Below are 144,179 nucleotides of genomic sequence, written 5' to 3'. Positions count from 1 at the left end.
CTCCCTTTTCTGTCGCCCCAACCCCTTGCTCTCCAGTCTGTTTGGATCAAACTGCTCCTGCAAGCATCTCTGATTTTCAATCAATTTCAGAAACAGCACCTCTCAGTGTTGTCTGCCTGTCTGTCTTCAAAGCACCCACTGCTGGAGGGAGAGGAAGCTGAATCCATCAGGGACACAAACTGATAGCATTCACCATTTACATATGAGGCTGAATTATACTTCAGGACCAATGCCATCCCTCCTCCCCCTCAGTACTATTTTAAGTACACTGTACATCCATCTTCAACAAGAACAACACCTTAGAGAAGCGACGCAAGTCACGTCAGTGTTCGTTTCATACTGTAATACATAATCATCTTGGTGTGTCTTCGGCATGCATGTGCTCTGAAGTTACAGCAGTGTTCAGCTCTGTCTGCTCAGTGATCACATCTCTCGTGTAGCGTCATTAGATGCCATGTGAGCAGCACAGTGCCCTTGATGCATTAGACAGGCCTGTTCATGCTGACCAATTATATCAGATCGCCTGCTGGAATCACTCAGGCAGCAGAGCCAGCCGAACAAACAAACAAACAAACCCTGATTAGGCCTAAAAAACACTGAATTTATTTATTTTTTTCCTAAAAGAAAGGACTCTAATGGTGAGTGCAGAGAAAGTAAGGATATAATGTTTTAAGGATTAAAGAATACATTTTCTCAAATTAACCATTTATGCTGCATCTGATGATTATTTTTCTAAGGGAATGATTAATTTATAGACTATGAGCATTGACCTGTCATCTGTGCTCCGAAATCTTTACATTGAGCGAGTGAGCGCTGCAATCTAGAATCTCTAAGAAACTCTCTACTCTAAGAAACTGAGTGCGGACATTGTTTCACTCATACAGTGGGTACTAGTTTCATTTGGACGTTTCCCTCACGGAAAGCGTGATTCACGCATTGCGTGAAATTGTAGGTCACATTGTAGCCACTAGGTGGAAGCATCGTACTGAGATGCAGCTCAAAAGATTTTGGGATAATTCCATGTTTGACCACAACGTAGCTGCAATGGAGAGTGGCGCTGTTCAAAGGCCATAGGCTACTTCATTTGCAGCTGTGGTCGAGAGAGCTAGAGAGTGAATGGAGAGAGGGACCGCTACGCCGGTCAATCAGATCAATGTTGTTGTTTTTTATTATATCACAGTGGTTACAGTAGCCTACGTTCAACAGGATTAGTGGTTCTCATGGGGGTCCTGGACCCCTCCATATTTTTGATCTCTCCTGTAGCCTGGCCGGGTCTGGCTCCAAGTTTGAGTTAATTGTCTCATATCTATTTTCTGCAAGTTCTGGTGAATGTAACAATCCACTCAGCCGACGATCGCTCGTTTAAACAGTTTCTAAGCTGCTTCTTCTGTGCCAGCAGCCTGGACCCGATGCGGCTGGACTCACGAGCGGAGCATTAATACACATCTGTCAGCAGCTGCTCCAAACACACAATTTGAAGGGACAGATAGATGCTGATTTTGTTACAGTAACAGTGACTTCGTTGATGCTACTTTAATCGTAGAATGGAGCCACAACGGGCTGATTTCAGCCAAGAGCAGCAGGTTGTTTTAATGGAAACGACGAGCGATACAAAAAAGCTGATCACAGCCTGAAGCAACAGTGTTGCTGCAAATATAACAAGAGGAGGCTGCTTTTAATTTCTGACAGCTGAACATTGCGCTTTTAAATATGAAGCTTATCCAAACAAGTAGCCTACTGTGGGGGGGCAGGACTTCTGTCTGACAATGTACTTGAGTGAAGTATCCACAAACACACCCATTGGTCAGAGATAAAGAGGATGCTAATGTGTTACATTGTGTCCAGCTGTCGTCACAGCAATTAGGCTATTACAAGCACACCTATTGGTCATTGCTAATATGTCTATTAAGCTCATTACTTTCAATAGAGCCGAGAAGGTGGAACATAGTAAAATATTTTTCATTCTAGTTTTAGAGGTTGCATTTAAAAATATATATATATAAAAAATAAAGTTATTACTTTACATCACGTTCATAAAATATGTAGTGCATATCTGATCCGTTTTGGTCCATGTTTGTAAGCCTTTTTCCCCTGGATTATATTTTCTAAAGTTACAACAATATATTAAAATAATATTGTTTTCGTTTAATTTCGTTAAGTAAAAATCAATCAATCCATTTTCTTTGAAACTATGAGATTGCAGAGCACCTAAAAACCAGAGCACCAGTTCACTGTAGCGATTTTGTCACTCCGGATCAGCGGTACCACGACGCTGGTTATCAACTCGGTAACTCAACCCTGGTTTGTCTTATTGTGAATCTGTGAACGCACACGTATAAAGGGCGGATTCAAGGCAGCAGACAAATCACAAACAGAGCACCGACGCATCAGAGAGAAGCGAGTTGAGCGCAGCGCAGCGCACACCTCATTTCTCCTGTGAGGAAGAAGAGAAAAAAAAGAAGCCCGTGGTCCAACCCGACCCAAGTTACTGAATGTTTACGTTTATTTAGAAAAAGTTTAATTGGTGCTGATTAAACTTGTAAATGAATGCTGAATTGATCAGATTCTTTCCTCATATTCAGATTATTTTTAAAGGTGTACAGAAATGGCCGTTGTCCTGTGTGTCGCGCCGAGTTGTCACGAGCTGCAACACGAGTTTACCCGAGTAAGGAAAACGAATTTGATTGGTCGTTATCGAGCGGGCGGGATATTCAAAGCTTGGGGCGAGCCCGAGCTCCGTGTGTGTGTGCGTGTCTCAGACGTTTGAATGACAGATGACGGATCCAATATCAGTGGCTGGTGAATCGTGTACAGGCTGACGTATAATCCGTGCGCCTGCATTATCCAATGCGAAAAAAAAAATACACACTTTCATCCCGGATTTACTCAAAAATAGAATTTTGCACAAAGTTTGGCCTACATCGTCTGAAAGATAAGCTATTACATTAATTTTATGATCCAAAGTGGGCTCAAATTCAATTTTCTTTTCTGTACACCTTTAAACAGTGGCCAAACAACAGAACCATTTTATTATATTAGACTACTAGGCTATATATTTTCCATTTTTGCTGAGCATAAGGTTTGTTCTAAATTAAATAAAAGCCTGTCCCATATAGACGCGTGTCTCTCTAAACGGGTCCGCTCGGCACACACACACACACACACACTGTCAAAACATGGATGAATGAAACCTATCAACTTTGTATCGGCCGCGTCTTATAGCCTATTTCTATCGAGGAAAAGTTATTTCAGGATATCCTATGTTTTATCGCACAGCCCGAAAGTGACACAGGCTATTGCCCGTTCATTCACGAGAAATCATCCAGCAACACTCTCAATCAAACAAGGTGGGGAATGAGAAATCTGTGGCACTACTGTACAGTAGTTGGCTCATTTTAAGTGTGTTTGGAGCTGACGAGACTGAGGACCGAAAAAAGAGAGTGAGACGTATACTGTAGCTGCTGTTGTCACATTTTTCTCATTGAAAAACTATACTATATTATTATTATATTGCATTCCCCCTTCGTGTTCACTCAGGGTGTCCGCGGGGTTTTAAAAAGTATTAAAAAGTGATAAATCAAAAAAGCAAAATTGAATGGCCTTAAAAAGTGATAAATTTGGTCCAAAGGTATTAATTTTAAAGAATAGGTATTATTTTTTTTCTTTTGGACAATGACTGGTTTTATTTTGATGAAATAGGCGTAATAAAATAAATAAAGCATTACTTGCTTGCGCCGCTACTTAAAAAAAAAAAGGAATGATATTGACGTCATATCAATTCATTGTATTCATTGGCCGCTAGAAATCTAAAATCGTCTTCGCGCGCATAGTTGTCAGGCGGATAGAAGTGCTAGTGAATCTCTTCGGATTTTAGCGTGTGGCAAAACGTTTCGAATATGGGAAAATGCAAGTTTGCAGAAGACTTAAATTGAGATGACAGGCGCCTTGATGTAGCCTATGTGTGTGTCAATGTAGATGCACGTCACGCGCCGCACATCCGATGTGCTCTTTTTTCATGCATTCGCGGCTCACAGCTCCATGAACCTTCTACCGCCAGCCCGGTGTTTAGTCGGACCGGGTCCGGGTCTGCTCCGTTTGAAAGGGCAGGAAGCCCCGAAGCGCTACAGATACAGACACCTGCAGCAGCTGCAGCTTCTACTGAGAGCTGAGGTCAGATGGAACGCACGTGAGACACAGACCGACGGTGCAGATGTGCGGACATTGTTGAAACTTTTCACACTGATGTAAAAAAAAAAAAACATATACATGGCCTACCACTGTGTTCTGTGACGGTAGAGACAGAACCAGGTATTTATTTAAAGAGTTAGTGAGGTGAGTTGGGTGAGGGAGGGAGGTGAGGAAGGAAGACGGAGCGAGGCAAACTGGGTGAGGGAGGGAGGTGGAGTGAGGTGAGTGAGTGAGGGGAGGGGAGGGGAGGGGGGGGGGGGGGGGGGGGGGGGAGGTGAGGGTGGGATCAGGGGAGAGAGGCTGGTGATTGAGAAAGGCATGATAAGATATTTTATTTTTGATCAAATGTTCCTGATGACTTATGGATGATGCCCTGTTGTGCAACCGAGTCTCCTGGGTAATGGTAATGATGTAAGTAAGTGTTGGATGATAAAATCTATGTACATGTCATAAAATCTTTCTGATTGATACTTGGTGCAACTCGATGTCGTGGTGGTATTAAAAAAAATCTGAAGGTAGTGAAAAAAGGTATTAAAGGGTAGTAAATTGACTCAAAGATTTGTGTATATACCCTGTCACTGCTCCGTGCTGCTGTCTTATGGAGGCGTCCTGCTGCTCACAGATGCCACCTGGCGTTCGTTTGGGCACATTGCAGCTTCTGGTGAAAACACAATTACTCCTCCACAAAAAATCTGCGTGAGTCTCGCGTGAAATCGTCCAAATGAAACTTGTACCCACTGTAAATCGCCACGTCAGTTCTCTCATCCAGCCCCCCAGTGGCTGCGAACAAAACCGTTCTGCTAACGGTCGCTCCACCACTCCTCTGAAGTCCTCACAACCATGTCAACCCAAGTTGTGTGTGTGTGGTGATTAGCTTTTAGCATTTATTAGCTTTCCAGCGCGACCTGCCGTGTCTGTCTGTCTGTCTGTCTGTGCCCACAGCTCCTCACAACTCCTCTCTACAGCCGTTTTTTTTTTTTTTTTTGTGGAGGGGGGGTGTTGCGATCAGCATTTAGCATTTATTAGCATTCCAGCGCGACCTACCTTGTCTGTGTGTCAGTCTGTCTGTCTGTGCCCACAACTCCTCTCTACATACAGCCGATACAGCCGTTTTTTTTTTTTTTTGGGGGGGGGGGGTTGTTTGTGTGTGTGTGGGTGGGTGGGTGTAAATTGGTGATTAGCTTTTAGCATTTATTAGCTTTCCAGCGCGACCTGCCTTGTCTGTGTGTGTGTGTGTGTGTGTCAGTCAGCCCCTCCTGGCGCTCACACAGACCTGAGTGACGGTTAAAAGCTTTTTTTTTCTGTGAGACTACGACCAAAGACGGTTATGACGCTCCAAAACGAAAGCTGCTAGTCTAGTTAGCTGGCTAAATAGCATCAATCAATCGATGCACGTCCTCTGGTGTGGACTTTTTTTTTTTTTTTTTTTTTTTAACGGTCGCCATTGACGTGTTGCTATGACAATTGTTTGAAGTGGGCGGGGCCAGAGAGATGTCAATCAAGACAAGGGAGCTGTCAATCATAACGTTGTCTGCCACGCCCACACTGTCCTGACCAGTGGCCTCAATAGCAAAATGAGCTGTTTTTAAACCAGGTTTTCTAACTTTATGAACAGTTATTGTCACTCGGACTTTTGTGGATGCTTAATGAGGCACTTGACTTTGATATAATATACTGTAAGCATTTTTACTATTTAAAGTCAGGTTTCCAAAGGCTTTAACTGTGGGTTTTACAGCTATGGTGGCAGGTTGTTAACTGCTATGTCAAAGTGTAGATTTAGAACAATGGAGTCTTCACTCAATCCAAGGGTCTCCTTTAAAGGGGACATATTACGGAAATATCACTTTCTGAATGCTCTTTAACATATATTTGGGTGTTTGGCTTGCCTTCCGGCCCCCAAAATATGAGAATTGACTAAAAAATCTGTAATGTGCCGGCTCCCTAGGTTGAAATCCATGTGGTTTTACGAGCTGTTCCCTCAGTTGTCTTCCAGTGATGTAACTAGGACTCACATTTGCATAATACCACCTCTACCTGGTACCGGTAGAAGGGGCAGGGCAAGCAGTGGTTCATTTGCATTTAAAGGGACAGGCACTGAAACCAGCCATTCTGAACAGGGCTGTTTTGAGAGGATGAAAAGAGCTGTGATGTTTGATCCTTGGTGTATTTTGACCAAAGCATGTCACAGACATGTCTTTAAGACACATGGGAACTATTTTAATTTGTGGAAAGGAGACATAATATTGCTCCTTTAAGGCCTAAGCCCTGAACCCTCATGGAGTACACTGTTGACACCTGGTAGGTGATTGAGTCAAATAAATTGAAATGACGCAGCACTTGTTTGTGATATTTCTCGACACTAAAACATGTTTTGTAATTTCGCGGTTTTGGGACTTTTTGATTTAACATTTTTTCGTTCCCATTCTTTTCTCTGTGTGTAAACAAAATAAGTAATTCAGAATAGGGATTGATGAAAGCATATTTGGAATTCATCATCATGATAGGACAAACAACTACACACAGTTCTGTCAATGAATCATCAGTGAAATGCGTGTTTATACTAACACATAAACTTCTTTTTTTTTTTTGTAACATTAACATAGGGTCCATTCCTTCCATGCCATTTTGCAGTTTTATGGTACTTAGGCCTATTTACTGTGTTTTTTTTTCTGTTTTTTTTTTTTAAACAATTCTGGTTTACCACTGGTTACCAATGTAACCCCATGTTTAACATCACAACATTATATACAAAGGTATTGTGCATAAAGGCCACGATATGTCTGTGAGAGAACTCTAGTGCATTGATGCTTTGACAGTGACAGCCCTAAGCCCTCATGGACTTAGGCTCAATATACACTCCAAGTCCAAGGGTTAGAGTTAGGGATAGGGTCAGTGGTATTATTTAATGACCATGAATGTGAGTGTGATTGACCAAGTGTTTAAATTTTGGGCCCAAATAGTGAGCTTACTTTGTCATTCCTTCATCCCAATATTGATTGACAAGAGCTGAAATGTTGATTAGACAAATCATTAAAATATGAGCAAGTTGTTGCAGCTTGTGTTATTATCCTCTCCACCTGTGCAGCACGCTACAGGAGCATGCAACAGGATCAGTAAATGTGCACCAGCTCGTACTAGACAGGAACATCAGGCTGTGTAAATACAGTACAGTAAACCACCAACACTGAGGCACACTTTAAATATCACTGTGCTCATATAATGCAGGGCATTTTTATATGTTGCTTTTAGGTAATGTCAGAGTAGTTAGCTATTTAATCAACCAGGCTCTGTGTCAAATTAATAAAGCCCCAGAGAAGTAAACAAATACGTTTCCCTCTCTCATTAGGACTATTTCCGCGCTGGTGGAGCGGGAGGAAGCTGCTGGGTAATGATGTGTAGATCACAGGGTAATAAATTAGACAAAATCTAGAATTAACAAACCTCGATATTTCATGAACAGAACGTTATGACTTCAGGGTGAATGCATGTCCCAGTCTCATCAGGGTACTTGAGCAAAAGCACATTGTATGTAATAAGGAATCTGCAAAAGGAATAATGATAAGTGCTGGGGTAACAGATGAGTAATCTGGTCAAAATATAAACGTCCTCTGAGCGTGGGGGAAACAAACTGTACAGTAGAGAAAATTAACTGTTATATGGTTGTCAATGATGTTTGATAAAAGCGGGAAAAACACTGTGAAATGGGGGGAATACATGGTCACGTCCCGCCCATTTATCAAAGTGATGCACACTAGCTAAAGATTTTCAGTTTTTATTAGAGGCTTATAAGTAGAGGAAGGGGATTATGAACTGAATCCTTTGTAATTAGGTCCACTGGGTGAAAGTCTTAGAAACAATAAAGTTGAGAGGAAGCACAAGTCAAGGTGATTGGACACAGAGGTTAGGCAGAGGAAGAAAACATGTTTACATGACAGCGAGATGAGTCTGTATTTCACATGTTGCTCAATCTGTATTTGTGTCCTTATTACTGTAATACCCCAGAGTATTACAAGCTATCTTTATAGCGTCTTGTAAGGAAGAGGGAGAAATCAGTCCTCCTCTCCATCTTTGCCACGCACTGTCGTCTTTATTACCTGTCTGACATGAACGAGACATCTTCCTCCCTGTGCTCCGTCTCCGTCTACCTGAACCTCTGCGCCTCCTCTAAAATCGTCCTTTTGGTCCCCGGCTTTGGCTTGAATATCTTCATCCTGGTATCCTTGGTGTCCTGTCTGCTCAGCCGGCAAAGCAAGATAAGGAGCAATGTGGCCATGTTCATCCTTGGAAGCACTGGCTGCAACCTCATCAACCTGAGCCTGTGGCCCATGACCATTCACTGGAGGCAGCATGGCCGCTGGCTGCTGGGCTCTCGCATGTGTGAAGTCATGGTGAGCGCCAAACACCTGACGAGCTCCGCTTCCTACCACTACGTCTCCTTCATTAGCTTCTCTATTTACCTTACGGTGGTATGTGGCTGCAGGCACCTGGTCGACAGCAGGGTTTTTCTGGCCCTGCAGCTTCTCTTCCCTCTCCTGCCTGTGGGGTTGAAGGAGCTGACCCTGTGGCTCTTAGGCATCCATGTGGATCACCTGGATCCTGTCAACCTCACTTGCTTCTCCTTCATTAACGATGAAATCATGAGGGCGCTCTTGTTGGTAAAGACCGCCGTGTTTCTGCCGTTAAGCCTGTATTTCTACGCCCACGTTCTTTACACCATCGTCCAGAGCGCTAAGCTGATGCACAGGAGCCAGAGAGTCAACGTTCACTTGGCAAAGGTGTTCAGCCTCATATCTCTCATCACCTTCACAGCACATGTACCTGGTAAGTGCATTTCATCAGAGTCTTTCGGGGTTATTTTGACTCATTACCTTGTTTTGTCTTACATAACACAATACCCATATGACTGAATATGAATTTAGAGTTGTTAGTCTGTAATTATTGCTGCTACGTGTAGTGATACTTCTTGATGTGATTCCAAAATGATAAGGCGCAAATCCATTGGCCTTTTCCAGATCCCTGTTAAAGTTCGACTTATATGTGGCTCCAGCAGTTGTAGTTTCAATTGAGTGAACATCTTTGAAAGTGTGTTACAACATTTCTTGTTTGTGCAACTTCCACTGCTGCTGCATACAACAGCATAAAGAAGGACACTCATACTATAAACTTACTTCATGTAACACTCATTGCTGAAGCCTAATATTATCTTCAGTAAACTTCTAAATGCATTATTAACACAGCATGTCCTCTACATACTAATGGTGTACTACAGTATATACACCACTGTGCCCATTTAGCAACAAAACAAATTCATCTTTTTTTAAGAATAAGTAAACCACATAGTGTCTAGTGCGCTAATGAGCTTCACAGCTTTGTGTCTGGAATGAAGTATAAAGGTTGTGACCTGAGTAACCAGAGACCATTATTTTTAATTGTAGTCTGCATTTTGAGACATGGTTAAAACAGATTTTGGATGATGAAGAAGAAATACAAATTAAACAAATAAATGAAATGCCTGTCCCTTGCATTTGAACAGCTAGGAAGTAATTGGTTCTGCTATTAGGAAAGTTTTGCTTTTTGCAGAGGACCAAATAATTTATTGTAGTCAAATGTCTAAAACATTTCTGAGGTATCCCTCATTCAGTATGAGTGCTTTTAAATGTTAAATTATACTCTCTAGGAAATGTGCTACAGACCTTCACAGTGTTGTCATGTTCATTTTGTGTCATGTGTTTGTGGTTCATCAAGTGTTAAAATATCTCTGAACCATTCTAACACTATTCTTTATGTACTACAGGTGCTGTATTTGCTCTGATGGCACAGCCCTCTGTGTGTCAGGAGATGGTCAGAGATTTGCTACTGGACCTGCCTCTGCTCTCCAGCCCTGTGATCCTGCTCTGTATGAATAAAGAGCTGAGAAACCACTGTCTGTTACTGCTGCAGCGCAGCACTGCCAACCACTCTATGGGGAAAAAATCCATCAGCAAGACAGACGAGCAGCACAACAACCTGACCACTGGAGACACAGACACTCTTCACCTCTAATTTATAAGTTGATGATTTACAAGTTTATGAAATCAAACTTTGCATCATATGCTTTTGTGTTGTATGCTTGTTTGTGTAACCTCAAAGAAATGGATCTGGTTTAGAAACAGCTTTTATTGACTTTCATTTTGTCTTTTGTCAGTGAGGTGGACGGATAAGACAAACAGCAAATAAATACATCAAAAGACAAGTAAACACAAGGTTTTGTTTTGTGGAGTCTTTTTTTTAAGGCCTACGCATGTGTGTGTGTTTGCTGTGGGGTAAATGTAGGTCAGACTGTAAATTCATCCCCTTCAAAGTCACAATGAGGCCAAATTTAGAGCCTAAGTGTCTGGGATCAATATGTCTGAGTTGTACTGTTTCATACCCAGCAGTACAACATTATTATTTATTCATGATTTATGTCCACTTGCAGTGTCACAACTGAGGCACTTCTCGTGCTTGACTACTGGTTATGCAGTGACACCTAGTGGTTCATTACAAGATTGCATTTATTTCAATACCACATATTGATAATAAATATTATGCTGAATTCACAAGATCCATTCTCATCACTTATCCATTTTCCTAATTTAATTCATTATATTTATCTATTTATTTGTATTTCTAACATCCAGAATACAAGTCAAATAACTTTCTGATCTATTTGATCTTACTAAAAGTTATGAGACATAGAAAAACACAAATTAGTATTGGAGCTACAAAACCTCTGACTGATAAATACAATTAAACAGAATGTGATTTTTTTTTCTTCTTTTTATTCTTCAAGAATGTGATATCTGTTTATGAATAAAGAAGTAGGTCTGTGCTGCAGAGTGCTACGTAAAATCAGTAGGTGGTGCTGTCTGCCCACGTTTAAAGCTGATGCTTACAGTAAATCATGAATGACTGAATAATATTCATTAATCTTCATGATAGATTCAGTGAGAGGGATGCAGCACTGGATAATGAATATGCATATTTATGAGCTTCTTCACTCATGACTTAGATAATCCAAGCACACACAAGCGATGCTATTTCCCTGCAGCCAGTTCGCCTTCATTTCCTGGAAGCTTCTTGAGGTCACTCACAGCATGGAGCTCCCACCGCTCGACCTTTAACCCTGGTAATTTCCCATGGGCCTCTGCAGCACGTAGAAGCATATAGAAAATGGTAATTACTGGTGTCTCAGACTACCCACATATTATGTTAACTAGATGAACCACAATTAACATATTACTGAAATAGTCTCATGTTTTGCACAGTGGATCACTGGTGCAGTGCAGCATTGCAGCATTTGTTAACACAGCAAAGTAAGATGATGGGAAGTGACAGCTTGCGCATCAAATACATTTCAGATCTATGCAAATGGAAATGTATGGAAATACACTGTATAGTTAGAAAAGCATATTCAATTAACAACATGGGTCATGTCCTCACAGTGCTTTGTTTTGTTTTTTTGTGTGTGTTCTGACCTTAAACAATGGCACCATCCACACATTTTCACTAATTGCACTGTTTTCCTTTGCTTGTGTTAACCTATTCAAATCATATGTTAATTGCTCTTCTAGTTAGCACAATATTTGGAAATAATTATGATCGAGTGTGTTTTCTACAATTCCCATTCCTAATAGCAGAACTACTTTATGTAAAGTAACTAACTTGAAGGGAAATCCATTTCAGTCAAGGCTGTTGGATGTGGAGTTAACCCATGCTGTTACTCTGTACATTAAGTCAACTGACATAATATTACATTAATTCTAATTACCAAGACAATTCCTTATGCAATTATATAAAATTTCTCCCCTGTAATGCATTATATAAGATCTTTCCTTGAATCAAAGAATCATTTCAGTCTGCAGCAAGTGTCTTCAGTTGCCTAGCAACTCCAGCCCTGGTGCGGACTAATGCTGTCTGGTGTGTGGAGGTAAAGCGGGGGGCAATCTGATTTCAAAATAGGTTGCATGTACTGTAGGTGGGGGTCAAACTTTGCTGTTGTTCTAGGACAGTTTTCCTAATCGTTGCTGGATTCTGGCCGTGCTGTTTGTCTTAAAGAGGAATGCTGCTCACAAGGGGGAGTGTGCTGCAATTAAAATAAGATTAAGAGACTATAGTCTAAGGACAACAAATCAGATAGTATCTAGTGATGGGAAAGTAACATTTAGCTGCTGACCGTGTAGGCTAAAGCTTACAAGTTCTCCCAAATGGTGAAATTAACCATGCTTGCCACCTGAGCTGCCAAGTCCCCAGGCAAGCTGTGGCTCTGTTCAAAGCATGGAAATGTGCTTTGTGGATTGCAGCCATGTCCTTACTTAGTGGTATGTATAATTGCAGCGGTGGCTCTTACATTCACATGTGAAATGCAAATGCCCGTAGCGATTGTTCTTCTTCTCCCAGGTTTCCTGCTTCTTGTCCGTTACGCTTCGCTAAAACAATTCCACATTGCCTTCAGCAAATCAGCCTCTCTTTTGCACTGCTCCCTCTATTCCTCTGTTCATTAAAGTTTCATGCCAGATTTTTACTTTGATAACATATGCATATTGTATGTCATGCTGCTGGATGCAGGTAGCATCACAGGGGCTGAGAAAGTATGAAAAAAGTCCATCTCCTTTATACCAAGGCTCTCTTAACTGTCATATGCTTCTGCTGTCTCGTTCATATCTTTACAGATGTGTCACCGCAAGTTATAAAACACTTTTGACAGCAAGAAGACACATTTTATTGTGATGTTAAAACTCATCCATCCAAGCGATCAGAGTGTTATGAAAGAGCCTGCATGCGTTATCGGGTATGCTATTTGAATTTCCATAGGTTGTCATGCTTTCCTATCCTATCCACTGATGACAGGCTGCATTTGCACAGCACATGCAATCTGTGATATGCCATCTCAGACTTTTGATGAAGAGAATAAAGTATGAGGAATTCTATATTCAGGCAGATGGGGATGCAATGCAATTTCCACCGTCAACGACCATATGTTCAGCATTTTCCATATTGATTTATAATAAAGGACTTTAATTTCATTGGGAGAGGACCGTTTTGTGAAACTGGTTGCACCTGTCAGAGCGTTTTGAGGATAGTTAAGATGGTTTTGGGGAAGTATTTTATAGTGTGCTCATCCACCACAATTCACCAGCTTCAGCCGTTTGAAAGAAAATTATAGGTGATAACGCCACAAAACGAATAAGTACTGTACAAAGTAAAAGTAGAGCAGAAACTTGAAGGGGAAAAAGAGCAAAGCAATTGTTCTAAGCTTTTCCTGCCCCACAGTAAAGGAAAAGTAGAGCGGCATTGAAGTGATTCATAGCACCTCTATTGTTTAATGATTAGATCAAATGTATAGGTATGTATGAGCATATCTGACGATAAGGCCAGACAGTTTAAGTGATTTGATGCTGTCAAACTCTATGGGAAAAGTCATATCCTCTATCCTCCCCTTTCTGGTCTCTCAGTCTCACTTATTTCTTTTTTTTTCCTAAAGCTTTCTGATGCATTTGCGCTACTCTCTTCTTGCCCCGCAAAATCACTTTGTCACATAGCGACGCATCATTTCACATACTAAATTTTTAAAAACTGGAACTGGAAATCCTTTCTCAGCATGCAATATCCATTAGGGAGAAAATTATTCATATGATTCCCCTACATTATTTATCGCTTAATGAAGAGAAATATGTGCCCCTCACGCTCCCACCATTGTTACCCGCCAATACTTTACCACTCAGGATTTCAGGTTCGTCTTTACACGAGCCCACTGTGCCTTCACTGGATAATCTAGAGTGAGAAACGACTTTTGATCACATAGTAATGGGATTTAAAGTGCCCTCATTCCTCCATCACCTCTGGAAGATTCACTTCGTGGAGGTCCCATAAATCTCCTCTCCAGAGGTTGTTGGGGTCCACGTTGCTGCTTTTTTACTACACATTTGCTTTATTGTGGGATTGTGCAAAGATTTTTATTTTTTTATTTTTTTGGTCTTAAGGGCAGACAGACATGAATAACTAATATTGTACCAAAACCAACACTCACCCCTCTTTCCACTCCAGCTCTGTGTACTACGCCGTCTCCCACCGCAGACCACCAGCTTGAGGAGTTGAGATACAATATAACACATGGGCAGAGTGTAATTTGGAAAGACAGAAAAATATCTCAGAGCAAAATCAAATGCATTTATTCTTGAGACAATTGTAGCCGCTGAAAATAACTGCAAAGCACCAAGCAGTTATGCCTGTGTCAAATACAAACTGTCACAGGACATTACAGTCAAGGTTGGCTTGACTGTGTATTGGGTTATGGAGCTTTTTGTTGTTTTGCTGTGCTGGGGGAGCAGATGGAGACTTTGCAGGTGGGAGAATCGGGCTTCTGTTCTCTGTAGACGCAGAGGGAGGAGGATGTCTGCTGCTTATATCCCAGTCTCTCTGGGGTTCCTAATATCACAGTATTGAGGGTGATAAATGGACCTGCGAAGGCGATACTAACCAAGTTCATGGTTCAATGATTTGGTCACTTAGTTTCTCTCTCTCTCTCTCTCTCTCTCTCTCTCTCTCTCTCTCTCTCCCCCTCTCTCTCCCTCCCTCCCTCTTTTCTCTTTCTCTTCTTCTCCTTCTTGTACACATTCAATCAGCACAGATGATAATTCTTCAAGGGATCCTCATCACCTACATATTTCAGTGTACATGAAGTACACGTGTATCCTCATTAGTACGTGTCAGTTAAATTTTACAGATGCAAAACGTGGGGCTGTGTGTATTTATAATACATTGCAGTAAATGCCATTACGTTTGACTGCTCGGGCGCACATATAGTAACTTGTTTGCAAATTGAGGTAAATACCAGAGACATTGTATATGTGCAGATGCTGACCTTTCACCATGAGTAAACAAGGCTACTGGAGCTGCTGTCTCTCCATGCACCCTGTAGCTTTTGTGGGTCATAAAGAATATCAAGTCTATGAGCATGAATGCCTGTGGCCTCGTATACGATTAAACAAATACAGCTAAGAGGAATGGTTTTTAGTATAGGTATCAGAATGACTGGAAGTCTGACTTTGTGTCAGACAATTTAATACAACTTATAAATTCTTATTGTTCTGGTGTGGTCTGCAGACCCTTACCTTTGTTTGTGCATCTGCCCTTCCTCAGACCGATAAATAATTGACATGCTCTTCCCCTTTGATATGTACTTGAATGCTTTTTTCACCAACCTTGTTATAGTCTCCTCTCATAGTGCCCCTTTCCTGCTGAGTTTAGAGTGCACCTCTACACGGCCACTGATTTCATGGTGACAGCTTCTTTAATTTAATATTCACACGTAGTTCAATCCATTTTTTTTTACTATATCCATAAAGAAAAAAAAAGATAAACATGAAAATCCCAATTGTGGCATGACATGAGTATTGCTAATTTGCCAAAGCAACAGCGAATAAGTGCATTTCTTTTCAACTTCTCATTGTACCCGGTACATTGCATTATTGTCGGTACAAAGGCTTTTTATGTGGTGGTTTTGCAGGATGTTGTTAAACTACATACTGCACATCTACAGCTCATAACATTTAGTGTATTGTTGACAAAAGTTATTGCCTGCTTACAGGAGCCTCATTTATTACATGCTCCAGGCAAGAAACATTTCAAAGCGAGAAATTGTCTTTGAGAAACATTTTTTTTCCTTTTTGTTCTGTCAAGAGCGTTATTTTTAATAGAATTGCTTGACATACACACGGCATACTCTCAAAACAATTTCAAAACAGTTTGCTCAGCCTTTGAAATGTTTACATTTTCTCATTTATAATCACATTAAGGTTTCAAAGTCTGGGGACTAACCCCTCGCTATCTATTCAATTAATATCTCACTGCAGAATTATTCAGTACGGTATTACACTGTGGCTCCATCTATACACACATGCATTAGGATGTTTGTGCATGTTTGTTGTGCTCTTAATTGCATTTAACTGCTCAAAGGATAGTAACACCTTGCTTTTTTTTCTTAGAGAAGACAATTTAAATGAGCAAACGAGTTGAGAGAGATACAGTATGAGAAACCAATGAAGAAAAAAGGAAGCGTCTTTTCTTTCCTCTCCACCTGCGAGACCTTGCTGACGCTCATCTGGTGGCAGCACTGACAGGAGGAAACCTGCTAATTAGTTCCCCCTGTAAAGGGGCGGGGCACCCAGAGTCTACAGCTGTCATTAACCACCAATGATAAAGGAGCTAAAGATGGAGGGCCACACAGGGGATATGATGCTCTAATTTGTCCGTTTATGAGAGGAGAGTGTGGAATCCATTTTGAATGGTTCCTCTCTGTTAAACATGGGATTGAGCTTCACTATAATTCCTTGTGGAGCACAGCGAGACCCACATATAACTCTGGACAGCAATGAATACCGCCTACCCATTACTGTTGTGTTCAATGAGAAATATAATGAATATAATAGAAATATAATGAATATAATGCCAAACGAACAAATAAACAACAACAAAAAAAACATCATACATTCAAGGAAATCCCCACAAGAAACAAAAACACCAACTCTCAGCAAAATTGTAGGCAGTACAATAGGGGCAGAGAAGAAGAAAAAACAGTATTCCACTGGCATCTTTTTCTGCTTATTACAACTCAATGAAGACAATTTGACACAAAAGTGTGAAAAATGTGAAAAAGGAGCACCAATGGGACACAGATTTATAAACAGGCAGTGAAAAGTGATATTCTGTTGAAATGCAAATTCTTTAAAGGTTTTGTTCCAGAGGCATGCAGGGTGAAATTGGCCTTTAAACACACTGGCATACTAATGTCTTGAGGTGCCTCCACCTTCAGCCCGCTCAGAATAAGCATGGCAGTATAATTGACTCGTAGTTCACAATGGCAATGCATACATTTGCATCAGATGGAATTAGACATTTCTGCGCTCCTAGGTGTGTTTGAGGGCGTGCATCAAGTGTGTGTACACGTGTCTGTGTCTGCAGGTACGTAGACAGCAGAGGGACTTAACGCATCTTCCCTGCAGTGTTGAGAGGGCAGCCTTAAGTTAGCTTTGAAGGAAAGTATGTTGGTGCTGCTAACCCTGGCAAGGTTCAGCAGGTTAGTTTGCTTTGCCAACGGCTGTTTGATTTACTGCACCGGCTCCCACCCCCACCTCCCCCCGTTCTTCCCACTCCTTTCTCTGTTTGGTTCTTTTGTTGTTCTTGTAACGAATGCAGCTTTATAGTCAATGAAATGAACATTGCATAAGAAACAATATGCAGTATATAATTAAATACATAGGTGTAGGGCCCACACTACACTGGTTGGACCTTTTTTGACATGAGACCCATAAAACAAAACAATACTTATTGGCACATGTCCACTAGTTGTGACTAGTTTAACCAATAGTTTGTTGTTGTTGTTGTTGTTTTTTGTTTGTTTTTGTTTTGTTTGTTTTTTAGAGTCAAGGAGAAAACAGATATTTGTAAATGAACTTATGGGTGATGTCACACAGATTTTGTCCGAACTACTGTTCATCAGTCACATCTGAAACATCTGGGGAGTAAAGTAGGTTAAATCAGTAGGTTTTAAATCTCTTCCCTCCTAAAACACACTTTTCATCTCAGCATCTCAGCACCAATTTAACTAGACAGATTTAATCTGATCCTGTAATTTGTTTTATTTGTTTCATCGTTAAAATTATTTTCACAATTTTTGGGATTTGTTGGATTTGCTGCCTTGTGTGAAGCACTTTTTTAAATGTTTTTCTGAAATTAGCTCTATAAATGGAGAATATTATTATTATTATTATTATTATTATTATTATTATTATTATTATTATTATTATTATTATTATTATTATTATCATCATTATTATTAGAATCATCGTTGCTGCAACATTGACAGAGCACAGCAGCCAATGAGCTGTATCACACTCTGAGTGCTGACACAGCGCACTACTTATACTATAATATTTAGCTTTAATCAATCAAGCGTCATACAGTATGGGGTCTGTGTTGTAGTGTGCAGGCTGCAGATGCATATTTGTCTCAGTGAGTCAGCTCTACGATTGGCATTCAGTTGAACTCCCTGCAGGATCTCAAGCAATAAATATGGAAATCTGAGCATGAGAGCCAAGCTCTTGTCTAGCTGCTTTTTGCCTATTGCACAGTTTAGTCAAGTATCACTTCAGCATAAACAGACTGATAGCAAACAGTAAGATTGGGGCTTTCTCAACTGGCAACTATTTACCTCAACATGATCACTCAGAGAATATTTTACACGTCAAAATTAAACATTTCCAAATTGCACAGGCCTGGTTACCTCCACCACTTTGTTTTCCAGCAATTATGCACAGGAAATATGATAATGGGTAGAGGAGACAGTGAAATGATCTGTGCACAATAGGTTTTGCATGTTAGATTAGCTTTTTTAAAGACTTGTATAAGGGAAAGACCAGCAGAGCCCTGCAGGGCACTTGGCACAAAAATATCCCTAAATCCCCTCTCCCACCCAGGGCAGTGACACATGCTGTGACTAACCCTTTTTTTTGTGATAATGCTGCTAAGATTATTGTACAGAGAAGCGTGTCCTAATAAACATAGAGTGGTAGTAAACACCAAAGGAGTGAGAAGTGTGTCTGATGAACGCATTTGTATTGAGAGCATGCATCAACTGCTTGATTAAAACTCTCCATTTCCTTAACTATCGGGATCCTATAGCGAGATGTCCTGATTTTCAAGGCTACCTGGGAAATGTGCCTGATGTGGGACAGTGCTGTAATCAGCCTCTGTCTGAGACCCAATCACTGAGAGAGGAAAGTGTCTCAAAAATACCATAAATGTGCTCTGGAACCACAAAAAAAGCAGTTCAACCAAGCTGAAAATGGATGTTTACAAGGAGAAATGATGAAAGGCTATGTACAGTGTACAGGGGGATTAATGTGAGTTGACTGTGGACATGAACTGCGAGTGGAGAATTACAACAGCATCAACATTCCTTGAAAGTCTGCAAGAGCAAAAAAAAACTGAATTTTTGAACCCTCTCTGAATCACATTTGATTCATTTGCTTGATGTTTATTCTTTGTCTTGACCTTGCTATCTTTAAGATAATTTGTGGTTTTTGTAACCTTGTGACCAGCTGCTGCTCCAACGTGCTTTGGATTCTGCACTCTGATGAATACTGAACATTTTGAAAAAGTGTGTGCTTGCTCTGTGTGCGCACACGCTCGGGGTGTTTGATGGCCATTGAGGCAAATATACAGAGAGGAACATCATCATCATTTCCTCTCATTTTCAGACCGAAGATGAGAAGATTTAGTGCTAAAAATCATACATTTTAATACTTAATACTATATATACAGTTTATACGCAGCATATACCGGTACTGTACATAATTTCACAGCATGATAAGAATATACAGTAATATGGCTTCAATTCTGTGGGTTCATATCTACGCCACGGTTACAGCTGCCCCCCTACCCCCCTCTACACTTTCTATTTTTAATATTGGGCCTGCAAACCAAAAGGTTGAAGGGCATGAAAGGTGCTGAGTAAGTTAGTCAAGGTCTGGCAGAGATTACTGTTCCGGCCTCTGGGGCAAAGCTACAATAAGATAAATAAAACAGGCTTCAGATTACTCCAAATAAAGCAGGAACTATTTCATAGAGCCCATATGAGATCTGTGTAATGCTCTGCACTGGACATCTGTTACAGATAGAGCTGACAGAAGCACTCGCTTTATCCGACCATAAACAACAGGAGATCCTGATTAATCTGTAACAGGTTCAGATAAAATACACGACATCTGTTTAAATGGTCGTCAAAATGTCATGTTATACTTTTGTTCATTTCTTGATCCCGTTATAAATATTGCACAGTGTGTACAATATTTGTATAGTATCTCTATGTGCTTTAATTTGGTGTTGAACTGTGCACGGAGCGAAGTATATTGCGTAGTCTTTATTGTTCTCCAGGAGCAAATAGATGAATGTAAACACTGAATGCAGATACTAAAATAGTGAAATGATGCCTGCATTGTACAGTAAATACACTGCTGTGTTTGTGAACAGACATCAGATGAAGTGTGTTGGCAAACAGCAGAATATAGGAATCATATCGTAAATATTACCAGTTGGTCTTACGTGTCATTTATATTATATAACACTTAAATGAAGTCCATATTGTGGGACACGTTATACTCCACTGTACCCGTGGCCTTGTGGGACTGTAAAAAGAAAATAAAATCACTGTATTTTCTGGGAGTACAATGTTTGTCCAGACCCATTAATGACCAGAAAGTCATGGGTCAAAGATTTCTCTTTCTCACAACATGCCCCACAGGCGCCATGTAGCCTGTCTGCACTGCGCTTGTCTTGCCTTGTTTTTGTGTGTTACTCTTATCTGATTATTTTGGGTTTAAATCTGTTATTAAAGAAATCACATGCGTTTATGAAACCAGGCAGTGTGACTATGACTGTCCCATGCTGAGAACGCTGTGGGCTGAGGGATTTGACTCGTAAACAACAGCCAACAAGTGAAAATACGTCAAAGAAGCTCCATGGCCGTGGTTAGGGTCCCTTGTCTTTGCTTTAAAAGTGTAAATGAACCGTAAATGTGTCAGTTTCCCAACTCCCCTTTTCTGTCTCTCCTACACACACAGTCTCTCTTCGTCTATGCACATCCCTATTAGCTATAGTACTTCCTTTTTTGGAACCACATTTGTCCAAATCCTTTGAGAACACCTGACCACACAACAGCAAGAGCCCAGGGCTTTATCTGTGATCACTAGCAATTTGAAGGTGCATTATCCTGCTCATTTTGTAGCCACTTATCAAACATATTAATCATTCCACACAAGATATCAATTTTAATTATTTTATTACAAACTAAAGTAAATGATGAGCTTGTGGGAAAAAGGGAATTTCACAGAGTTTGAAGCACAAAATCACCAGAGGCTACCAACCATTTCTTTTAAAAAACATTTATTAAACTACATTTTTCACACTTGCTGCAGAGAAGACATTTCTAAATTGTTGTGCATGAAAATTGATGCGTTTATTGGTCCTGTCAAAGCAGGCATGTCATTTAAGATAGGCACAGAAATGTCAGGAATGTGGAGTGGCCACAAAAGCACAGATATGACGCCACATAGCATCACAAGACACAGACACAAGGCTGAGCTCGAATCAATAAACTCCATTGCTAGATATGCAAATGAAACTCAGTATAACTGCCCACATGTCTATAAATACAACAAAATTACACAACTGAAGCCTATTAGTGGATCTATGACTGAAATAAACAGAAGGGCTTCAGCATAACACAAAGAGGTGGTGGGTATGAAACAAGATTAGCTGGTTAACTTTGGGTTAATCTCAGGTTTTATTTAGGATGCTTCACTTGTGCTGATCCCACTCTGGTGGTCTGTGCTGCTGGTTGGTTTCAGGGAAGAGATCAAAATATAGGAAAGCCTGCAATCTAGCAAATCAGCCCTGTAGAGAAACATCATAATTCCCACAGGGCTGTGATAAGGATGAAGGTGCTGCGCTCACATGAAGGTGACAGGGAGCCCGGAGCGGCGGGCATTGTAAAGCAAAGCGCTGCTATCACTATTATGCTTTCCATGATAATTCATCAATAACTGTCAGATGAACAGGTCCACTCTTACTAAGAAACATGCAGGTATACGTGACATGAGTTTTTGTCAGCACTGATTAGTTGGCTGTGTCCTCCATGGCTGCATCTGCAACATGAGCCCACTTTTTTTAAAAATTAAAATAGGAGCTTTTTCTAGATGGTTGATGATTGTGTTGAGCACACCATGTCCTAATGATAGGCTGTAATAAAGTGGAAAAAATAATCAGCAGGCTACAGGGTTTTGATCAAAAAGATGCTTTGCTGAAGTGAAATATGTTTTTGTTCAGTAGGGACTGTCACAGTCACAGAAGTTTTTTTTTTCTTCTTTTTAAAAAAATTATTATCTTTTTATTATTTATTTATTTTTGCTACCCTTTCTAGTCGTGTTTTTCCTCCCAGGGTCTGTCTGGCTCTACATTACCTGGCTTCACTGAGACCAAATGTATTATGGAGCTGGTTTACTAGTTTATTTTTTATTTTTTCTAATTCAGAATTTACAGCCAAAGAGCGCTATTGAGTCAAATACAATAAACAACTTTAGCTACAGCAAAAGAAACCTATCAGCTTGGGTTACTGGCACATAAGGGTGTGGTCCCCATGAGGAGACACTATCGAAGTGCCGTATACGGATGGAGCAGATAATCCTGTTCGACAAATTCTTCACACTCCAAATCCTGGCTAAAGTGATTCTTTATTGACAAACAGTTGTGGTCATCAGACTGTCAGATGTCCTCTTCACTGTTCTGCTGACTCTCTCGTCCTGTCTTCCTGTCTTGTTTATTTATCTTTTCCTCCTTGGGTCTTCTGCTCGACATTTTTCTTCAATCTTGACTGTACAGTATTTGACAGATCTGAGCTTTGTTGTTCCGTGTTTGCTTTTTCCTGGCGCTCCACTTTTCTACTGCTGTCTGCATCCTGCGGTTTGTGCTGCTGCTCTTGCTCTTATCATTTTTCTTTAAAAACACTGGTCATTTTAATGTATTTTTTAAACATCTGGCTGCATGCAACTGAAAAGAAGTGAAACAACTCCCACATTTTATTACTCATCTAAACAAAATAATAGTTTCCAAATGTAAAATTCTTCTTTAGTGAGCAAAACTGTTCTCCCAGCAGTCAGTCTTTGTTTGGTCCATTATTTTTAAATAATAATGGCATAAAAGCACTTAAATGAAAGAACAATGTCACCATGAATGAAACAAGAAACTCAATCACTTAGAAACATTGCAGTATTTTGCATGTGTGACGGGTTTTACCTGTTTTACGTTCCACCCCCATGTTGTGTTGATTGATTAAACATTATAAAACAAACTATCTTGTTAGGGTTTTTTGATTACATCCCTGTCCTCATTTTCCTTGCGTACAAATAAATAATCAATTTGTACTTCATGTCCACAAAACATAAAAATCATAGAGTCTTCTCAGTATTTTGAAACTCCTGACGTCGTGAAATGGTAGATTTGAGAATTCATGGCGGAGAGGCTGTTGGACAGTGAATGGAGAGCTGACAGGCCGGCATTTTGACATTGTGATGCACACACTGTCTCCTTAGGCATAAATATTATTCTGCAGCATGCTTTTGAACTAACCCATCCAGTTGCCTCGGGCACGGCATTCATCTGTTTGCGACCGAGCTCACTCTCTCTCCTTCAGAGGAAAATTGTCCTTGTGAGTGTACCAACCTGTACATCTGAGCCTTAAAGGTGTTCAGAAATGGCCGTTTGTCCTGTTTGTCGCGCCTCCTTCGAGTTTCCACGAGTTGCCGCACGAGTTTACTCGAGTAAGGAAAACAAATTTGATTGGTTGTTATCGAGCGGGCGGGATATTCAATGTTTGGAGCGAGACCGTGTGTGTGTGTCTCAGACGTTTGATTGACGGATGACGGATCCAATATCAGTGGCTGGTGAATCGTGAGCAGGGTGACGCATAATGTGTGCGCCTGCATTATCCAATGTGAAAAAAAATACCCGGATTTACTCGAAAATAGAATTTTGCACAAAGTTTGGGCTACATAGTCTGATAGATGAGTTATTTTTTATTAATTAATTTTATGACCCAGAGTGGAATCAAATTAATTTTTCTTTTCTGTACACCTTTAACACACCCCACATGTTACTCCTGTGGCCTGCAACATTGGGCACTAAAGTTTCAGATACCCTTGCAGTTAGTTGTTTTTGATTCGAACGATTTTGAACGAACTTCTTGATTTAAGTCAAAGTTTGGTTTTGACCTTATGAGTGCTGAACCAAGGTTGGTCAGCTTTCAGATCAATCTCTTACACAGTGTAGAGCACTTTTTTGGATAAGTATGCGGTCTCTATACACAGAGCCATTAACATGCTTCTACAATTGATTTCATGGAATTGGCATTTACCTTTACCTAGCGTTGGCTGTACATGTAGGATGAATGTAATTACTGCATTAAATTGCTAAATCGCACTACAGTGCCCCCGCGTGTATTTAGACCTGCACTGGTCACCTGCTATTATATAACGTACTACATACAATGTTTTCCTATCCAGTTCAGTGGTTGAATTGTGTGTTTCACCCCTAAAAGTGATGCTGCTATTTACATATGAAAATGCAATGCCGAAAACGCATTCAATATAAAGAACTTTCAGATCATTGATACAGAACTCTTTTTAAAGCTGCAGGTCATTTGAGAAAAAAGTTTTAGAAGACATTTAAAAACAAATAGTGTTGACCAAATTGCTGGACAACTTAGTGCGCAGGGGAAATAAAATGAAACACATACAAATATAAACATAACAGAACAAGGACAGTAGAGGGATGATAAACCAACAAACAAAAAAACAAAAACAAAACAAAGCAGGGATAATACAGTATTGATCTCAATTGGATTAAAGGCCAAGGAGAAGAGATGGGTTTTCAACAAAGATTTAAAAATGTCAATAGAGGGAGCAGACGTACATGGAGGGATAAACTGCTCTATAGTATATGTGGATAAGCAAAGATTAGTTATGACAAATAAATAGTTTCTTTTTTGGTTTGCATGATGCAGCATCTTTGTCCACAACTATTTGAAAGTCATGTACATAAAAATGATAGAAAAGCTAATTAAAATAGTTTGGTCTGTGTAGAATTGGTATGTTCTGTGACACCTTTGATGTGTTTTTCTCCCATTCATATTTTGTCTTCTTTTCTTGGGACAGGGCTGAAAGGACAGAGCATGCCATATATTCTACATTGTGACTATAAAGGTCATATGAGGCCAAATTGTGAATTGTGATTTGAGTTGAAATTTTGAAATAGAAAAGAGGTGAATTGAAGAGGTTTGGTTGACCTTGTTTCAAGGTGTGATAGGCTACTTGTATTCTTCACATGGGCCCTCATAAAATAGCAAACAACACATTCTGCATAAAGTACTGAGTAAAATCAAGTATGGAACTGCTAATGTAATGATTTTAACAAAATGTTTGAAACCCCTAATTATCCCTCAGCAGCTGATGTGTAATCCTCTTATCTCACATTCATTTTTTTTTTTTTTTTTTTTTTTAAATCAATTGGACATTAAAGGGGCAGTTCACCAATTTAAAGGCAGGAAGATTATTCTATAGTGCACTGCTCATGTGAAGAAGGAAGAGACACTCACTGAATGGAAACCAGTGTGTGATGCTGTGGTTGCCTATTGGTGAAGAAGATCACTCTGATGATGATGTGCATAATGGGAAAATGTGTCCCATCTGGCAAACTCTTGATTATTTTCTTTTCTGGTGCATGGTGCATATGAACATTGGACAACAAAAAAGCTGTGGATAAGCTTAAATAGACTAAAATGAATTCACTGAGTGATGAATTTAAGATCAACCTCCAACTTCATTCCTGAAAAAGCTGCTCTGTGGGTTATTAGGCTTTTAAATGGCCTATTTAACATTTAGGGAACTTTTCCATTGCCTCTTTTCGTTCATTACTTTATTTCTGTGGCCTCATAAAATCCCCACTCTCTGCTCTTAACCTTGTGTCATCGCTGTAAATAGTTTATCTTTAGTGGAATTTATTCTTAATTTTAAAGGAAATTCATACAAAATGCAACACCTGAGAATTTCAGATTCCCCCCAGAGGAGCAGCTCTCAGTCTGGAGAAGATTGAAGCCTCTAACAGGATGATGTAGGGGTTTTGTGATACAGACACTAAAGTGTGGCCCATCAGTGAAATATTAAAAAACGCCCATTTTTGATGAGCTGTCAAAGGAGGCAGAGGAGAAGGGCAGAGCGGAGTCGGAAGCCATAAATCCTCCGCTCCTTTTCATGTGTGATGCGTGTGCCCTTGGTTACCTAGTAACTCTCCTCTCCATCTCCAATCGGCGCTCCCGAATATCCAGGGCCCACGGGATCGCGCCGCGCGCTCCCGCCAGAAAGCTCGTGTTGAGCTCAGGAGTCAAGGCGAAAGCATTAAAACGCACCAGGACTAGGAGGAGAGCTTCCCGCTGAAGAAGAAAAGAGAAAGAAAAACACACAAGATGGGAGAAACGCTTTGAGATGATAGCGGAGCTGGGAGGATGAGAACCGTTATCGCTTCACAGGAAGGTCATTCCCGAAAAACATAAAGCAGTGCGCAGAATATAAGGATATTTGGAGTACGTACACCCGGCTGCAAGTGAAGACCCCGAAACAGTGAAACATTGTCCCGGTTTTTTTTCTTTTTCTTTTTTTCTTTTTCATTTATTTCCACAGAAGAAGGCATGGGGGGGATTACATCGCGACAAGGCAGGTGAGTCATTTTCATGATACTTGAAGAGCAAAGCTGAGGGGAGAAATCTTAAGGCTGCTCTGCGCCGGGAGTGACTTAGGAGGTTGCAGGAGAAACGCATCGCGCTACTTGGGTTAAAAAAAAAAAAATTGGGAGACTTGTACTCGGTTCATATTTATTTTATTTCCTGAAAAATAAAAAAAATCGATATTATTGTGACGCTTTACATCGACGCAGCGCTGTAAACCCTGCACGAAGCACGTATACTTCCAAAACCTGTTTGGATTTTTTTTTTCGAGGGGGGGGGGGGGGGGGGACTTGAACGGAGCACAGCGAGTCTTATTAGAGACAGGGGATTTGGATGCTGGATAACTGTGTGTGTTTTGCCCACACCGGCATATGTAACGTGTGTCACAACAGCACTGCGCTGCAAACGTCATTGCAGAAAAGAAAAGCTTGTGATAATTGTTCAGAGCACTTGTTACTTGGCCATGAAGACATCTTGTGTGTGTGTGTGGTGTGTGATGGAGCAGTGACGCGCAATCTCTCTCTCTCTCTCTCTCTCTCTGCTCCCCCTTGAACATAAAATACTTATTGCAAATGACATTTAAAGCTTTAAAGTTTCGAAAAAAAAACCCTGAATCAAATCGATGAAAATGAAACCAGATCATAGATTTGTAATTTTTCAAATTATTATTTTGATTATTATTATTTTTTACACCAGTGGGATCTGCCACCCCTTTGTAGCAACACCACTGTATAGCCTGCTGTTTGTGGTGAGGAGCTGGATAACGTGCCACAGGCATACATGGGGATCCCCCATGTCACAATTCTTGCCTTGAGTTTTTGCTCATGAATTGATTTCTCATGGGAAGTTCATGGATGAATATATGACTGGCTCAATGTAAATGTTCTCGTTGTGATGCACCAGCTCCAGTGGGAGTTTGCTTGGTTATTGAGGGTTATTTTCACTCTGTGGTTTTAGAGTGAACTCAGAAGATTATGTTTTATTAATATGCTACATGTGTGCATCACTGAATTTCTCTCTGATGTAGTAACCTATAAATCTACTGTATCTGTTGTCATCACATGGTGACACTGATTCCATGAGACTGCTAAAAAGAAAGAAAGAAAATAAACGTAGTAAACACCTTCACCTTTCCATTTCCTATGTGTGTGCTGTGGAGGCCAGATGCAGCCGGTGCTTGTGGAGGGGAGAGCGTTGGGGTTATCAGTGCTAATTTTAAAGCACATGCAGTGATGATCCCGCAGGCCGCTCTCGTCCGCTCTCTTTGCTCTCGCTGTGAAACTCCTGGACACAAACTTGGAGATAAATAGTCTCATTGTCGCCAGTGGGAGAGAGAACGATGAAGTGTGAGAGTTGAATTCAGAGAAGGGGAAGGACGGGCAAAAATGTAAAGCGAGAGTTGTCATGGTGATTGGTTGAATGAGCAATGTGTCCCTGAAAACCTAAAGCATTTAGGAAATGATCCAGCATTTTATTTGGCATGCATGCCACACTATTGATGAAAGAAGTCCTTAATGGGTTATAATAACACGGACGCATAGAATTCCTAGTTTTTGTTGAGCACATTTAAAACCCTATGAAATTTGATTAGGACTCTTTGGATTTTGATTTGATTTGCAGGCAAATTGTCTTCATTTATATTGTATGTGTGTCTTCATATCATGTGAAGGATTATGCATGCTGCTGCTCCTGCTTGTGAATTCTCTCTCAGGCCCTTCAGTGTTTGTATTCCAGTCCAGTAAAGTGATATTTTTTCAAGTTCCCTGCTGCTCTAATATCTATTCTTCCCCTTTTTTTTTCCTGGCTTGTGCTTGAGCTGTGTAACAATCATGGCAGCCTTAATTTACGATGAAAACACTGCGGGAGAATAATTACTGAGAAGGCTGCCCCCTGACTGCGTTCATTTGACAGACAGGTTTGACTGGGAGGGTTGGGCCATCAAGAAGTGGTCAACACATGATCGCTGACACACATTTACACACTTACACACACACACACACACATACACATTTGAAAGAGCAGCATTGAGTCTGTTGTTTACCCTGAGTCTCAGGACTGCTTGGGAAAAGCTCCATGAGACTCCATGTCTGCTGCAAAGGTCAGCGAGGCTTCTTCCTGACCCAACGTGAATACACCCGAGTACGTCTTGGCCTGACTTAGCATGGATGAGCCACTCATTGGTCTCTGGCCCAAGAGGCCTCTTGTTCTTTAGCCCTCCGTTTCTCTTTGTGCGTGCTCTCGTTATTGCTCTCACATCCAGACGCATGAACTAAAGGAGGTGTGTGAGGGCACATGCTCCTCAGTGTATAGCTACACCAAGGTGTGTGTGCATGCGTGTGTGTTGCACATATGAAAAAGGCTGCGGAAGGTTATTTGTGTTTTCTAATATTCTTCATTGTGTTTGACGTGTTGTCTTGAAGCAGCAGGAGCAGGGGCTGAATAATTTCCCAAATGGATACCTCTGACCTTCTGAAAATATGTCCTATCGCTGGCTACCCTACAGTCGCAAGAAAAGCCTGTCATTGTTCCAGCACTATTTTCACAACTTTGCAATGTCAGACACACAAGAACGAAGAAAGGCAGTTGTGGAGAATTTGGTTTTAATGCAGATTAGTTTACCACCGCATTACCAAGCAAAAGAGATGACTTTGCTGGCCTTGATGGCTGATGTTCTCTGGGAAAAAGAAAAAAAATAGACACAGTTTAGAAATGTCTTACCAAACAGGCAGTTTACCCACTCTCTTTAAACTTACTGTCTCTTGTTGGCACAAGAGAAGAGATTCATTTAGAAACAGGATCCCAGTCTTTACTTTATTACCACTTACAGTGTAAATGAGTCAGAGTCATTCAGGTTTTTAATTGCCCTACACAATAGCAGCCGAGCAGAGAGCTCAGGAAACCGACGAGGCGACGGGCGACAAAATCTTTTAAACCCAAGTCAAACTGTGTATCATGACGTGTCAGCCGCGCTCATTCATAATCTGGCCATACGCACACACAGATGTACGATGACTAATGAAGGAGGATAAACTTGTCTCCTACTATTTGTTCAGGAGGATCATCATTAAATCACACCTTTTGTGAGAGAATGGCTGAAAAATATCCAGACTGTTTATTTAAAGAAATTACTCAAGTCGAGTGGCAATTCACCAGATGCACTTGTGTCATATTCGTTTTTAATAATGAATGAGACATATTTGTTCAATCTGTGAAAAGATGAAAGTGTCTTTGTTTGGCTAACAAAATGGTTTTGGCCTGAGGCTGAAAGATACGCCTCAAGTCTACTGCACATAACATATTTAACAGAGATTTTACATTGTTCATGGCCCAAAAACATCTCCCCTGACTAACAGGTTTCCCTGCCAAAGACCAATGTCTGCTTAGTAAACAATCTTTTGGACATCGCCATTCTAACTGCAAAGCAGATGTCACACAGTATGCCTCCACTCACTGTCTGCCAGAAGTTATCTTTTTGTTATTTATTTATTAATTAGACGATTTACACTCAATAGCACGCAGGCCGAGGACGAAGCCAGCCGAGTTAAAATCAGAGACGTAACCAAATATGCGGCAGCAGCAGCAGCAGCAGCGAGGAGCTATTTCTGATTGTTTTGCTTTTTAAAGGAGACTTTAAAAATGCATCACGTGGAGAGGAACAGCGAGAGGAGTGGGAGTGGGAGACTGTCATGATAGGGAGAGAGAGGGAGAGAGAGTCGCTCATATGCAAAGTTGTACTTCAGACTTACATAAGCTTAGCTTGGGATAAAACTCAGCATTCATACAGACGACATGAATGACCTTTTTTAACTCCGGGACGCAGGAATCAATCCAGTCAGGGCCGTGTGAGGAAGTTTTGTGTACGTTTAATTGATTTTATTTTGTGTGGCTGTTGCAGATATTTGCAGACTGTGGCTGCGGTTTACACACCGAGGTGCTGTTTGCTTTCCGCTCGCACATGCAGTGTGATATGACAAACAACTCACACTTGAGATTATGTATAGGTATAGGTTCCTGTGCGTTTGACCAAGTCCTGCACTTCCTGTCCTCTAAAAGTCAATGTCGGTTAGCTTTTCCCAGCTCATTTAAATTTTAAAAGTGTCTGTCAAGAAAATATTTAAGCGAAAGTCTGACAGGAACAAAGAAAGTCATTCTGCCCTTACTTAGCTTCTGACAGGGGGTGAAGCCCTGCCTGTTTTGTTTTTTTAGAAGTTCACCTTAATCCTTATGATTCAAATTGCATTTTATTCCGCTTAATCCACCCTGAAAATACACAGACAGGGAATCAACACTTTTTAAATCCTGGGGATGAACGTGACCGTCCAGGTAAAGTTGATGTGGCAGAGTGCGCGTGCCTTTCACCCGTCAATCCTTCAGCTCCTTATCCAACTGAGCAATCGAAAAGCCTTTTTATCTCCTCATTTTCTTAACATGGAGTGAGCATTGTGTGGGTCTGGCAGGACACAGAAGCGAGGGCCCGTCTAATTCATGGGGTAAATTAGTGAAGATAAGGCCTGAGTCAGTACCTCTAGCCTACCATAGATCCCCTGGGGCAGGCTCTTAAGGAGCTTAGTAAAAGCCTGTCGTATGAAGACATGACATGGAGCTGGCTAAATGGGCTACGTTGGAGTGTCTTCCGTCAACCTAATAGTCATATATGGGTCACTGTCGTTCAGGCTTTAATCCCATTCAATTTATTCATTCTTGGTTATTAATTCAGAGTTTTAGAAAAATATGCCACTATGTGTAAGAAAGGTGAAAGAGGGTGCATTAGTGAAGCTCTTGCAGCTATGCGCCAAACTGACAAAACATTTAGACCCGCTCATAAGACCTAAGTTGTGTAAGACTATGAGTCTGTGTGCCAAATCAATAATGAATGCTGGTTTACCCGTAGTAAAAGAACAAGGAAGAACTCCTCTAGAGTCACTGGGTCACATACACTGGGGAAAAAATTAGAAGCTTCCTCGTGCTTTGCAGTGCCATGGTTCTTTTTTTTCTTTTTCAGCTGCTTGCATATCCCGTAATTTTTCTCCAGGGTCCAGCAGCATGTCTCTGACACTGCTGAGAAATTACAGACACCGCCCGCAAAGTCTTCTCCAGCGAGAACTACAAAAGGCCATGTCAGGTCTTTGTGATATATGTGCGGCCATCTGAAGTGGAAAGCATGCTGACGGATAGGACACCAGTCTTGCGGGTGTGTGTTAACCTCATAATGCTGACAGATTACAGATTTAAATATTTTAAATCTCACAGAGCACATGCTACTGGTGATGAAGAGAGTGGAAATGACTGCAGTAATGCAAGAGATTAATAGAGATCCTCGCTGTTTTTCCCACACACACCCACACAACCTTGCCGCTGCCACTGGTCGGCCACGGTGTCCTCAAAGACACCTGCACCACAAGGAGACCCAAGTAGACTGTCTCGCTCTCCTGTGTGGTCTCGTCTGTCCTTCGCCATCCTCTTCTCTCGCTGCACTTTCCTGTGTGCGTTTTTTGTGTGTGTTTCCATGCACACACATTCACAAATGTTTTAAATATATATTTTTTGTATTTTAGATTCAGCCAAATCAAAGCTGACATTGAGTCAGAGCCACCCTGCTTCATCTTTCCTTCTACCTCAGTGCAAGTTTTAAATAATGCAGAAGCATTTTATATCTTTTTTTAACATTGTTTTTTTTATAGGTAGACTGGCTCCACACTTTTTACCTGTATCTGTGAAAACATAAGGCATTAGGTGCTGATGTGAGTCGTTCAAAGCGCTAGTTGACTGAGCTTTTGCCTATCCAGCATTTATTTTTCATTTTACTGTTTTGGCCACTGAGGATCCTGGAGGCCAAATTAAATATAATATGTATTATAAATGTAAAGCTCATGATTGTGATGGCTCAGTCGCAGCAAAAAAGAGCCTTTGGTTTGTTTTTTTTACTCAGGGCTATAGCCAGAATTTACTGCAACCCATATTCCCTGAAGAAGTTTCTGACTTGCCCCCTAGAAAAGTGAATAATGTGTTTTCTCCCTGCATTTTCTTTATTCATTAAAGTGTTAATAATACAGTACATGTTCTGTAAATTAATCTTTTGTTTTTTTAGACCCTTTCCCCCCTTTCCCAGAGATACAGTTCTTGCAGACAAATGCTAAATCCCTTCATTACAGCTTTAACTTTTTTTGCCCCAAAAATTAATTATTGGAATAACAGCTCTTTAAAAAACCACTAAATTCAGCCTTCAAAAAAACTCACATGTATAATTATAGGATGTAAACTCCTCCTCGGGACATTAAAACCCCCAATTTCCCCAAAACAACAGTGTGGACATGTCCTTGGTGTGTTGTGTGGTAGCAGCTCTGTCTTTATTAGTGCTCACATTTCCTCCCACATTCCACATACATGCAAATCAGGTTGACTGGAGACTCTAAATTGCCTGTAGGTGCAAGAGTGAGTGTGAGTGGATGTGTGCATGTTAGCCCTTTGATGGTTGTCCACAGTGTCCTGTTAAAGTTGTTATCTCCACTAACCTCACTGAATAATAAGCAACCAAATCCAATGTGATTCCTATAATAGCATGACTTTTTTTATACAGTACTATAATGCCTTTTAAATGCACCATAATGACATTTTAAACTCTCTACCTTAATAGAAAAGCACCTGCGTTGGGATTGGTTTGTATGTGTAGACCGGCTCCTGACTGTCATCTATTTATATCTTTTGCCAGTTTGCCAAAGTTTCCTGATAGCCTTTGGGAACAGAGAAATTCCTCCATCAAGCTCAGGCCCATCTGTGCCCATATTCTTCTCAAAAGGAGCCATCCTCCACAATTATAGCATTCTTCCAATGATACTATCATCATGCCATCACTCTGTGTAAGAACAGGCTCCAGGAAATTGACTTGATATTAATCTGACAAAATTACCAAGAAAGGAAATTAGACTGGGGAATTTTCTCTGGCATCGATTGTGTTTTAAAGGTGGAATGCACACTTTGCATGGTTGTCGGAGCTTAAGTAATAGAACATTTTGTTTATCGATTATTTGAAATATTCTGCGACAGTGCACATCAAGCTTTCAATTCCATGCTAAATAGTTTATTCGAACCAATGTGTTTTCTTTGACTTACTGCAACTCATTACATTGATACGGATCCAGATTCACCTGAAAATCTGGGTCATTACAGAAATAGCCTTGTAGCTCACTCTCCCAAGATGGCAGCTGTGATGAATAAGTGGCTGTGGGTCACTATGACAATGGATTAAGTGGAAAAAAAGAATAAATAAATAATGCGAGCATGAAGGGAGGAGCCTACAGTTTTGATGGCTTTTCCTTGTTGGTTTGAAGTTTTGTTTCTGAGGAGGTTGGTGATGTGGGCGAACACATAAGACTAGAAGGATCCTCTAGGCGTTTTTCTGATCCTTTAAGTAGCACAGATTTAAGGGTTTTGCTAAAACTGCCCAAATTATCTGCCCAAAATCCATAATCGCATATTATTTGTGGAGTTCTGTGACTGTGGGATGCTATTTGAACCATAATTATTAATATGCTGTCTTTTCACGGGGTAAAAGTGACACTTTTAGCACTTGATGTATTTCTCATCCTGTTACAGTAAAACTGGGAAATGTGACACACTCTGTCTCTTGAGTCTCAACAACAGGAAGGTAGATTTGTGATGAGAGACTCCAGAGTTGTAGTTTATCTCGTAGGTCCTTTTGGCCGGCGCCCACTGTGAATCTCAATCGGGCTTAAGAACAAGTGTTGAATGACATAATAGTGGTGGGCAGTTCGGTCCTGAAGCTGAAGAGTGAAATGATACTGTTAGATAGAAATGCTTCTCTGTGAGTAGCAGGAATGGAGAAGGGATCAGAGAGGATAAGAGCAAGGACAGAAGGAAGAGGTGAGATTGAAAAGAAACAAGAGGAAAACGGTTAGGTTGGAGAAAGGTAAGCCTGGATAAGCCTTTTGACAAGTGAGCTCAGGGCTGGAGAAAGCCAGTCAAACACAAAATCTGCCAAGTTTGTTTTATTCATGCTGTGGACAACTACAGCTTTACTATCTATTTTGTACAGCGACACACAAACAACAAGCAGAATACAAATGCTACCGAATTGTATCCTGGACTTTTCTGCGCTCCCTCTTTTATGTGAAGATTTTTGATTGAGGCAGATCTCCCTGCCATGTTGAAAATTACTAAATGATTCAACGTTTTCTGACACCCCAGAATTTACTGGCATTCTCATCTCCTATTCCCTTTAATCACATCCTCTCTCAGTCCAAACCTGCCTCACATACATTTGATGCATTTAAAATGCTACAGAAGCCCTAACTCCAAAGCAAACAGTGACAATAGGCATTTATTGTTTTTGCAGCTTTTGGTAGCCTGGCACCCAGTAATATGTCAACTAATGGGATATGGAATGGAGTTATTTGCCATTGCTGCTGAAGAATAACAATTCACCAAACAGGATATTGATATTGAATTTACATTCTTTGAGTCTCTTCATGAATTGGACAACCAAGCTGTCTCCCAAGTCCAAGATAAATTAAAATAAAAGGAAGATCTATTCTGTATTTTGCAGTCCAAAAGGCATCAGAACTGTAAAATAAAATCCAGGAGGACTGCTATGGTTACACTGCACAGTATTGGATTGGCTGAAAAGGTACCTAAAGCAAAGTCTTTGCAAGCACACACACACACTTGTACTGTGCCCATAGACACCTCAGGGTTGATTCTAATGATACCCATGTGATTTATCCAGCAGGTCCATGATCAGGATATATATATATATATATATTTTTTTTTTTTAAATCCAGAACTGGCCTAATAAGCCGTATCTTTGGCTTTGTTTCCCAGTGTGCTTTTTGAAATAAGACGTTAGGAAAGCACGAATGAGGAAACCTTATCATAAAAGACGTTGGAAATGTGACATATTTCCTCGGGGATAATTGTGCTTTGAATCTCGGTGGCCCACTTTTCCTTAGTATTGATGCTTTGCTGCACACAAATGACAAACAGCTGCATCACATGTAAAGGTCTTTCTAGTCAAATCCATTAGCAAAGGTCCCTAGCAAAGGACTTGAGAGGAGAGAGTGTCCCATTGAGAAAATGTTTACTGTTTGCGTTTAATTGTTGAGCGCAGTGTGAAAGGACTTGTCAAATTGGGTTAAATGAGGATCCTCGGTTCCGCTTTTAATCTGAGACTTGCACCCCCATACCCGCGAAAAAACAAAACGCTGCTGAAGATAAAAAGCGACCAAAACAGTAGAGCTTGGATATAGTGGTGAATGGCTCATATTTATGTAATCTTGGGGCACCAGGGCTGACTCAAACCCGACTGAGAGCTGCTGTTGCAGAGAGAGGCCCAAGGACAGTGGCAAATTTTCTAAATCCCTGGTAGACACAGAAAGTTAAGACAAGCAGTGTTGCAATAAAACAAAGCCCAGCCCATTTATCTGAGCATCCCACACAACCCCTGGCCCAGATTTAGAGCCCTGGGCATCCAGAGCTACCAAATCTTCTGGCAGCCACTGCCACAGATATTGATAGGAAGAGCAAGAATCCCACCAAGGAATTCTGAATTCAGACTTCCCAAAACACAAGCTTGTCGTTTAATGGTTTAGAATCACACGGTAAAACAGTATGATGTAAAAAAGCATGTACTATGTGAATTGTAATAATCTGTTTCTCATTGATTTTTGCTCTTATCCCTGAACTTGTTGAGCAAGTATCTCATGCTATGTGGCATTAAGAGTTTATGGATTGTTTGACAAAGCCAGGTCTTTGATGAGTATTTGTACCCTCCGGAGACAGAACAGTGCTGCTATTCCATCAAGAGTGAAATGCCTGTTTGAAAACAAATAAAAACAGGCCCTCTCTCATCATTAGATCTAAAGCACTTAATCCTGCACAGAAGCTCCTCTCTTCTTCCTCTGAAAACCTTTTCTTTGTATCCATCACATATAGATTTCCTTGGTGTCTGCATACCAAGTCTGCTGATGCTAACCCCTGGAGGTTGAGGACAGTTCTCGCCATCACAGCCCTCTTTAGGTTGTCCCAAGTTTAATTATTCACAAGATTAAAAAGAAGGGCCTGGTGGATTAGAGAGGTGAAAAAGCCTAGAACTGAGAGAGAAAAAGACAAAACAAAAAAACAATAGATATAACGAATGCTTTGCTTCTGCAAACTTGAAGCATCGCACTTTGGTGCTGTCACCCGAACTCCCTTTGTATAAAAGCCGGATTTTATTCCTGCTGCTTTCTCTTGATTTATCTCACTATTTTTTTTCACTGCCAACTCATAAAACACAAAAAAGGGATAATAAAGATCACCTACACACAGATAAACACAAACCGAGACACACCTACACAGGCCAGTCTTTCTGTTCACCACAGGGGTAAATGTTGCTAATATACAGTAGGTGCTGTGCCACATCGGCTTTGACTGTTTTGCCGTCAGTATTTTCTGAATATTGTGGGAAGGCCTTGTAGTCACATGAAATTTTACAGCAGGCATGCAGGCTACTCTTCATTGTTGCGTTTGCTCCTTGTCGAAGCTCTGAGGCTCTTCAGTTAGCACAAAAAGGAAAAAAGAAAACACAATGGCCTGCTTGTTCCGTCTCTTCTACATTCATGCCTGGTAAAAGGAACATAAAACTCCCTTCCCCTCTGTGAGCCCCCGCTAGTTGCACTCATATTGGCATAGTTCAGACACAGAGGAATAGTTTTCAAAGTGTCACCGTTTAGGGCATGGTTTGGATGTCAGCAGTTAAATGAATAAATAATGTGCCCTCAAGTTGCATTTGATGTAGCGGGATCTGATCTGATATGACTATTCGCTCAAGCTAGCTAACATCCAGATGTTAGAGGGAAAACCCTTTTTTTCCCCTCAGGTTGCTAATGAAACATGGAAGAGGGAGGATGTTTGTTGTTGTTCCACTGACAAAAACATTAAGGGGAAGGTTGGAGCAAAAAAAAAAAAAAAAAGGAGGCGAGGGCAGATGGGTATGATTTGGGGATTGTCGCATTGTGTGTCTCCATGAATCCAGGATCGTACACAATGCAGTGGCGTGTGTATACAGTATCTACAGTGTGTGTTGTCCTTGCTCTGGGCTTCTTTGGTGCAAAGTAGGCACAGAATAGGAAGGCAGATACAGTAGTAGCTCACAGTGTGTTGTTGTATGCAGTTTTTGAGGAAGTGCAGACAACCCGAGGCCAAATTCGCCTGCAGTGGTTGGACATGGCCTACTTCTAAGTGTGCAGTCATTAATGTGGTCCTCTACTCTGTTTAAATTACACAAATGGGATTTTAATTTATACCCACAGCTGCATATGCAGAGTGTCTTTTTTGCTTTCTGCTAAAATCAGTGCTGTGGTTTTAGATGGCGCATATGCATAGGATCAGGGTAAAATATGATGGATCTCAGAAGGTGGTGACACCCTTTGTGTGTGTGTGTGTGTGTGTGTGTGTGTGTGTGTGTGTGTGGCGCCTCACCGTGTGACCTTGAATAGTCACAGTAAGCTGCAGTGTCTGAGGATGTGTGTGTTTGGTATTGTAGTGGCCTACTCTTGTCTCATGGACTTTCTAGTGCCTGTGTGTGTTTTGAATAATGTCCTGCAGGAGACACTCTAAGTGCAATGTCTAGGACTCAGGCGTCAGCAGTAATATCAGGGCAACCTCTCCTCTCCTCTGTGTGCAATGGCATGGGGGATATTACAGCATTAGAACGCATGAATTATGACCATATTGTTAGCTCAATGTCAGGGGACAGAGACGCGTCTCTGGTACTAGCAAGGCATCAGTCAAAAGCTTGAGAAGGGAGAAGTGGAGATTATGAAATGTGTTTTAAGTATATTCCCTGCACACAGTGTTTTGGGCTCTGTTGATAAATCTAACCAATTTCACTGAATAATGTTATATTGAATTAGGATGCCACATTTGTCACAAACTGTTGTGAGCTTAAGGCAGCTTCCCTGTTTGATCTGAGGGCTGCCGTGCTATCATAGCGCCAGGTACCACTGAGGATTCTGTATCATAGTAAATGGATCTGTGCATTTCCCAAAGATGGGGAGGCACAGGGAGAGAAAAACAACCAATGCAATAACAAAGGATGCATTACCTAATAGATTTGGCAGAAATACAGAGTTCAGGGCGGTCTGATAAAGCTGGGTTACAGTACTTTAATCAATCACTAAGAACACGAGCCAATTTAAGAAGAAGCCTGACATTCAAGATAGGCTTTCAGACAGGATTAGAAATAGTGAATGGAGAGTAGACATATCTGCCAGCCGAGCCGAAAGGACTGTTGTCAGGGGACAGTGTTCCCTCCTTCATGTGTGATATTGAGGCATGTCTCTGCCTCATCCGAACACCCAACTAATCCTTCCCCCAACCCACCCACATGCTCACCCCTATATATCTGCAAAGTCGCTTTCTTTCTTTCCAGCATCGCCCCTCAGTTACACTTGTTTTTTTTGTTTTTTTTTATTCCACGAATGCAGATGAGCATTAGTAACAAGACAGTGTCGGTCGCCTGTGTTGTTTACGCTCTCTCCCTTCAAGAAAGGGCACTGTCATTTAAAATGTCCCTCGGAGCTCATCATCAGCTGGATTCTCTGGCCTGACTAATAATATCTAGAATATCACTGTGAACATGTAATAAGCGTGAGTGAGATGGCTGCTTTTCTAAACAGACAACTGGGAAATGCACTGGAGGTAAAACAGCTGCTTTCTCTCCCTGCAGGACATCTTTCTGGTGTCTCTTTTTACCTAGTCATGCACAACGCGGGACTGTTTATCTTGTCTCTAGCACTTTGAAAATGACTGTACACCAGCTAATTGAAATTTTGATTAGCTGTTGTCAGAATGTGAGGATAAACCTCACTCTTTTTTCAAATTTTGAAAGCAAATTAGCTATTTTTCCGGAGCTTACAGCTCCCCTGAAGGGAAATCCTAACCTTTAGCTCCAGCTCCAGCCCTATAGCCTGTGCTGGATAAAGCAGCCAGAGACTGTGATGGTGCTGGATAAGGGGATGGTTCAGCTGTGGTGATTGATATCACCTCACTAATCCCTCTACATCTCTTCTAAATCCACCTGGCTGCAGCTCTGAATGAGCCTGTAATGTGATGAATTAAGATTTAAATGCTCAGCACCACATTTGCATTTCCGATTGTCATATTTTTAAAGTGTAGATTATTTATTATTTAACTGAAATATATTATTTAACTCGGGTTTCTGCTGATATTTTGTAGGTTATTACTTACATTCATAGATAGATATGTATTCAGATTCTGCGGATGCTAAATACATTGTGTTTTCTTTTCAAGGTGAGAATGCATTCTCCGGTGAACCAGGCTTTCACTGAAATGTCAGAGTCTGCATGTCATATAGTCCCTGTGAATATTACAGTACTAATAATTTCTTAAACACCTCTTACTAATGGCTGATGGGGCCATGTGGTGCGGCATGTGTTTGTTTGGTCTTTGTTTACACTGAAGATGAAGGTCACCCCCTCATTAGTGCAGCAGCATCTTTTTTGATGTTGTGATATACATAGTAATCAAGTGTGGCTCCCATCGCTGTTTACTGTTGACCTTTAGTTAAAAGCGCATCACTGTTGGGTCGGTTTGAAACTTAATTATGCTCCCATAAAACTCCAGGGATCATGTACAGTGGACAGACCTCATTTAATCTGTTGTCATTAGGCTACAATAACCCGGTGCTCCATCTGTAAATAGGGCCCGCACCGTAATGCTCATGAATCTATTATGCCCTCTTTTTCTTTCTTTTTTTGTCATTGTATTAAAAAATAGATGCTGTGTGTTTTTGCTGTGTCAAGCGTACCCGTGTACATCTCAGCTTTCAGCTATGTATTCAGAAATCCTTCTTGTCACACAACAGTACACTTTGGCACCTCGAACTTCTCTGCAACTACCAGGCATTTGCATGTCAATAGCATCATTCTACCACTGTGCTTTTGGCATTTGTGAATACACTGCAGAAGAAGCCAAGTAGCGGGGGTCTTTGAAAGGAAACATCAGGATAAAGTGCAACGCCACTTTTATTTACATGTTCTTTTCTCAAAATCAATCTCATCTTAGCTGATCATCAATCACAATGAAGGGCTCTTAAATGTAGTTTTTAAATACATGCAGCGTTCAAGTGATTATGCCTCCAGGGAGAAGCTACAAAACTGCTGCATACGCTGCCTGCAACGCAGGGCTGTTACGGAGAAGTAATGCTGTGATACATTTAGAACAGAACAAATCCATTCAATTGTCTTCTTACACAATACCTAGAGTCCAACACCATATTTCACCTGACTGTGGAATATCTCTGTTTGCACATTAGTGTAACTGCTGCTAATGCGTTATTAGCTCATTAATTTTACAGCCAGCATCTGGGTCATGTCTCTGGTATGTTTCTGTGGAGCCCTTTCACACCCAACGATACAGCTGATCTTTCAGTTTCAAATGAGAACTGCAGCCCACTTACCTTAGATTTGTTATCTGGCTTATTTGGCCATGGAAACATTCACTTCATTAGCATATGCTTACTGCACTGGATGTGTCGGAAGTGCCCACATGTACAGTGCATCCGCATGCAGGAAGCTATTACATTTCACAGTACAGCCCCTAAAACAGCTCCCATTTTATTGTAAAAAATTTAATTAATTCCACAATCTTCGGGACAAGTTGATCTGAATTTTTAATCTTTGTCTGCAGAAAACATAATTCAAAATGCAGTGGATGAAAGTGGTGAATTACGTGCACTCATTGCAGGGCTCCGCTGCTTTTTGAAATGATGCATAGCTAAGTGTTGTCCTCGGGATGATCGGCTCTTCAAAGATCTGGCTTTGTGTGGTTTCTGAGGATACTGTCTTTTAGTTTCTGTAATGGGGGTTGGTGTGTGGCAAGCACATTACAGCTGCAAGAATTAATTTTCTCTGTTCTTACCAGGAAATGTCCACCGAATTGTAGACATTACTGCATCGTAAATTACCCACATAATCCTACTTTTAGATGTATATTGTATGCTATTCATTACAAACACAAGCTAAATCATTTTATCATGTGAACGCATTCCTCGGGCCCAGAGGAGCTGTTATGCTCCTTTTAAATAATTGCTTACCAGTGTGGGTTACTCATAGTTTTATATCTGCATTTGATGCTGGCTCTGCAAACGGCTATTCAGGATCAAGGACAACTCCACGGTCTCTTTAACCCACAGTAAAAGAGTCAATACTAGCCATAGGAGCTGATCCACCTTAGATTTTATAATGCAGTGCCAATGAACTTGGAACCCTGATTGTGAGAGATCAAATCCCTGTTGTAATTACCAGCCAGACCTCAATTAACTCACAGCAAACCCTCAGTCCAACTCTATATGTTTGTGAAGTGTTAATAGCTGTGTTAGGAAAAATGTGTCCCTGATGCCCATCCCTGTCAATTCTCTGGTCCACTAGGATTTGTTGTTCAATGTGTATTGTTAGATCCGCTACTTAAAGTTACATATTTTAAGCATTCAATGCAGTTTAAATTGTAATTTATCCCAAATGATACCCTCATTACTCTCAGACTATAATCAATCAGTGTAACTGTAAGTGAGTTCCTGCTTAGGCAGTAACTGTGAGAACTGGCGAGGAGCTCCATGACAAGCAGCATTTAGACTGGAGTGCAGCAGGGGTAATACACAGCAGTTCACATTTGAAGTGATTGTCATAAACTTTGATTTGCTTTATAAATGCAGTGCATTGCCATCGCTGTTCAGGTTCCCTGCACTTGCCTGAATTTTATTAGGGATGCATCCCAGAAGGCTAAAAATCCATCCTCCTTCCACTGTAAGCCAGAAATTGATGTTAGTGCTGCCATGTTATACGTGCTGTCCTCACAGTGCAGACGATGAGAGTAGCTGCTTGAAATATTTACTGAATTCTCCTTGGTCGACTAGAGTGTATCCTCTCAAGGAATTCAATGTTTCACATGTGTTCACCACGTCCAATCAAACGTGTCGGCACCTCACAGATGTAGGATGATTAGATCAGCAGGGAACTGCAGCAGTCAGAAAGGTATAGTTATGTCAGAAGTTCATACATGAAAGATCTGATTCACCTGATGCTTGACAGTGTGATAATATATATATAATAATATTTAGCTTTAGGGGGTTAGGGCATAAAGCAAACCAATGCTTTTAGACATATGATCATAACAAGGTTACCATGACAATGTTCATGAGATGTAACACCAACTGTGTTCACCAACATTATATCATTTGCAGTTTTGGAGTCATTACAATTCACTTCCTTGGCACCACTGACACCTTTACCAAATTTAATACCAATCCATACAATAGTTGTGAAAACTAAAAAGTCAGCTTAGAAGCACTTGAGGTCAAGGAATCACCAAAGTCAAATGATTAGTCTGAATTATGAGGTTTAGAATTGAAAATGTAAAATTAAAACTTTTTATCCATGCATGAAAAAGTGCATTTAAGTGGTTTAATAAGAAATAGATATATCTCTTTGAATATTTAAACAAATTGCTTACTTGAAAAAAAAAAAAAAAAAAAACTAGCTGCAGTGTAGAAGCTTGAGACCTTGTCAAAACACAAAGATCACTATGTGCACAGTATTCAGGTACTCTGGAGAGCTGGCAGGTTTTAATGCCACTCCAGAGGACGACAGACTTTGTTTGTTGTGTGTGCAAGGTAAAATTGAGAATGAGGTTCTTTTTTTCCTTTTCCTTAAGGGGTGTACTTTCCAGTAAAACGTCCTCTGTTTATGTTAATTAGTTTTGCCTGAATGATTATGAAAAACTTGAGTTATGTTTTTATTTGCCAAGCTTTGGGAAGAAGGTACAAGGTTTTGTAATAATTTGGAATGTAAATAAAAGTCAGCGATGAGGTTTGACCACTTCACATGCATGGCAAGAAAATAATTAAGTGGACAGACAAACACTATGATTGGCGTCCATCCGTCCTTTTACCAATTCCAGACTATGTGTAATGCTGTTGTATACCGTAGCTGAGAACTCTAAGTAATGCAACAGCATAAACATCCAGTGGGGAATGGTGTAATGAATGATGTAAAATGTGTAATATGCGCAGAACCAGTAGATATTCATTTGCCTTGTTTATGGTCAATGATTTGCTTCTCTCTCGTGACAGACGCCCTCATCATCTTGTGCGCTTTGCTTTACGGCACTTTGTAGCTGTGTTGGCAGGGTGATGGAAATTAGACACAAAACACTTTGTCGAGAGAACAGATCCCACCCTGCAAACATCGTCAGTGGGAGGTTGGATAATGAGTATGCCATGTGTAAAACCCAAATGTGTTTACATACAGCACAGATTAGAGACGGACCCAACACTTGTCCCTGCGGTTTCTCAGAGATTCCCTGTGGGCTTCTTGAGTGATTAGCTACTTTGAGTTTTTTTCAGCGGGAATGTCTACTGGGACTCTGCAGCGGATCAATAGGAGTTTGGATGATGAACTGTTGGGGAAATTTCTTTATTTATCATTTTTTTTAAATGTAAGCTCCCTGGTACTTTTCCATCTAATTGAGTCAGTTAGCTTTGATTAATATCCCAGTGCCCAGACATATTGTTGCACGTAGCATATTACTTCCTAAACTGTATCTGACACTCAGAGGCGTGCGCACCCAGTCAAGAGAAGGAGAGGCAATATAGATGTAGTAATGGGCCCAGTGCCTCGGCTCGCGGCTTTAGGTCTTCTAGATCAAATCTGTCCCTATCATTTTAGTCATGAAGAGCAAACAGTTGTTTCAGGCACTGTCAGCACTTAGCAGAATGGCTATTTATTTGCCCTGCAGTTGCAGAATTCACCTCAACATGTGCTCACCTGGAATCTGTCTTTATTCGGCCTGCCAAGCTCACCTCTCCATGTTTCCTCGGCCGTTTGGCTGGCAATGATACTCGTGGCAGCCTTTATCCGAGCAGCCAGGAGAAGAGGAGGAGACGCAGCCTAGCAGGCAGCAGCAGCGCCAGCGTCAGTCCTCACCGCCTCTCTCTGTGCTTCTTTAAAAAAAATGTCAGCTGCATCACAGTGATGATTAGCAGTCCGAATGTGCTGCGTCTTTGTCCTTGATTTAATGCTAAATCTCCTAAGTAATAATGACTGCACATTCTCTGAGTCTTGACGGAAAAAATGGGCGAAGAAAAAGAAGAGGAGGCCCTCATCTCTCAGTCTGACACCAGCACTGGTTCTCAGCGGGAGCCTTATGAAGCCGCGGTTTGGTTTTGGCACTTGGCGAATGTTGTTTCTGAAACATGCCAATCTCGTTGATTTAATATGGCGGACTGCTGTTTGTCAAGCCCAGGAGCTTATATAAGGAGCGTGTCTGCGGGTGGGAGACGTGCGGTTCGTGTTTACATTCATTATTGATCTTGCTGTGCGCTGAATGTTTGCCCATTTGAAATAAACACGTGTAAAGCAGACAATTTACAGATATACTGTTACATACTGCAGTACTGACACGGAGGCCGGAGAGCAGGCCTGCCGCGAGCCCAGCTTGTTTTCAAAATAGAGCCTTTGCATCGAAGTAGACCGGTGTCTCTCCGGTGCACAAATGGAACGACGAGGACACTAAATTAAGTTTTTGCCTTTGCCGCTCACATTTTAATGAGTTCAGCCGAGGTAACCGCCCGAGTACATAGGTTTCTGTCTTCTGGTTCCTGTCTTGTTGCCTGTCGCTTATCATTTCTATAATGGCACATTCAGCCTTGGTTATAATGTAACAGCACTAGAGGCATTTGTAATCAGTGATTACACTCTCTCAGGTCAGGACGGCTCACTTCATTTGAAGTTAGATGTTCTAGAGGACTAATGCAGCTTTGTGAATGCCTTTGTTGTAGACTAGCTACTATAATAACAGAGTGGGGAGAGTCAGAAGCTCCATCTACTCAGACTCTTATTGGTTCCTTTTTTATCAGAGTCCATTCAGCCTCTCTCTAAGGGATGTCGGGGCGTAGGAGTACATTGGCTCTGTGCTCAGACTTTTATTGCGATGCGGAGATCTCGCTGCTGTAGGAGAACAAAGGGTCTTCTACAGTAAGTGTACATGGCTGTGGGCTCTGACCAAAATAAAGAGGAAGAAAGTCTATGCATCTTCTTCCAAATATGTGATCTGTATGAGGTGGTCTCACGTGTTGTACCAGTGGAGCGCTTTTAAATTATGATGAATAGGGACTGGACCTTCAGAATTGAAAGAGTCCAATTAATCAGTTGCCGAAGAGTTGGGGAGGAGAGTGTTTAACAGCATGTACATGGTGGAGTACAGCCCACCTTCTCCATCTCTCTCTCTCTCTCTCTCTCTCTCTCTCTCTCTCTCTCTCTCTCTCTCTCTCTCTCTCTCTCTCTCTCTCTCTCTCTCTCATCCCCCTCTCCTCCCCCTCTCCTCCCCTCCCTGCCGCCATCACCCCAGTTGTATTTATTACGGGCTGCAAGGCCACGGTGATGAGACGATCAATATTTCTGGGATGATGAGGGAGAACTCATGCAATCTCTCTCTCTCTCTGTTGCTCCCTTGGCAGCGCTTCAGCAGGTAGAGAGATCAAAGCAGAGAGGACCTCTGAGATGGTGTTGGAGGGGAGACTGATGAAGTCCTCTGTGCTGAGTGTCCTCTAAACACACACACTCCATCACACTGTCCTATGTCCTTGCTATGTCCTGATTAAAAAGTTTGACCTGATGTATTTTATCTCCACTAGAATTAGTGTTATCACATTTCATTTTCTGCTGCCATGGGCTCAGATCTAAACAAAAATAGCATCGGCTTATGGAAAATCATGTATCTGTGTATCAGCATCTACGGGGAATTGTATGGTGTCCTTTTGAAAGCCGTCTTCCGACAGACGTCTTTCTCTGCTCAGGGGATCAATATGGACATCTTTACTAACAGAACTCATTATGGACAGTGTTGAGAGGTTACTTTTGAAATATATTTCAGACTGCACACAGCCTTAAATATAACGTATTACATAACTGAACAAGCGTAACAAATTTAACATATTTTGGATAAGTTGTCCTGTATTAAGGTCTTCACACTGTGTATGAATGTGGCATTTACACAATAGTGCCTGTTTTTCCTTGACCTTTTATTTTCCTCTGCCTTATGTTGATGAAAGTGAATTCATGCTTCCATAGAACATTTTGTTTTCACTTTGTTGCCTAATCCTCTTAAAATAACATTAGCACCTGAAAAGGCAGGTTTTTACCCTCTCTGTTTTCTCACAGTATGAACTGGGTGAAAAAAGATTTACATAACAACATAAATCTGTAAGTCTGTGCAGAGCAAAGAAAGTGAGTTTGCAAACCCAAAAGGTTAAAAATTACCAGGTATTTATTAAGCTATACAATGTATGCTATTTGATTATAATAATATGCAAAACATATAGTACACATACTACAGTAATGCATTTTATAACTGTCTCAATGGTTTGCTTGTTCACAAGACATTGTTTGAAAAGTAGTTACTGTACTAAGTCATCAATGCCAATGGACTGATCTGCAGTCGCCAGTTTGCTAAGTGAGTAGCATATGTAGAAAATCTGACAAGCAAGCTTTAAGCTGAGTTCACTACTTTTAAATTTCAGAGTGAATAATTCAGACTTGTATGTAATCTGTTGGTTTGTAACCTTTACTGCCAAACACTAATAATGGTTTAAATGTCATCAATTGAAATGAAAGCTGAAACCGTTTTTGCAGAGGGGGTTGATAATCAGGTGCCTTTCATGAGGTGTTAGTTCTGCAACAGATCTTACCCTTTTAAAGGTTATAATATAGAGGTTTGTTTTTGCCGTTATAATAATATGCAGTTGGTGATATACCATGGGAATGATGTAAATTTGCCACAACAACACCCGTACTAATAGCTGAGTGATTATAAAGCAGATGCAACTTTACTCTCTCAGCATCCCCTGTCTGTCTTTACTGCCACTATCAAATAAAAAAAAGCAACAAAAAAAAGCAAAAAGGAAAGAAAATGAAACACCTGACAGTATAATACAATCCAGTTGCACTGCCCCTCAAACTACAGCCTCTACAACGACCATAAAGTTGAATTAATACCTACGAGTGTCAGGAAAACTGATCATTATAACCTTCATGGATAGTAGTGCAGTGCTGTTGTATTACACTGAAGTAGTTTGAGTGTATCGTATTACTGGTTGTGTGTTGTGATATTTGTAGGTGTTTTATTGTTGCTCTCCATGGAGTCTTGTAAAGATCCATTTAGCTTTAAGCATTTCACAGTACCTGAGACTTTCAGTGCTGTGGTATGTGGCACTGGTAGATGCCTTGTACTTGTGTCGTTTGAGAAGAAATTAGATACTATTTTAATACTTTATTGTAACACCAATATAACATTCATGTGTCGTAGACTTTTGTGTCTGTGAAAGACCTCCGAGTGAGCAAGGACTTTGTGACTGTGACTTCTCCAGCATTTCCAAGCCTTTGCGAGCCCTTGTCCCACCCCCAGCAGCAATGCATGCCTTTTAGTCCCCAGATTGGATATGGATGGCTTTTCATGTATTATCACTTAGCAGGTGCTCCGTATGCCAGAGTCCCTAAGCAGAATCGTCCACCGCACACGTTCCCATTTGCCACATTTAGAGGCAAAGGTGGGCCTGTCTGCAGTATTTACAAAATGTGTGTATGTGCTCTCCGCTGATCCGCGGCTGTAGCAGATGGGAATAGCTGCCTAGCGATAACAGCACCTCCAGGAACATCAGGATTGCTTTCTCTCCGTGGTTAGTGGCCCTCCAACGGCTGCCGATACATTATAAATCATTTACACAGTCATTTTGGATCGCAATATCCTCCTCTAAATGCTGGCTTTTCTTCCCCATTGTTATTAGACCCATACTCTGCGGTGGGTTCGCGAGGCTGAGGGGGACCCTAAGCCACAGAAATTGAAAATTGATCAGGCAGTGTGGGAGGGTGTTGTCGCTGGCGCCACTGGTTCACCCTGGGACTGGTGATTAGCATTTACAGCGCTGTCACCGGAGGCCCCTGTGCTGCCTGTAGCTACATCCCCCTCTGCCCCGTCTGCTGTTCCTCCCAAAGAAATGACCTCTTGTAAGAGCAAAGGAGGAATTTGAAATGTAATATATGCTTTCTTCATCCCTCCACCAAAGGGAGATGTAGGGAAACTGCTGCATTATATTAAGCAGGACATTAAACTTTTATCATGTTATTATGTTCCTGTGTTTGACTCCCGCAGTGCTACGCCTCTCAATATTGCTATTCTTTAACTATTAATGTAAACAGCAGCCTTTGAAGCACAGAGTAATTACTGTACCTAGCAACAGTCAGAGTCTTTCATATTTCTATTGTCTATTAGTATTATTAGGCAAATCTTGACAAGTTGTCCGACAGTTAATTTCAATATCCAAGTCAAAGGCAGCTTCTTGATTATGTGGATTAATGATGGCACTAAGAGTTCTGTCATGTTTATGTGAGCTGTTTTATGTCATGTCAGAAAAGGACTCCACAAGTCAATAAAAATGACTGAATAAAAATGGGAGTAAACTGGTGTGCTGTCAGGGAACTGTCATTAATTTTCCTGTCCCTTCCTGTTGCAGCACGGGCTAGATGATCTGACGAGCGAGAAAGAGGACGGTGAATAAGGACCTCGCTGCGCAACTGTGACCGTTTCTCCTCGTCTGTAAGCCGGCGGGCTCCAGTACCACAGCTGATGACTGTCCCTCAGGTGGCCGGACTGCAGGGCTGAGCGGGAAGCCTTGTGCGATTGTCGAGGGCGGCGCCCCGGCTTGTATGTTGGTCACTTGCAGTTGCGCTCGCTCACAAGGACCATGTGGTTTTCTCCAAGGAGAAGTCGTCTCCCCTCGCAGAACTGGAACGGTGCCCACAGTTGCACCAATTTCAGCGTGTCCTTGTGGGTGTTCGGTTTTTGCTGGTGCTTTGCGGCCGTGAGAGGTCAGAACTACCAACCGACTGTAAACACGCAGTACGGGAAACTCCGAGGGGTGAGGGTGCCGCTGCCTAGTGAGATTCTGGGACCGGTGGACCAGTATCTGGGAGTTCCATACGCCGCCTCCCCGGTGGGAGAAAAACGCTTCATGCCGCCCGAACCTCCTTCTTCCTGGTCGGGGATCAAGAACGCCACCCACTTTGCTCCCGTCTGCCCCCAAAATATTCACAATGCTGTGCCAGAGATCATGATGCCAATATGGTTCACCTTCAACCTGGATATAGTTACCACGTATATACAGGATCAACACGAGGATTGTCTCTATCTAAACATCTATGTTCCGACAGAGGATGGTGAGTGTGTCGAGTATCCAGGGTGAATCCAAACCTCTCTCCTCTTCCTCTCTTCTCCTCTCCTCTGTCTCTACCTCCTCCTCCTCCTCCTTCTCTCTGTCTTTTCTCTGAAATTTTGTGTCACCTCTGTATTTTTGCGCGAAGCATGACCTGTTGTCTGGCGCATGCTGTGTCCGTGTCCATCATCTCAACCTGCCATCTTGACTTGATCTTTCAATTAGTCTTTTCATCAACTCTCCCCTTCCATGCCACTGTTAGAGGTTCCTCTTTTGATGACTAAATGACTTATCAATATGACTGAAGAAAAAAAATAAGAAAATCTATTCGTACAAGAAAACAGATTGGAAATAATCTACTTGGTGCACCTTCCTTCCCTCACTGTCTTGACTGTTCTGGGGATATTAGCCATTAGTGATTAGTAGCCTGCTTCATAAGTGAATGATCTACTGTAGGGTTGGTGAAATATTCTGTCTGGTACACGAGAGGCCTGTGGCATCAGCCTGACCTATGTAAGACCCTTTACTCTCCTGGCTTTATCCAGTTTGTCCTTGCACGAAGCTGAATATGAGAGCAGGTTTTGTGCAAAAGGCAAACATAGATTTGACTCCACCATGACTAAAAGGACTAAAGAGTTTTATTTTTAGTTCGCTAGATGTTGACTCTCTTAAATAGCCCCCCATTATTTCACCACTTGAAGGAGACCCACACAGGAAAATGGGCTTGAAATGTTAAGTGCTTTGAGAATGAAATGGGCAATGTCAAAAAAAAAAAAAAAAAAAAAATCCACTCATCAGATACGAATGTGAACTTCAAAACTTCTCTGCCTTTTGTGTGGCTGTAATGGGTCTTAAATAGAAGTGCATGTGAATATGGGCTTCCTGTGTCCCAGAATGCAGCAAATTCATTCCACCATTTTGGAATATTTCTGCAGCAACACCCCAGTTACTTTCTCAACAGGTCCTCTGTTGTTCTTGTTGTTGATGACTTCTGGGGGGGTGGGGTGGGGTGGGGAGGAGGCGGGGAAGAGGGTGAAGAGGGGGTCTGACTCAGTCTGAGTTGTTGCATGTCACATGCGATTTTTTCCAGAGCTCGCTGTTATTTTGTAGTTTTTCCATTCATTTTACAGTCAAAAGAATATCCAAGGAATGTGCCAGGAAACCCAACAAGAAAATGTGTAGAAAAGGAGGTATGTAAAAAAAAAAACGGAAAAAAAGAAAAAGAAATGAAAAAAGCCAACATGGAAACGCAAGGGAGGATTTGAAAGAGTGAAAGAGAGGAGAGCGATGGGTGCATCCTCCCAAAGCCGCCAATATCACCACCTATCAACTCCCAAATCAAAGCGCTAATTGGGATGAACGTGGGACTTGTGACTCAGATCAACCTTGACACGAGTGTGAGAGATGAGTGAGTGGTTGTGTTGTGCTGTGTTGTGCGCGTGTGTGTGTGCTGTTGTGTATTTATTTACCCAGAGAGTGAGTGTCAAGGGGTGAAAATTCAGGTCCCTAAATAAATGATGCAGCTTTGTCAAACAATGCAATCACAATGTCTAAGAATAACATGTATTTTAATTATTTATGTGTTGTCCTTTATCGTATGATTTGTTCATGATTAATATTTAAATTTGAATACAACTGTTGATTAAATCAGAGGCACGAGCGCTGCTTTGGAATAGAGGAACATAAAAATTTGACTTGGTGTGCAGAGAACTTTAGTCATGTTTCAGCACTGCTCTGACAGCACTTAAGACACCAGCTTATTGGAAGTATTTGTCAAACACGACACCTGAAAGCGTTGGAGACTCAGCCGTTGATTAAATTTACACAAAAAAAATGTGGAGGGCCACCTTTCTCTTAAATTTCTTATTTACAATTGTTTAAATAGCTTGGTTGGTGGGGTATTTTATTAGCATGACAGTTTTCATCTATCCATGTGGCAAATGTTCAGACACACTATGATGGAGGAAGACGGTCCAATTTCATTAGCAACAGCTAAAAATCTGACTGCAGGTAACAACAGAGGGCTAATTTCCTCAGCCTGCCAGAAGGCGCCGGAGGACGGTCTGTGGTAGCCTTAAGACTGTGATCCTGAGCGTACCTCAACAGTAAAGATTCAGTTTCAGCTGGGAGACCTCTGCTGTTGATTTCCACGGAGGCAGGAGGCAGCTATTGGCCTCACTCTCTGCACTCGTACATTCTGCTTTGGCAAACCAATTTTGTCGGAGACAGACTGGCCCTCCAGGCGCTTCTGCTTCTGAATTAGTCCCAGTTGTGGAATATACACAGAGATATCTCTTTAATATTCCCCTTCCACTCGGAATTTTTCAATTATCTTCCCCATGTTTGGTAATGAGAAAATGGTTTATCATAAGTTTCATATGTTGGTTTTGTGACACATTATTTGTGCAGAGAGGTGATTGTCGCATAGTTCCTCTGCTGATATAAACATGAAGGTTGTAATTTTCAGTCTCTCTTGAAACTGGTTTTATTTCAATTGCACCTTTTTTTTCTTTTAAACTGCCTTTACTAATCTTGGCTTATGTTGAATTAGCTGTGCAAATGAAGCATAATTTATCCTTTTTAGGCAATGTAGAAATCAACCTCTGAAGTATACTTTGGTTTTGGTTAAATGTTTCTAACAAGGAAGTTAAAGTCGTGTTTGACAAATTCAGAGTGAATTGGGAAACAGTTAACAGTTCATCAGTTCCCTCATTAAAGATTTTAATTGGTGTCATTTCCATAGTTCGATCTGTTCCATTGAGTTGTAAACACTAATGGGGTTGTATGTTTTCTGCTTAGAAATCTGCAAATACATTTTCATTAGAGACATGTATAATGCAGCAGAGTCATACACACTGGGCATATTCTTAATAATACCTCCACTACCAATTTTACTGCCCAACCTCGATGGATGTGGTCCCTCTGGAGGAAAGAGTGATTAATTAATAATAAAAAAAGAAGAAAGAAAAGTATGGCATTCTTGATGAAATGGTTGCGTGATAGTTGCTTAGCAACAGTGTGCAGTTGTGACAGGAACAGGGTAAATGGCCCTTTTACCTTGCATCAAGCACCTTTGTTGCATTGATGATGCGAATTGAGAGAGAAAACACGTCACTCATGAACCCTGTAAAGTACATCATACGTGATCTCTAAGCTCGAATATAACAAATAGAAGACAATAAACAGAAAAAGGAAAAGGGACAATTAAAGCATCACATCAATTTACAGATTACAGGCCAAAATATATCAAAAGGTCCAAATGGAATCGAAAAAACTTGGACATAATGTCCAAATATCTTAATTAGACTAAGATCTAGATAAAAAATATTAGCAATCCCTTCACATCAAGACCAGAAGCCTCCCATCTCTATCCAACTAGAGAATAGAAACAACACAGTCCCCCTCAGTAAGTGTTGTTGTTGTAGTCGACTGATGTGTGACAAGTAAATGGTCTATGTAGTATTGTCTGTGAACAACGTGGGGTCCACACATGTAGCTGTCCAAAGAGCCCATGTAGAACCCCCAGGCAATTTTATTAGACCACATACAAATCATCATCACGGTTACAGGAAGCATGATAAGACTAACTCTTCATTTAACAGTGTGTAGGAAGTGGACCCAGTAAGCCTCTCTCTGTCACATCCCCTTAGGAGTGGCTCTACTACCTCTATCCCCATGAATCTTAAACTATAGACACCATGACTGGCTGCGTTGAAGTGCCTGGCAATAGGTGATCTTTCGTCACGGTTCCTGATATTACTTTCTGTGATTCTAACTTTTAGTTCTCTTCTGGTTTTTCCCACATAGCAGAAACCACATGGACATTTGATCAAATAGACCCCATATGCGGTCCTACATGTAATCCTGCCCCTCACCTTCAATTTCTTTCCTGTATGAGGATGTGTGAAATGGTCACCCCTGATCATGGAGTTATACGTATATGGAGAAATATAGGGACAGTTTTTAAGTTACAAGAGTGTTAATAGGAAAATATTTATAGTAGAGGGATTTAAAGGATTAGTTCTCATTTCATGACTGAGGACGTCTCTCCTATAGATCCTGTGCTATTAGCATCCTACTGGGTATTGTGCAGGGAAGCCATGTGATGCACTGATATCAAAGATGTGTCTCATTTTCCTCCATTAAACAGGAGGAAAGCCTCACAGACCTCAAATCACACAGCAGCGTCCTGACAAAAGATCAAAGACAGACTCATTCAAAAAAGATTCAAGACAAAATTATAGCAGAGGTTCCTCTTTTTTTTCTGGTTGCTGGCTGGTTGTTATTTAGAGCTGGTGTTGTTGTGCAGTTCATTCTGAAGCTGCCAAATCACACAAGCTTTGGTCTTTATTCAAAAACAAAGAAACTACAGTACCAATGTAAAATGTTTACTAGACTAGCACAGCACTGCGTGTCCGATGTGTCCAAGCGGAGGTAGTTGCCGAGGTCACGCGGAGGTGATCCAATGTGTGAGATCCGCACCGTAGCCCACAGCTCTATCTGGAAAAGGCCCTACAGTATACTGTAGTGTGCACACATAGCACAGAGCAGTGACAGAATTAGAGATATCAGAGCCTTGGTCCTATCACTCAGTCATTTTCACTGCAGAGTCGGAGTGAATGGAGTGAAAAGAGAGGTAATGATGTGCAGGGACACAGCTAAGCACTGTTCAGCGGGCTCAGAGTGCTAGATTGGCTTGAGATGGGTCAATTTTGTGAGGACAAACCGCAATGAGGTCAATCTTTATCTTTAAAAGCAGTTTACAATATTAAATTGATTGACAAACTTTAAAAGATATCTATAAAATCGCAGGCTTTTGATGAGAGCATTGAGGCAGAGTTGTGGTGATAAGGCGCTTCATGCCGCCTGTTTATATATTATGCACATTATTTTCTGCTGGATTTTACAGCGTGTCTCCTTTGCTGCTTGTAACCTGCTTGTAAAACCTGTCCTTAGAGTCCTTCATACTGGTCTCTCTGAATAACACCGCTTCTAAGAGACACTCTGAGATCAACCTCCCTGACTCTTAAATTCATTCCCCATCATGAGTCTATTTGAGATAAGTGCAGCGAAATCTGTTGTACGTTTTGGCTTGATTTGGACCACTCAGCTATCATTCCTATGCAGCCCTCACAGGCAGCAGACTGCCATGTGTTATGCAGCCTGGTGCCAGCAGTGAACAGCCTGATCAGTTGCCAAACCTGTAGATTAACTACCCCAGCAGAAACACTGGTCATTTTTTCTTCTTACCAGATGACCCCCAGATGCTATAGAGCTGTGAAAATTGTGAAAAAGCCCCAATCATGGTTAGACTGCGTCTGGGCCGCGGCAGACAGTAACACACCATGGTAATCCCATTGGTTGGCCGACTCAACCCTGCCTCAGGGAAGGCGGGGCTACTCCCTGAGTGCTGCCGAGGAAATCTGTACGCCAAGCAGACAGGGCAAAAAACTTTCCAAGAAGACAAGAGCAAATATTGGCTTCTGCGATTTGAAAACACAGCAGATGCCCCCCTTTGTCTGGTGGAAAATGACTTCTATGATCTACTTTGATGATCTATTTGGGTCAGCTGATGACCCCAGTGAGTGAAGGCTGTGGCCGGCCAGCGGCGGATCCAGTCACACTGAGTTGAGATGCAGGACGCGACCTAAGCAGGAAGTTCCTATTCAGAGGCCTCCTGCTGCTGTGCTGTCCAGCTTCCACAGTCAATCCAAGGCTCAATATCTCTGTTCTGTTCTTTGTTTATCCCAAACTAAAAAGAAACAGAGGACACAGCCTGTGGAGTCCTAAAGCCCATTTAAAGGGGAAAACACAGTTTGTTGCAGGCACTATCTCTTGTTTGTACAGACCTGGCCTCTTAAACCCTTTAAATTTTAAGGTGGAGTTACTTATTCACAGTGCGTGTATTGTTTAAAACACTTTTTCTCCAAATTGACGCTTGACAGATTTGATGGTTTAAAGCCCCTGTACGGAGCTTTTAACTGGATACGCAAAAGTCTGTGGTTTCTGCTGATGTGTCTCTGTTACCTACAACAGCAAATGAGCCCATCGGTGTGAAGATACGCTATTTCTAAGTAGTCTACTGTATTTCTATACCATTGGAAGGCATGGTCGGGTCGGACCACTGACGAAACGATACAAATAGATACATTACGCTGCTAAAAATCTGTTTTAAACAGCTTTACCACACATTATACAATCAAATGATACACTACTTAGTGCATTTCGTAGGGGTGAGGAGGTTAAAGGGTGCCCCTGTAGATTTTTTTTTTTGCAATCACTTCTTAACTGAGTTGTTCAAAAGCTATTTCTTGTGTCCTTGAGGTCAAACTAATGCATTGAGTGCATGTGCCTCCGCTTACAGCAGTTGCAAAGTTGATTTAGGTTGTACATGGTTTAAATCCATGTTGGCTGGACTCTTCGATGCCGTTGTTGGCGCCCTGCCACGTTTCTCAGTGTGTTATTAGCAGGGTTTGTAGAAGACTGTTAATCCAACAACGGGATATGCATCTTCATGCACTTGTGGGTTGCAAACAAAATGGGCACCCACTTGTAAAGCATTGCTCCGTTACATTGCAGGGGGTGAGAAAATCCACAGGAAACCTTTAAATATCACTGTGGATTATTGTCAGTTGAAATTTTACGTGTTAAATATTTCAATCCTAGGGATAGTTCTGCTAGTTTAAGTATTAAAAAGCTGCATACCTGCATTGTTCTGGCTTTCAAAGGCTTTAAATTACTCTGTAATCAGTAATGATGCATATTCAGCTGTGGTGCAGCACTTATTTAAATAACTGTTGTGTCTGACAGATGCTTAAGAAGCTTAAAGCCTGGTGAGTCTTGATTGTTTTTGTAAGATATTTATGCAGTGTAGGCTTTGCGACTTAATATGGAGAATAAATGGTTCATTTAGAGGTAAGAGACCCCAGTGTGAAGCCTGTGGTCTGTGTTAAACATGTCTCTTTCCATTATCGAGCTGTGGACAGGCAAAGAGACAAGTTGTCTCCCTCTTATTTGTTTTTTTTTATTTTTTTTTATTTTATTTTGGGAACAGCTGAAGCGCAGTGTGAGTTTTGGCTGTCCTTTACTGCAGGATTACAGCCTCCTTAACCTTTTAGCTGCATTCTCCATCATTCTCTCTCATGTGTCCCTCCCAAGCTGTTCCTTAACCTCTACAATGGGAGACAGATCGAGAGAGGTGGAGATAGACAGGGAGAGAGAGACCTGGAGGAAGGCAGGAAGACAGGAGGAGAGACGGACCCAGGCACTCTGAAAGAGAAAAATGGCCACCTGAGGATTAGAGACTGAATATAACTGCTCTAAATTGTCAAGGCTGCAACATTTCACATTTCACTAAGTCCCTTTCCACATCCTGACCTTTCTGATATTTAACTCCAAGGCCCATCTATTGTCAGTGAACCTTTTTCCAGCAAAGGAAAGGCAGTTAACATTCAGCCCTTCCACAATGTATTGAGTGAATTGTGGATTCAGTCAAGAAGTCTCTAGAGTCTAAGAATACTCTATCTGTATGCGTGTGTGTGTGTGTGTGTGTGTGTGTGTGTGTGTGTGTGTGTGTGTGTGTGTGTGTGTGTGTGTGTGTGTGTGTGTGTGTGTGTGTGTGTGTGTGTGTGTGTGTGTGTGTGTGTGTGTGTGTGTGTGTGTGTGTGTGTGTGTGTGTGTGTGTGTGTGTGAGAGAGAGACAGAGTCTGGGTGTGTGTACATATGTGTGCATGCTTGGGTTTATTGATGTAAACTCAACAGCCAACTACTAGACAGTCTTTTGTTTAAAATTTCACCCCTGTAGAAATGTTAAATTTCAATACCCTTTATATAACAAGTAAGCCCATCAAATGCAGCTTCTTTGAACCTGATTTGATAAATGTGACAGGTTTCTATTTTGCTTGTCAAGGAACATGAATAATAGCTGTTATTCCAGATTCCGCCTGTTTTTGAAGCAATGCACATGTTTGGCTCCTGGAGGCCGGCTTCAGTCCCTTGTAGTTTTCACTTTAATGTCGCACTCTTTCGCTGCGACATCACTTTAAAAGATTCAAGGTCAAATATAGGCTTGCTTGCTGAGTCACTGCAGATGTCACATGTTTGCAGTTCCTATTATAGACCCAACGTTTGACACACACAGGCTCACAGACACCACAATGCAAAGTGACAGAGCTTCCCTGCCGACACCTGCCATCCAATATATGCCTGTCTGAAGCACTATCACTCAATAACCTCACTGTTTTACCATGTCGACAGCACAGTGAATGCTAGAATAACCACAATCGCTAACAAGCCATACAGAAGGATGCTGAAGCAGGTGGAACCCATTTCTTTTTGGGTGCCGACTGTTATTCTGCTAAAACATCGTTGGAGGAACCTATGAGGGCTACATGAGACAGACAGGTTATTTGTGTCTGACCCGATGCTACTGGGAAACTGGTTCAGGTTTTAGGTGCTCCACCTGCTGAACTCTAAGACCATTTTCAGAGTGATATTAGTGCTGCATGAAAAACCGGAGTTCCCTCATTTAATTCAGGCTCCCACCAAAACCATCCCCTGGCCATGAATCCAGAATTGTAAAAGCCTTCTTCACACCATTATCAACCACTGTGCAGTGTTGGCATCTGATAAAACTTCATACGCTTTCATCTTTTACTCAAACTGGCCTTGCTGAATTTTTTTTCATCTCAGCCCTCTTGCATTGTAATTCCGAATTAAGCTACATGGTGCTACAACAGCGCCAATTTACACACTAATGTTTACGTGATGGATTTCTATTATTTTTGAAATTATTTGAAAAATACATGTTTATGATTCCCCATTTATGCCTGTAACTTGTGTTGTTGTGTTCAAAGAATATCACTTTAAATTAGCCAATGACTTTGCAAGAGGGTGTAGCAACCTACCACACCTGCCGATCACCTTTTCAACAGCTAACTTATTAAAAGTAATTTCCTATTTCTGCACAACCTTCCTCAGCTGTCCAATAACCTCTTATCACGGTGACACAAGTTATGCATTTAGGCTTGAAGTTTTCATAGTCATACAATTATGTTTGCATATCTAAAGCTCACACAGTGCATGCAGGCTGCATTATTCATTATAGCCCATAATGCAAACGTGATGAACAGACTGAACAAGGTCATTGTACAGGCAGCGGAAACAACCAAATCAAAAGGCTTCTCCACGTTAGATGTACTAAATGTCATGACACAGCCTGTTTCATTATGTAATATATTGCATCTATCAGTTAACAATGGATGAGGTTTTCAAACTCAGTGGCTCATTCATTCAGATAAAAGCTGTTTAACCTTAAGGGCTCTTGTGTCCGTACATAGTGTAACAGTCTTACAGTGTTGATGTCTGACTGCACCTGACTGACTGAACCACAGAGTCTTTGACCTTAAAAGCAACTTGGTTAACAATATTAACATTCAGAGTATCTGGGGCCTGAGTTCATAATGTGACTTTTACTCTGGAATTCAGTCTCTAAAAATTATTTCACAAACAGCCCTAATTATGGACACTTGAATCACCATCTACTGTAGGAACCATGAACAACGGCAAATTTAATAGGACTCGGGTGATCTGTTGTATGGATTTTGAGTTGATAATTTTCTCTAAGTGTGGCAAGACAAGGGGTTTCCTAACTGCAGCAGAGATAATCCAGGAAATGGTTTAGCCACAGAGGCTAATTGACCAGATCCTGGTTTATATTTTCAGATTATAGTTAATAGATGGCTCAAACAACAGCACTGGCATAAAGTGTATGCAATGTGCAGTCAGAAATGGCAGCTCTGTTCTTTTCCCTTAAAAGATTAATGCTCTATTTCATTTTAAAAAATGAATATAATATAATATTCATTATGATATAGTATGTATAATAATTTATGATGTTAGCAGATGTGGTGTTTGCTTCAGGTAGGACCAGGCTTCTCTGTGGGAAATGCTCTGCATCTCATCTTGCTATCATGGTTCAGTAAACTCCATGACAATCAGCCCGTTAGATTTTGATATTTATTCATATTCATGCTCATCTGGTGATTGCAGTAGAGCTAAAAAAAAAAAAAAAAAAAAGTCTAAGGGCACCAGAAATGTTAGGATTTACTGTATCAGGCAGTGTTCATGAGGAAAATCTGAGCTGACAGCAGTGCTGTATGGAAGGTCAGGGTCTCACCGAAACTGTGAGATTCCCCCCAAAAACATTCACTCATCAGAGGATGAATGACAATGGAACAGCTAGACTGATGGACAGACCAATTTACTAAGCCCACTAACAGCCCAGGGCTCTGCAGCTGGTGGGGAACACAAATGATCATGCACAGATATCAAACTCACAGCAGTTTAGAATAGCACTGTGTGTAAGTGGTAGGTCAAGATAGGGCTTGTACGCTATTTGTACACAGTGTGTCGCTGCCCCGGGGGGATAGATTTTCATATTAACGTGTAACACAAGGGCAACACCACATTACCTACTGTTTAGGGCAAAGAGGCAAACTGAAGTAACCACACACATCACTGAGTATACATGATACACGCAGTTTGGTGTTTTATTCAGATCCCATCACCTCTAGGGGAGTTGCCGTTTTGCACATACTTTTTTTTTTACTTTTTGCTTGTAGTTTAAAAATGGTTCTTTTGACGGTTTTCTGCACCCTGATTTTGGTATTCTTCAGTAAACACATTTTGTGTTGATATGCCTTTTGCCTTTTTACAGTATGGTGTGATGTGAGGTGCAGAACAGAAGGTCACTAAAGAACTGCTAAAAGATGGTAAACCCTTCTTCTCAAAAAGTCGAAAATGCACTTTAAAGTATCTGAATCATATGCTGTTCAGTAGCTGCTTTCTTTTCTGCAGCGAGCCTCTCAGCTGTTGTTTCCCAAATGTATAGGTTTGAATTCAGAGAGTTTTCCTGCAAAATCAAAAAGTTTCTTTATCTGAAAATGCCAGTGGTGTATGACTCTGCTCCAGCTATACTATGATAACAATGGGTTTTTGTTTAATTTACCCTCTTCAAGGTGTTTTTTGATTTTCCTGCTCATTGCAGTATTTGTATATTATTTAAAATGCTTGGTGCTCTCAGTGTTAATATGATTTTTTAATGGGAATTCTGTTTTAAATGAACCTTGTTGTTATTCACATTTGGTCTCAAATGATGCTTTTTCTTAAACTGCCTCTTTTCCCATCTCTGTCTTGCCAAACATGCTATTTTGAATTTCCCTGTGCCTCTCTATGTCTCTCCCTGCTTCAATAACAGGGGCCCATGCAAAAAAACAGGGCGAGGATTTATCGGATAACGACGGTGATGAAGATGAAGGTACTTTCAGTGGTGAACAAAGATGGTGCATGATCTATTTTTTTCTCCAAAAATGCCACTGTTTTCTGATCATTTATGATTTTGTTTGACTTTTTTTATTATTATTACAAATGCAATCATCAAGCACCCCTGTCACGTTAAAGTGTGTAGGACAATGTTGTCTTTGATCAAGTGTGTGAGTGAATGAATGCCAGACATTCTGTTCCCAAGCATCGAAATTCAAGCGATGAGTATAGAGTGCTTGGCTTAGGAGTCAGATGGGATCTCAGAGCTGTCGAGATAACAAAGCCCGAGCTGGGTCATTTTAATATCTCACGCAGTGACTGGAGCGACTGTTATTACAAGGGCAGAAGCAGCGGTGAGAGCCCCTTCTTAAGGTGTGGCCAGCAGCTGTATTGGTGGCGATAATAGCGGAGGGAAAGTGAAGCAGCAGTGTAATATCAGACCGTTCACCAGGTCTGCCAGCAGATTTAGATGAGGAGCAGCAGTTCAGGAGTGCTGCTGGAGAGGATTAGAGGCGAGAGGTGTAGAAAATGGGAAGTTGCTGCTCAGCAATCACATTGTTCACTTTCCATATTTATCTTGGGATATTCCTGGCTCAGGGTGGATCTCTGCCGAGATTAGAATGAGAGACGATTCTTGTGCTGCAACAGAAACGGCTTAAGTCTCTGAATCTAAATCAAACCCCTGATATCACCCTGCCCTTGTCTTCCTTCAACACTGCAGAGCAGGTGATGCAAGCATGATGTTGAGAATCAAGGTAAAGCCCTCAACTTCATTTGTTTGTTGTGGACAATCAATTTTTTTGCCTATTTTGTGAGCATGATTTAACTGTATGTCTGGAACAAAACACTTTAGGACCTTAAGCACATGTCTTGGGTATATGGACTCTATGCTTGGCAGAAAAAACTGAGATGTGTTGGCACAGTGAACGGCAGCGTTGCAGCAGGTCCTGCTTTGGATTTAAAACCCAGCTGAGGCCGTTTGGCCGGGGTTCTTTCCAGATGTTTAAGGGTTTGCAGGGAAGCTCCTTCCTTCTTGCCAGTGGGCTTGTCTCTGAAAAAGGAGCTCCGCGCTGGCCTTGATCACAGAACAGGAAGCGTTGCCATGGCACCACTTTGACAGACACAGGTGTTTCCTCATTCAAGCCCAAGGCGAGCTGTTGCAACTGAAGCCAAATTGCCTTCAGTCTTAAGCCTGACTGTGTGTGTACGTGCACACACGTATATGTTTGTCTTCCTTGGAGCTAGTCACATGTGTCAGTGTATGTAGCCCTGAGTCTGTTCAGAATTGCTGACAAGTGCCAATCCCTTTGTCTGGCAAGTCTTTGCATGCGTACACAGTGGCTTGGTCTCCAAGCTGTTGTGCAAGACTAGCCTTACTGAAAATGTGACAAGTCTATTCTTTACTGAGCGCAACTAATGCTATTTACAGAGCATCACCGTAGAAGCACAATACGGTCCCAGCAGAATCGCTGCCACAGCACTGTAACTAATGCATGTGTGACAGCGTTCACCATCAATCCCTAAACATGATCCAGAAGATTTTCATTGTTCTGTTGAATGTGACTGTTTTGAACTTTCACGGCCTGACATATAAAACCACTGATCAGAGACGTCCCTCTGTTTTTTCTGCTCCCTTTGTGAAGACAAGCCTTTGCTCACAGAAACATTTCTGAGTAAACTGCACCGGCTCTCTTACCTATGGCTGCTCTGCAGGCTTCTCTACTACTCTTGCTAATAATATACCTCCTTGTCTACAGTAAATGTGCTGCATGAATAACCAATGAAAATCAAACATTGGTGTTTTAAAGTTAAAGGTCAAGTAGAATAAGAACACAAGCAGAACTCCCACTCTCTCAGTCTTTAGCTGATTCACCTCTTATCCACATATTCTCATTCAGTTCAGAGAGCGGCTGCCTTGTCTGGTTTCTCTGTCTAACCCCCTCCATCTCTCAGTCTGTTCATCCCAGCATTACCATGCTGTCTCAGTTGGCAGTCTGTCTATCCTGGGCTAATTCCCTCCCTCCCTCCCTCCACCATATTTGAGCTGCCTCCCTCCCTGCTCTAACCCTCCAGACACGCTCTTAAATTCTAATTCAAATAAGTTTTATTGGAACAATAAAGGATTTCTCACATCGCCGAAGAAATGTATATAACATATGTAATGGAATAGCAATATTTAAATTTGCATTAAAAAAGGCAGTGGAACAGCCAATAAAAACATTCAACCGAGACGAGGAGATAAGCAAAATGAAATATATAATGAGAATATAATGACCTTTTTATACTGTATATCTCTTTCCGTCCGCTGGCTGTCCCTGAGGCTCTCCCTCTCTGCCACTCTCTCCTTTTGTCTCTCCCTGTGTCTCGATGTCTTTCCCTTTGTGTGTCCACCTGTCCGTCTGAGCAACAGTCAACCCCCTGGCACCCCGAAAGTGCATTCAAATTCTATGCAATGCTCCCTCCAGCAACAGGAGCGTTGCGGGCCAAGTTGCTGTGATTTACATCGGCCCACAATCAAGACTCAATTTTACAGACGCCATTATTGCACTGTAAAAGGCAGCGCAAGCTTTCAATCACCTACCTGCTGTTGTTAGATAAAGGTGGGCATGTAAATAGAGGAAGTGAAGCTGTGTAGGAGCTAAATCTCCCAGGTGGAACATGGCAGCGGTGCTGGGCCACTGTGCCCAGTGTTTGTCAGGGAGAGGCAGCCATCCCCACTCCACCTCTAGAGTGTCTCACGCCACTGCTGCCTCGGCCCTCTTCCACTGATGAAAAATAGGTGTGTGTGTGTGTGCGTGCGCGCGCGCGTCTGTCATTTGGCACTTTGAGACTAGCTCTAATCAGGAGGAATGCTTCCACCCAGCGTGAGTGTGCACACACTCAGACATGTACACCCACATCCATTAAATCAGTCAAGCATGCACACATGCACACACACTTGTACACATAAACAGCGCTCGCTTCCAAGCTCTAGAAGCAAGCACTGAAGAAGACAACACACACTTACGCACACACGGCCCCCCCACCCTGAGAGAAGCTCTCCATCGTTGCTTTGCCAGGGAGCAGAGCTGAGCTCCACCTGCCCGGGTATTACCATTAATTCCATTGCAGAGGCCTGACTGGATCCCCATCCAGCAAAGCCCTCAGCTCAGCTCAGGCAGCCTGGAGAATGGTGAATCGACAGTGGGGGCAATTCGCACACCATTCTCTCCATTCTGCCACTATCCTATTCTCTCTGATGTGGCAGGGATGAGGAATCATGCCCCCTCGAAGCCCATATATGTCGGGATATTTGGAATGCTGCTGCTCAGCTTCTTTTCCAAGATAAGCATTGCTGCTAATGGCTGATCTACAAGGGCACCATTTGAGACATTTCAGAGGATGGAGAGAGCCTGACTGCTCCAGTCATCTTTTCTCCTTTACTCTTGAGTGGCACAAAATAATTGGCAAGGCAAAAACATGTAAAAACATGCTGCTTGAGTGGAGCAACAGTGGAGCTTCGAATTAGTTCACTGAGGCACTTGTGACCCTTTCCTTATGCCATGCCACCGAAAAGTCTGTGGGATTTTCTTGTCTTTCTTTAGCTGTGTGCTGTTCTTTAATGTGTTTATTGGTGTCGTCACCCGTTCAGTGTGTTTGTACGACATGTCGTCAGCTTTTTGCAGCTTGCACCAGTTACAGCAGGCTTCTAAAGATGGGTTAGTCCTTCTTCACTTGGGGGTCAAACAGCTTTTTGAGAGTCTTAAGGATGACAGCACCTCTACAGTATCCTCCTCTCATCCAGGTCCAGACCAGCTGTAGGGGGCTAATAACCTTGTGTGCGTCTTCTCCTTTTGTTTTGTTCGTCCAGGGTCCATACCTGTCTGTCTTTCATCTAAGTCCTGTCCCCATATACACACTCTGCACATCGTCTGCCCTGTTGCCGGCATCATATTTAACACACACGCGCAAACCACAGAGGGAGCAAGAAGTCACCTTCTCATAAAGGTCATTTCTCCCATTACATTTACTGTAGCGATGTCAGGATTCATAGTAGCAGCGCCACACACACTTTTTTCCCTTTGCTATGTTTATTTTTTTTTTTTTTATAAACATGAAGATGCATTTCAGTTATTCTCATAAATGTCAAGTGTTGCTGTGAACACTGTGGAGGCTGACATGCTCCAGCTATAAGGTGCACTTTTCCCACCCAACCCATCACTCCTGATGGTGTGCAGGCTCTGAAAGTCCACTGGCTTAAAATAGCAACAGCTATGCCACAACTTTATTTTTCTTACATGGTCTTCCTTCCACTGTCTGTGAGTCCAGATAGTTTTTTTTTTTTTTTTTTTTTTTTACTGTGTCTTCCTTCACTTTAGCCTCTTTCCCCTCAAAGGCCTAGTCACACACAGTGCTAGTTCATTTAATTCCATATAAAAGGAATATTAAGCAGACTTTCAGTGACATTCTCTGACTTGTACAGCAGCACAAGCTGCTGTATAATTCGGTGTAATTACACTGCCTGTTTAGCAAAAGAGCTCCTCAGATAAACTGTATGCAGTTCTCAAATATGAACATGGCCAGTAATGGACTTGTCATGAGTGAACCGTGAAGCTTGGCCTGACAAGAGCACTACAGTAGGGTGCATGTCATGTCCTGCCACATCAGGACATTGTCACCCGTTCCCCTCCCAACCTCAGACCTCACTGATAGCCACTGACAGCCACCATGTTTCACCAAGTGTTGACACAGTGAATGCCACCGACACTTATCTCCACTCGCCTTTGTCCTGTCCTATACTGTGGAGTGTCAAGGCCGATTCTTGGGGCGCTTAACGTCAGATATATGACTGACTGTTTTTGCTGGAGTGAGAGGCAAAGGACAAAAAGGTGGAGGTGCAGGCTGAGAAAGGAAAATATGATAGACTAGGAAGGAAAGAAGTGCCCCCAGCCCTCCTGGTGGGTTTCACTTGCAGCAGCAACACTTAAAGGCTCAGCTCAGGGCTGAGTTATGCCTCCCACTGATACTCCAATCAGTCCAGAGTCACTGTGACGCACCTATGAGAGGTTGTGCTCCTCAGGTCCTGCTGAAATTCATGCCCCTAAGATGTATTTGTAGGTGTGACTGTCTCCAGCCCCTCTATTTAGCTGGAGCAGTGCAGCGAACTGAAAACCTTTGATTTATTTATTCATTTATGGGCAATTTTCAATTTATTTTCTCTACTGTGATACAATTATTTGCTGTTTGTAGAATATGTGCTGGGAGTGTGTGAGTGTATGTCGCTGTGTAGTAGATGCTGCAAGTTCTCACTTGTCTGGGTGAGAGAAATCTCTGACAAAATGATGTGCTGCTGTGCATAAATTATGTTTCTGCTCACTCTTCATTGCACATCACATCAGCCTCCATCTACATTTCTATCATGCACATTTTTTTCCGTTCATCTCCAAAACATGAGTTTGTTTGTCTTCTTTTTTTTCAGCTCATTGTGCATGGAATTTTATTGCAAATATACTTGTATGTGCATTAATAAACATGTCTCTATTTCTTTCCTAGCACAGGGCTCTGTGTTCTACATTTTGATGCTATGACCATGTGTGTTGATGTAACAATATGTTTGCCGCTGAGAAGTAGTGAATCAGGAAACAGCCACTTAGTCACCTGTTTCACCAGATTAGCTCGGCCGCAGCAACTGATAAAGCTCTGATCTGATTGGTTAAGAAATCTATTCACCTCATTACCTCCAAGTCATGCCATGCTGCAGCCCCAGATGTGGATGTATCCAGACAGGGTTATTATGTCTCTCCGTAATCCAAAGTCCAATTGGGACGGGCTGCATGCATGTTTTCCCCCGACACAAATCAGCGTCACTGAGAACTGTATATCACATCTGTGTGACACTCCCACATCAGATCAAGTCAATAAATAGATTAGGACAAGTGGAGCTTCAATGTCTTGTATTGCTTTCCCAAAGGGATTTAACTGTTGTCATGGAAACACGATGTGAATCAACAAAAGAGGTGACTGATAACACTGACATGACTAATCTCTTTTTCTTATTTCTGCCCCCCTCCCCTGTATCTTCTTCCTCTTTTCCATTCTCTCTGTATCTGTGGCCCATTTGTTTGAGGAGCTTGTGAAGGATATCGTTTTTTGCTGTTCTTTATCCCTTTACCCCCCCCAAACCCACCACCACCACCACCCTCCTCTCTCCCTACACCTTTTTTTCCCTTTCTCTGACTGTACCTTTCATGCTTTCTCACCCCATGCATCCCCTCCTCCTCTTGTCTACAATAAGTGTGTGCATAGAGAAGTGTCAGCTATAAATCACATTTCACTGTGTAGCCTTCTCAGATACCAGCAAGATAAAGAAAGCCATAAATAAGGCCACCTCATATACAAGTTATTGCTTTGCTTTTAAACGTTAACGGGGCCATGAATAACCAAGGGAATTATGAAAAAAAAAAACTGAATCAAGGCTGAGCTCCGCTATAGGGGTTACAGAAAAACCGTGTCTCTACAAAATGCATTTAAGTAGTTGTCCTCGGTGTTGAGCGTGCTAATGTGATGGGGTGCATAACGATGAGCAGCGCCTGCAGATGGATGCAGATTGGGCTGTGTGCAGGATGTGGTCTGCGATTAGCTGTTCTTGAGGATTTTAAATTTTGGCTCTCAGTCACCATAGCAACCAGAATACAATACTACCCTTTTAAATCTGAGCCCGTTGCTTTCTGTTTTTTCATCTCTGTCTTTCTTTGTGTCTTTGTTCCTTTCTTCCCTTTTTATTTTCTTCCTTTCTTTCCGTGTTTCTTCCCTACTTCCTTCCTGTCTGTCTTTCTCTCTCTCTCTCTCTCTCTCTCTCTCTCTCTCTCTCTCTCTCTCTCTCTCTCTCTCTCTCTCCCTCTCCCTCCCTCCCTCTGTCTTCCTCACTCTTTGCCCTCCCACCCCCACTCTCTCTCATTCTCACCATTCTCAGGGCTTAGGGGAGAGAAGAGAGAGGAAAAAAAGAGAAAGAGGCAGGGAGTTGGACAGAGATGGAGGGAAGGCGGGAGAGAAACAGGGAGAGACAGGGGAGAGTCTGTGAGTGAAAGCGATACAAAGTGAGGGAGGGGAAGGCGAGAAGCTACACAGAACGCGGGGGGAGCAGGAGTGAAAATGAGAGAGAGTTTCTTGTCTTGTCTCCCAGCTCAAGCTAGCCAGTCAGTAATTCAGTCTATTCCTCAGACAGAGGCTTTTTTCTTCCCTCTACCTCTGGATGTGCTTTATCTGGCTGGAGTGTCGCTCCAGCTGGGTATCAAGTCCTGGTTCGGAAATTAAATAAACAACATTTTACCAAAACTGAAGCACAAATTTAACTGCCTGCAATGCCAAGGAAGACAGTGCAAATAAATTGTTGCGGAGAGATAGGCCTGTGTAAAAAGGAGGCACATGGTAGCATTGTGTAATTAGCCGGTACGTTTTCCCTATCACTGTCAAGACAGATTAGCTTTCTCCCTGGTTAGGAGATGTGTCAGAGTACCTCTCTCTTTATTCTCTCTAATGGCTTCCTGTGTGTCTATATTGGGAAGTGGGTCTGCCTCCTGGAAGGCACCACAAACTCAAATGCAACCCTAATAGTTTGGTTTATATGAGGTAAATGACAGGCAACATTTTCAGCTGAGATGGCCAATTATTATAATAGAGTTGAACTCTACCTCATGAGTGGACATTAATTTGTTTCTCATAGAGCAGATGTGATAGAATATTGCTTCCATTAGCATTAGTAGGCCAGCGGATTGCATCCTTACAGCTGGTATCTGAGAGGTGACCGTCAGCTTGTCTGTTTGTGGCCACCATGTGCTGTTATCTGCTGTATCTGAATCTGAGCTGACCCTTGATCGGAGTGGGTGGACGACAATGTGAATGTGTTAATGATGGCCGCTCTTGCAGACATACGAGATACTGGTGCCAAGCCCGTGATGGTCTACATCCACGGAGGATCCTACATGGAGGGGACGGGCAACATGATCGATGGGAGCGTCCTGGCCAGCTACGGAAATGTCATCGTTATCACTCTCAACTACCGTGTCGGAGTCCTCGGTAAGCATCTTTCCCTCTTTCCCTCCTTTTTTTTTTTTTCCTTTACCTCCTCCTTCAAGGACATTTTTCTGGGGCATCTTTGTAGGGCAGCTAGGTGTAATGAGCACTGCTGATTGCCACATGCACTCCAAATAAGGCCGGGGGGGTGGTGGTGGTGGTGGTGGTGCGCTGAGCACTGTAAATACATGGACTGGTTCCTGTGCTCTATGTTGATGTGGTGCTCGTGTATCAAAATCACAGTAATTGAGTGTGCTGAATGTGGGTTTGTTGTTGTGACTGGGGTTTAGAATAAATTAAGAAATTATTGTAATGAGGTTGAAAAAAAAATGATGAGATGGGCGTGATGCTGGAGAGATGAGGAGAGGAGAAGAGTCTGTGAGAGAGAGCGAGAGGTTCTCTCTGAGTTGCGGTTGGTTGCAGATTGACTCACACAGCTGAATCCTCTTTGAGACACTTGTGAGTGTGTGTGTGTGTGTGTGTGTGTGTGTGTGTGTGTGTGTGTGTGTGTGTGTGTGTGTGTGTGTGTGTGTGTGTGTGTGTGTGTGTGTGTGTGTGTGTGTGTGTGTGTGTGAGTGAGTGAGAGAGAGAGAGACAGAAAGAGAGAGAGGGGGAGTCGAGAGGCAGAGAAAGAGAGAGTGAGCAAAAGAGAGGGAGAGCGAGCTCCATGGAAACAGCTGCAGCAACACAAAATGGAGTTTGTTAGCACACTACCCAAGCTTTGTACCTTTTCCATCCATCTCTCTGACACAGCCGATTTCCCTCCTCACACATTTTTTTTACATTTAGAGTGGTTGTGTGCCAACGACAAGCCCTTTGAATATAAAATGAAATTTCCATCTCGTTGTTTGCATTTGTTTTCATTTTTTTCCATGCAAAGTGTCGCTCTTAACATAAAGGAAACTATTGGGGTTATTCTACACATTTCTTACTGTCAAAGAATACCATTACAAAACCAAAAACCAACAACTTTCTCAATACTTTCAGACTAACCTACCTGGACAGTGGCTCTGCATGGGTTCCACCTATAGATGTACTGTAGACACGGTTTATTCTATTGAGAAAGGGGAGAATGCCCTGCGCCGCACAGATTAGATCCTGATGAAGCCCACTGGGCGAAACGTGTTGCTTTACTTTTACTCTTAATAATAAATCAGTGTTGAAATGACCACATTGTGTGTGGTGGAACTCCTTCCTTTCTTCGCTATGTTTTTGTTTTTGTATTAATCAAAGCGAGTATGAGCGAATATAACACCTGTCCTGGTGTGGTTAGTGTATGTGAAACAGATTCCTGTGTTAAAACATATCAGATCATATTATTGGGAACTCCTTTGTCTGACTGTGGTCACAATATGTGGTAATGGTGTGACCTAAAGTCAGCACGTAGAGCAGTGTCATAAAGTTAGCAAATTGATTAAGTACGTTTCCAAATATTAGCCAGAATTAGCCACTGTAAACTAATGTGCACAACAGAGTAAGTCTATATCTGCAAAACCACTGACTGCATTCATCATTAGAATAGTTTTTTTTTTTTATGAATTCATTTTTTTATTCCTTTTTTTTGTAATGAATTCAATTTAGTTTTTCATTACTTAAAGAATGAACGCGGTATTTCTGATTATAAAATTTGCTTAAACACGCACTTGGTGAGCTAGTGTGCAGAACGGTTTGTATGCAGCTCAAATAAACTACATCAACCACACTAATCATAATCAAGGCACATGTCACCCAGCTTTAAATGTTCTTTACAAAGGAACAAAGGAGGTCAATACAGAGGAATAGAGCACAGAGGAATAAGCTATGAGAGGTCATATGATAAAACTGAGAAAATTGTTTCTTTTTCCTTTTTACATATTGGATAGTTTTACCTGTTGCAGCAGCTTTAGTTTTTGTTTTGTTTTGTTTTTTTCAAATTAAACAATTTGAGAGGAGGGAAATTTATCCGCTCACAGCTTTGTGACACATGGCTTTGTTTTACGAGGTCAGAACAGAAGTCAAAAAGATTTTGGACCACTGAGGTGGTATAATGGGCTTTGGTTGGTCTTTTTATGCCTTTTGTGAATGGTAAGAACAACACAGTCCATGCATCGGCTCTATCCTTAAAAGAGTAGTCTGCCTCAACTTGCTGCTCAGACATGTCAGGAGTAGGAAGGTGACAGAGGAATGGCGCAGCTCCTCCAGGACATTGAGATGACTGGTGTGGCTGAATCACGGAGGCACAACTACATTCATCTTGAGATTCTCGTTTTGATGGAGATGAGAACGCTACGGCCTATCGATTTTGTCATCAGGATTGCTCGCCTTGAATGCGCTGTGTTTTCCTCTTGTCATTTTTGTGGAGTATCATTCTGAGTGTTGTAATCAGCCTTCAGGGTGGTAAGGTAGTCGGAGTGCTGGCTGGGCGTGCTGCCTCGTGCTCCCGCAGCTGGTTTAAAGCTGAGCACGTAAGCCTAATACAGATTCATGATCATATTTCTTTCATGGCACTTCAATTATGAGTCAGATGTTTCTTCTCCCGCTGCCACATTCCGCTAAATGTCATTCTACATGCATGCACACACACCCTCCAACACCACATATGTGCACTCTGAGCATGCGCGCGCTCACGCACATGCTCTTCACACACACAAATAGACAGTGATACACAAGCAAAGCAAACCACACGCTCGCAGATGCGGTTTTGCTCCCATGCACATATGCACACATTGAAAAGCGCATGCACGCACACGCACAGTCGCACACGCATGCACATACCCACAAATACAGTTCACAAAGCAGCTCTCTTGGTGAGCTCCCCAGCAGCCATTCAAAGAAATGAGCAGAGACGAAGTGATGCATGTAGTTGAGCGATAATGTCCACTGCTGTAGCATGGTCTGATAATCTCCCCATGGTACGGCTTTAAACTGTTATTACAGACACACTCATATAAACCAAATAAAACCAAAGCCAGAGAGAAATCAGACCATGATGGGCCAATTAACACTAAGCTGTCTGAAGATTTTCAGTCATAAAGTGTGAATTGCAGTCCTCAGAACGTGAGTAATTGTGATTACATGTCTTCATTTTATTTTTGTTTGCCTTTTTTTATTGAATATGGGTGTCGCTAACAGTTTCAGCATTAATTCAGACTAAACTGCGTTAAGTGGAGTAGATTAACGGTTTCTATCGGACACTGTACATTAGCCGCCGCAGTCATCGTTGAAAGGCCTTACACTCTGCAGTGTAATGTCAGGTCATCTGACAGCCAAATGAGAGGAAATGCTCCAGTTTCTCCTCTTCTTCTTCTTCTTCTTCTTCTGTGGCTTCATCTCAAGTGCTGTGCAGTAGGAATCCCTTCATTTGAATAATGAAAAAAAGAGAAGAACTTTAATTTAGACTCTACGCGGGGTGAAGCAGTTTCATGTAGAAATGTAGAATAAATAAATAAATATTAATGAAAAAATGAAAGCCCTTTTAATTAGGCTGCTTAAAGGGATGAGGGAATAATGGAGGCAGAGAGAATTAGACAAGATAATGAGTTTAAAGTGAAAGCAGACAAGGCAACTCAAACTACGCTTTCTGACACTAATATAGCTCTCCCACCATCCCTAGGCAATCTGAATATGGCATTAATAATGCAGTAAACACCTTTGAAATACACACAACAATCTGAATATTTAACTCATTTCACTGAAACAATAGGCCTAAACCATTAGGCAACAACAGCCCTCACTAACAAATCTGTGCTGAAAGCATTTTTAATGTGGAGAAAGAGAAACATTTTAACCAGCAAATTTCAACAAATTGGACAGCACCAAACCTCCGTAAATGTCAGTGATGAATGTTTTATTTATCTGATGCTTTAATTTCATTTTCGTCATACCATTTTTGCAGCTACACTATTTCTATTTACATAGAGCTTTTCAACATTGCCCTCAAATGTTGCAAAATTATTGAAAAATGGTGCTCAGTGTGTTATGAAATATAGATTTAGCATTTGTTTGGTGTTTTCCAAAAGGCAGCCCACAGTGGATTTAATCTATATTTCAGCGTGGGTTTATAATACGTGCACAGCAGCTGCAGATCCTACAAAACTCAAACTGAGAGTACACACAGAAGGGAAAGGAGAAGTCAACAGAATGGGGAAAGAGGAGAAACACTGGAAGGAGACAATAAAAGAGGTAACATGGAGGAGAGTTGTAGAAATTCTATTCGAAGACTGTGATGTGTCGAGTCACAGCCACTTCTGTTCCAATTAAAGAGGAGTCCACTAAGTTTCTAGTGCCGTTCTATCATCCCCCTGCAGCTCTTAGCCCTACGCTGCTGTAATGGTAATTATTGCTTCAAAGGGTGGACCACAATCCTCCAGAGGCTCCATTTGGAAACTTTCATATCTCAACCTTTCACTATTTAGATGAATGAAAATTCATTTCAGATTTAATCTTTAATTATGTATTGACCCACCGCGGGATGATTATCACCAGACGAGATATGGAGAACACAGTTTCACGCCGCCTGAAAGTCCTGTCAGGACTCGTCGCGCACTGCTCAGGTCGGGTACCTGGAGAGCGAAGTGTCACTCCCGAAAAGAAAGACTATAGGTGTTGGACAATGGGCATTGTGTGTGGCTCAAGCGTGTGACTTGTCTGTCCTCGTGCATGTTGCCGTGGGTAGGTGTGTGCGGTCCGTGCCCGTAGTGCATGTGCATGTGCCTAGTTGCCGCGCCTCTCTAATGATGTGTAATGAGTCCCAGTCAGAGGGGAGTATCTTGTATCACTGCTCTTTACAAATATAATTACTCACTGGCTCTCCAGAGCATGTCAATTTCCAAGTCCATTGGGGGGGGGGACTTAATTACTAGTTTCCAAATGCATTAAAAATTAACAATGGCTGCCTCTCTTGCCAAAACCCAAGGTGAGACTCTTCCTCTCAGCCAGCTGCTCCACAAAGGAGAGTGGTCAAGTACAGTGTGTACTTGTGGAGAGTTTTCACCTCTGACAGGGTTTATTTGTGACCTTAGATGTCTATCTCCCGTATCTCTCTGATCGCAGCCATTTTGTTACAGGACCGCCGCCTCTGTGGACTGTCACCTCGGTCTGCCCGGGTTATTCAAGCCTTCAGAAGAATAGTTTAAGATCCAATCAAAATAACCTCAACCATACTGTATGAGTGTTTGTGAAAGCAGCGCTGAAGCAGCAGCGAGGGCGATTTAGCATTGATTTGTTGAGCTGCCCGAGTTATTCTGGGTACGGTGAGTGACTGCCTTTCCCTGTTATGTCCCTCTCCTCAACTAAAGATGGTGACGGTTAGTAATTTAGCCAGGGATTTTGGGAGTGGAGGATATTTGTGGCTGTGTGTCAACAGCACACTACAGTACAGAAAAATCTCTATCTCTATAACATGGGTTTGCACAGTTGTTTTCCACTGCAGAATAACAGCTGAGCTCCACTGAGAGCCGAGCGGCGACCAGTGTGCTCGTGGCCTCCTGACCCAGACGCTGTTCTCTGCTGGATGTTGGTTAAGTAGTAGTACTATAGGCTGTCATCACTTCTTTCTGTGGCCATGTGCTCTGAAAGCATTGGCTCCTTTCACACTTGTCATTTCAAGTGTCTTGACTACTGCGCTGCCCTTGTGGCGGGCCTCCCTTCACACACGGCGAAACCCTCGCAGATGGTCCAGAATGCGGCTACCCGTCTGGTCTTCGATCAGCCTAAAAGGATGATGTCACTCCGCTGCTCATCGACCTACACCGGCTACCCATGGCCACCCGGATCAAATTCAAGTCAGTAATGCTTGCCTTCAGAGTGACTTTCAGATCTACACCCATCTACTTGAACTCAATCACACAGCCGTATGCTTCTTCTCAGGAGTTGCCTTCCTAGAAAGGAATATGTATTTGACATTTTTGTCCCTACGCACAAGGCAACTGCAGACCAGATTGTTCTTGTCTGTAGAGGTCTAACGGTGAAATAAGCTACCAATGCTCAGAGAGCAGCGGCGTCCCTCTCTATCTTCAAAAATCTTTTGAAGACTCATCTCTTCAGAGTGCAGCTTCTCTCCTACCACCTCTGACACTCTAAGATGCCTAACTAGCACTTACTTTGCATTCGTGGTACACTTCTTTACCTGATCTCCTTACACTTATGGAATATAGAATAGATGTAGTACTTAGTACTTCTTACCCCAAGGTCTCCCACTGCACTTACACTTAAGTTTAGTCCCTCACTTGTAAGTCACTTTGGATGAAAGTGTCTACCTAAGGAATGGATGTAAATGTAATTTCTTCTATCTAAATAAAATCTAGCCTTTATTTACACATGGCTATATACAGTACAAAGCAGTATGTTGAAGTATTGTATGTGTTTTGAGTCTTATCTATCACGCCACAGCCGGTCAACAAGGAGAAGTCTGATTGGCCCTGAAATTATTTTACAGCATGACTGCACAGCCAGAATCATAAGGAACTGCAGGAGTCCTACAACAGATGGTACGACCCCTACAGAGCATGATCTCAGCATCATGGAAACAGACTGGGATATGAAGACACACTGAGATCCAAATCTAAATCCACAGACTTACTGTTGCAACTTATCCAAGATGTCTTGAACAACCTACCTGCTGCCAGGTGTAGCTATTTGAATCTTGGCTATATTTAAAAGGAAAAAGGTTGCCATGCCAAATATTGATATGTTTTATGCTTCATCTGTTTATGGCACTTGAATTCAAAGAAATGGCTGTGACATAATCTTTGATAGCACAGGGTTCAGTATCTGTCCCTGTTGCTCACTCAAATCACATATCTGAATGCAAGCTGTAACCTGTTTTCTCAAATCTGCCTGCAAATCTGGCTCAACCTTCCTCCAGTCATATGACTTGTGCACTGTAGGAATTTAGCATACATAAGTCAAAAGTTAGCAGTAACAACAAGATTGTACAGCTCTGGAAAAAATTAAGAGACCACGACAGAATTTTCTTAATAATCAACTTCTCTACATGTTTGGCAGCCGTTCGATTCCAGTGTCTATTGAATTTCAACACAAGTTCATCTCACACTACTTAATGAGGCACTGATTTGTTGATCACCTGAACCAAATCATATTTAATTAAGATTATAAAAACCACTGCTGCAATTAAAAATTAGGTTATCCCACCAATGTTGATTTTTTTTTTAACTCTTCCTAATATAATGTGTAGGCTATACATTTCATAAAATGAATATCCTGCATCAAAATATCATTTATATACTGTACAAGTATGAACAAGTATATTTGGAAAAATGTCTTTGTAAGCTGCCCTTTAATCTCATGGCTGCAGTAGAAGAACTTATTTCATATTCTCTTGGATGTTATATATGTACTCTGATGTGATGATGTACTGTAACACATAATTGAAATATGCACATAAAGTACAAGTAACTCAGAATTGTGCTGAGGTATGATAGTTGAGTTACTAGACAATGTAAAGGGAGCCACTGTAGGACACTTCCAGTTCTTTGTCAGGCCTCAGGGACCACAGTGAGCTATCTGATGCTATTAGTTACACTTAAAGACGGCACATATATCTTAAAGTGACAGATACATTTACTGTACAGTTTTTCAACATCTGGCTGAAGAGGCCTCATAGTAATCCCTCTTGAATTATTCTTGGATGATTTAACACTCACTGCACAAGACCCATGACGGGTGTAAACAGGGTCTGTGTTGTTGCAGCGTATTTGTCATCGTTGAACGTCTGTGATTTTATTGTGTTTTTGTAGCACTTTTACAAAATGATGAGTATGGAAATTAATTTTTTTACTACAAGTTCATATGCAGGATATAGTCTGGCTGGTTTCATCTCATTTGTCAAATCGGGTGTCTGGGATCACAAAAATCACTCTCAGGAGTTACTACGGAATAAAATTCGACATGACAACCTCCTGCGTGGCGAGGGTGAATCGACTTAAAATAAACCCTTCCTATAACACGAGCCTCCCTCTGTAAGTGTTCCCGGTCTCAGTCATTTCAGTTATCATCTGATATATGAGCTCGGTGCCGAGCAGAGGAATTCTCAAACAGTAGGTGGAAGAAAAAGCGAAGGCAGAGTGAGTTCTCTTTGTCTTCTATTATCAGGAGGGGGGCTGAGATGGATATTTACTTGTTTTCATTGCCATTTGGATGGATTCATCCAAATTAAGCAGTGAACAAAAACATTTATTCATCCTATTAATGTCAGGGAGTGAGGGATTGAAGTAATGGTTTTCATGCTCCAGTCTGCAGCAGCTTGTTGATGCTGCTTTCCTACAAATCACTGCCAGGAAATTAACTCTTAAACCGCTCTTGCCAGGCGCACTGCAACAAACGTCTGGCTCTGCAAGACAGGGCCGAGATGGGGCCTTTTGTTTCTCAGTGCTCTGCTTTTCACTGTCCCAAGAAGATGTTTCCTTTTTCGAGCTTAAAAACCCTTGAAAAGTATTGATTAAAACCGAAAGGGGATAATGTTAACTGGGACCGAGCCCCTAGAAATAATGGTGTAATTGATGTCAAACAGCACTTACACAGCAGGACCTGGAATCATTCAAGTATGATGATTTTTAAATATAGCACCGCTCAAATATTTAAAGGTTCCATGTTATTAACTTTTCATGATTGATTTTAATTATGTTTTTCCTGGGAAACAAAATTAATGTGCTTAATATTTCATCCATGTATTTCTTCATTACATCTGAAAGGTTCGCTCTCAGCTGCCGCCTGGCACAGAAGTTTTGATTGGCACACGGTACAGGCTCCACCTCATCCAGAGAGCGTGCCATTTCAAATGGTGGAGATTCTCCCTGATTGAGAGAATTTAGTCGTTTGTTAAGCATGTGGGAACCAATCAAGACTAATTGTGTTTTCACACGCTGATGGGAAAAGTCCAAAATCTGGAACCTCCAACTGGTTTGCCTTTCAGCATCATCCTCATACAGTATTTTGTTGGAAAATAAAGCCCAGACAGAAATGAAACAATAATCAGACTGACAAAGTTAAGGTTATTAATCCATAAGACTTTCATGCTGTTTTGATACTATTTATTATTTAGCAACAGTAAACATTCACTACATTTATGTTACACAAATAAATGGCTAAATAGAAGTTATCATTGTCAGTCAAAGGTCTGCCATTCAAATACTTGCCCATGCACAAGATTCACAGGGAGCAAGTCATGCATAAAATCCTGCATTACTGTTTTTAATTTCACTACTATCAGTCTCCCTGTGTGCTGCACTCTCTCCTGCAGTCACAACAGAGCCGTGTTATAATGCAAAGCAAACATCTTCTGCCGCCACTAGCTCTCATTAAAAGCAACTAACATGGCAACACAGGCAGGAGGGAGGTAGATAGTGGGGGGTGTGGCTTGTATAGCGATCACAGTAAAATGCAATATATTTGTCACCGAGATTAGCTCCGACAGCTATCGTTTGTCAAGAGTGCAGCTACGGAGCAAGGCACTTTTCATGGGGGATCAGTTTTAAATATGGTCTGCTAATATGACAATCTTTATACGGTATACGCTGTTGTTTTTTTCTCCCCAAAATGGCTACCATCCAAACATTTTGACCTCACAGCTGTGGAGAATTCATTTGTTTTCATTTGGTCTCACTGGCTACAGTACATCTGTTTAAGGATCACAGTTGCTAAATTAGAAAGTGAAATGTGGAGACAGCAAGGCAGCAGAATTAAGACAGTCTTTTAGGTAACTTTTTTTTTCACCTTTTGATCCCACAAAATCAAGTATTTCGGTTTGAGTTTATAGATTCTGGCCCAATTTCAAATTCAACATGGTCAGTGCAGCTCCACTGCTCACAGACACAGCATTTCATTATTTTTTCCCCCCATGTACCACTTTCTCCAACTTTCACATTCTGCTTATGTCAATTTGATATAAGAATATATTTTTTAGGATACATCCAGTAGCTGAGATGTGTTGAATGGCTGGTATAAGAAATAGCACCAGGACGGTTATTTGAAGTAACTATGGTTTTCTGCTCTGAATGAACAACAGATTTCCCCTCACTGCCGTGACTTGAACTCAGATAGCTGATGTATTGTTAATGAGAATTTGCCCTTCTTTTTCATCTTACAGCAAATGGAAACAGGAACAAAGCTCATTATCTTTCATAAGCATGACATTTCAGAAAACTGTGACATTAAGAAATCAATTTCTACGGTACAGTAGTGCTTTTCACTATGCAGAACAAGCTTTGCTGTAGCACTGCCCTGAGATGAAAACATGTTTAGATGATTGCAGTACTTTCACCAAAACAGTAAATATGCATTACAAAGACATCAAAGAGCTAACCTGACAATTGCTTTTATCTGGTCAAGGGGTCCTCTGCAGCGTCTCATGTAAAAATGGAACACTTCACCCAAAGATGGCAATATGAAGTGCACAGATGGAACAGCGGTTCACTGGAGGAAAATGTCAACCTTGTGTCAGTGTTTGTGGTTGAGATGCTTTATTGCTGAATGTTTGACCTTTACTGCTAGTGATGGAGGATGTGCTGCTCTTAAGCATTATCTTTTTTTTTTATTCAGTCTACAATAACATACAAAAATTAGAATTTTGCAGAGAGAGAGAGAGATCTGAGCAGCCCCTCAAAGACAAAGGCTAATATTTACCAAGCAGCTAGCATGGCATGGTGGAGCAACAGGAGATGACATTTCCAATTCCACCTCAGCACAATCTGACCTAAAACTGTTTCAGAGCTGCAACTGCAATTTCCAGGTATGTCACTTGCTGCCAAAACTTTTTTCTTCTTCTTCCATATATTCAAGTGGCCCTTAAATTGAGTGTTTTGAGTGTGAGACTCAAATAGAGTATCCAACAGGCAATTCATAATGCAGTGTATGCACAGTGGCAGGTGTTGCCAATGCAGTGATTAAGCTGTTCTTTCACCTTTGGTTTTTGTGGCAATGGCTATTAACTTGCACAAATAGATGTTGCAGAGTTTTTTTCTGTGTGTGTGTGTGTATGTGGGTGTGTGAATCCCTGGCTGGCCTTCGCCTTTGCTTTCCAAGCCAGATGCCCTTTTAATAGCCACACCAGTAAAACCCAAAATATATTCACATCCAACAGGGGCTTTTGTCTAACCTCCTACACTTAGCTGTCTGTAGACTGGTTTATTGCCCCACAATTGCAAAATGACCTTGGGTACCTCAAGGATATAAATTGAAGGTCTCCTCAACCTTTTATGTGTCATTGCATAACACATAACATCTAACAACTGTGGAACATGTAGCTGCTCTAAGTGATGTGTTATCGTTCTCTCTATAGGTCAAACTTCATTACGTAACTGGACTGAAGATTTCTGCGCATGTCTGACAAGTTCTAGATGCAAATAACTGTATTAAAGCTGTGGCACTAAGTAATGGAAAATCATTAGCATTGCCCAACTATAGTACATTAAGAGGCACAAAAGGCCATAGAAAAAAAAAACAATGCAGTCTGGGTAATGGGAAGTGCAAATTAATGTTTTGTTTCTCCACTGAGATATTGACAGAGGGACTGAGAATCAATTAAATAAAAATGGTACATGTGACTGTATGAATCCTTTGAACAAATATCACTCTCAGAAGATGGCATGGACAAGATACATTGCATACCCAAAGGTGAATATTTGTATTTCAAAGACTTATAACTTTAGTCTATTCCCATCTCGTATTGGGCCTCTTGTTTATGGTGCCTGAAAGATCTATCTGTGGTGATTCATTGTTTGAATGCTTTGTTTTGCTTTATACTCTGTTCTAGGAGGGAGTGTGGGGCTAATGGCAGCACAGCTTTTCTTCTTAGTGCATTTGTCCTTGAGGGATTTTTAACTTCACAACCAAAAAAAACAAACAGGCGCTTCTTCTTCCTCAGGGCAAAATACATACAGGTAACAGCCATATCGAACAGAAGCCAGCATGTACACTTTCCAGATGAGCCCAGTGAGGCATTGTGTGTGTGAATCTAAAACAGCCTCCTTTGCAGTGTTTTACTCCTTCAGCAGTCGTGTGAAGGGTAGGTAGAGGAAGGATTAGAGCACAGGTACAGCCACAGGGAGGACGGAGGTTAAGATTTGTCCATCATGAGGTGTGTCCCGAGACAGGAATGATGTGTGTAAGAAGATATATATTGGCCGGGCAGGTAGAGGTACTTGCTTCTTGTCTTGTAGAGGCATTAATCATAGCAGCGGCCAAGCCTAACCACCAAGGTCAGCAGTCCTCGCATGTGTGGGAGGCACTCTCCACAGCTGCCACCACAAAGTGCTGCTGCAGAGGGGGCTAACAGAGACGGGAGGAAGCAGCCTGAAGAGGGTGAGGAGCAGGATGTTGAATTGACAAGGTGAATGGAGGAGGAGAAGAACATGGGAGGAGAATAAGGTTGGATTAGTGATGACCTCGTGGGCGTGGTTGGTAAAGAGTGGCACTCGAGGTGGTAGTGAAGGGGATTGCTTAGCAAAAAAGTAGGTGGACGTTTTGGAATAATGGATTAAAGTGGGCAGCACAGCAAGGGGTGCAGTGGTGGGTGGAACTGCACCAATCAGAGGGAGGAAGGTGGGGAGGGACAGCATGTGAGCAGGGTCTGGTCACATTGCTTTTAATCACACCTCTCGAGTAGGAGTTTGCTATTATATATAGGGACTATATAAATAGTCCAGAAGTGAGAGTTATGTCCGTTGAGGAAGAATCGTGACTGCTTGGAGCTTTGAGAAAGATGCCTGATGATAACGGAGCTGTTAATTTAGCAGGACATGGAGTCTGATATTCAACGTTGTGCTAATACTCAAAACAAAGTACCTGCAGACTGGCCACAGGAAGCAAATAGTTGGCAATATATTCACGACAGGTTATTTCACACATCGAGCAAGTACCATCTTTCTCCCACGAGAGCTAATATTATAGGGTCATATGAACATGTTGTAACCTCTATGAGGTCTATCAAACCTGTGGGAAGGCATTTCAACTCCACCGGCATGAGGAAAATACAATAATTTTCGACTAGGGTCTGAAACAGAGGTGCAATATATCTTTACATTCTGTAGTGAGAGGAGCCGTGGCTGGAGTCCAACTTCATCTCCCTCACTATTTAGGAACCTTGATTGGTATAAAATTGATCCAGGTGGGATTTTACAACATTCCCTTGCCTGTCCTTTCTTTTCAACTCCATGAAGGAGGAGATACTTTGGAGGGAAATGTAGAGAATTAGAAACACAGTGGAAAGGCTTTGTTGTAGTAAGCCAGTGTAGAAGGAATTCTGCGGGCACCACCTTTGCCTGAGTGAATGAAGCTTACGTAACTTTACAGTCATTTCAGGTGAAGGAAAGGAGGAGAAGTCTTATTCTGTGCTTGTCCATAAGGCATTACAGTGTTGTATGCCTGATCTTTCTTTTTTCTTTTCAGCAGAGAAAATGGTTTGAAACTGAAAAATAAAAAATAAAAAAGACTCATGAGTGTTTTGTTGACCTAAACTTGAAGTTAAGGGAACAGAGGCAATGTTGTTGTTACTGCTCATATGTTATGGGTGAGTTATGGCTACTTTTTGGCATCTAAAGTAAGTGGTTAACTTAATAGAAAGGTTAAAAGAGGCCAACATTAATTATTTATATTGGACAAGATGGTGTCAAGTGTTAAAGTAACAATGGTCCAACAATCCACATTGGGCTAGAATATACAGTAACATCACAGTATTTGTTTAGAGAGGTTATTTGCATCAGATCATTTCAGTGACTCGAGATGTACACCCACAGTAAAGTCAAAATAAAAAAATCATCATATGAAATGAACCCCCTCAAAAAACTGGTTAATAATTGTTTTTATTATTTTGCTCTTTACTCTCCCTTAGTGTAATTTCCTCCATTTGGGAATTGGTGTGTATATACAAATGACCACATCAGTAGGAATTTAACAATCTGATTTTTGTTTTCCTTTGTGCACAAGCCATGTTATATCTTGAGAGTTCGTTCAATTTAACAACTTTTTGTTGGTAAACTCAAACCGAGGAAATCTACTACCACTGTGAGTAGGCTGGCTCAACTGATCACAGAAGAGAACTAAATCACTGAAGTCACAAGAGCTTTGCAGCGGTGTCCCCAAACAGGAGGGTATACAGAGGGAGCTTAGCAGACAGGATGAGGCCGATCAGTTAAAGCAAACTATTTGCCAGTGGGATTCCTGCCCATCACCACAAATGATAGGGAACACCCAGAAATGGCACCAGATTCAGCACCTTGGACAGCAGCCACCACATTTAGTGGTTGAACTCTGTGTAGTGGTGGCTACATGTTTGCATCAATTCTGATTATATTTACAGCAAAAAAAAACAGAGACAGACAGTAACAGAATTGTATTTGCTGGTTTAAAATAGGACAGTGTTGAAGGTTATTTTGAGATATTTAGAAACATGTAAAGATATAAATGTTCAATAAGAAGATGAATAAGATTTATTTAATGTTTAAAAGGAAATAGAAATGTAGATTGAGACAAACTCCACCAGTCTCCTTGTTCAGCCTGCCAGCAGAAAATCCTTGACTCTGATAGTTTGATTGCGGTGCACGGCTACACACCCGGATCTTATCCTGCCTTTGGGGCTGCATGACCGGAATTCTAAATTTCTCATCAGTGTATTGCTGAGGATTGATTTGTTTTGATTCTCATGTAAGCAAACAACAAACAAACAAAAAGTAAGTTATACATCAACAGCAATATGACGAGGGGGGGGGGGGGGGGGGATTACGGCATGACAAATCAGCTTACAGAAGAAGGGAAGTAGTGCAGATGGTTGATATCTAACAGTTCATTTTGAAATTACATATTTACAGAGTAAGTCTGACATGGTTTGCCTGTAAATAACCTGGGAAAAAATGAAGTGGAACGAATTTAACATGCAAAAGGAATCAGGTTAAACTAAAGGAAGCTTCTTTTTTTTCATGCAGTATTTCTGCATGTGCACAAGTGTGCCAGTATATGTAGTGCAAGTAAAGACATACTTCATGAAATGCACACAAGCTGCACAGTTCTACATTTCTAGCCTTTATCACTTAATTTGATTTGTTATGTTTATGAAAGGATTACTTTTTTTTTTTTTAAGGGTTTGGCTTCCAGCAAAACAGCTAAAGATTTGTTCACTACACATGTAACTTTGTTTTGTAAATCACCATCAAAAATGTTGTTTGATAATATATATAATTGATATGTACGCGTGTATATTGAGCTAGTTATTCAGTTTCAAAAAAGACTTAAATAAGGCTGAATTCATCTTAATGGGAAAAAAGAAAGACTCTGATAAAAGAAAATATTTCTGTCAGACCTTCAGACTTTATTTTCACTGTGTCCATTCTGCACTGATTTTCAAAAAAAAAAAACTGCACAAGGTACCTAATCAACAGCAGGGCTTAATTGAGATTAGTCTGTAGAACAGAAAGAGGCTTTGTTCCTCACAGGCAAAAGAAGTTCAAGGGATTCTTGTAAATATCATGCGGGACTGATGTGAGCGTCAGGTGCTGCCGAATGCCAGTTTCCTCATGAATAATGGCAGCGAAACGTGTTGGAAAAATCCTGAATGTCTTGTTGGAGTTGCGTGGCTTCAGGTGCTGGCTGACATTCTCTCTGTGGAGCTGCCTGTCAAAGCGATGCCTGGCCTCTGGAGCGCCGTCTCTGTCTTTTTGCCTGATATTTTTTCAATAGCACACCCGCTGCACTTGGATGTCCTGCCTCTCTTCTGCAATGTGAGTGCAACACTGAAAATCCACAACCTCACTAGTATACTGTACTTGAGATTGCTCCCCTCGCATTCTGAGGTCTCATCTGTTCCTGTTTTGTTGACACAGATATGAGCCTTGCTGTGTTTTCCCATATCAAACTGTATTAGTTTCTGTCATTGCAAACACGTCATAGCAGGCTAATAAAAGCACTGGAGAAGTGTGCAGCACTCGCAGTCGCTGTGGGAATGGTAGCTGGAGAGTAGCAGCTCTCATCTGTTTTCTTTTTTTCTTTTTTTTTTGGGGGGGGGGACTGTGCGTCCTGCTCCCATATATTGGCTAGGAGCCCATGTGAGTTGTGACCCCATGCCACTTGTCCTTTACACTCACTGGATGCATGCTGGCAAGTTGACCTTTATCATTAACCCTGCTGCGTGCCTGTCATTTGAAGTCTTTATTATTCACACTTCCCTTTGGGTATATTGTATACCGGGGTGCATGGAGGAGGGATGCAGAGCTAGTTAGCACATTTACACTCAATAATTATAGCACTTAACCACTGCTGGGAGAAACCAACATCGAATTTTAGGAGGACTAAAATTTGATTGAAAAAAAGAAGCTTTTTCTACCTAGTTACGGCCATTTTTCAAACCCACAAGAAAAAACATGCTCCCTTTGCTTTACATTAACACTATATACACCCATGTGCTGCTACCAAACAAAATCATCAACAGCACATTTTTCTATTGATTAATCGTATCTCTTTAATATAGTCACAGCTTCTTCCCTGCAACAACATTTGTCCCATTTTTTTTTCACTTTGATGTTTAGAGCTCAGCCAGAGGAGAGGCACACACGGAGACTGAGGCGCTGCTGATATTCTTTGGACACTCATCTTCATCCGCAGCAGCGTTAATCAGCAGCCATTCTAATTAAACTCAGTTTGCACTTGAAATGCTTTAAAACATGTTCAAACACTTCTGAACGGCAACCGTTTGATAGGACACATCGCTGTCTCGGTCCTGTTTGCAGGTGATAAGGGCAACATGTGCGAAAAAGGAGGCGGCGGGGATGGATTTTTTAAAGTGCAGATTGTCATTGCACAATCAGACCAAGTCAATCCACGTCGCACACCTTCCCTATGATGTTATTCATAAATGTTTTTTTACCCCCGATCTCACATCCATTACATCTTTATCATGACTTTTTTCATTATCATCCGGCTCTGCCACTTGCCTCCGCTCAGCCTCATTCTGCTGCGTGCTAAGTCAGCAGTCTCCTACAAAAAGTAATCCACTGTCTTCACTGATGGGCAGGGATATAGCTCTCGTCGTATCAGTGCTGCAGAGGCGGCGGCGGCGGCGGCGGCTGCAGAATGTGTCAAGCAGGCAGTTGACACCCTACCTCTGCTCTGTCACCTATTCAATTTCAACAGAACACAATAACAAAATGAATCCTATCAAATTACCCGATTACATTGTGCCACCAGTGACAGTGTTTTGGTGCAGCCATCACTGAGGCATTTCCATTTGTAAGGGGTGTGAAGTACCAACTTTACACGTGGAGCCAAATGATTAGTTGTGCATCCTGTTTGCATGTGTACTTGTTTGTAGTCCTGTCAAAGCCCTAACAGTCCTACGTACCGCGTTACATAAAAGTTAGCCAGAGGACAAATTACAAAATGCTATCGCCTCGCAGAATTTTCCATCATTAAAAATAGAGCAGAGGAATGCTATTCGAATTACAAATGGGAAAATTGCAAATGCATGTTTTTTTTCCCCCCTCTCTCCTTTACCTTGTCTGAATCAATTGAACAAACCGGCATGATATTTGATGGCCTGTGAGCTCCAATTATTAGAACAATATTATGGCTGGGGTAAGTCAGTGGCACTCCAGTGGAATTCCAATAGTGTTTGGAAGCTATTTGTATTGGTGCTAGTCCTTCAGGGCCTGGAGAAGGGCATACAGCTCAATAACTCAATTCTTAACAATTAGCCCCTGACATGTCCCCCAGAAAACAGATAGAGAGGACTCTAGTGGATAATATTTTCAAAAGTATCGAGATTATTGTTTCAAAGGCCCAAACAGCATCATCAAAGAAGTTGTGGCTCTGCTTTCAACTCATACATACCACCTGATAAGATTAAAGTGGATAAGCCATTCTTCACTCCTCATCCGTTCAGGTGGCTTTTATTTTGTCAGCATCTGCATGGATCTCGGCAAAAGCACCGCCTGCCTCTCTCGCTGTACTTGGGGGGGAAAAAAGTCAGGCTGCTCTCCTGGGTCACTAATTATCAACAGCACACTTGCAACATTTTAAATGGCACGGTGCTTATCACTCTCAATTATACACTTATTAAACTGTAATCGGAGGGGGTGGTGGATCTGGGATCACATCTCATATAGCCGGCCGTGTATGCTTGCTTGCTCCCGTCCCTTCCCCTCCCCTCCCGCCCTCCGAGCACACCTCCTCGGCCGCGGACCCAGCAGAGAGTGACCTTGGACAAGGGCCGACCTTGCTGCATCACCGCAGTCTGATGTTATTAGATTGTCAGGGAAGGAGAAAGCACACGCAGTCCATCTCGCCTTGGTTTGGTCTTCGGTGCACTTTGAAGGGGATGGGGAGAACAAATAGAGCTGTCTGAGGGCGCTGGACTTTGCTGTGTGTGTGTTTGTGTGTTTGATTGACGCAAGCACTTGTGTTTGTGCAGCCACATAAAACATGACTCTCAGACAGACATGGAGGTGGCATTTGGAGTCGTCTGCCCAGGGGAGCGCTCCCATGCCTGAGGGGATCGTACTCACTCAGGCTCTCCTCTGGGTCCTGATGGTCCGTGCGCCGTGGTCTAATTGTAAAGAGGTCGTAGCTTTGTGAAGGAAGTCCCAGAGGCCGACTAGAACAATTAGAAATATGTGTTTCTGGGTCACTGGAGCACAGTTACAAGTCTGGTAATAGTATTCCATTTCCTGACACGGGAGGCAGAGGAAGTGGCTTTTCTCTGGCTTTTGTCTGATTCGTGTTTCTGTGCTGGAAACGCAAAGCCTGCTGCTTTGTTTGAACTGGTTTACACTTGCAACAGTGTCATAGATTTGCGAGCTTTTACTTTATACTGTATATTCTGATCTTGCTCCCCCAAACTCTGTAGTCCTTAAGTCAACAGCAAGCTGTGCTGCAAACACAGCAGTGACAATACTGATGCGTGCACGGTTACCCAGCTACAAGCAAGCAAGGCCTAATGTAAACATGACCATCATTTCACATATGCACTGAACAGCATGTGCCAATGTACGTTATATATCCATGAAAATAGAGCCCTGGATTTCATAAATATTTAATGAAATCAAAAATACAAGGCCAGCAGACGGCTATAGATGAGCCTAGCGCTTTCATTGGGAGTAAATTGCCACAGGCGTCATACCTCTCTGAGGTGATGTATCTGGTGCTTAATATAGCAGTAAACAAGTTAACAATGCTTGACAGGGATTAAAAAGGATATAGATTCCTGAGTGGCAGGAACTCAATGACACAGATCACATTAGTTGAACTGTTAAAAGTGTCAGACCCCGGATGCTGAATGCAGATTTTCAGAGTTTCATGTCACCTCTGTAGGTGACTCACGCCAGAACCATATAATCCTTTGACTTGAAATGTCAAGATCACCCGGACTGGATTTACGAGTTTTTCACCCGACAGCAACAATATATATGGAGAGTGATTCACCTTTACATTTTTCTTCATGAAATATGAAAGGGCAGAAGCAGAATGACTGGAGCTGCGCCTGTGATCAGTGGATCCAGCTGTTATGTATGAGTGAGAGTATAGGACGGTATGAATTATCATAAGTGGTATAAGGGCTGCATCAAAACAGATTATCTCCTGACTCAATAATTTTACAGTGTTGTATCACACCAGTCTGAGATGATCATCGACCCCCATCATTTTAAACGGGAATTGTGTATCAATTATCTCCCCAGCTCGAGCAGGCGGGGTTCTGAGTACAGCTCGGTATGATTTCATACCCCAGTCCTGGCATCTAAATGCATGTGGCTCCTAAGGTAACATTTTTCATGCAGGATTATAGAATGCTGACTATATGCGCTGCATACCACTTGCTGCATTTGCATTTTAATGTAAATCTCCTTTACATTTACAAACAATACAACTGTGGTCAAAACTGTGGTGAAATTGATTATTAATGGTAATACCAGAAACTGGGTTTGAGTAGATAGTTCAAGGGAAAGGGGGGGGGGGACGTGAAGCTTTTAGGATCAAGGAAAGCCTTGCCTTTTTAAGAAAGAAAGCTAACACATTTTTCTGTGCAAACAAGTCAGGGTGTAGTGCCATTTGCTGGTGGCACCACTGCTCTAATGCCCATTTCCCCCCATGTTGTAAAAGGCTAAATTAGCCTCCTCTGGAGCCAATTTAGCTGAATTAAGCAGCTTAGAAAGGTCATACTTACATTTCATTTGAACTTAATAGACATTGCAGTAAGAGTGCTTTTCTGTATTTGCCTTAATCACCGGCAGAGACTTTCAAATTTGATATGACCAAATATTCTGTCATTATTCCTGATCCCTCATCAGTGAGAAGCTTTACAGGTGGCCAGGGCAAAAACCTCAGGTATTGAATGTCTTTATGGCATTTTCCCAAATTGGGCCTCCAATCCGCTGTATGTTTGGCCACTGAGCCATCTCGTTAAGTTAAATAATGAATGAATTGCACGGGTAATTATGAAAACTGCTCACAAGCGGGACTAATGCTTGTGCTGGTTTAATTAGAGCAGGAGCCTGCCACTCAAGACTGTTCCCTATGCCAATCGGCAGGACAGGATGGTATATTCTCAGACTGGGGAGGGGGGCTCATTTCAGGGGCTCAGTGTGGTACAAATCTGCCACTGTTGCACGGGCTGTTACAGGTAGTGAGCCTGCGCGATTTTCAGCCACATGTGGGGACGTTACCAACGATGACGAGCCACAGCACACAGCACGGTCCAGTTAAACTCGGCTAGAGACAGGAAGAGCAGTTAACCACCTGTTTCCCGACGAGGGAGCCATTCCGCCGTAGTTAACGTATCAAAGGCAAGAGGAAAGTATTGTCATCAGCATATGTCTTGATAGCACAACTGAGAGCATTAACTGACATTGGAGAGCATTATCCATAGCACAGCCATTTAGTGGACACTCAAGTGAAGGAATAGATGTGGGGTGGTGGTTGGACTGGGGGATGATTCAATGAACACAATTGGCTTTATTTCTGCTCTGCACCTGCTAGCTGTTTGCTGCTGATGCTATCACGGAGCCAGAGGGGCTGCTGGGGCATTGACTGAAACAAGATGTCCTGCTAATAAGATTCAGAATCCTTTCTTCCATTAGAACACATCTGTTTCCCTACCATTATTGGCATTGTTGTTGGGTCAGTAATCCACCCTTGTAACCTCTAGGCAACATGACTGCAAAGGACTCAGAGTTAGCAACAAAGTGTGTCAGGCCCGGCGATGGCGAGACAGGAGAGGCAATGATGCCCGTTTTGTCGAGGCCAGGCTGAGGAGAGGTGACACCGGCCTTGACTGGCCAGAACCACCACAGAGCAATCTGTATAATGAGTGGTTTCCCCCTCTGACTGAGAGACGAGTTGTCATTTCATTCATACGTCGTAGCTCGATACATCCTTCCTAGCTCTAGTCAGCCCTCTCCAGCCCGAGGGGAGAAGAGACAGTGACAGCGGGGATGACATAAACACAGAGAGAGATGAAGAGTTCACCGGGGGAAACGGGAACAATATACCCTGTATGTTGAATGAAATGAATTATCACACTGATTCAGTTTCTTTGATTGCAAATTACAGACTGGCTACGTTTAACTAAAATACAAGAATATATGGTGTTTGAATTCATGCATTAAGTTTCTTTTTTTCTTCTTTTTCTAAAAAAATGCTAATATGACTCCCTTGGCTCATTTGGCAGAAATTGGTTACATTCATTTACGTCCTTGGTGTAGAGCAAATGTCTGAGCTCATGTTGTTGTTTACATTGTCTCTTTTGAAAAGAACGAGTGCGTGCCCACAGGCTTATGCAGCGTGCAGCCGCGGTTCAAACATATGAACTCATAAACGTCTGCTATCAAATAAGGCAAAAGAAACTCAATTAGGGGGAGAGATCTGGTGGGGATTGCAACAAATTAGGTGACTGACAAGCCCAGTAATCTGGAGCATATAGCATTTCTTTTCCTTTTTCTTTTTTTTTTTTAATCTAATAACACTCAGAGATGTCCTTGGAAAAATGGAGTATGTGGTGATGCAGCTGATAGAGAGGACAGGAGAGCTTCTGGGGCGGGAGGGGTCACGTTCGAGTACAGTGACAATTTCTTCCGACAACGTCCCGTCATACTTTTTGCTTTAGTCAGCACACTCTTTAAAGCAGGGATGTCGTATTTAATCAAATTACCTGCGAGAGCTGCTCCTTCTTTTATTAATTTATTGAGGGCAAAGGGGAGGGGGGGAGAGGAGGGGGGGGGGGGATCGGGGTAGGTGAGGGGGAGCACGGATGAGCTCCTTTGGGATGAGTGTGTTTGTGCTCTCTGAAACGTGAACCAGAGAGGGCTGAGCTAACAGGAGCTGACAGCGGCAACCGCCCTAGTGCTCGGCTGTGAGAGGACCAGTCGGCTTTTTCGCTCCAGCCTCGTTAGGGAAACAGTGAGAAGAGTCATCTGAGGCTCAGAGACAGGAGTGTGGCTCTGGTGTTGCTGCTGTTCAAAGAAAAAGTGGATCAGGTTTGACTGTGGATGTCAAGAGTTTGAGGCTGAGAAGCTGTTATGTTAAGCGATGGCAATCTTATCCCATCACGTCTCCCTGTAATATAGAAAGATGCTGAATTAGCACTCTAGATGAACCATATATGATTTATTTGTAATTTAATCATATACTGTAGCTGTAAGGTTACAGCTAATCTAATGTAATTGTCCATCGAAGCGGATTTTGTCAATGAAGATAAAGGCAGCCGGTTAACAAAAAGGCGGCGATGGCATAGGCAGTGAAATGAGTCAGACTGGATGCTGTTCAGGCAGGAGAGCAACACCACCTCTTTCACCCTCGCTCTGTGCTCTGGCCTTCGGGCTCTCAGGTGTACAGTGTGCCTGGCCAGCCTATAGGGTGCATGGAACAAAGCCATGGTGACATTTTATCTGACGGTTGCTCCTGTGGGGCCTGAGCCATGCTGCCGAACTGTCAGGCAGATTTTAACGCAATGAGGAGGGGGTGGGGGGGCAAACAAACAGAGGCCTGGCACAAACTCCCATCGTCGAGCAGCGCAGACGAGCGCAGAGAGACATCCCTGGGGATCGCAGGAGGCCGAGATGAAACAGAAAGCGAGATCTAACCTTTTTGTTGTTGCTGGAACCTAGTTCCTTAGTGCTGCTAGATTAAAAGGAGGAACAGCGAGGCAAAATGAAAAAAAAAAGAAACACTTCAGCTGTTTGAACGTGAAGACCCTCACTGGAAACAGGACTTCAATATCAATTGAAAGGGAGGAAAATAAAGCAAATATTGCCATGCTTTGTAGGACATCGGTACAAGTGTCTTTTGTATAGTGCATGGCCTTTGTGTTACATGCTACAATACATGACAGGCACACTCCCTCTATTGTAGAAGTGTTATGGTAATCATACGCACTATTTCAAAAGCTTTTCATCCATTTTTCATTTCCGACTGTTCTCGGGGTGAGAGAACAGGCATGTTTCATCAACAAAGGAATACAGTATGTGAAGCCAAGCAAGCACCAAGCACCCTCACAAGGTAGAAGGTAATACATTCTGCATATGTAGAAACCAAGTGGTTTCACTTTCTATGAGACTAAAAGATATTCAACTGCCAATATCGACATATTAAATATCTTCTGTGTTGGTTAGTATTGTCAACAAACCACACAACCGCACATTCGCATTCCCATGTGACCCGCGTTGATTGCTTTTCTCATTTTAGGTGGCACTATAGCGATAGATCTGCTTTTGATTATGTAGTGAATAAAATGTGCTGTTGATCACACTTCGCAGAGTGGTTACTGCATTGACACACAATTGTCTCACACACACACACAGCAGCTGCAATTGTGGTCTTTAAAACTCTTCAATGTGCTTTGATGTTTCTCCAGTGTTAGATTTTAATGTGATAAATGCAGATGTGGAGGTGTCTAATTAAACATGTGGCACAATGAACCCCCCCCCACCCCTCCTCTCCTCTCCCCAATTGCTGCTCTCTATAGGGTTGGTATTAACCTCCTGCTTCTTTCACGGGCAGATGAAGAGATACCCACCACTGATGTTAAGCTGGAACTGGAGCTGGAGTCCCAGGGGCCTCTGATCAAATCCCCCAACTTAGCGCTCCACTGTGCACTGCGCAGCCCAGTTCAGCCTCACTTGGCCCAGCCTGCCCCAGCTTATACTAAAGTGATCCGCTTGCACCATCCTGCCAGTATGAAGAAGTGGAGGATCGCAGCGGAGGGAGACAGAGATCAGGTGGACAAGAAAGAGGAAAAGAAGCAGAAAGCGAGAAGGTGCAGAATGAGTACGCTGGTGATTGAGAGGCACTTTAGTGTGGATAGCCTGGAGGAAAGTCCATAGGATAGTCAAGTCCCCCGGTGTCAAAGTTCATGCACGAGAGACAGGAGTTTCCAACAAGGCTCGCTGCATCCAGTTAGCAGCAACAGACCTTTGAAAACAGGGCTTAACACTTCCTTTATAGGTGACAGACGCTTTAAAATCAGCCCTGGCTCCATTAGTTAGTGGGTGTCAGGCTTTTAAGAACAAGGCTATAAACAACTAGTGAGGACCTTTAATACCTGAACTCAGTTTGTCAGAACTGCTGCTCACTGTGATGGCTGCTACAGATCTTGCAGCTTTTTCCACATCAGAGAGTAAATGCATGCTATTACCATTGGCCCAAGCAACTGCTCGCATTGCCACAGTTCCGGCACTTCATTAAATTGATATTGTGGGAAAACACGCGGGCAGTGCCCAGTCTTTAGTTCGTAAACACACCCAGACTCTCTGCCAGTTAGTGTGTTGGCCATAGACCTAGTCAGTGCGCTTGGCCGATAATATGAATGGTAATGAGTGACTGGCTGCTGGGATTGAAAGCAAAAGTGCTGTCATAATTGAGTTAGATTAATTAAAGGAGCTCCACTGTATTCTTACAGATCAGTGCATCTTGTTAGAGGGCCGTGTTATGGGTTGGGGGGCAGGAGGGGTGTGTGTTTGTGGCCAGAGTGTATGTGTTTGTGCCTGTGTAACCTGCAGATTGTGGGTTAGGTGGGTTGTTGTGTGAGGAACTAATTGAAATGAGAGGCGATGTGCGAGTCTCAGCCAACATGGCCGGTCCATTTGTCAGAGTGACATCACTGCACTCACACCCCATCCATCTCCGCCCGGCGCCACAGAACCATGCTCCTCCTGGTGATTAATATCCATACCTCCCTCGCCGCACTGCATACACCCCCACACACCCCCCCTCTGTCCCCTCCACCCCCTCTGAGCTCTTCCTGCTCCACACACCCACAAACAAACAAATACGCACACACTCTGTTGGAAGCCCTCCTCTTCACTTATGCACACAGTGGCTGCGCACTCACCCACACTCAGTGCCATGGCACTCCCATTTACTCTCACACACACCCACACACACACACACACACACAGCCAGAGCCCAGAGCCAAAGCGGTTCCACACATATACTTCCTTATTGTTCCAAACACAATCTGTCCTTGCTCTTTGGTGGGTTTAGATTTGACTGACTCTAATTGATTCACCTAGTTCAAATCTTTTTAACTCATATTTTTAGGTCTGAAGAGAAAACAGACCTAAAACAGGAACCATCTTTGTTTGACTTATTGAGACTCAGACTGCTGTCATTTGTCAGAACTTTGCCAAGAATTTGGTGGTTCTTTTTAGCTTCCTAAATTTATGAAATCATTTTTGAAACAGTGATTAAATTCTGCTCTATCACTGTTATGTCTTTGAAAAGCAGAACAAGGATGGTGCTGTCAAAATGAACGAGACACAGTATCACCAGACTTATCCATAACTCTTTCCGAGTGCTTATTATGGTCTTCCATATTGGAAACACTGGACAGGTGCACTGATGCATGCGTAACCAGCGATGTAGATAAAAGCGGAGCCGAAAAACAGACTCAGAAAGCGTGATTCCTAACAAATCCTTGCTTCTTGTTAATGTGGAGCCAGTTCCAAATCAGAACACAACCCCACTGGCAGCAGCACTACTTCTTGTAGCCAGAAATATTACACCCTTCCAAAGACAAATAAAACATCACTTATACAGTACACACCACAGTGCTAAACCTCCAGAAAACAGATGTTCATTTGAATTGCTGCTGTTGATTTACAGCCTAAGTTGGCAGGGTTTTTTTTTTCTTTCTGTTTTTACAAATGAGCAAATATGAGAAGACAGGATCTACAGTATCATGAATACAATCTGGAGAACAGGCTGTCTGAGATTATTTCACAAGTTCTTATGAGGAAGGGTCAACCAAAACTCAGCTAATTATGGCCAGCTATCAGAGCTCCTCCAACCTGAGGAGGAGAGGAGTTGGGCTTTGAAGATCCTCTAAATGATGACCTTTCTCTTCTGCTCTGCTCCACTGATGTGCTTTGATAAGCTGGGCTCTGATCTCGTCCGTGGTATCACAGCGCATCATTGAACACTGCCCCGTCCTCCCAGAGCTGGGCGGAGCTAATCTTTCTCACCACGCCCTCAAATTACATCACCCGGGCTTGATGTCATGTTTCACACCATGCCTTTGAACTTACGCAGCCACAGGCCAAAGAGCGAGATAGAGCACCACACGCAGTGTTGTTTTACTTGAACAAAGGAAAGTGGATTTACAGTAAGAACATGTTTTTTGCCCTTTTTTTAAATATGAGATTTATGTAAAGGCAAATTATTGCTCATGAAATTTCTCCCTACGATGCATGTTCTTCCAAGTGGAACCAAAGTGCTGCTTAACCTCGCTGTTGTGACTCTCCAGCAGCAGTCTCTCCCTCTGCCTCTGTGGGAGCACGCAGGCTCGCCTCCGCACCAGCTGTGAGATGCAAAGCTTCCCTTAATGTAAAAGCATTTCGCTGTCTTTGAGAACCCACTGTCTGTGCTATTCAACGATGCTGAAAGATACGGAGAAGAGAGAAGGTGATAGGTAGCGGTTATAAAAAGATGGAGGCATATACGGAGAGAGAGAAAGGGAGAAACAGACAGTGAGAGCACAGGAAGACAAGAAACATGACAGGGAGAAGGAGCACAAGGGAGAGGATGGCGAAGGGAGGGTGGCAGAGAGTGGGAGAGAGGGAGCAGCAAAGGGGAGCAACACAGCCGACAGCCGCTGGAGCCGATGTGTGATTGATTGAGTGGCATTCAGATGCCAGGGGTCATACATATGCAAACTGCTCATTTGTAGTTGCTGCCAGGGCTGCTGTTAACCAGAGCTCTTGAATAGTGTCGCCTGACCACCAGGACACATCTCACAATCAGATTAAGGCAGGCCCGAAGTCACATGCAGGACGACCAGCAGCTGCCACGTGCACCAGCAGCTCTGACTTACAGTGTCTGCTTTTCATCCCCGTCTGCTGTAACAGGCTCTTGTCTGTCTGTAACAGATCTGGGTTTTAGGTTCTCAGATATGTGTCAGATGAGCTTTGGTGTTTGTGCAGTGCAGATTTTCCCTCGTGACATTTTGTTGTGCGTGTATGTTTTTTTTTTGTTGTTGAGTGCTTTGTTGCACACAAACCACATTTTCCATTTGAGTGGCTCAGTGTGTACATAGCAGTGCAGTATACACAATGCTCTGTCTTCAGCATCGTGCTCCACACTCTTCAACCACCTTTCAGCCCCACAATATAGCAGCAGCAGCAGCAGCAGCATTGCTTCGTGTTGCACACTCTGCGTCTATCTGTGTCATGACAGACGCCGAGTGTCTGGAACGAATATTCGGGCCAGACCGTTTAGGTTTCTGTTCATCATCGGTTCACATTTTCAGTGCAGACCCACAGTTTAGTGAGTGTTTTATTATTCAGTTTGAAGTCGCCCAGTGTCGAGGGGCAGGCTCCTGAAACATCAGATGATATTGTTGCCATTGAAGGCGATCACATATTTGCTTCAATTATTGATTTGTGATGAGGCCAGCAGGAGTCGGGGGCTCATACATAAATTCCCTTTTACCATTTGATTCTGCAATCATGATGGGTTCTGCAGTCATGATATATTCATTCATATGAAACCAGCAATTTAGAAGGATTACAATGAAAAAGTTCTTTATTTATATTATCCCCTCCACCGGAAACAAGGATGCAGTGCTGGGTAAATGGCTTTCAGTGTTCAGGCTGCCATAAAGAGGCTTTCTTGTGCTTGCCTGCACTTCTCTCCTTCTCTTTCTCATTGGCTTTCTCTCTCCTTGTTTCTCTATCTCTGTCGCCCTCCTGCTCCCAGATCAGACTGAGTTCCAGCCACGCTATTGGGCAGTGAGCTGTTAAGAGTAGCTGTACACTGATCCAAGTGGCAATCACCTTCATTCAAGCCCACGCCTCCCCCTCCAGCCCATCACCCTTTTTTTTTTTACTCTTGTCAGTGGGCTGATCAATTCTCACCATCCAGCCCCTCAGAAAAAGGAAGAAAAAAAAAAAAAGAGAAAATGATAAATCTTGTGGGAATGACTCCCTGTGTGCAGGATGGACCGCTGGGTATGTCCCTTGCTCATCGTGAGCCCGACACACAGGCCCTTTATGTGGCTGTGCGGAGGGTGGCCCCCTTTCCTCTGCTTCTCATCCACACCCCAGAGGCTCCCATTCAGCCCCGGCCTGGCTGGGGGGGAAGTTGGAGCTCTTTTGTAGTGGGGGATTCTTAGGGGAGGCTGTCAAGGCTGCAACTGTGTGGGCCTTTATTTCCCGAGAGAAGAGAAGGGGGGAGAAAAGATAGAGGGAGAGGGCAAGAGGGAGTCGGGGGAGAGTACCAAAGGAGAGTTTGGACACAGACTGCCTTGTTAACCGGCAGCCCCAAAGAGGGAAGAGGATGAGAGCGAGAGAAAGAAACAGGGAAAGGGCGAAGCAAAAGCAAGAATGAATCCAACAGAAAACTGAAAAACTTTCCCTCTGTTACGTCACCGCTGTTATTCCCATCCTCCGTCTCCTCCTCCTCCTCCTCCTCCTTCTCCCTATCCATTCCCTCCATCTGTCCATGTGTAAGCTCACTCTTCAGCTCAATAACAAGCTTTTGCCCTCCCCCTCACCCTTTCCTCGCCCCCTTCTCACTCCTTGCCATTACTTTACACACATTCCATTATCTGGGAGACCAGGCTAAGAGAGATGTCTGGGGTCGGAACGATCATTATCATCACCTCTTTCCGCTACACTCTGAGTTATAGCCCACCGTATAGGAAACAGACATTTAAATCATAATCAATAGGGAAATATCAATGCTGAGAGGCATGTCTAAAGGAAATCACTGCCGGCGCTCAGGAGGAAGCAGAGATGCTGAGTTTACGCTGAGATAGCGGCGTGTGCTTATTGACAAAATATGATCAAGCCACAAAATGCATTATGTGGCATCACGCTCAGCGGTGGCTTTTTGGGATAAATAAACCCACTCTCGCTGATATTCAGGTGCTGCAATGATCGCAGCTGCTGTGTGGCAGTGTGTGGAAATGGAGAGGTGCTAGATTTGAGTGGTGATCTCCTGGTCTCTGAACATCAATGTCTGCCGCTCACGCAGCGCTTCCGGCACAGTGGCTGGAGCTCAAACACAGCAGAGAGGGGGCTCTGTCATTCTGTATACATTAACTGATCCTCTGATCATGCTAAGGCGACAAAGGCGACTAAGTTCCTCGCAGGGGGAGCTGCACTACACACACACACAACGTTTCGTCCGGCAAGGACGATGCAAGGTGACAGGTGCGACCTGACCCAGCTGCACCCAGACCACGGTCACCGCTGCCACTCCGACTGAGATCAGGACTGAATCTCGGACTCTGTGCTGCCACAAGGAGAAAATACCAGCTCTTCATACGGCAGAAGTGCACCACATCACTGTCAGGGAAGAACCGCTCTGAGACACGATACAAAAACACATCATGTAATCAGTCAGGACAAATTACAGCTCTAACATGCGAGAGAAAGAGCACAGAATCACTGTTATTAACTCATACAGTGTGTTTGCAGTGAACAAGAGGAGCTCTTGCTAATTTCATGTCTAATCCATCTGACGTGTGATACTGTAGGTTATACTGTATATCCCATATGGAAATCTTTGTATATGAAATATTTGTTTCAACCATATGAGATTTTATTGGTTAACATGACAAGGCATCCTTACATAACCACTTCCCTAAACAGAGCTTATGAAATACATTTTGAATTTAGTGTGTATAAGAGAAATTCGGTTGATAAAAATTCCTTCTCTGCAGTGTGGAGTCCTTTATCCGAACAGATCATTTTCTACTCAACTACTTAAGCCTGTCAAACAAAAGGGCGTTTTTTTTGTATGTGTCACCATATGTGATATTTGTATTCAGCCAGTAGAAAGACAGATCAGGCTTTGCCTCAGTTATTAGAACTAAATTAAAATATATCCCACATTTAAGCTATGGTTTGTTACAGAACTCACAGCAGGAAGGATTAATAATGTCACAGAAAATAAATGACTTCAAATTAATTTGTATGCACTTAACTTTCAAAGTAGAAGATCAACTTGAGTTATTTACTATTTAATGATTATTTTATGTTTGTTGAATTAACTTGATTGGGACACGGTAACTGTGTTTGTGCCAAAGTTAATTGGTCAGATCATTTAAAAGAGAATTTGCATATTGATTTGAGTTCAGGCAGCAAACAAAGATGGATATTATGTGATTACCGTTGAGAATGAAAAACGTATTGTAAAGCAGCACCTGCTTTAGATTAAGAAGCCGTTGGATGTCAGGTTGAGTTGTGCAGTCAAGCACGTAACCAGCCTGACCAAGTGTTTCATACACACAGAGCTGCAGCCCAGAATCCCAAGGTCCTGTGTAGGTGTGAGCTGTGAACGCTGCGCATCACGGTTCATGTGCAGCCAGAGCCCACGCAGTGCCGATCAGACGGGGATCATCTGCTAGATCTGCAAATCTATAACCCAATCCCTGGTGAGAAGAGAGCATTTTAGGCAACGCAAACCTGAGATGAAGTTTGTGTCAACTAATCAGAGTGTGTCTTGGGCAAATGTGTATATTTTTCTATATGTTTTAAGCCCCGAGGTGATTTACAGGTAATAGGCATAAAGAAATATCCATAAAAGAGATAAACACCTTCAGAGCACATGCATAGGGACAGACAGACTGCCATAAATATAAATAGAGAAATAACTATGCATAAAAAACAATTATTTGGCTATCTTAATTGCTTTCCAAAGAAAATACTTTCTGTCACCTTTCCAATTAAAACATAACCAGCAGCTATATTAGATGTATTTTTAAATGGTGCCTGCAGCATGTCTTGTCTGAGAGATTGGATTCCACGTCTACATTTTAATGACCAGTTTCATTTATAGATGCAGAGGAATCAACGCGGCTAAACAAAAAGTCACAACAGAGTAGAGCACTGAGCGGTGTTTTATTCAGCCGGCTGCGGATCCAACTCTAATGATTTACATTTTGTCATTAAGTAATGCCTCATATTACAGTGCCAAATGGATAATGTTTACTATATCTTTTCAATTAGGCTAACAGTTGCACAGAACCCTTTTTACATGTCAGTCTCCTGACATTTCTTAAACCATCTGACATACACTTGGTGAAGTGTGAACCATTTCGCAAATGAGGGTTATTCTGGGAGAGTCACGTCTCCTCTCTCCCCACAGCACCGGGGCGAGAGTTGTAAAAGCTGTTGTCCTTTAGTTATGAGGGAACGCGAGGAGCAGCCGCAAGAGAAAAAGAAAAAGCTCTTCAATTGGAGTGCTCCTTTCTCCTCTCTGCCTGTCTCTGCCTCTGTTCCTCTGCCTGTCTCTTTCACTCTCCCTCTCTCTCTCTCTGCATGTGCCCTGCTGCTCTGTCATCCTCAGGGATGCGTCTGAAGGAGACCATCTGTTGATCCATTTGTCTCCTGCTTTGCTTCCTGTGCCACCGCCTCTCTCCTATCGATGATCAGGCCTGGCCTTTCCCCTGCCCACCCTCTTTGTTGCTGCCAACAGACACTCGGGGCGAAGCGGGTGTGCTGTGGGGGGTTGGGCAGGAGGTTGCGCCCTCTATAGTCTCTGATTCACACAAATATGAGAAGAAGAAAAAAAAAACACAAAACAAGCATTGGCAGGCATGCGTCCTCGTACATACAGCACAGTACATACAGTACATACCCATAAACAGCTAATGAGCTTGGAGCAGCTGCTTTCTAATCTGTGTTTTCTAAAGCGAGGATCAATGTTCTGACCTGAGTCAAAAAAAACACATGGATTTGATCTTCTTCTTTTTTTTGTAATGCTGATATCAAAACCATTCCCTTCTCCCCCTTAGGACTTAAACACAGAGAGCTCATCATTATACGGAGGCATAGACCATGAAATAGATGTTAGAAACAATGCTGAAGGACCATCACTGGAGGCTCGGGAACACTCACCACCAACACATTTATTGCCTGTGAAGTGTTTGCCGATATCGCCACTAGAGAGAGAGGGGGTCTTGGTTTCCACGCATGTCTCCGAGCTGTCACCTCGTATGCATGTTCAGGGGTTTGATGGACACTGAATCCACCGTGGGGACTTCAGGGATTGCTTGCCTTTGATCTTCTCCCGCGACTCTCGATTACCCATCATTCAGCAGGGCTTAGGCCCTGGAGAGCAGCTGGGAGAGGGTGGTGTGTTAACATGAGCTCTGATGTACCCAAGAGAGACTCACTGTCCAACTCAGGCATCATATAGCAGATTACACAGACACGGAAGAAAATGTGCCCGGATAGTGCCTGTTGTGAATGTTTATAGTGAAAGTATGTGGCTCTACAGAGTGTGTGTGTGAGTGTGTGAGAGTGTGTGAGGGAGAGAGAGAGTCCAGACACTGTCAGAGGAAGATGGTAACTCTGATAGGAAATGTAATGAGGTCGCAGTCCATATGGAGGTGTTTGCAGCATCAAACATGATTGTAAATCTTGTTATCACGTCTTTTTTCCCTCTCCCTGCGTCCGCTGAGTTTTCATAGATTCGTATGGTTTTCATCAGGGCTGCTCAATATATCTGATGATAGATGTGCACCCGTGGAGACGTACCATTGATTTCCCATAAGGTGCAAATGACATGTGGTCACGCACGCTCCTATTTTACAACAGCCGTGTCGTCTAATAAGTCATGATTTCACCGCTGCTGTCACCTGATGTGACAGTTCTTCGGACACAATCGAGGAGGGGTTAGCCATTGCGGCTAACCTTTAGTATTGCAGGTGCACATGGAAAATAACAAGCTGTGTGTATAGCTATAGTTGCATGTGCAAATTGCATATTGCCTCATTGTCTCATTCAGAATGTAGAACAATGTTATTTTGTTTGATTTAGCTTTCTCTGTGTGAGTTTGTAATCTCTTAATCTTGATTTATGTTGCAGGCTTCCTCAGTACGGGTGACCAGGCTGCTAAAGGGAACTACGGGCTCCTGGACCAGATCCAGGCTTTGAGGTGGATCAGCGAGAACATCGGCTTCTTCGGCGGGGACTCCAACCGCATCACTGTGTTTGGTTCTGGCATCGGCGCTTCCTGCGTCAGCCTGCTCACCCTCTCCCACCACTCTGAAGGTAGAGCACGGCAGGGAGGAGCAGGGCGGGCGAGGGAGTGGGGGATGGGTAATACAGCTGTGGAGCTCATGCCTGCCGGTGTGTAGGCTGCTTGATATTAGAAACTGGCAGTGCAGGTCACAAGTTATTGGGTAATGTATTCTACTGTACTGTGCAGCATGGCAAATGTTTTAAGAGGCAGGTGTTTGCATTTAAATTACTGTGACGTTCAATCCCACGGGGGGGGAATTGAAACTCCACGGCACGTTTCAGCCCACATGTGGGTTTTGACGTACCTCTGCTGGTTTTCTGGTATCATGTGTGTCAGAAATAGACGTGTAGGTATACTGCGTCTTTGTAAGCAAGATAAAACAAAGGACAGGGTGTACCATGGGGGACCCTTTTAGTGACAGCCAAAGTGATGCTAAATGACACATCCAGACACACTCGTCTCTTTGTAAGCAATGTTGTTTATCTGCTGGCTTCCTTAATTCCACCTCATGATGATTTACTGCCCATGTTGGCCACATCTCCCATACTAAACGCAGCATGAGTGCTTAAGTTGGACATGTGATAAACATCCTTCATACTCATGCTCCTCTAATGCATCATTGAATTAAGATTGAGCCCGACCGGCGACCGCCTATACTTAAGTTCTTGCAGGAAGTGCTTTGGCTGATGTGAATGAACTGTTGTGCTCAGAGCTGCGGTCGTGAATGTGCAACTGCTCCCCGCAGAGCCAAACGGACACCACGTAATCCTTACCCTGGAATTACTGTACTCATTCACTCTATCCGTTTAAAGCCTGGCTGTTTTCTTGTGTGTAACTGATTGTGCGCGCACGCCGGTCTTGTCAGGACACTGAGGTGTTTGCCGTATATGCCGCATTTATGTTTTTACCACATTGTCTATGCGGTGGTAATATTCCAAATGAGAAATCTTTACATTCAGCCACGCTCACATAGGCTGCTTGTCGAGCATGTTAACAAGCCACAACCGTGGTGCTTTAGACACACATGGTTGGAAATGCAACACAGGGCTTTTACTGCACATTACGTGGAAGTGAACTGCATTAAAGAGATCAGTGTTGCGTTAGAGGGAAGATTGGTGTTAGGCAGCACTGTGGTCAAGGAACTATTAAGTGGCACCGCCGCAAACAAACTAACACACACCAACACAAACATGAAATTGTTTTTTTCTTGTCACTAGGTAGAATAAAAATCTTTGCTCAGGGTTTTCTGAGTCACAAACCACACGTACGTTTGAAAGAGGTCATTTGAGCTGCTCTTCTCTCTCTTACAGTGCCAGGGATTTGTGATTTTTTTTTGCGTTCTCCAATTTGCATTAAAGTGTTACTAATTGCCTTGATTTCCTCCGATGAATGATGACTGCTTTTCGATTGAATTTTTACTATAAATGCCTTTTTTATTCATACTCCATAATGCTACGCTCCATGTAGCATGTTATTATACTGCCAGTGAAACCATCTCCTCTGCCTTCCAGTAAATTGGATATTACCAGGTCTGTTTTTTCCCCTGAATGGAAATGTATGCCCCACTGATGGGATGAAAAAAAGAGCCAGTGAAACTTGAGGGATCCTAGGAAATTGAAACAGGAAGCCTTCTATCACGCCAGGATTCTTGCTGTGAATGTTACCAATGGCAATCAGATTTCACACAGTCTCTCTCGGTGCACAGATTGTTGTAATTATATAAAGTTTAGGACTGGAGTGGGCTGCAGGATGTGACAGGAAATTCAAGTGAAGAAATGTCTTTTTGCACCTGTTTCACAAACCACTGCTGTAATCTGCTCCTCCTCTCCTATAGTCTTACCCATTGAAGTGAAAACACGTAGGATGCTCTTGTTGCCAGGACAACGCAGTAAACAAGGAAGGAATCAAAGTGTCTGGATCCGCGCAGCGTTGAAAATTGAAGTAAAAATCTATAATCAAATGAATTATACACTGTGGCATGAGCACACCTGGTTTCAGGTCGCCTCTGGTAATGGATTTGTGTAATGATTTTCTATCCGTGTTAGCAGACTGTTGCATCTGAGGAAAAGCACCTAATATTGAGTTTCCTACTTTGCACTCCGAACGGAAATCAAGTCAGGAAAGAAAATTGTAAACAATCCATGATGGCTCCTCCCTCCTAGCCGGATTTGACTTTTTATTACGACTCGCTCACAAATGAAAATTCATACTCTCTCCCTAGAAATAGAGGGAGCTGTGGCACATTGAATGTGTGAGTTCCGGAGTAGAGAAAGGCGGGATATTATAACATGGGATGGAAATCACATTTCTGCTTGCGTGCACTCACACACAAACATTTCCCTTCACCTGCTGCTCAGACGCAGGAAAAGCGAGGCCCAGGTAAGAAAAAAAAAGAGAGAGAGAGTAAATCAGAGATGACACACTGTTCTGGAGCTCCCTGGTGTGTCGGTGTATTTAATGACAGTATTCCCACTCTTACTGTACACAGTCTGTCATCACTGCCTACAGTGCATAGACTCTCCATCTAACAGGGGCTCCTTTTATGCCTGTTGGTGGCAGAGTGACAACTTACTTCAGATGCTCCATGCTCCTCCTGAAGCCTATTTAATAAGCTGGATCCTCCTATATCATCCGAGCCCTCCGGCCTCTCTCTTTGATTGCTTGCTCCTCTGGCCTGGCCTTGGTCGCGTCTTCATGTGGGCGTGCCGAGGGCTCCAGTCACAGGGTACATCCATCACGTAGCCCTCTCCCTTCTGGCCTGCGTGGAGGCTGGCCTGGACGTCCTCTCGTGAGGGCTGGATTTTTTAGACCCCGATCCTTGCCCTGCCTCCTCCATCTAATCTCCTCCTCGCTGCACCCATCTGTCTCCCTGCCTTCACGGACAGTAAAAGCATGCGAGAGACACATGCTTTCTCTCCATGTGCCAGTGTGCGTCTCTCTCTTCCTCCTTCCCTCTCTCTGGGTTTCTGCTCCCAAGTCTGCAGCATGTGTGGTGCGTGCCTATTAATAAGATGGCTGCCTCGTCTGCAATGTAGCAAGCAATCTAGCTGCACATCTGAGACTTTGGAAGCAGAATGGTCATTAAAAGCACAGTCTCTCTCGGCAGGAGAGTGTTTTTGACCAGCTTATTAAATGTAGCTCAACAGTTGTGTTCCCACAGAGGGAAATCTCTGTCCCCATCTTTTTTTTCTCCAGCTTCAAACAGAAAACGGCTGAAGAAGTTCAGAAGCAAGGACATTAGCCAGTCCTGCGTATTATCTATCTGGCATCGCACAGACATTAATTGAACGTGCAGATTTGGCTTTTTCGCTATCTCCTAATAATCATTATTATTTAAAAAGTGAGATGATTTCTCTCTGCATGTGAACAGAATACCAAGTACCAATGACTCATGTGTATTCATATATACATCCTTCTCACTGCATGCACATAAGAGAGTCCAAACTTACAGTATATCTATGCACGATCTGTCTGCATAGGCGTGTATTTCCCAGCTGCCCATGTATGTGCACACAAGAGTGTCTATCCACAAAGCACACATGAGGGAAGAGCTGGCTGTAGAGGCGCTGAAGGTCATTTGGTTTCTTTTTTTTCCTCTCTTCCTGTAAGCAATCAGGATAAAAGCTCTGCTTCTGAGGAAGTGCTCCGCTTTTAATGGAACGTCTTGGACATTAAAGACAGCTAGTGTGGAGGATCCCTCATGCCAATGTCAGCTTTCATTTTTATTAAGACTTCTGGGTTATTGAGGACCATAAATGTGCATGTTAAATGCTTGGGTTTTATTATGGTGGTGCAATGAGAACCAAGGCTTTTTAATGCAAGACACCACCTTGCAAACAGTGAAACCCCTTGAACCATGAGTATTAAGAGGGCAGTGTGGCAGGTACTCTGTTTTCAGCAGAGGGTAACACGTTTTTGAATCAATTTAGTGTGAAGGATAGCATAGGTGGTAATTAAGTGAAGGAAAGCATCGTGGGATGTGTAGAAATAGAGGATCAAAGAAATTGAAAAAATCAAATGGCGTGGCAGGACATCTTTCTCAAATCAAATCTGAAATATTAACTTTATTGATGGCTGCTCTTTCTGACGAGAATTTATGATTTATGTAGTCCTGGAAAGGATGTGACTCGGAAGTCATAGGAATTGATGTATTACTGTACAATTTCCTTCAGCTGATTGCTTGAGAAACTAGGGCTTGAACAGAGCGACTTAAGTGTGATGTAATGATTACACCAAGACACAAGCTGCCATGTCCTTTATGATCAAGTATGTACAGTGGGTGAATCATCTGAAGGCAAAGGGCGGCTGGCAAATAACGGTAACTCAAAGGACACACACATCTTAGTGAATGTGGCCTGATTTTTATTACTGTATATTATAGCCTAGAAACGCGGATGTGTGCTTTTGGAGGATTAGTAGATTAAAATTAGTTGATGAAAGTTTAATTCAATGAATATGTGGGGTCTTACATTTTAAAACTTAATGTTTGAGTCTTTACTTTATATGATATATACTGTTTCAGTCATGGGATCCACCCTGTACTGTAATGCTCATCACAGTTATGGTGTTTCAGTTAAAACGCCTTTTTAATCCCACCACCACATACGGGGGACACAAGACCTCCTCCTGTGTTGTGTTATTTCATATAAAATGATGAGGTGACAAGTAAGTAGCATATCAAATTAAATGATAGTTTTAGGCAGAAAATTGACAAATCCTGTTGCTTTTTTGTCATCTCATAATATCAGTTGCTTCATTAGTCCTAAATTTGATTCACTATCTGGCTGTGGTTCCACATTTGTGTGAAAACACCAGACCAGCAGTATTCAGATGCAGCCAGGTTTGACAGAGCTCGGTCAGGAGGTGAGAGTTGTGCTTCAAAGGAGAATTATATTTAGTACCTGTATTTAATTTGGACCTTTATTCATTTATTTATACTTTCATTTTGTCATAACTGATATTCTACAGTAGTTCCATACTAGACTCTGTATGTATATATATAGATATTACTTTGTATAAACATACATTCAAAGCAATGCTGTATAGTGTTGAGCTGACACAATTAACTGAAATCAATTAAACTAAATTAATTATAATTTGATTATCAGTCAACCTTTTAAGCAGTTTAAGCAAAGATGTCAAAAGTTGCTGATTCCTCATAAACAAATATTTCCTGCTTTTCCTCCACTGCTGTTCTTCTATAATGATAATAATATATTTGGATTTGGGGCGGCTGATCAGATAATACAAGTAAACTGAATATGCAAACTTGGTCTTTATGGAAATTGTGTGGGTATTTTTTTCCCTATATTCTCTTGTATTTGATGGACAGGTTAATTGGAGATAATGACTAGGTGTAGCCCTAAACATGTGTCAGACTTGCTTTCTACACTGCGTTAATAGAGAGGTGAATTATTCTTAATCTTTTCAAAAAATGTATTGGAAATGCATTAGGATTAATGACATTCAGAGTGACTCCACCTGCACGACTTCACCTACAACAGGGGCAGGTGAGGGAGCAGACCTCCTTGTAAGGTCTTGTCCGGGAGCCTCTGCTGACTTCACTGCACAATCTGTGCAAATGACTGCTGTGCTGTTTGTGGCATGTATTTAACTTGTGGGTCTATAGAAGGTGGAAATAAGACTGACAACAACGTTTATTGGGCCTCAAATCAATCTGCCTCTGTCAATCATGCTGATACAGTGTGGGATTCAAAGCCAGCATTGCCATGAGCACCTAACCTCTGCTCTGACAATCATTTAGCGTACATGCAGGCTTGTGGCTGTCCTCAGAGGGAACAACAACACAAACTCTGTTGTAGCGTTGCTGCTGGGAATTGTGAGGATGTGTTACACTTAAGAAGTTGTGCACTTCATCGCTGTATCTGGAAATATCAACACATAATCTAAGGCTACTTCAAATGTAGCTCCAAATTACCCTGTGTAGCAAAATGGAGAAAGAGGCCAACAGGCCACACAGATGAAGAGTGTTGCACTACATCACTGCTTTAGTTGTAATGTTACATCTGGCTGTGACCTTTGAAAATAGCATGTGTGGGTTTCCTCTCTGAAATGAGACCCATGGGAGGCTTTCCTTATGGAATGGCCTACAGGCCCCGCACACCCCCACTCCATAATGTCCCCGTACGGAGCTCTCATCATACAGATGTGGAGGTGTGATCCATGTGTCAACTTCATTTCTGTAGGCTCAGGCATCCTGGAGCAGGCATCCATCGCCACTGGAGTCTCAGCATTAAATAAAGGCACCTTGCAAGAGCTGGAATGTGAATTGGAGTCACTGGGAAAGATAGCTGCATAACCACATCCCTGGGATGTTATTCATACGCGATGCAGCTGCCATTGTTGTGCAAATGCTTTGTGCTTGAGAAAAACCAGGGACAATTGTCGAAGTTGAATAGACCCCATTTCTGAGGTGTCAAAGGCATTCAGCTGCTCGACACTGTAAAGTTACCTGGGTGTTTGGGGCAATAGAGTGGCTCCATCTCAAGGTTTGATTTGGCTGTTTGCTGAAGGGTGTCTGTGCATCTCAGGGTGTGAAAAAGGCCTATGTGAGATGAGAGAATGGGGACACGCCTTGTCAGGTGCCGTATTCTTCCACCTCGATTGACAACAGCGATAATTAAACCAGGGGGATGCCATCTCTGCAGAGCAAGAATGCTTGTATTTATTTACGCTGACTATTCAGCTTTGTTGTCTGCCATATATTGTGGTCGTCATTGTGTGGAAAAAGCAAAGTGATTTTAACAAGTGCCCTATGTGGTATTTTTCCATCACTTTGAATGGCAGTGTCTTGGCCTCGTAGAGCAGAGGAATTAAAAAAAAAACAAAGATAGAGGATTACATACCAAATAAAAAAGGTATTACTCTCTTTTGAACTTGAAAGAAATTGGAAAGCGGCTAATTCAGTCAGCAAATAGGTTTTTTTTCTCTCTCTTGACTTCTCTGTGTCGCAAAGAGAAAATGAAGCGAAAGTTGGATTGAGCTAAAGAGAAAAAAAAAGGGCAGCCCTGGAGTAATTTGAGGTGGGAGGGCGTTATTAGGATAAAGATGACTCCACTGAGGTCAAATAGTCGGTCTGAGGTAACACTCTTGAAAATAATATCCAGCTGGGCTGTCCATCAGAGAGAAAGCAGCTTTACCTATCGCTAGCCAGAAGAGAGCGGAGGAATGAAGAATTGACAAATGGCCCAAAAACGGTAAAGGCAGTTCATTCACGTAGTCCAGCCATCAGTCTGTCTCTCCTTGCTGCAGGTAGTTGAGCCTATAAAGCATGGAGTTATAGGTGTTAAAGAGCCGAGCAGCAGGTCAGAGAAAGAAGCAGGGGATAATTGAGTACTTTAGTAAATCCATGCCTCCATCAACTGAGGTAATAGCTCAGTGCATTGCATATGCCTGTAGCCCCAGATCCACAACTGTACCAGTGGGCTCTGGCAGCTTGAGCGACATGTGGCACACACGGGCTGTCTCAGCAATATTCTCCAAGACAATACAATGAGACCCATCTGGTGATGTATCGCTGAGATTGCTTTTGGAATCTAATCGTGGCTGATGAACGAGGTGTCTACAGAATATGTCATCTGTTGATGACCTGCAATCCCCGGTGAAGACGCTGGCAAGTCATTAGTTCAGGTAGATGCCATCTATGAATCACTCTTGATAAATCATTGTCAAGGGCGCATTCATACACCTCATAATGGACAGTGACAGTCAGTCATGGTGGAGGGGGGACGGTGGCTGCAGCTCCTGGCTGTGCCCGGTCATTCTTTGATCCTGTTAGGCTTTAGATCAATTAAACCAATAGCTGCATCATATTGCTGCCAGACTGTCTCGTCTGTTTCCTCTCTTGATTGGTGTAATGACTTGATAGAAGTTCTTGTCTGTCCGTCTGTCTGTCTGTCTGTCTGTCCGTCCACCTGTCTGTCTCTGTCAATTTCCCCTTCACGCTTGCCTCACCTCCACCGCCTTAATCTCTGAGGCATTTTCTTCAGCTCCTTTTCCCTGTTCCTCATAGCAGTTTCTTTCTTTTTCCAGTACCCATCCCTCCCCCATGTCTCTCTTTCGTCTTCTCACCATGTCTCCCTCTCTGCCTCACTCTTTCTTTCTCTGGCACCAGTGTAAAGCATCCATTATAGAGCGATGCATGGGTGTCTGTGTGAGTGGGAGAGAGGGACTTGGCACTCCTCCTGCCCCACCTGCAGAGGAAGCACTGACAGCTGAGCACTGGGGGCTCATCTCTCCCCCTCCTTCTCCGCCCATCTCCACTGACCTCCCTCCTCCTCTCACACCTTCTCCATCGCTCCCTCCCTCTCACTCTCTCACCCTCGCTTTATTCCCTCTTGTTCCACACATATATTGGCCCAATTTCTGCCACCGCCTCACTAGTTTCCCTTACGCTATTTTCACATTTCATTATGTCCATCCATCCTTTCCCTTGCACTGTTTGTTTTCCATTCTTGTCCTCACTGCACATTTTTATTTCTTTCATTTTTCTTGGTCTTCTAGCCATGACTGTGTAAGTGTTTATTCATTAGCCATTCCACACCAGGCAGCACGGCTGGCTAGATGGTGAAGCGTGTGTTGTTAAATAGATTGTTGTTTCCGTGTTTGTCTGCCAGATGAACAACTACAGTGTAATTAGCTGAACTTTGGCCTTTGGTGATGACCACGAGCACTGTGCTTGTTGTTGCTGACAGCTCACCTCTGCGGCTAGCTAGGTCAGTCCTTTAGTGCCAGTGCATCTGTTTATCTCCACTGAGAGAAAAACACTCAGTGCCTCTGCATGAATAACAGACGGATACAGCGGAGCCGCTACGAAGCCGCGCTATGCTTGAGAGCACCGGCTCATTCCTCCACAATTTCACAGGTTTGCATAACATGTGATTTATAAACATATTCTGCAGCGGGAAGGGAACATTACCAGGTGTTTCGAACTGTTTCGGCTTTTTTTCCCCTTTTTTTAACTTCTAAGTTATTTTTGAAATAGGAAATGGACGACTTTGTGCTCAGTTAATTTTGGTATAACTGCTTCGTCTGCATGGAGAGGAAAAAGACTTGTTTACTGCATGATTATAGGCATCCAGGAATATATCATTCTGTTTACATAGAGCTGGCTTGCCACAGTCTGTGCTTACAGACGAAAATGATTCGGAGGGAAATTTATTTTTTCAATGCGTGATAAGAAGTGTTGTGTAGGAAAAACATCAGTCCAATTACTTTGCTGTAGGACTAAGCTAGTGTTATGCTTGGTGAGAGAGAGCCTATAACAATGTGATACAGAGAATGGACTTTGTGTATGCCATCTGGATCCCTATCAGTAACACAATGCACTCTGAGTGTACAATTTAACTATCCAGCCTATGTGTGTCTGTATATGCGCTTGTGCATGTTTGATTTACATATGTGCAGATGCAGTCACAAGCTGTAGCCTGCCTACCAAGACGTTCAGTTGCAGGCAGTGCAAATGCATTAGCCTTAGCTGTGAAATTTGCATCGTCTGAGCACAATGAAATCCCCAATGAGAGGAACTTCAGCAAACATGCTGACAAGCCGAAACCTCTACTATAAAGGGGCAACATTGTGCAACCTGACAAAAAGACTAAATCTTTAGCTCTCGGGCCTGCAAGGCTGTAATAGATTTTTAGCTTAGAGAGGTAACATAAGCTATAGATCCTTTTCAGTGGTAAAAGAGAGTGACTCCCCAAATCGAATGTAACTGCTAGAGAACAATACTGTCAATGAGCTATTTCACAACTTGAGGACAATTTCTTTCTCTTGCATACTTCAACTACCAGTGTTGATATTTGGATAACATCTGCGCTGAGACTTGCTGCAACCTGTTGCTGCAGACTGACAGACAAAACTGCAGCGTGACTTGGACCTGAATAGAAAACAGCGTCTGGTTGTTCTAATCACAGATTCAAGGCTTCTGCATGCTTCTAACAAAGTAGCTTGTACAACATGTCATCCAAACCACCATGTGACAGCAAATCATTCACACCTTTTTCTAGACGAGCTAAAAAGAAGGCGGTGTGAGAGGCTGTCTGACATCAAGAGCTGTTGGATGTTAAATAGGGAATATAATGCACATGTACTGATGGAGGTTTGTCTGTGTCAGATAGATATAAAAAAAAATCTCTGATCATCTGTTTGCAAAGAAATACCACAAAATCCCCAGCTTGCACAGTGTTAAAAATATTACAGGATTAGTGTGGAGTGGCTGACCTTAGAGATGCAACACTTGGAGCAGCCACTTAACAGAAAAAGCCCTCCTGGGGCACCTAAAGCCCTCATGTGTGGGACTTATACATTTTTGACTCTGGCAACGACAGAATCTGAACCAGAGAAACCAGGGCTGCATCTTGTATTTCATATTTTGGGGGAATATTGTGGTGTCTGTGACCTGAAGGGAGTTAAATGCATGAAGGCTATTTTTTAAGGTTATTCCAATAAAATAGATACAGAAAGAAAACACTCAGTGTCCTTACACCACAATTGTATGTCTTTCAGGCTGGTTAGGCTTTTAAAAAGCCTGTTCTTGTTAAGAAATAAAATCATAACAATTTATTTTACAAACCCATCATTTTCCTGGAAAGACTTTATAAAAAATAATTGAAAATAGAGAATGTTTGGAGAAAGTTATTTTAGATTGCAGTCAGTTAGCTGAATTTACAAGCAGAGTAATTTCACTGAAAAACAATAAAACGGACAAACAAAAGCTTAGCTATCATCACGACCATCTTTAGACATGAATTGGTTGGAGATAGAGTCTACACATGGGTCAACACACAGGCATTTCATTGTTTAAGACCAAAACAGACTCATGTGATTAGTGCAGATTGATACAGCAATCAAGCAACAACAACACAGGTTCTGGTTAGAAAATTGATTATATCCCCTGAACAGCTGGAAGGCTTTTATTGTGAAGCAGCTGCAGGAAGTGCAGAGGAAGTGTTTGCTGACAAAGCGCAGCAATGGAGCAGATCAGAAACCTTCTATCTGTTAAGGCTTCTCTCTGTTAGATGAAGCACAAGAAGAAGACCAATGAGTTGGGGGAAAAATCCCAATCAGAGCAAACACTAAAAGGAAAGTTTTTCCTGAAAGCGGTCCACGAGCACTTTAGTATTCTCCACAGCGGCACAAGTGGCTGTGTGAATAAGGAGGAGAATAGAAATTGCAGAGTGCTGAAAACTTCTGCCTATTTTCACACCTATGCACACCTGGCTAATTGCTGCAGAGTAAAAGTAGAGACGTTCCTCACACCTGAGCTGTGCCGCAGACCCACATTCAGACCAGCTCTTCATTTATAGCAAGCTTCAGCCTTGGCAGCTGAGGAGACTGCTCAACAAAGAAGAAGAAAGAAAGGAATACATGCTAAGGAAAGATTAACCCATGTATCATGAGAAGGTGACCCTGACCCTTGAAGTTTAATTGAATCAAACACTGCTTTTCCTTCACCAAATATAATGCAGCATGTTTTTAGAAAATGAAAAATTGGCATCTCTCCTGCAGCGTTTCTCCTTGTTCAAGTGAAGGCTGTTTGGAGAGCATGCATCCTCCACAGTATTTCAGATGTTGACAAAGCCAAATGACACTCCACTAATCATGATCGATGCCCGCCACTGGTAGCCCCACACTCACAATGTGGAGCGTAATGAAAAGAAGCGGTGTAACATTTCACACACAAAAAAATCATCACAGCGATTCGCTTATTATCCATTATACAAGTGTGGTGGTGGTTTCTGCCGTTTCTCAGTCAGAAAGACAATGCAGAGGAGTGTTTACTTCCCAAACACACACAGGCACACAGAGTGCTCATAAAAAATGTCTGCACTTGCCCAATGTGCTATTCTTAGGGTTTCCCTTAGAGCCACTATCTAATTGGAGCTTTGCTTGTCCTATCTCTGAAGCTATCCTCCACACAGACTTTTTTTTTTTTGTATGAGGCCTTTGAGTGATTGAGATTCCCTGCCTGGGTATCTGTAGCTTTTTTTCTGGCATGTCCCGGGACTCCTGCTCATCGGTGAGGGCTTCATTAGCCGGGGATGGGAGGTGGCAGCAGAGATAGAGAACAGCTGTTTAGCTAACCACTTGCATTGTTAGCCAGCCTTCTCCGTATGCCTAACTGCCTAAATCCGTCCCCTAGCTGCTAATAGAATGCTCATTAGGAGAAAGGGAGGGAGACTGGATGGGAAACAGCGCCACTGTGCTACATCCCTACCAGCTTCGGCTGCTCCTCCTCTCCCTCTGGTCTCTATTAAAGCGCTGGATGTTGTAAACCTTCCCTCTGTGGATCAAACAGCGATCTAGCCCACCTTGACCTCTGACTCTTACCTCCAGGGAAAGGAAAGGGGATCTATATGTACCTGCGTTCTCCTTGGAGACGGCCACCAGGCTCTGTGATACCAAAACATGCTCCTCACCCCTCACTGGATTACAAAATCCCACAGGACAATTGGATGATGCCTTTTGCTTCAAACCCTCAGGAGAGCAGGGGTTAGTTTCTTGCTGTTGTTATTTGTCTTGTTTTGTGTCTTTCTTTTTTTTGCTCAAATTTCCCACAAGCGTTACATGTCGAATTATCCAAGCACTGTCGATTGTGCTGCTGTAATTTGTCAGGAGCCCAAAAGCACAAGTCTGTTTCTCTGTGTCAAAACTGATGAAGCTGGCGAGGAGGATGGAAAACTGCGACATCATAGATGGCACTCTGAATATCTGATGGTGTTCATGGGAACAGCTACAGATCAGAGCCAAAAACGATGCGACCCCGTCAAAGCCAAATCACATCCCTGGCTAAAAAAAGGGTGGCCCATGTTTGATTAAAATTCAAACAAGAAAACATGTAACCATGAAAGTGCTGAACTGAATTCACACAGGCCAGATGCAAATGTTGCCAATGCAGAAACGCAGGCAAACAAAGTGCACAGCGACACGAGGGAAGACTGACAGAAATCAATGTGTGGTGGAACTGATATGCTCCGAGCTATTTACTGTAAATGACAGCAGCTGTAGACTCTGCTGTGGTGTGGAAATGTGCTCAGGAGTTGTGTACACAGAACATGAATAACTCTCACCTGTGCAATGCATAATAATAACATACCGGTCAAATATGAAACAACAGTGATAATAAGAGAGTGCCCCCTTGTGCAGAACATGCACTTTTTAATCAAGCAATCTGAGTGAAAAAAGACTTGACATGTTCATCCTGCATCGTTTTAATTAAGGATGATGAATGTAATGATAATAATGAACTGTCACAGATGTCAAATCAATAAGGAACACATTCTGTCAAATTTGATTTGTTTATATAATTTTTATATCTTGATTTGTCAGGTATATCATTTGACGGATCACATATTCATAGTCATATTCATATTCTTGGCAGGCCATTTTATTTCTTTGTCAGCAGTTTGTCCACTGTTTGGCAGGTTGATTACGTTATTTAAATCTAATGCAGGAAATGTGAAAAAAATATCTGGTTTGATAAAACAATTCCAAAACTGCTCACAGCATTTGTTGTCATTAGAGAGGGGTTTAGATCCACAGCATAACCTTCTCATCTATCCATGAGTGAAGACCCTGTAATGTGGTTGAAAGCCCTGCAAAAAGCTTGTAACAGAGGAATGTAGGAGTTTGTCAATTGTTCCATCTAACCAGTCACCATGAATCATGATGTTAACCATAATGAACACACACACATACACACACACTCACTCACTCACTCACACACACACACAGTAACCACTGCTCTTCTTTTCTTCACCGGTGAAAGTGAAGGACAGAGACAGAGACAGCACAGTGTGCAACTGGCAGAGTTTGAGTGAATGATGATATTATGTGTCATCTACAAATGTAAGAAGACCTCACCTCTGTTGTACAAAAAAGAAAACAAAAGTTGTCATATTTAGGCCGGTGTGATAATAGCAGCTCAACAATATCAATGGCCCATACAAGCTACAGGTTTTTTGTTTGTTTTGTTTTTAATTTATTTTTTGGAGATGCAAAATAAAGGGTATTACACTAACACAATAACCAAGTATAGTACCAAGTATAGTACCAAGAATTTTAGTTTTTACTTCCTTTTTTACCCAAACAAAATGTACAGCTACATCTCTTTTCTAGATCTTTGCTACGTGGGCATCAACACACCGCAATACAGCAGACAATGTGACTGTCAGTGCTAGAAAAGTGCAGGTGTTGCTAATAACATTAACACTAACTCTGCTCTATTCAAGTGTCACACTGAGCCATGACAGCGTGACAGTGATCCAGCAGGCACAATACCAGGACTGTGAAACCGAAGCAGCTAAATGAATTCAGCCATCATTAACTTTCTTATTTACAACTGCTTTTCCTACTGTGACATGTCAAAATGTCCACTTTCCAAAAAAGTCTATTGTAATAAATTGTCTAGACCCACTGTCAGTACCCAAGTACCCCATATATATTTGCTCTTTATACATACTACAGTATAATTATATGGGGAGAAGCTTGTAATGATGATGATTTGTTTAAGATTTTCATATTTGAGAGCCGTAGTAAGAACTCAAGTCTAAATTTCTAATCTGTGTGACTCAGACCAAACCTGTGTGTCATTTCTTTATGTGATGATGGAAGCTGACAATGACATATTCTATAGTAATGACAATAGGCTTACCGATGCCACTCTGGATGTGTGCTGGGAAAGAATGTCTGTGGGTGAGATATGTGTCAAGTGTTGTGACGTTAGTTGCTGCTGAATATGTGTTAGCTTGACATTGAGAAAGTGGAGCGTGCCAGCATGCGGCCTAACTGATAGACGAGCACACTCAGCGCGCCCGTGCACACACATAAGTCATCTCCACAGACTCGCATCGATACTGCTCAAACATGGACGTACGTGCACAAATACTGACACACGAACACTCTGAACCCACTACACACATACACACACTCATATACTGTAGCTCTGGCTTTAGCAGGTCCAGACCCATGGGATTGACTGTCGTTAAAGGGCTGGCCAGCGTAAACACACCCCTCTGCCATTTCCCAGCTCACCTCAGCTCAGCACCACACATATGCAAACATATAAGCACACACACACACATACAGTACACATACACAGTCCATGTGTACATGTTAGACCACATACTCTCCCACTCCAGGGGATTTCATGTGGCTACAGCTGTGTGCCTACTGGCACTGGCAGCAAGAGACACAACAGAGAGAAGAGAATATAGAGGAAGATATGAGAACGGACAGATTGCACTGAAAAGCTTGTTACCATGGAAAACAGGACAAAAACACAAGAAAGGGAAGTGTGCTCTCTCTCACAAGACCATAATATTATTTCTTTCTTTTTTTATTTTCTTTCCTCCACTGCCTACTGCTCGGCCTGAATGTAAAAGACTGATAATCTGAAGAGTGGCCGCTGAGGCGGAAAGGCAACTATTGAATGGCTTTCTTACCTCGGCAAGGCAGTCACACAGCTCCACAAGCAGCACGGAAAAGTTCACCAGAATGCAGGCGTGTGTATGCGCACAAGGACCCGCACGACCTAAGCAAACAGAACAATGGCTGCAGCAAACACGCACAAACAAACACGCACATGCAAAGAGAGAGAGATAGACACACACAAATAAATAGTGAATGAATCTGCCAGGGCAGGGGGGGGTGGGGTGCAGTGTTCCTCACCATAGCTCAGCTTGCAGCTTTCTGCCCTTGTGCCAAGACCTCGGCCTGTCACTCTGCGTTTTACTCCCTGCACCACCACTCCACTGTAAGCAGCCAACACAATTGTGGGTATTGAGGTGGTGAAGAAACTGTCCACCACTACCCATTTGGCCTTTTCAGAGCTTGACAGGAAGGACCGGAGGTAAAAAAAAATACACTACATTCGGTCCTGCCAAAATTGAAAACTGGCTGGAGAGCGGCTGTGAAAATGGAATGTATAGTCGTTGTTATTAGGCCCGGCCGAAATGAGGTTGACACTGCGCCAAACATTGAGATGTTTTCTGTCACTCCGTTTTTTGTTTGTTTTTTTTGTTTCATCTGAAATTCAATATGATGCATTAGTGTTCCGAATGGAGACTGCGCAATAGATATTAATTACTTGTCCATTACAGTTTGTGACACTATCAATCTGTTATCAGCTGGCTACACCAATGACTGAAATTAACTGTCACTTCTCCATATCAGCCAAGTCATCTCCGTGCTTTATTGCCCTCATTACAATATTCAGTTCTTAAATGGTATCCTCATGAGATTGGACAGTAACCAAGGCGCTGGCAAACACTAATGTGAAGGATGGATGTCACGTCGTGTTTATCTGCACAAAGTGAGTAAATATCAAAGTAAATGTCAGTGTCAGTATCAAACACCTTACAAGGAACGAAAAAATGTGTTATGGACTTGAGGAAATAATGGGAGTGAAGCCATATCATGATCTCCTGAGGTTCATGTATATTTGATAGGGCCTGCCAGATGTGGCCTCGGATGTGTGGATGTGTATCAGCAAGCAATCTCTCTCACTGAGCTCACAGAAATTAGATTTCATCTCAGGCCCCAAATCTAATACACAGGCTTATATTTACTCACAGTTGCAGAGCATCATAAGCCAATATGACCCTATAGAAGGGTGGCAGAGCTGCACAAAACACAGTTAAATGAAAGTGCTTTGAGCAAACTGTTCCGAAAGCCATCGAATCTTCTTAGCCATGGACTAGCTCAGGATGTAGTTGTTTCTCAAGGGCTGTCTCACATGGGCTTAAAACCCCATCAAAGCAAAACTGACGAAACCACAGCTAAAAAAAAAAAAAAAAAAAACCTCTTGAAAAACAAAACTCTGTTACATTTTCTTGTTGTTTTAAGTTCAATGGAAATCAAATTGTTGTTGAATACATCTGACAAACCTTCACTAGAAAGGAAATAGTCGTGTTGAGCTCCAGTGAGGAATGGGAGGAATTGCTCCGGCCACATATAGAATTATCTTGGTGTGTTAAGAAACTGAATTCAGCTGAAATCATTTCAGAGCCTTCACATTGAGCTCAAAAACGACGCGCACATCGAAGAAGAAATGGTTGCGTGAGTCACCGAGTGCATTGAGATAACTATGTCTTCCTCACAATGAATGCAAAGTCACAGTTAGCATGCCGAGTGCAATTTTCCTATGCAGAGAGCCTTTGCCTGTCTTGAATACTCTCCAGGGACAATAGCACCCACTGAGGAATTTTAAGAGTCTTCTCACTTTTTTCCCCCTGTTCTTTCTCCCCTTCTCTTATCCTCTCATGAACTCGTCTTGTTTTTCCTCCTCCCTTCTCTGACACAATGAGAATAGATGTCGGCATCTGACTTCATCTATATATGTCTGTCTGTATGTCTTGCTAAGATATATTTTCTAGTTTGTGGAGCAGATAAATGTGTAGTCAGCACTACTCTTTGTTTATTTTGGGGTTTTTTTGGGGGGCGGCAAAGACAGAAATGAAGTTCTTCAGATTGATGAACCCTTTTGGTCACCACATTTTTAATCTCTATTACAAAAGTCAACATCTCAGCAACTCAGTGTATTTCCCAATAACAATAAAAACATTTGAATGGATTGATTTAGATTAGTTTTGCAGCAGATCGATGCTCAGTGGTCGAATGCTGAGTTCAGATAGGCTGCACAAATAGCTCTTAATTGTTGGGATTTCCAGTTGACTTGATTTGTTCGAGTAGATATTCAGGGAGCCGCTGCTGCCAATGGAAGCTTTCCAAGCCTTTTTTTTTTCTTTAAGGCAGAACATGTCATAACCCAATTGTCTCGACGTCCACTTACAGTAAGTGGCCACGGTGGCTAAAGAGTCTGCCACAGTAATTGACTCAATGGGAGTTTACAGTATGAAGCATGAGGCAGGGAGAGGGGGGACAGACAGTGCTCTCCAGGGATGGGCTGTTGTGACAGTTCTGCTATCTCTCCACTGTGTTTCTCTCAGCACACGGCATTCAGGCCACTCACACACAAGCAAGCGCAGATGCACTTATGGCAGCACGCACATACACACGCATGCACGCATGCTGAATGAATGCACAAACACAGCAACCTTCCTCGGAGCAGGTAATTCCACTCTCAGGTCCTGGGATCACGTTTTGAAGCGGCGTCCCATCCCAGACCCTGGTTTCACTCTCAATCTTTAATGTGCGCCCAAGAATGAGGGCGAGGCGAGGGCGCCGCATATCCATCCTATTTTAGTCTGCTGTTTGCATGGTGTGCCGCCTTGAATTAGACCCAGCTTGTGTGGCTCCTGGCTGCAGGGCTACTGGCACAATGGGCAGAGCAGAGAACAGTGGTGTCAGACGCTGTGAGAGAGGAACACACAGAGTGACATAGGCACAGCTAGAAGAATATGTTTACGCTGCTGGAGCCCGCGCCCAGGCTGGCACGTCCATGCCTGGTACAATAGTTTATCAGCTCGGAAGCTGCTGCTGCTGGTGTGACCACTGACCCTAAAAGGGATCGGTAATAGGAGGAGTCTTTCTAATAGGAAGAGCACTATCATTTCAAGTGGGGCGCAGGAATTACAGCACATCAAGGAGAGTTTTTTTCTAACATCTCCTCTGGTTCTGGTTCATTAATGGTGGTTTAGATTAGAAGAGTTGTTGATGTTCTTGGTCAGAGAAAAAAGGTTGCTGCCTACTAGGTGCTCTGTGTGTGGCGCTTAATGAGCTTCCTGAATTATATGAGTGCATGTGTGTACTAGTGTGTGTGTGTGTGTGTGTGTGTGTGTGTGTCTGATGCTCATGTCTTTTATGTAGGAGGGTTGTATATAATATTACACGTAGCCTGTAGGCATTTTCTGTGTAAGCCAGAGTAGGATGGGACTTCCCAGGAGAGACAGTTGATATTTAAAGGATGCACATGTGCAGTGTGTGTGTGTGTGTGTGTGTGTGTGTGTGTGTGTGTGTGTGTGTGTGTGTGTGTGTGTGTGTGTGTGTGTGTGTGTGTGTGTGTGTGTGTGTGTGTGTGTGTGTGTGTGTGTGTGAATATATATACACCATGCACATTGTTTGTTTTTGTCTGTGTGAGCTACAATCAGATGTAATCGGGCACATATCCTTTTCTGAACCAGACTCAAAGGCTTGTAAGCTAGTGATCTGTTATACTGGAAGACTGTGAAAAGGGCTAGGGTAAGCAGTAAGCTTCCACCCACCTCCTGCTTTTAGCTGGGATGTGCGTATCCATCTCAGTTTCACCTCCCATACCCCTACAGCTCACAGCTAATTTGTTTCTGCAAGACTTGGGCACTTAGACTGAGGTCTCTCTCTCTCTCTCTCTCTCTCTCTCTCTCTCTCTCTCTCTCTCTCTCTCTCTCTCTCTCTCTCTCTCCCTCCCTCACTCCCTCTGTCACTCTTTCTTTCCGTCTTTGCTCAGAATCCCTCTGATTCCCCTCAGGGGGGTGTACACCCCTTGCGATAATTTGTCTGTCACAAATGCAACTGCGCCCTCTCCGTGGCTTGCCTTGGCCCAAAAATGAGTTTCAGCTATCCCATCTGGCTGTCACAGGCAAGATGTCGCCAAGAATAGAAGCTTCCCATCCTTCCACATTTCATGGCTGAATTGTCATATTTGTGTGTGACTTATGTCTTTGACCCTCCCATGCTAGATGTATTTTACATCTGATTTGTACTTATGGAGCTTTGCTTCCTTGATGCCAGTGCGCTCTTTGTCTCTAGCTGTCACCGCTCACTGTGTATTGGGTCTGCCATACTATGCACATTGGGTGTAAAACACAGTGTGTATATTTAGAAACAACAGGAGTCAGATGTTTTTTACTGTTACTACTCAGCAACCACTTGCACAGTTCTCCCATGAAATCCAGTTTCTGTGGGAGCTAAAAGCACTAATCATTTCCTCTCAGCACACTGATCTGGAGTCTATTTGTGGACGCAGTAGGAGAAGAGAGAGGAAATCAGAAAACATCTTTAACAACTTGTCTCATCTAATGAGATTAGCAGAGCCGCTTACACAGTCATGACATGGAGATACACACAGATAACCTTGTAATAACTCATTATTCTTCCCATTTCCATGTCGACGCCTAGTCAAGGCTGGCTTGACAGTGTGTGTGTTGTTCTTGTTGTGCGTACACAGCTATCAGGCCAATCTAGGCACTGCAGCAGTGTGGAGTGAGCTGGGCGAAATACGCCTCGAATGCCGGAGCACAAAGAGAGCTAGCAGTGGAAGGACACAGAGATAGCATTCTCTGCTTTTCAGAGGCTGCAGCATTAGTGACACATGCATGAGTGCAAATGGAAAAATTCACCGTGCAGCCTCTCTGTTTCTCTTGGTTTGGCATGGGGTAGGGGAGAGGGGAGGGGAGAGAAGGACAGAAATCAATTTGGCGTGTGCACGTGCATGCACATGTAGTCATCAGAATGCACAGATACAGTCCCCCAAAAATACAGGAAACAGCTGAATGAGTTTTAAGTACAGCAAAGGGGATGTAAGATGAGCAATAATATAATTTTTTTTTTTAGAAATTCCCTTCTCCTTTTGTTCTTTTTATCTTGGACAAGAATTTTCCTTGATAACAATTGACCTCATGCAAGAAGCAGCTGTACAAATTGATTAATTCTTAAGGAGAATGAAAGAATTTAAGAGAATTTTCTGTTATTCACAAATGATCCAGGCCTTTTGTGCAAGTCGGGAAAAACACACTCATTTGATTAATCTGAAAGGATTTGGAGTTAAATACAGTATCATGTTGAAATTGATTAAATAAAAATGCAAAATTCAAAATGAATATTATGTTCACTATATCATCATCCTCATCATCAACATGACTTGCTAATTCACTCAGACAGTTTTTCAGATTGGAGTATCTTTACTGGCAGCTTTTACACTGGAGTACTTTTTAGGTAAATTCTCTCACTCGTCTCGCTGCCTCGGGGTCTTCACGCAGATCTCTGTCCAGTATCATCACCTACTGTAGGCTGTGATATTCTCCAGTCTAATATCTTGGTGACTGTCGTCCCCCTGCACTATTCTGCACATTAGTTCTGGACAGCTGCTGTGCTTTAGAAAGACTTTTTTTTTAGCATTTTAGTTACAGATGTCTGAACCATTTCCTATTTACTTCTGTGCCCTCACAAACTGCTTTACCCCATCACTGACAGATGCACTAATAACATTTGCTAATTGTTCTGGGTCCTCTCTAATACAGCTACTGACTGAATTGTGATTGGCAATTTTAGGGATGTCGATTATGCTAACGATCACATCTCAATGAACGTGCACCTCCTCCCAAACAGCCAGTGTTCATCAGTCTGAAAGGAGCTGTTCACGACTAGTTTGTGCAGATATTAAAGTTTGGTGAATCCAAAGCTGGAACACTCATATAAACAATGTCTTTATTTAGAGATATGGCATGAATTGTATTTTTCTTTCATAGCCTTTTCAAAGAACATAGAGTGAGGCTTTTTCAGTCACCAAATGTCAGCTACACAAAAGAGAGTCTAACCTTTGGTCCTTTCATCCATCAAACACTCGTTCCACACACTTTCCTGGCAATGGCAAAGTACTTAAAAGCTGCCCTAACCTTCACTTAAGTGTCATAAGATGGTTTTTAGTGAGTGGGAACAGGCCTATTTATGCTTCTGCTTCTTGTCTGTGGGCTCCATAACTGGATTGCATAGGATTTTCTGAGAAATAGCAGCGTTATCCTACTACAGTAAGAGTATACCAGATCCAATTTGCAGTATTGGACAATATAACACAGAAGCACCCAAAACTTTAGACAGTCACATATTTCAGTTTAATCTGCTTTACTACAAATGACGACACTCACTAATCTGAAATGTCCCGGCGTAGTAAACCCAACCCCCGCCCACAGCTGGAATAAAACTGAGGAATTACTTTACAACATACTGTAACTCAGGTGTGCTGAAAATGCCTGCGATTAGCAGCCGGCTTGATGATTTGACGGAGGAGCGGTGGCCCCGTTGCGCTGTGCGTGCAGACAGAGGGAAGCCAGGCCGCGTGCGATGATGAGGCCTGGAGTGTGTGGTATTGACCAGTGGATGTCACGTCGTGATTAGTAGGAGATATCACACTCGCGGGGCTCAGATGCACATCGATCCTGGAACCTGGGTACAGCCTGTCAATGGGGTCATTTTTATCCTCCTCTCACCTCCTCTGCTTTTGCCTCCTGCTATTTCCCATTTCCTGTCCTCTCCTTCACTCATACCTTCATCTTCCCTCTGCCTTCCTCTTGTCTCTCTGCCTCTTCCCGTCCTTCTTTTTGTCGCTCTTCCCCTTTCTTCTGTGTCTCATCTGTTCTGCTTACCTCTCTCTTCCCTCCATCCACCCTCATGGATCAAACTCTTTATCTGGCCTAAGCCACAGCCTGCAGGCAAGCAGGCAGTCTCTACAGAGGCAGAGCAGAAGACCAAAAGCTTCAAACAACATTATATAGGGCTGGCATGAAGCATGTGTCACACTGATAGATGAATCAGACACTGCCTCTATATGGACATGATGAAACGCGAGGAGGGCAGTCCTTCTGTTTCAAAGCCCTGTGCTCTTCACTTAAATATTGCTACAACACTTCATGGGATGTAAGACAGTCTTGGGGTTTGTAGAAATTAGGAAACGGTGCACTTTTGTGTTCTGATCCAACGGGAAACAAAGCAGTCGGTTTCTGGGAGGAAGATGCATGTTCTTTTGGCAGCGATCCTGTTGGATCATCTGTTACGAAATCAGTCCAGTGTAAATCTGGTTTAGAGGAAACAAGCAAGCCAGGTAACAAGAATAGTTGCAGCCATGAAAAGAGCAAGAGAACAAATCATGCATGCAATGAATCATAAGTAGTACATCTTATTTAGGGCATTTCATGTCATGTTTCATTTTTAATGTTAAAGCAAACAAGCACTGAACACAACTTTACTTTGATTACACACATATACACACTGCCTGGATGCATTCATGCCTTAATTTACAGTATCTCGCTGCAGCCTGAGGGAATCCAGGAAGTAGATTCAATGACACTATTTGTATCTGAAGACTCTGCAGCTCTCCCTTTTCCTGATTCTGTCAGCATTTTGAAGTTTATAAGTTCAATGTTGGGCAGACATTTTAATGAAACAGAAACACAATGTAGGTGTTGTTTCAGGGCTGCCAGACCACTGTGAAATTATCCATGGACTAATGCATGATCAGACCACAGGCACTTGTGTTTAAGTGGATGCAGCCTGTGGTACTGTAGGCTGTAGCCATGGAGACAGCAGCTTTAACCCTGTGTTATGTGACTGCAAGTGGCCAAGAATGCACAATTAGGCACGTTATAAGTATTTATCACTCTGGCTGCAGCTTTAAATATTTCAGATGGGAAAAAACTTCTTATATCATTTACAGAAAACAGAAACAGTCTGAACTGGATTCTCGCAAGGAGATGAGTGGTGAGAGAAAAGGCAGCAGTGAGAGAGGGAAAGAAAATAAGAGCCTGACTGAAATGCAGCAAGAGAGGCAGCACAACATTTATTGAGTGTGTCCAACTGAGCGCTAGCCTAGTTTGACTGTAGAGGGAGAGAAATGTTTGCAACAGAGGGGGCTCTGCATAGTCCACGGGTCTGTGGAGATTTGCTTACAGTGAAGAGATGGTAGAGGTAAGATGGCTCAGAGGATTCAGGCTCCGCTGAACGCAGGCTTATGTCTAATAATCAGCAGGAAGGGACTCACCATGGTCCCTCAGTAAAAAGAGACGGGGAGAGTGTGATAGAAAGAGGGAGAGAGAGACAGAGAGAGAGACATAAAAGCGGAGCAGAGGAAAGATTGAAGGCGGGGAAGAAGTACAAGATCTAGAAGGAGTTGTGGGAGAGAAAAAGGAGAGAGAAAAAGACATGTCCCTGTGGCCACGTTACTTCTCTCTTGCGATGGTTTTTATGCATATGAGAAGAATTTAGATAAGATTTTGCTGCTTTACATATTTTCACCCCTATTAGCTCTTAAAGTCATGTGGAATATTGTTGAGAAAATGAATTAGGAACCTACAGAATGAGACTCGGCCAATCCAAACTTCAAGGTCATCTGATAAAACCTGATTAACGTCCTGTTCGTTAATTTTTCTCTCTCTTTTTTTTTCTAAAATTTTGGATGACATTGTTAAGGTTGTAGTGAGGGTTTTTTTGTTTTGTTTTTTGCAGGACATATTTTACACTCACATATACTTTATCTCAGCACCAGACTGATAAAACTCACTGCTGATGCTCGGGTGATTTTTGCCAGCTGTTCCAGATTACAAAGTGCAGTCATTTACGCCGCTTACTGGCATCGTCACCAACAGAACATCCTTGTCCATTAATGTGCACTGAACACTGACACATGCCCAAATTTGCCACGTAATACATCAGCAGGGAATCCAAAGCGCAGCCACGTCACGTTACCTTCTCACTCTGATGATGCAGCATTGGCTCGTTATTATCAGCATTTTGTTCATATTGCGCTTGTCACAACAAGGTTCATATTTATGTCTGTTTGTTTGAGCCCATGGGTTGTGTATGTGTGTGAATGGCTCTATGCAGTGGTCATAAAACCCCCAAGGTCAAGCATGCCCCCCCCCCCCCTTCTATCCTCTCCCTACCCCTCCCAAGGGTAAATTATCTCCACAAGCCACTTCACCAATCCACAATCCAGGGCTTGAACCGTATGCCCATTTAACAGGTGTCTAGTGAGGGGGCAGCGCAGTCGAGGTCGGCAAACAGCAGCACAGAGGCGACTGCAGAGTGGCGCGACAGCACTTTAGCAGGGGCCCAATGAGTGATTACCTCGGAGCTCCAGTCATAATTCAGCGTGACCTCAATCTGCCAGCAACGCTATGGTTTGATGGATCTGCTCACAGTTTTGGTGTCGGGTTCTCGCATGTCAAACACAGGCAGATAATGATAGGGCTATCTGTTGCTTTTACAAAGTCAAAACATGCGAGATATGAGTGTGACACACATGTTGGAGCTGTTGCATCACGCCCTTCGTCTTTAATTCATCTGGATATTGAGTGAGGAAATGTTCACTTGGTAGTTGTCAAAGTAGATACTGAAGAGAAAACAATGTCACAAATGGTTAACCCCTATCATGATGATGGCTGTCGTCTGCCGCTCTATTCATCATTGCTGCGGCTTATCAATCAAAGTCAGCACAAATGCACATGTGCGCACACACAGATTGGCTACACCTCCCAGTGTGGATAATTAGTGGATTCCCTCAGTGGGCGATGGAGCCTGTGCTCTCCTCTACTCTTTCTCTGACCTTCCCCAGTGTGCTTCCTTCCACAGCGGGGCTCATCACACACTGCTCTAATACATATTTATCGGTCCAGTGACAGCTCATGTGCGCTGGATTTATATGTTTCAACAAACAATAGTAAAGCCTTGGTCACTCTTCCTCCCTTTCATCAACCAAAGCGGGGAGATAAATCAAGCCAGTGTCAGCCTGCATGGCTCCAGCCTCCTCAGCAGCTCGGCCATCTGTGGGTTTGGGTGTAAATGGACACGTGGGGGTTCAAGCCTGGTTTGCAAGCCGCTCTCCGAAATTATGACAAACGGATTTGATATACGTATGTCTGTCAAATTGCCTTGACAATCAGAGGAACTGCTCTGCTGGCAAATGTTTTCCTCGAGCAACTTCTGATCAAAGACATTTAGAAAGTGGCTGTGCCATCGCTGGCGGCATTGGGATTCAGGACAGACTCCCTGCACCATGACTGGCTCTGTTTGCACAGCGCAATGTGAGTTGAGATGTGAAGAGAGGCAATACCACTAAAGAGCGAGGGGAGGGGAAGGGAGGGAAGAGGAGGAGAGGAAGGGATGGATGGCAGGATTAAGCCCCAGCCGCCACCACCAACCTAACACCCCCCGCCCCTCACCCACCCCTCTCTGCGTCGGAGCGGCCATCTTTCATCTTACGGCTGCTCCTCTAATGCTTTCAAGTGGGTGAAACCCTCGACATCTGCTTCCGCTCCCTGGGACACGACACAGGCCACCGTCCTGCTGAGACGCACAACCACAGGACAGCTCAAAGGGGCAGCGTCAGGGCAAGGCCACGGAAACCCGACAGTGTCATCTACGGTACACTGAGGCAACATGCTGCAGAGACACAGAAAAACAAACACGGTTTCCTGCACTGAGGCTGAATCAGAAACTTCTATTCCAACACGTATTGAAATCGTCGCTGTCCGCAGCTGCTTTCAGACCAAATATCATTGTTGAAAGACCAAAATGATGGCTTATACCAGTAAACACACTCACCACAGAAACATTTCACAGTTCACTCACCCAGACACATTAATTCTACTTACTACTTGCGAACAAATAAATGTAAATAGCTCTGTAAATAAACACTTCATCTTCGCCAAGAAGAAATAAGCCCCCCGCCGCCTCTGATTAAGACTACCAAAGTGATATATCTGGCACTTAACTCTGCTGTTTACCTCATAAACACAAAGACTTCAACACAGCCACCCACACTGACGCTGAAATATCACAAACCAGGAGCGCCTGTTTGTGCATGTGTCTGCTGGTCTTTGTGGCTTTAATGTAGAATCGACTAATGACATTTCTTTTTTCTTTATGCGTGCCATTCTGGGAGCATTTCATCCACCGCCGTTTTCAATATCATGAGTTCAGTGGAAATCCCTTGACACTGGCAGCGATAGTGCCATGAGCAATAAAAGCAGCGTGGTCAAGTGGTAGTAGCTTCGCCTCTGATTTTCTCTGAGATTGGTAAAACAGCACTTGTGAATTCGAAAACCACATCAGATGGACAGATGAGTGGTGCTGTCAACGCAGCGATAGCTGGGTAGCGCCGATGGTGTGAAAAGGGCCTACCCGAGAGACAAGATGTCATGTCACCTTCACTTTAATGTCAGAAAGGAGGATTTTTTTTCTATTTCATAAGGGGACGCAATTCAATTATTTCTGAGGAAATTATGTTTGTTATTTGGGATCTGTTCCTTGTAGTGAAAAGTCATTTCACATTTCCTTCATATTGTTCTGCAACTGAAATGTAATTTAGTTTGTGAAAGCACCCCATCAGACTCGTAGATTTGTTTGCCTTGGTTTGTCACCCCCTCCCACACACACACACACACACACACCCGACCACCCTCCCACCCACACACACTCACAAATACCTATGTAGATTTAGGTGGCCTGTTGGCTCTTAAGAGCAACACGTGTCTATTTCTGTCTATCACAAGCAGCAGGTCTTCCGTTCAGTTCGGCCTACTTTTATTGTACGCCACGATGTTGCATTTGCAGGGTGAATATGTGCGGCCCTATTCCCTGTGCAAATGTAGGAAGTAGGAGTCTAGTTTTATAGTTTATTTAAAGCAAGCCACCCACAAACTCCTGAAGAATCTAGTGATCTTTCAGGTAAAAAAAAGAAAAAAAGACTTAACTTACACAAGGCATAACTGATGCGGAGCTGCATATGTATGCTTGTGTGTATGTGTGATAACTGCGAGGAGAACCCGTGTGTATAATTGGAATGTTTGAGGTTCATCCAATTTCAGATACCTTGAAAAGTACATTAATGGAAGCAGGGCACAAGGTTCATGTATTCAACAACACACTCAATTGGACTCTTTTTCTCCCTCTCTCTCTCTACATACCGGGAAATAAATTAATGCATGGTATGGAGTAGTTTGAGTTGCCAGTTTTCATGTATCCACTATTTGCAACAAAGGCTACACTGGCAGCATCTGCTCCAGACAAACATACAGGGACTATTACAGAGTGAGCGTCTAGAGATGGATGGAAGAAGAGAAAATGACAGACAGAGAGCTGATTCCCTCCTCTGTCTGCGAGCTGTCTGTGGGACCAGGCCATCTGCACATTCATTATAACAGCCATGATTCCATTATTGTTCTGTGTGGCAACAAGGACTTGTTCTGTCTGGCCTTTGTTATTCTTATCAACTGTGTAGCTGACAGCCCTCTTTTGATCATGGCAGCAACGAAATTAACAACTATCATGTACTATAACACATAACTAAATTATCCTCCGTAATATAACGACACACTCAACATCACCCTGTCTCTTCCTCCTGTGTCCTTGTGCAGGTCTGTTCCACAGAGCCATCATTCAGAGCGGGTCGGCCCTCTCCAGCTGGGCGGTGAACTACCAGCCGGTCAAGTATACGCGTCTCCTTGCGGAGAAGGTGGGCTGTAACGTCCTGGATACCTTAGACATGGTGGACTGTCTGAGGAAGAAGACCTCCAGGGAGCTGGTGGAGCAGGACATACAACCAGCAAGGTACCACGTGGCCTTTGGACCTGTAATCGATGGCGATGTCATCCCCGATGACCCCGAGATCCTGATGGAGCAGGGTGAGTTCCTCAACTACGACATCATGCTGGGGGTCAACCAGGGCGAGGGGCTACGGTTTGTGGAGAACGTGGTGGATTCAGAGGACGGCGTGTCTGGGAATGACTTTGATTTCTCCGTCTCGGACTTTGTGGACAGTCTGTACGGGTACCCGGAGGGAAAGGACACACTGAGGGAGACGATTAAGTTCATGTACACGGACTGGGCGGACCGGGACAATCCGGAGACCAGGCGCAAGACGCTGGTGGCTCTCTTCACCGATCACCAGTGGGTAGAGCCGTCGGTGGTGACGGCTGATCTCCACGCTCGCTATGGCTCACCCACCTACTTTTACGCCTTCTACCACCACTGCCAGAGCCTGATGAAGCCTGCCTGGTCAGACGCTGCCCACGGGGACGAGGTGCCCTATGTTTTTGGAATTCCTATGATTGGCCCCACTGACCTTTTCCCCTGCAACTTTTCAAAGAATGATGTCATGCTCAGTGCTGTGGTGATGACCTACTGGACCAACTTTGCCAAGACTGGGTGAGTAACATAACTCTTATTGGTCGTTATTTGTACCAATTAAGAACAGGTGTCACTGTGATCTTATCAATACTAATACTTCTTACACAAATTGATACTCCTATAGATTAGAGTGACCACATTTTTATATCTAAAAAAAGAGGACACTCGGCTCCACCTCGAGATATATATACATATATTGCACTTAATTGCAATATATAATTTAAATACTGATCATATATCAGTTTATATATATAATAAGCATGCCTCGTCTGTATAGCTACAACAAAATAATATCTCTCTCTAACCAGAGACACAATTTCAGATAAGCTTCTGAGAGGTTATTAATGAATAATAAAAATAAAATAAAATAAGCCCTCTGGAATGAAATAACAAAAGAAACACTATTGTATTAGAAAGTCAACCTATAAGAAAAGTCGGGCCAGTCTCAAACCTGTGCAGTTAAAACTGAGACTTAAATTGTGCGTGATCTACCAAGTGAGCTGTCAGGGCAATACTATACTACTTTGTAATGAGAGGCAATGCTGCCCCGACGTATGCTAGTTACTACATGTTTAATGGCCCCGTGAAAAACAATGAAAACCAGACAAGTTCACGAGTTTAAAAATGCATGAGGTGCCAGAAGTAAGGGAGCAAAGTTTCTAAATTTTGACCGTGCTACCGTTAACATTAGTCTCAGAAGTGTTTTCAGCGTTGTGGAGTTGATTCACCTGACTTGAAGGCGACCTCTTCACTTGTTCTGGGTGATGGCACTGCTTGCTCACTCCAGCTGGGGGGGAAATGACTTGCTGCAGTGATTGTTGTTACACACAGCTGTTACACAAACAGAGAGTTAGCTTTGTTTGTCCTCTGGTTTACAACAGCTAGCTCACTCTTCAGTTGTTTAGAACTAAGGAAACCGAAAATGGCGACCACTCAATGAATAAATAAAAGATGTTCAGATATTGACCTGCAGCAGTATTACAGGTCTGACCAATCAGGAACAAGTGCCAATGTAAAACAGGAATCTATCTTTAATCCCAGTTTAGATTTGACAGCTGTGTCATGGGTCTAACAATAGTAGCAACACAACATATTCACACTTGTTAATATTTCATGAGGTAAACAGCAGCTTTTTGCATTAGTAAAACCAGTGATCGCACAATTAGAAAGTTGCCAAGTTATTTATAAAAAGTAACATAGACACATCCTATCTCAGTCAGTCCTATTTAAAGAACTTCTGTGGCACAGAATAGAAGGAGGAAGGAAAATGGAAGTCCTACAATGGATAGTACGGGACAGAAAAGACATTTTTCAACAGAGACTTTTTTTCTTCAGAGGTGTTTTTTTGCCTGAACTAGGGTCTCAGTCTGAAAACCTGAAACATATTGAATCTGAGGAAGATTAAATGTTCCTCCAGAATGTGCGCTGTGCTATTTGTGCTTGGCTGTTTGGGCTGAGTATGTGCGCGTGGCTGTGTGCTTTTCTGTATACTCCTATGTGTGTATGTGTGTGTGTGTGTTGGCTGGAAATACTATCTATGCTCTATTATGCCGAGGCCTAAAAGACACAGAGACTTATCAGGGAGGCATATCAAACTCTTGCCCTCGGCAGTATTGATTCCCTCAGCCTGGACCCAGTCGATCACTCGTGCCCCGGGTGACTCCCGCTCTCCACCGTGCTCAATTTTACCCCCTCCTCACGAAGCCTGGCCATTTTGTATGACTACTAGTAATCATTTCTAACAACCGAAATTTAATTTGACAATCCCTGTTACCAGAGAGGTATCGATCCCATCCTCAATAGGATGCACTCTGAAATCTTGTTCTGTTTTTTATCTGCCTCTATATCATCTGCTGTCCAATCAGGTGGCATTTACATCCAGTCGTCTGGCTGATAGGATGAGCCCCAGGCTGCCGCCTCTGCTAGATCCTTGAACTGCTAATGGCAGACTAGTGCAGATGGACTGATGTCGGCTGTTTTTGCCTCCTCAAGGAAAGCACTGAGGTCCATCAGTGATGCTTGGACTAAACAGCTGTCTCCTCTGCCTGGCAGCCATCTTGTGTCAACACATACAAAGCTGCAATTTGTAGATACAGATGGAATCGACTACTTGTCCTTTCAAGAATATTATCAGCTGTTTTAAAAAGAGAGGATGTGTTTGGTTTTAATGAGAAAACTTTGACGCCTGAAGGAAGACAATGCACAGTGCTTACGTACTGAATCGCTTTGAACTTGGATCTTGTCATGTCAGGGAAATTAATTATGACAGACAACGACAGCCTTTTGCATCTTACCTACAAACCACTCACATTCAACACAGCCTGCGGTATCACTAACCTGTCCTCGAAACAACACATTGCACTTAACTGCTGATCATACTGTATATCCGTTTTTTTTTTAATCTATATCACAGGTTGATCTAGCAGAGCAACGGGAGGGTGGGAACTGGTTCTGGAGCCATGTTCATCACGGTACACGTATCCACCCTATAGTGTGTTGCCCTGGCCTAGCTCCAGACAAGGGGATTACAGACAGACCACAATTAGGCACTCAGATGGTAAAGACCCAGGGATTAGATCCCAGGATAATAGAAAACACAGCGTGCTGGTCCAAAGGATAATTTTACTCCGGCCCAAGTAAAGGGAATCTACCATAAACTCTTCAACTCAGGGGGGGTTGACGATGTGAAATATTTCCCATAGATTCTTAAGTCCACCCTGCTCACTCAGACCACACTAGGGGATAAAGATCTCTCTTCCAACACCACCCAACACAGTCTGGCTATAGAGAACATCCTTTTAATTAAGACCCAGTTGTATTGCCCTCGCCTTCGTGGCCCGTCCAACAACCATCTTCCCTGTATCCGCAAAGCAGCGCTCGCTCCCCTTCCAGATGTTCGTAATGAACTGACCCAGATTGCACTTCCTGCCTCCGTCTCTAAATCGGTTGTAGAAACATGTGTGACACGATGTTGAGACACTTGGGCTGCATGTCAACAGTGTGTATCATAGCAGCATCCCCCCCCCCCCCAAAAGCTCTTCCTGTCCCTGGTTCTCATGTGTCATCTTTACAGGGCAAATCCCTGCCCATGCGCTTTTTTTTTCCCTCCATCAGTGTCAGTGAAGCATAAAAGCATACAGAGTGCACACTGTCAAATCTTCTTAGTGTGTGCGCATGTGTGTGTGTGAGTGCGATTGTAAGTGTGTGTGTTTACACTATGAGGCTGTTCTTTCCTGAGAGTTAGGGATGTTTCAGAGGCGGGGGATTTACTCAGCTCAGAGTTATTTTTCTGGCTGCAACATTTGTTTTACTATTGACAGGCAAAATTGGCTTGCGCTTTATTGCCACAACAACTTCTTCAGCAGTGTTTCTCGAAAACTTTGCCAGAAGTCCACACACTGCAACTTCCACACCCCTCTAACACAGGGATGTAAGGAGAGCAACACACACACACACACACACACACACACACACACACACACACACACACACACACACACACACACACACACACCTACACACACACACACACACACACAGAACAGACAGAATGATAAAAAGCCTAGAAAAGATCAATCATTATATATCATTAGTGCTATAAATATGTTGGTCCATCTTCCTGCTTCGTCCCCCCCCCCCCGTGCTCATTTTCCTCGGTCTGTGTGTGTGAGCTGTGCCACATGCTGTGCTGGGCCTGGCTAGGTAGTTAAAGAGCAGAGCGCTGTCATGTGCTGAATTTTTTTTCCTTTCCTCATTCTCCTCCACTGCTCCTCCGTCCTGCTCCTCCTCTCTCTCATTATTCTATACAAAAAAAAGAAGGGCTACTCATGTATACGTGCACAACATGAGCTGAAATATGCAGTATTGATTGCTTTGTCTTTAGTGACAACGGCTGCCAACCTAACAAATGTAGATAGGAGTAACTTCAGTGCGTCTATAGTGAGGTTTAACAGGCAGCGCTTTGATTTACAACCCTACCAGTTGATTTTTTTTGTTGTTTTCCTCCCGCTCGTCAATCGAACACCCCTCCTCGGTAGAGTTAATTACAAGTACACATCAACTCTTTCTCCCATCTGACCTCATTCACACACCACTTGAGCCTTTTTCTTACCCCAGCTGTCCAGTAGTTACATCACTCATCTCTGACACACCCCCCCAACCCCAACCCCAACCCCACCAACCCCCTCCCCTCCTTGTCCTTTCTCCATGGATATTCCCCCGTTCCCTTTGGCTTCCTTCATTAGCGCCAACTCAACCTGCACCAGGAGTCTGTGAATGCTCGGCACTGCAGAATAGCACAACGCCAAACAGCCACCTACCTACTCCATTAAATAGGCACTCACTTGATAGGAGATTTGTAGCCAATATCCTGATTTGCATTAGAGAAGGTAAGGAAGTGGTGTGGCTTGTTAAGGGGCCTGGATGCCATTGATCGGTGTCCATGCCGTGTGCTGAATGTAATGAGGAGGACAGCAGGGGGAGGAGGTGAAGAGGAAGTAGATCCGTGTGTGTCCATCCATAAGTAAGTGTCGGTCTGATTGAAACGGAGACAAATTGTAATACGTTGATATTAATGTTAAGTAATTAAAACTAGAATCTTGGAAGTGGTAGAAACTAAAGCTGCTAATTGGTTAAAAGAGTGAGAAGGGAGATGGATGCCGGGTGTTGGAGGAGGAGGAGGAGGAGGAGGGAGTCGTGTTTTTTTTTGCTGCCACTCAGCTAATCAAACAAATCAATAGCATCCATAATAAGGAGCGGCCTGAGTGCTGTGTCCTCCAACACGTCTGCACGCCCCAAAGTCACAGCGCCTCGCCCTGCATCATTTAGCCTGCTGAACCGAAGGCTGCCATTAAATATGAACCACGCATCACTCAGCCCTCTGCCCCAGCATGCAGCCACATGAAGGGTAAAAGAGCACAGCCTGACAATTTGCCCACTCAGTGCCGAAGTTGCCCCCCTACGTCTCGCCTAGACAAAGTCTGCAAACAGAATTAGATTGAGTTTATATATTAAAAAATTTAAAGGGCGTTGGGAACCTTCTGTTAGAGTGGAAATTACAATTAGCTGCTTACTTTGTGTCACCTAGTAAGTAGATAAACAACTGCAGGGGATGAATTTGTTACACAACAGTAAGAACCAGGAAGAAAAAACAGGATTCAACTTTGCATATTTTGGCAGCTTAGCAAAATGAGCATCGGTGGATCACTGAATTAATGCATGTGCCTTGTTTTATATTGAGAAACTACTGTATACTCAACTGAGGATTCAGAGACCTTGAGTGTAGTGAAAATAGATTCTTGTCTCCTGCCTTAGGGCACCTAAACGTGTCTTTTCAGATTTGGTGATGGCTAGGTCTATGATCATTCAAGCGCTTCAAATTACATCAGGATGAAAAGGGGAAGGAGGTACATGGGAAATGAAAAAGAGAAAGAAAATGATATTCATTCTCCCCCCTTATCTACCTTTTACATCGGTGCTCGCAGATAGGGCTTGGAATAGGTAATGAGCTCAGGTCCTGTTCTGCCACATGTGTAGGTAGAGCTGAGAGTGGTGTCTGTCATGCAGGAGACGCAGCATCTTATAGAAGAAGAAGAAGCTTTTTTTTCTTAATTCAGTGTGGAGTGGCTTGTCATCCTCACCACACGCCATGTATGGCTTTGTGAAATGTGACATGTCTTGTGTTCAAGTGCAGAGCTTGTACTGCCTCAGAGGTCACTGCACTATGATGTGTCACAAATACAAACACAAACACACAGGTGCACAAAAACCCAACACAACATACACACACACACACACACACACAAACTCCCAGTCGATCACAGACACAAACACATGGGAGCACTTAAACACGCATGGCAGGCCAAGGTTTGCAGGGGTCAGCGGGTCATTATGAGGGGAGGGAGGGACTGAGGATGAGATGAAGGCGATGGTTTATGGTACCACAGCCATATGAACACATCAGAGAAAATCTGAAAGGCCATTAAAACGCCTGCTTTTATGGGTGTAATAATCCCTCTCCTCTGCCTGGGAGTCCAGCCACAGCTCCAATGACCATCCGGATTAAGTGGGAGGTCTGACAGGAGGCAGGCTATCAGCTAATGCAGGGGAGCTCTGAGAGCCCAACAGGACCACAAACATCACATAATGCCAGAGCTGTTCATACAAGTCACCGCGAGGCGTTTGCTGTATAGAGCTGAATAGTTTGAACGACATTGTACTGTAGTGTTGAGCGTTTTATCACCGGACTGTCATAATATTTAAATGTGAAATGATACGACGAGCGCAAGGTTCGAGCGGAGAGTGTCAGTTTTAATTTGAGGCAGTTCATGCACATCAAATGAACAGGCAAAGCAACGCCACCCCCAACCCTCATATCAGCCTCTGAGAAGTTTTCTGACAGGTTAAGATAATGTTCAATAAGTGTTTTCATCCCTCCCCCCCTTTATCTCTAATGGAAATTCTTTACTTCCTGTGACTTCTGAAGGTATTTGGCCCATCAAGATCAGCAGACTGTTGATATCTTATCGTCAAGTTTCTCTCTCCTGCCTTTTTAATTCTATTTTGTTTCGTCTGTATCTTTGAGTATTCAACTGTGACTAGTCTCAGCTGACTTTATAGCCATTAAATTGTTTCAACATGCAAACCAATGAGAGCATGGAGCCAGATGAAAATATCTCTGTTAACACACTCACGGTGCTCACTGTACAGATTATGACATTCTGGATAGTAAGGGAGGAACAGCTTGCACGTTTGTTTATTTATTTATTTATTATCTACAAAGCAAAGTGAACGCAGCGTTATTATGAGCTCCGCATACTTTTTTCTGTATGTAAGACAAAGACTGCGCCTCAAATCCACGTTACATGTTAATTCTGTTAACAAATGTTTAATTCAGTAGGTAATACATGCTAATCATCATAATATGCTGTTTAAGTAGAATATAAAAACATACATAATTTAAGAAAAGAAGCAATGTTTGTGTCGTTATTGTCAGTCAAACGTTGCAACTTTTGCGTCATCACTGCTGATTAAACTTCACAAAGAGACGTCAAATGTTTGTTGTTGTTTTTTCAAAGATTTTAATGCTTTGTTTTTGTTTTCCAATATTTTTTTTGCACCACTCCACTAGCATCCATCTATAATGTATGTCAGCAACAGCACATTCAAAAATCCACTGCATTTACTAGAGCTGACTGGTGTGCCAAAAACTGTATGTGTACAGATAGACTGCGTCCTCTGCATTGACTGATTTAGGTTTCAAATTATTTTATCTTCATATTCACATAAGGGGAAGATAAAATAACACCATCCTAGAAGGCTTTGAATAAAAAGTATGTATCATCAGCTTTACTCATTATAACACTATTGTACTGAGTATACTGTACAGGTGCTGTACAGTGAACCACTTGCAATTTCCACAAAGAATGGAGACAGATTACCACTTGCGGGAAACTTAAGCACCGACCACAGCACTATTTTTATCGTGTGCAAAACACAGCAGCACGGCACTCAGGAAATGTTATGAAGTAGATCTGACTACATTTCATCACACGGCACCCAGCAAGGCTTCAGTACAAACAGAGCAGGGTAACCTAGTAGCCTTCACCACGCAGAGGAGCAGAAAGTGAACTCGGATCACTCCCTCTCTGACTCTACAGCTCAGGGCAGGACTTCAAAGCCAGAAAGCAGCCCAAAGTTGAGCAGCAGTGGTAGAAATTGTTCAAAGGAATGTAGCCTGTTTACTATTGACTTTGCAACAATTACCCAAGCATATGTGTGTGTAATTAGATAAGGCAGCCAGTTGTTCTCTAATGCGGCAAATCAAATTAACTAAAGATGCCACATTGATTTCTTTGTGTTACCTAAATTATTCATCTTCACTTGCACTGAACCAGCCAGGCAGCCACCAAAGAGCTTTTCTAACTCCTCTGCACCATCGCTCCCTCACTCCCTTCACACACCGATTGTTTTGGAAGATCTACCTAAGTACCTTTTCAATATTTTCTGCTATCACAATTCAGCAAATTGACCCTCCTAAATAGAGAGCCTTTGCAGCGCTGCGGAAACGCCCGTAATTCCCATTAAAAGAAATCACTCTACCTCAACCTCTGCTTTCATATGCGTGTATGTATGTGTGTGTGTGAGAGAGGGAGAGAGGGGTGGGAGGAGGGGTGGGGTATGGGTTAGCGCGCACGTGTGCGTGTGTGACAACACGCACAGTACTGCTGGGAGAATTCATGAAGCACAGAGGAGGTAGACGTCCACGTCTCGGGCTGCTTCATTGACGTCCTGTTCTCTGGCATGTTGCACACAGGGAGATCAATATGACCTTACCTCCACCACCCGCTCCTTTGAAACTTAATTACTGATATTCAGCTACAAAGTCATCATAGTCTGGCTGTCAATATTCATTGGGGATCATTACGGGCCTAATAAAAGAGGTTATTTACGGGCTGCTCTGCTGACACCGGCCCAGGTCCAGGGATTCAGCTCCAGCCATCTCAATTTGCTTTACCTCTCTCTCTCTCTCTCTCTCTCTCTCTCTCTCTTCCTCTCTCACCTCTCCCAGAAGCACTGACCTGAAAAAGAAAAATTGACAGCAGAGAAACGAACAGGAGAGAGGATGGAGGGTGAATTCTTCTGGCATGGCTTTTAATTCTCTTGGCTGTGTTTGGAGGTTTTTCAGCCCGTGCCAAAAAAACACTGTAGCCGCCATATCCCTAAATCCCCAACTAAATTTGAACTTTGCTTGCCACTGACATTGCAATCAGACCCGCAAAGGGATATTTCATGACATTTAGAGAAATGTCGCACAGATCCTTGCCTCTTTGCAACGACACGGCTTTAACTCCTCTGCTCCGGCGTCAATTATTGTGTTTTCAAGGCTGCAGAGCTTATTCTTCAGGTTTTTTTTCCCACAACAAGTCATTTCATCAGCACCAAGAGCAATACCATGGACCACACAACTCCCACTCCTGGAATTGTACAGCAACGGTGCTACAAGGAGTTGTGTGATTGTGGGAGATTGCTATATGTTAATTTATTCAATAAATCAATAGCTTCACTGTAATTGAAATGGTTGGCCCTCGGTGTCGAAGCAATGTTGTAAAAACTGAAAAGTGGAACAGTGAACTCTGTAGATCAGGGGAGGTACTGCATCCAGAAAGAAAATCTCTCTTTCTCTCTGTCTCACACTCTCTCACATCCCTTTTGTCTCTCGCTTTCAGTCTCATGCTCACAAACATCCTCATATCCATACACACACACACACACACATAGGCACGCAGCTCTGCAGTTCCCTCTTAGTGTCTTGATTAATATGGTCCACTTTACATCAGTACACTGGATGCCAATGCACACTGTGCTGCCTTCCCTGAGCAATTAGCAGAGGGGCTCCACCAGCGTTGGATTATCAACAACAAGATGCCTCCTGACGCGAGCCCTAAAGCCTGCTGACTTATTCATGTGTGTTTACTTTAAAAGCCTCTGCCCTGGTTTTTGTGGGTGGGCTGCATCAGAAGTGAAATAAGAACAACATCTGGGGAGAGGGGAGGTTGGGGGTTTGGGGTTGTGAGACAGACAAGACACATTATGCCCAGAGAGAGGCAGCTGAGATGGGTGAGGTCCTGCCGCACTGAGGTCTTGTGGTAGAAATAAAAACGTGGTTTTGTGTGTGTAGTGTTGGGAAAATAAATAGGAAAAAATCGATGTCAGTTGATTCAGCCACAGAAAGTGTGATACATACCACACCTGGATCAATTATCTACTGCAGTCTGTTGGTTGTTGCTGTGGGTTTGTGCATTTGCTGTTGTGGGTTTCGCCAAGTGAGATCAGAAAATTCTTTGGTAGTGGCAGAACTCCTTTCACACCAAGATATAAGCTGTGACTGATCGTGTTATGTTTTCTTTTTAGTATTTTTATGTGCTTCCTATCCCCACATGAATGGTGAAGAGTGAATAATTAAAGGGTCTCTCAAAAGCTAATTTAACACTATCATGTCTGCATCTTCTGTGTCTGTCTGCAGGGATCCAAACAAGCCGGTTCCTCAAGACACCAAGTTCATCCACACCAAGGCCAACCGCTTTGAAGAGGTGGCCTGGTCCAAGTACAACCCCCAGGACCAGCTCTACCTTCACATCGGCCTGAAGCCACGTGTGCGCGACCACTACCGCGCCACCAAAGTGGCCTTTTGGAAACACCTAGTGCCCCACCTGTACAACCTCCACGACATGTTCCACTACACCTCCACCACCACCAAAGTGCCGCCGCCAGAGACCACGCAGAACACCCTGTCCACCAAGAGGCCCAACGGGAAGAACTGGCCGTTCAACACCAAGCGGCCTCCCATGTCCCCGGCCTACAACAGCGAGGACAAAGACTGGAGCGAAGACGAGGAGACGGGACCGCTGGTGGTGGAGAACCCACGGGATTATTCCACCGAGCTCAGCGTCACCATCGCTGTCGGAGCCTCGCTGCTGTTCCTCAACGTGCTGGCCTTCGCGGCCCTCTACTATCGCAAGGACAAGCGGCGGCAGGACTCGGGCCATGGGCAGCCCAGCCCGCAGCGCCAGACCACCTCCAACGACATTGGCCACCATGCGCCCGAGGAGGAGATCATGTCGCTGCAGATGAACCAGACGCACCATGAGTGCGAGGCAGGGAACAGCAACGAGGGGGCACTTCGTTTGGCCTCGCTGCCCGACTACACGCTCACTCTGCGGCGGTCTCCAGACGACATCCCCCTCATGACGCCCAACACCATCACCATGATCCCCAATTCCCTGGTGGGCATGCCCAACCTGCACCCTTACAACACCTTCACAACCGGCTTCAACTCCACCGGCCTGCCGCACTCCCACTCAACCACCCGCGTATAGCTTTAAGGAGGCCAGGGGCAGCCGGCGCAGGCGGGAAGAGGGGCGGGCAGCAGCAGCGGTGGTGGTGGTGTTGGTGGAGGAGGAGGAGGAGGAGGAGGAGGATGAACGAGCGGAGGAGAGGATTGTGTTTTATAAATATCACAGGGAGGGGGAGGGCTGCGAGGGGGAAGGGAGGGGAAGGGCAGGAGTCGGATTAAAACGTGAAGAGATTTAACTAGACTTTTACAACGAGGAGAGTTGCAGAGAGCTCTCTATGGATGTCAAGTTGTGCAGAGCTGCCAAAATCAAACTGCTTCCCTTCTCCTGATCGGAAGGAGGGGGTCTTTCTGCAGTGTTTTTTTCTAAAATAATCATTTTAAAAGCCTTTTTAAGCAAACTGAGGAGATATCAACACTTTTTTTTCTTGAATTCATAACAAAAACAAAGAAAAGTGCTTTTTATTTCCCATCCCTTCCTCCTGCGGGAGACACATCTAGAACAATGGCCTCTACGTCAATATTTGCGAAATGTTTTTAATTGCTTCTTTGTTTTGTTTTACTTTTCAATGCCTTACAAAGCTTGTTCTTTTTTGTCATTATTTCTATTCCCTAAGACTATTCCAAGTGGAGTGTGTTACAAGCAGATGAGACTCAAAGATGAGAGACTGAATCCAGGATGGGAACCTAGAGGATATGCAGATGTAGAGATTTTAAACCCATTTTGGGAGACTCTTTTTTTTTCTTTCTGTTGCGTACAAACACAACAACAGCCACACAAATGGTGTTATCTTTTCCTTTCCTTTTTTTTCTTCTTTTTTTTTAAGATCGTATAGAAATGATTTGTCTGGGACAGCTCTTGCTGGGAGATGAGAAGGCAGAGATAAATACTATGTTACTGTGATTGTTTTGTTAAGAAAAAAAGTGCATCTTTTACAGCCAATTTATCTGTTAAGCTATCTGATATTATCTCCACAAAATGTGCACGTACACATGCTGCTTAGAGCACCTGTGTGTGTTTGTGTGCATGTGAAAATGATTTCTCATTCCTTTGCGTGCAAGTGTGGTTAAGAGGCTGAGATACAGGAAGAGACACATTGTCTGAAACTTGCACATGCAAGACAAGAGTAGTGACTGAGTCTGTGTGTGTGTGTGTGTGTGTGTGTGTGTGTGTGTGTGTGTGTGTGTGTGTGTGTGTGTGTGTGTGTGTGTGTGTGTGTGTGTGTGTGTGTGTGTGTGTGTGTGTGTGTGTGTGTACGTGTGTGTACGTGTGTGTACGTGTGTGTGAGAGAGAGAGAAAGAGAGAGACAGACAGAGAAAGAGTGTGTGCACTTGTGTGAGTGTGTGTGTGTCCGTGCACCTGTTTTTTGTTTGTAGGTTGTACAATGTGGTTTTTTCGGGGGGTGGGGGGGTCATGGACAGGGTTGGGGTGGGGGCCTGAGTATTTTCTCATGTTGTTGATTTTGGTTCTCCACCAGTAGTGTTTCTGCTGCGTCTCTGGGTGTCTGTCTTTGCGAAATAGCACTTTTGTTATTTTCAAAGTTATATATGTCTAATTTTTGCTTAAAGATTACAGAATAAATCTATTATTTTACGTGTAAGAGAAAAAAAATAGCTAAAGATTCAACTGAACTAACTGACATGATTCCATTGACTTTGTAAGAGTTCCTCTTCGAAAGCAGACAGTGGCCTGTTTGCACTGAATAAACCTACATCAGTGCACACTTGTATTTCTTTGAATATATATATAAATATGGGCATACATACATATATGTATAGGGCTTCTATGGAGATATCGCTCCCACTTACAAATCAATTAAAAATACTGTTCAGAC

At 42.8% G+C, this 144,179-nt stretch overlaps 1 protein-coding gene across 9 annotated transcripts; it reads left to right on the top strand.

The window, feature by feature from the left end:
- Positions 1 to 49,703: 49,703 nt before the first annotated feature.
- Positions 49,704 to 142,369, top strand: nlgn3a (neuroligin 3a; the record flags this gene model as incomplete). 9 transcript variants are annotated; one of them, XM_083980077.1, is made up of 7 exons in its annotated part: positions 49,704 to 49,824; positions 50,951 to 51,010; positions 61,078 to 61,137; positions 69,048 to 69,197; positions 102,479 to 102,664; positions 130,721 to 131,510; positions 141,517 to 142,369. In XM_083980077.1, exons 1-7 carry the CDS (start codon positions 49,719 to 49,721, stop codon positions 142,367 to 142,369), a joined length of 2,205 nt encoding a protein of 734 aa, XP_083836203.1. In that variant the 5' UTR covers positions 49,704 to 49,718. The 9 variants fall into 9 exon arrangements, with proteins under 9 accessions (XP_083836203.1, XP_083836207.1, XP_083836204.1 ...); XM_083980081.1 differs by having other exon boundaries at positions 61,078 to 61,149; XM_083980078.1 differs by lacking the exon at positions 50,951 to 51,010.
- Positions 142,370 to 144,179: the final 1,810 nt, after the last annotated feature.

Source organism: Trachurus trachurus (assembly GCF_905171665.1).
Source record: "Trachurus trachurus genome assembly, chromosome: 10".
NCBI lineage: Eukaryota > Metazoa > Chordata > Actinopteri > Carangiformes > Carangidae > Trachurus > Trachurus trachurus.
The sequence above is the reverse complement of the archived record's forward strand: the minus strand, read 5'-3'. Positions and strand labels throughout refer to the sequence as shown.